General features: G+C 36.0%; 1 long non-coding RNA gene across 1 annotated transcript; it reads right to left on the reverse strand.

Annotated features, from left to right (window-relative positions):
* Positions 1-3,878: 3,878 nt before the first annotated feature.
* LOC131404484 (uncharacterized) lies at positions 3,879-99,165 on the reverse strand. The gene is made up of 4 exons (XR_009219805.1): positions 99,032-99,165; positions 95,374-95,432; positions 8,437-8,488; positions 3,879-4,768 (listed from the first exon to the last, which is right to left on the reverse strand). It is a non-coding gene; the product is annotated as an uncharacterized LOC131404484 (long non-coding RNA).
* Positions 99,166-144,179: the final 45,014 nt, after the last annotated feature.

The raw sequence follows: 144,179 nt of genomic DNA on the forward strand, positions 1-144,179 counted from the left end.
TTCTGAGGGGACTTACTATCTATAATTAGTATTACAGAGAATTAATATTAAAAACAGCTCCTCCATATGACTTCCCAATAAATCTTCTGGTCATCAAATCTCCAATTTTCAGTTGTATTTAACTTCTGCATCTCTCTTATTCCTTTTATCCAAGTAATTTGAATTTTTTGCCAAGTCCTTTTTTTTTTGTAATGTCATTCCCAATGACACTCTCCTCAGAGAGGCTTTTATCCCCTCAGTTCTGACGTTACATTTGCCACCTGCCTGGTCACTCGACCTCTTACCTGAGCTTCCACACCATTCTGCAGGTATCCAACAGAGAAATTTTCCTTTCATCATTTCATCTCAATCCAGAAATTTCGAAGGCTCAGGACAATCTGCTCTTTAAATCTTAACTCTGGGCTTGGCAGTTCTAACGAAAACTCTTTCAAGGTTTCTTTTATAACCTCCCAGTCGAGGGAGCCCAACGTTGATAAGACTGCTCCAGCCACGTAGTCTAAATTACTGTCCCCCTGACGTGCCTTACTCGTTGCCTACTGCTGCACCTTCTCTTGGACATGTGGCCCCAGCCTGAAATAATTTCTCCTTTCTGTTATGGTTTTGTAAATCTTGCTCTGTAGATTTCTACCATTCATCCAAATCCTCTCCTAATCAATCAATCAATAAAAAAATAATTTAAAAAAACATCACAGTGGTAAAATGGGTCCAACAAAGGTAAAAATTAAAAAAAACAAAACATAAAAATATATATGGGAAAAATAGCCTCCTAGTAATTAAATAAATATAAATTTAGGTCTATATCTTCTCTTAAATTAACAATATTATATAAAGGCAGTTATTTACCATATCTACTTTCACTGGCAAAAACCATAGGGTATTAGAGTAGAAGAAACTTACAGTGATTAAATTCAGTCCCTTCACTTAATAGGTTCCTAGTAGAACAAATAAACTTATATGCAAATTCATGTACAGAAATGTAAATCTCCTCACTTGATATAAGATTTATTCCTATTGCCTTAAAACAAGCAGTTCCCATAGAAGACAGATTGCTACAAATGGGTGTGTAAGAATCAGAATCTTGGTGGAGAAGAAGAAATAAGCAAGAAAATTCGAGCTAATAATGTAAAGTGCAGTCACATATGCAAAAAGTGCTAGGCAAAAAGAAGGAAGAGAAGTGAGCAGAAAATTGAAATAAAGAAATAAGCAATTAAAATCTTGTACTTAAAAATCGACCTGAATACAGTGGAATAAAATGCAGGTTGTGCACTTAAATGAATATGTAAGGGTTTAATTGTGCTTTTTCACCACTTAGATTAAGATTATATAACATGTCACTCTTATATTTTACGTTTTCGCTATTTTTTTTTTTTTAATTTGAAGATACACTGTACTTTAACTAGCAACATGGGAAAAAGCTGCTTTTTCCTCCCAGGGATGAGGATATAGCTGATCAGAGGGATTTCTGAGAGACAGGTCTGCCTATAAATGTTCCTCTGAGGATGAGGATTTTAGTTAGGTTTATGTGTAGTCTTTCAATTGCATGCATTTAAGATCCATGTCATGCTAAGCTCTGTCCAAATCACTACGATGATGTAGATGGGAACAATAATGAGTCCTCTCTGCTGGCAAGAACTGCAGCGCCGGATTCAAAGATAAAATAAAAGAGATAAATACAATTTGTAGCTGGAATTGTACAGACAGCATTCTCCTGAAACCTCCCTAAACCTGTCTCCAATCACTGGAATAAGTATACAAAGTTATGAGTTTTCTTCCCATTGAGAAAATTCTAATTATTTTTCCATGGTTATGTTCAGCATTTACGTCAGATTTATTTCCTAAGCCTGGTGAACTGAAGCCTCATGTTGTTTTATTTCCTGCCGAGTGCCTATCATGTAAACTGAGTACGGGACATTCTTTCTGTTGTGTTTGATAAAATCATTTTGGTAAAGATACAGCAGCCATCTCAATATATATTTGTTGACTGAATTCATAGAATGAACAACCAAGTGTAAAGTATTTTATTGATTACCATTTCTTATTCTCACAGCTTTTTCTATTGCTCTTTTTTAATGTATTGTTCCTTGCAATGTTGGGAGAGATTGGAGTGAATGTCCAAAGTCTTTGAAAAGACTATTTATCTATCTTTGGTTCAGTGTGTGGAGAGTTTCCTTATTAATAGTTAAAAAGTGTGACATTTACTTAGCTTACAGTTATAAATGTTGGTCCTCATAAATTTCCTAATCCATGAAATGAGGGAAGCAGTTCTGGATTTCTTGTACCCTATGGGCTGATGTAAATAGCTACTGATTATGCACACTAGCCCTTTAAAGCCCAGAAGAATGGAATTGGACTTTGCAGTATATACTACCTTAAGGTATCTTCCGAACTTTTCTATAATGAGTTAGATACTGATGATGCATCTGGACTTACATAAATGGTGGAGAAGAATAAAAGACACTTGTCGATTCTGAGCATGTGGTGCTGTGGAAGGCAGAATTTCCATCTGATCTTAGATCTTGGAAATGGGCAGTGATGGGGGGCAGGATTTCTATGAGTGTGGGAAACTGACTCCATTGGTTTCAGGTTCTCTTCTTTTCTCTCCTTTCCTGGCCTAGGGATGTGTTGCAAATCTAAAAGAGTGCAAGCTTCCTATAAAAGGGTGGCGCTAATTGCTCTGAAGAGAACCTGATTTTATTTTCCAGATGGAGAGATGAAGAAATCTGAGAACACATGTTCTAAAAATTCTTAGCATTGTATGGTATAGCAACTAGAGCGCCACTGTGCCGAGGAATGTTTTAGATCTCAGGAGCCTATTCCTCTGCTATCCTATATATACCAGTGTAGATCTCAATGCTGTCAGAATCCTCGGAAGATTTTACCTTAAGCCCCATCCTGGACCAATTAAATCAGAATCTCTTCATGGTGGGCCCAAACATCAGTATGTTTTAAAATTACCCAGGTGATTCCAGGATATCAGGATGATTAAGAACCACTAAATAATAGTGTACAGAGAACAGTACATCTTATGTTAATTATTTCATCCTAATTGCAATAGCATGAAATCAGTACTTATGGAGTCTATTCACATCTTTCTTTTCCCATATGAGCAAGAGACAGGAATGTACTTAGAAATCTATATTTTAAAGAGTTTATGTGAAGTATTAAAATCTTGTTTTGGTTAAGGCAGCATTATAAAAGTAATTAATTCCTGAGCTAGAGATCCATTTAAGGTAAATTTAAAGTGGGAAATATATGTCTTCTATGTATTACTTTACCACTCAAAGTTTCTAGGATTCGCTGAGTCAGTCTATTTTAAAAAGTGAAAAGTAAAATTTTGATATTAAACTGTGTCAAAGACCAAAAGTTGAGTAGTGTGCATTTTAAGAATATTGCTTAAGTATCAGTAATGTGCTCAGGTATCAGTAATCCTAAAACAATTATGAATATAGAATGTTATTCTAATTTTAGGACAATAATTCATTATCAGTCAGCTGTTGTTCAGATTTCCTGATAGGGCATTTAAGCTAAAGTATCAAATATAATATTCTGGCATTATTAGAAATCTTATATTCTTCATGGCCTCCCTCAAATTCTACTTTCTCAAGTCATGTTGATTAATTATAATAAACTCATATGTACCTTGGTATTTTCCACATGTACTTTAGACAAACTTTGTTTCTTTATCTTTTTCATTTTTATGCAAAGAAAGTAGAAATCAATTTTCAATGTTTAGAAAAATGATATTCTAAATAACCTCTAGATTATATTTTCTATTAATTATGTTTATGCTTTATAATTGGCTTATATTTTCCACACTAGCTTTAACACACTTCAAATTTTTCTTTATTTCTTTGTATTTATGCTCTTTAGCTGAGAAAGTAAAAGTCAATTTTTGACATGCAGGACATAAGCCAACAATAAGAACATATAATCATTAAAAGTCTTCAAATTCTATGTTAAATATTAAAATAGCAAAGAATGTAAATAATTCACAGTGCACTTTTCTGATCTTGTGGTAATTACTCCTAGAAATAAATATTGCCAGTTAATAAACTTGAACTAGAGCCTATCATGGGTTGATGTGGAGAGCAAAAGTTTGTGAAACATCCCAATCGAAAAAAATTATCAAGTATTGCAGCAGAGAAGATCCTGGTATGTCATTGATTGCCTCTTGCATAACAGAAAAGCCACTTTTGAAGAAGCACTTTTATTCACAGATTCACATTGTATCTTTTATCATTCCCCTTTAACAGTCATGCAGCGAAGTTCAGAGAAATGTAATCTAATCAAAGTGGGTATAAAAATGGCTCCAAACAGTCTTGGGAGTGATCCCACTAAAGAATAAAAAGAAGAGACCATTTTCACATTTATGAAAATTTAACTGAGAGTGACTTGCATTTTATTCTTTTCTGACTCAGAGAGCAACTTGGCAGGAGGATTTCTTTGGTTTAACTCTGGAGCACATTTAGACTAAAATGGACTTTGAGATTTTACATTTGATATTGCTGAACATGTCATCTCTATGCCTCCTGATGTGATGACGCTCTGATAGTCTCGCTGCATGGTTTTATCAGTTCCTAAAGAGGAAACTTGCAGTTTGACTTTGGGACCATAATATTTATTGGCCTTCTCTGCTTGGAATCTGGTGCTGATGATAGTGTATTTGGGCTGGAGACCTTCTGTGTCCTCTGGCCAAGATGCAGCTGTCAAAGCCGCATCATTGTTATTGGCGCTAAGGTGCAGATCATTCAAGCCGGCTCTTCAGATGCTGGAAATAAAACTTGCTGTTAGATTCCTTGAGTCTGTTCTTCCATAAAAAAACACAAGAGTTGTTTTTTTTTTTTTTTGAGTTGTTTAATTGCTATATCGTATACCTGATCTTTGAAAAGAGGCATTTGGGATTTTCAGGGATCTCTATCCAGAGAAGAGTTGTGTGCTTTGAAAGAGAGGGAGGTGGAGAGAAACTAAGATTACCAAGCAACCATTATATGCCATATTAGATATTTTACATATGCCATTTTATTTAATCCTTGTAACAACCCTTGTCAAAGAAAAATTGCACCAGACAGGTTAAATAGGCAGGGATGATTTTAAGACTATTGCAATAGAGGTCAAGATTACTGCAATGAGGGAGAAAGACTGAACTCAACTCACCTGAAACAAAAGACAGGGAGATTTTAGTGCTGTGGTTAGCTAGTGGAAATGACCTTCAGTGGAGGAGGTTAGGTTGGTCAGCGTGATTAGGCCCTCTGTTTTTGCTGATTGGTCCTTTTTGAAGTTAGGCTCCTCCCCTCCCTCAGAGATTGGGAGATAGGAGCAGGGAGTGCCATCTTTCTTGATGATTATGGTTCAAAAGGATGGCTCCGGGTTGAGAAAGACATTCCTGGGTTGTAAAACTGGCAAGAGGCTGAGAGAAGATTTACGTCTCAAAGGATAGAGACAGAATTTATAATTGAAAGGTTTCTAAAGTAAAAGCTTTAAGAAAAGGGAGGTCGGAGTCCTATAGTCAGGAAGAAATCTGTCTAAACTTTAGTCAAGCTGAAGGGAACACTAAGGCCATCTTGATCACCTAATTTAAGGTAAATATTTATTCCCCTTGTTACCAAGAGACTGAGGCTTGGAGAGGTTAAGATTACTTGCCCTGGATCTCCCAACTATTAAGTGACAGAGTTGTAACTTGACGACAATTCTGATCTGCTCCAAAACCTGTGAACTTCCCAATACACTTCAGTTTTGTAAAAATCCAGGTGAGAGTAGAACATTGGCCACGTTAAAAGTAAGTTTCACAGGCCGACCTGGCGGGGCAAGCGGTTAAGTGTGCGCGCTCAGCTGGGGTACCTTTAGAGTAAGAGCCGTCTAATCTGCTGCCTGTTATGTTCCTTAGTTCAAGTAAAGGCTTCTTACAGGCTGCAAATGATTCTCTTAGGATATTTGTGAAATGGCTTTAGGAAATACCCATTTTTCCTTCTTAAATGAAAATCATTTGTAGTACTTAGAAGTTAAGGCACCACTTTTGATAAGGGGAAGAAGGAAAGTTAAAATAACGTCAACTATTAATAAAGAAAGTTTCTTTCGTTAAACTCTTAAGAGAAACAAGGTATGAAAAAGAAGTCAGGGGCTCTGAAGGATAAGGGGCAATTCTGTTGCATATCAGACTTGGCAGCTGGGGAAGCGTCACCAGACTGATTCATGTGGCGGGCTATAAACCAATGGCCCAGGGAGACTGAAGTCTTCTTCCCAGTTGGTTAATGATCAAGTTTTTAGCTTCTAAGAATGGAAGAAAATATAAGTTTCTCTGCACAGACTCAGCATCCATGAAAATATTTAGCATTTTTCACTTTAATAATATTAGTCTTGATTTTTAATTTATCAAATGACACCCATCTATTTTTTCAGGATTTCTGATGACGGTAAAACATACCTCTTACCCTCCAGGAAAATCCTTTCTTGAATTTAGTAGCTGCCAGAGTTATACCTTCACTTTTCCCAGTCATGCATTTACTATAAGAAAAGTAGTCAGTGTTGCTCATTGTTCCCTGCTTTTAATCTTAGGATGTATGAAAGACAAAAGACTCCTTTGCTTTGCATAATGAATGCATCAAAAGCTTAGAAAATTCCCATCAAGTGTTCTAGTCATGGCTATCAGTTATTTATCTCAACTTTTCAATAGAATGGTGATTACTTGCTTTTCGTCTACCAAAAGGATCACTCTTTTGTAATAGCACTAATGAGCTCCTGGTTGGATTTTGATTGTCAGGAAATGATGTCCTTAGGATACCTTGCAGGAAATATCTTAAAACATCTTTATTTGAATATGCCAATGTTCTGGTAAACTTCAGACAGGAAAACTAAAAATGCTGTTATTATTGTTGAGGAAATAAAATGGAAAGTGTAAAGGAGACACTTGTTTTATTTTATGAGGTACAAGGAGCCATTATCACGTACTATAAACACTAGAAGGAAGATTGTAGATTGTATTAAGCATGTCTATTTCAAAAGGAGACCAGAATTAAACTAAATGTACATGCACAGCTTCAATTTTTTTAAGAGTTTGAGAAAATAGAAAGCAGAATTAAAGAAGGTACATGGACATTATCAAACACATTTAGTGTAAATTAGCATTTAGTTATAATAGTATCCTCAGGCCATTCTTACCTGATATCTGCAAATGATGCCAATATTTGTGGTGAGATTGCATGGAAAAGTTTTATCATTGTCTGTTCAAAATATCTTTTGCATTTATTTTTAGTCTTTGGCACTTCTTTTAAAAAGTCTTATAATTATATCTAACCTTGTATATGATAATCTCTTTCTGGAAAAACTTATACTGAAAAGACACAATTTTTATTAACATAAAAAACCTGAATAAAACCCTTTGATCTTAGCTTGATATTTCAAAACCAGGACAATGGCCTGATTTAAACAGCATTTCTTTTGGTGGTGGTTTGTTTTCAAATTCACAGTGGTTTGCTACAAGCTGATATATTTAAGGGCTTTGAACTTATAAAATGTTTGTCCTTCTAGAAGCAAATACCAATTTAGAAGTATCACAGTTATCTTGAAATAAGGATTACTGTTTCTCTTGTGATAGTGGCGTCTGAATTATAGGTCCTTCCAGACATAACCCTACAAATAACAAGATCGTTCCAATGAAGTTTTTCCAATCAATGTTTTGAAAGGAAGACTTAAAATTTACGTTTCCTTGTACAGCTTTGTTCTTTCAAGTGATTCCCTTAAATGGACTACAGAATTTCTAAATTTTCAGGAAGAATAAACTTTACAAAAGTAAACAGACTACACCTTGATGACTTGTAGAGGGGATGGGACACTGCGATATCACTTATTTGGGCACGTTGATCAGTTTAATCCTTACTAGCCCATCTGCCTCCTAATCCCAGGCAGTTTTGATGTGCCCTGGAAAAGTTGGAGCTATAGGAAGTCTTAAAGGTGAGGATTTCTGATAGCCCAAATTATTAAGCAAAACCCAGTGTTATTGTGACCCTAGAAGGCATAGAAATAGATGTTTTAGAACTTAGAGATTATTTGGGCCAAATTCTCCATTAAACATGAAGAACTGAACCCAGGACTCTTGAGTTCTGGTTAAGTGAGTTATTGCAGTATAGCTGCTTTTCCTCATTATTCCAAAAGTGGAAAGTAAGTCATATATGAAATTTGATGTGACGTATGTTGGAGGACCGGTATAGAAGAGGTTCGGGTGTACTCACTGATTCCTCAGTGCAAAGTGAAGGCAAGTCAAATTCCTTTTCTCATTTCCAAGCTTGTCAATCGGTGGCTGGACAAGGAGTCCAAACCCCAGTTGTAATCAGAGAACAAGCTGATAATGCAAATGAAGTTGGATGTTTGTGCAAGAGAAAGGCAATAGGGAGTGGTGAGCAGGGCCCTTTGAAGACTCTCAGGGACCATAGACACTCTTACCTTCAGAGATCCTTCCCACGTGACATCACATAGGTTAAAGTACTCCCACATCCTACATGAAATAGAATTTGCGGTTAAACGTTTAGACGGACATTTAGAATTTCTTTTTGAAGTTATTTGGCTACAAATAACGGATTTGACTGACGGTTATCTGTAATGTCTTCATAATCATACGGACTTCATAATCAGAAATATGTAGGAATTTTTGCCAAGTGAGAAAACTGTTTTCAAGTGTAATAAATTTTATATATATAATAAATTAAGATGAATTAAATTAGCATAATGGTACATTTTGTAAGCATGTAATTAACTTCATTACCTTTATTTTGCAAAGGGTTTTTTTTTGTGCGTGTGTTTGTGTGTGTGTGTGTGTGTGAGGAAGATCAGCCCTGAACTAACATCCATGCCAATCCTCCTCCTCTTTTTTTTTTTTTTCTGCTGAGGAAGACTGGCCCTGAGCTAACATCAGTGCTGATCTTCCTCCATTTTATGTGGGACGCCGCCACAGCATGACCTGACAAGTGGTGCGTTGCTGCGCACCCGGGATCCGAACCCGGGCTGCCAGCAGCGGAGTGCGTGCACTCAACTGCTCTGCCATGGGGCCGGCCCCAACAAAGGATTTTTTTTAAATATATCATTTGGGGGGAATTAAGGGAGTCTCAAAATTATTGTTGGTTACTGAAAATCTCATAGGCCCTATTTACTCTGCCATATATCCAATGGAAAAAAAGTACTCGTCATGGAGGCATGTGACCAGCAGGAAAGCACATGGCCTTCCTAAAAGCATTAATATGAGAAATATTTAAAACTGCTCTGCCAGGTAGGCTGAACTACCATGTGCCTGATAGCTCACTCACCTTACCCCAGGTATGCCCAATCTCATTATAAGTACAGAAGTCTTCACAGCACTTATGACTACTGTGTTAGTTTCCTATTGCTGCTGTAACACATCACCACAAACTTAGTGGCTTAAAACAACACAAATGTATTATCTTCTAGCTCTAGTGATCCAAACCTAAAATGAGTTTCACTGGACTAAAATTAAGGAGTCAGTAAGGCTGTGTTCCTTTCTGGAGGCTCTAGATTAGGAGCCTCCTTTGCCTTTTCCAGCTTCTAGAAGCAGCCTGCATTCCTTGGCTCACAGCCCCTTCCTCCATCTTCAAAGCCGACAATGGCCAGTTGAGTCTTTCTCACATGGTCCTACTTTGATGCTTGCTCTTCTGCCTCCCTCTTCCACATTTAATGGACTCTTGTGATTATATTGGATTCACCTGGATAGTCCAGAATGATTTCTCATCTCAAGGTCAGTTTATTAGCAACTGTTATTTCATCTGCAACCTAATTCCCCTTTTCCAATGTAACCTAACGTATTCATGGATTCCCGGGATTAGGTTGTGGACATCTTTGGAGAGCCATTATTCTGTCTACCACAACTAGAATTGTTTTACTTTTTTGTTTATTTGTTTTTAACTGTTTCCTCCCACTGGAATATTACCTCAGCGAGAGTGGTAATCATGTCTGTCTCTTTTGCTTGCTAGTGCTCAAATATTGGTTGAATGAAGACTGAATAAATGAATGGAAAAGTATAAAGTATCTAACGTGCTGTTTGTTATGGTTTTAGGGTACACAATTAGTACTACACCTCATACTTATGTTAGGAACCATTTGAGATTTACACAAAGGTCCAGCATAAGGATATCAATATGTCACCTTTATTATTGTTGAGAGCTAGATCTCTACGCAGATCTAGGCCATATAGTCCTGCAGATAGTCCTCTTGGATTGGAAACAGTCAGCCATCAAGTCTGAAGCTGTGCTGGACAAAAGCCTACTTCTGCTACAGGTACAAACCTTGTAGTGTCAGGAGATAATCCATGAGAATACCTGCTCTGCGGGCAGAGAGATCTACAAAGAGTAGGGAGTTGAGCCAAGCATGATCATCCCTTATTCTTCCAAATTCACCAATTACATAACTCATGCTTCTTCTCACAGAAAAGAGTGAGGGGTTGGCAGAGAGAGGCCAGGAGTGTTACTCTATGGAGTCCCTCCTGTGGATGTTTGAGGTGAGAGGAAAGGCTCTAAGTTATCAGCCCTCATTCAACCACATGTGCAGTCTTTTTCTTTTTTCTTATTGATGAGCTTCCGGCTCTATGTTAGTGTTCCATAGATTACTACTGCCTGGGCTATTTTCAGACTCTTGAAAATATATTCTTTAATCTAGTTACATAAATGTAACGTACTGTACCTACAGTCTATACATACGCCATGCTTATAACTTTCCTTTCATGGGCTAGAAAAAAATATCCTGACCAATCTAGAAATGCTTTCAAGTATACACAAGAAATCTTAAATATAAAATGACTCAGCATTGTTTTCATGATCTTTGTAGCTCTCCATTTAATAAATGGTAAAATCAATAATACATAATTTAATCATAATATAATGCAATATAATATAATAATATATTCCTGGGATTAGGATGTGGATATCTTTAGGGAGCTGTTATTCTGCCTATCACAACTGCAATTATTTTACTTATTTATTTACTTGTTTCTATGTGTTTCCTCCTATTGGAGTCTTAACTCAGTGATAATATGTAAGTAGAAATGGGAATTCGGAATCTTGGAAAATCTTTGAATTTTTGAACTTAAACCCGTATAACTAAATCATTGATATTATGGATGAAAAATCTGAGTCCAAAAGGCATTAAGTGGCTTGCCCAAGTTCCCACAGCTCCGTGGTGGGTCAGAGCTAGAACCTGGTCTTTCTATTCAGTACTTTTCCCTCTTTAACTGTCTGTTTTATAGTGCATCCCTTTTTTTTTTTTTTTGAGGAAGATTAGCCCTGAGCTAACATCTGATGCCAATCCTCCTCTTTTTGCTGAGGAAGATTGGCCCTGGGCTAACATCCGTGCCCATCTTCCTCTACTTTTATATGGGACACCGCCATAGCATGGCCTGACAAGTGGCACATTGTTGCATGCCAGGGATCCGAACCTGCGAACCCTGGGCCACCAAAGCAGAGCATGCTCACCTAACCACTATACCACCAGGCTGAGCCCTAGTGCATCTTTTTTTTTATGCATGTGGTATAATTTTGATAATGTTTCACAATAATTGATTGAATTCATGGGATGTGAATAGTATGAAAATTGTAACATTTAAGTATATAATATTATAATTAACAAATAGGAATATATTCAGAGTGATATAAAAGCAGTTGAATACACCGTGACTTTAGTAAATAATCCTTTTCCAAACAGTTCTCCTATTTTAAAGCCCAGGTTATCTGAGAAAACTGCCATTTGGCCAAAAGTTGGATATATTTCCAAGATCCATGAATCTTCCTAGTGCCCCAAGAATTTGGTTTACATATATTATGATTAGAAAATAATTATAAAGAACAATTCTCTGACTTAATGCCTTACTTTCTCAGGTAATCAGTTTCTTCTTTGTGCTAAATATGTCTATAATATTATATTAAATAGCAATATTAAGTCCACTGAAAGAAATGGCCAGAGAAGTAAATGGCATGTGTTATTATTATATTCAACTATTAATATTGAGCAACTTGTTAGAATTTTTATTAAAATCAAACATAGAAGTACAGAATGTAAAATATGTAATTGGAACTAATTTAGTCTTCTGAGAAAGAAAGTGTTATAGTAAAAATTACTTGCTTTTTTCCAGAATTGACTTGGGTTGAGGAGTATGGCAATTATATTGGTTTCCTATGTCTGATCTTCTGTAAGCAGCAACCTTGTTAAACTTTTGAGCTCTGCATGCCTTGCCTTTAAAATAAATTATAGGACTTTATTATGAGTGCCCAAAGCACTAAGGAAGAGCCCTCAAAGCTGCTTTGATTTCATTGTTTCATATTTATATCCTTTGTGACTCAATGAAAAATACATAAACACCCACACACATGACATAATTGGGTAATAAGTAAGCTATAAATGAATGTTTCCCAGATGCATTCATAAGTTAAAATTAAATGAAAATATTCTTATTTATGGTAATACTTCATATAATATTTAGTATAATTTCTGTTGAGGAATACTGTATATTAACAAACCCTTATCGACATGATCTGCAGTTTCCTTTCTGAGCTAGTACTACATCATTTTGCACTATCATATTCTTCTTACCATGTTAAAAACAAAGCAACACAAGTGAAAGTAGTGGTGATGTGTATGAAAATCAAAATAAATTAAACTGCTTGATATTTTTCCTTTTTTTATTCTTTATGTGTGAACATTCCAGAAAATGCACTACTTTTTGAAGTTTGCTCCTGTCATCCCTTCCAAACTCTTTTCATATTGAAGAGTAAATAGAAAGAATACAGGGAAGTGTTTCTAAAGTGTTGCTGCTTTATTCACATAGGCCTCTCTGGAGAGTAGACCCTGAAGCCATCTCTGCTCCCCTCCAAGCAGCCGTGCACCAGGAGGACCACTGCCCTGCATGGAGGACTGAACATGGAACTGGCTCCAGGTCTCAGCAGCAGCAGGGATTAGTCAGCCTCCAATACCTCTCATCTGCATCTCTATCACAAATTTAAGAGAAAAAGCATCTCCAGAAATATTCCAACATGAAGAAATATCAATCACAAATGGAAAAGTCTAGAATCCTTTTCATAGTCATTATCTTCTCCCACGTTCTTGCTACATTCATTCAACAAATATTTGTTGGGCCCTTTCTTTGTCCAGCTCCATTCCAAATCCCTGACCTTCCCTGACTTTGTGACCCGCAGAGATCTGTCTTCCCACCTATGTGACTGACCAGTCACATCTTGTTCTTTGAATCTAAGTGAATGCCACCACTTTTGTCGTTAACTCTTATTACTCTTCTGTATATGTCCATTGAGGGGAAAAAAAAAACATGGTTTCAACTATCTCCTCCATAAACTACCATCAGACACCTGCAGAGCATTAGCACTTTATCATAGGAATTTATGTGTTGTTCTTCCTTCCTTCCCCAACTGCATCACCAACTATAACCCCTTAAAGACCAAACTCCGTCTTATTCTTCCTTGTGTCACCAGTGGCTGGCATAATTCCTAGAATGAATGTAAGGCTTAATACCTGGTTGTTGGATGAATAAGTAGAATGCATGAGTGAGTCAATGAATCATGATTCCTGTGAATTTTCTCTGTCCCAGGAAATGTGCTGAGAGCTGAAGGTGAGAAAGATGGACATAGTTCATTTGCTCAGCGAATTTACAGCCTAATAATAATATCTGTAACCATTTCACCCATTGTTTGACAATTATTTTAATGTTAAAGTGTTTTATTATAATGCAATGTTGAACATCTTACTAAAAAACGGCTTTTCTGCCCTAATAATTTAGAATAGCTTTCCTGTGGTAGAATCAATGGGTCAAAAGGTATGAACACTTTAAGCTTTAATTATTCATTAGCTCCTTCACGTTTCATGTAAAATAAGGGAGCTGTAACTATTGACAGATTCTCGTTAATGTTTTTAGCTAGAGAAAAGACACGTTTTTAAGGGAAATATTATAGTCATGTATATTTTATTTTTGGTCAAATCATTTTTCCTGATTTTTTTTTCTGGTTATCTTTGATCATTTGCTTTTGAAAACTTCTGAGGAAGCTCATATGTAACCTGACAAAAATAATGATTCAATTAATAAACTCATGTAGGATAGATTTGCATAGAAATCACAAAGCTGTTTCTTACACCTGTGTATTTTCAATTTTCTACTTAGCCACTGGCTGCAGACAAAATTTCAATGCTGTCTGTCACATATGTAAGCTCTTTCTTCTTGCTTAGTAATAATCTAGACAGATGATGACATTTGACTTCAAAAGAAAAGGGCCTGATATGAGCAGTGTGCAGTATTTCCTTTGTGAAGAACTTGTAATATCCTTCCTCATCTGGTTCTCTCCATGACTCTGGGCTCTTTATTTGAAAAATGAACCACCCTATTTAGAATCAAGAGAGTATTTGTTAAATTTGAATGTCAGAAAGGAAACTTTATAAACAACTTTTACTGTTTTATCCTTTAGTATCCAAATCAAGATAGAAATACTAAGTGAGAATTGCTTTTTTCATTTAATTTGTGCCTCAAGTTCAATACTGCAAATTTGAAGTAACAGAAATTGAATATTCTGTTTTTTTCCTTCCCCAATCTAGAAATTTGTTGTTAATAAGACAAAAGATGAATGTCCTGTGGATTCAACACATTATCTTTGTAATACATTACACTTTCTAGAACTTTGATTATTGGAAGTTTATATTGCAGGTGCTATTTCAGAAATTCTATAAAGTGGTTCTCTGATGCATAAAATAATATTTTTTCTAAACTTTTCTTGTCTAATGTTCACATTCTGCATTGAAACCAGAGTTTATTATTCATTTAACATATTAGAGGGCTTACTCAGTAAAGTGGAAAAATCTATGTTGCATAGGAGACTTTGACTCATTAGAAACTCTAACCATTCAGGCTTAAACAATGAAAAAAATCAATTATCTTTCATACCAAGAAGACACATGACTCCAGGGATGGTAGTTCAGCAGCTAAATAATATAAGCAAGAAACTAGTTATTTGTCATCAGTGTCTCTGGCAAACTCCCTTCATGGTGCTAAATCATTTCCACAGTTATAGACATCACATGCAGACTCAAAAGTTTCCAAAGAAGGGGAGTGGTCAACTCCTTCTTGATTCTGTTTTAAAGGCTTAATAAACCTTTTCTGGAAGCCACCCAAAGGCTTCCCCTCACCTCTCATTGGCCAGCATTGTGTATAACACCTATGCCTAAACCAATCACTGGAAATAGAAGGGAATTACAATGTTTAGCTACAATCCATGGTTTACCTGGGACCGGGAGACACATCACCCTTCCCTGCATTACATAGTGTGTGGAGATCCACCTATCATATAATCAGGACTCAGAAATCAAGAAATTATAGGGATTAAGCTTTTGGTAGGACACAAATATTACCTGACAAATTAAACTATGTCCTGGCCCTGAAAGATTTTACAGTCTAGTGTGGGAAACTAATAAGACAATAAAGGATTGTAAACAGTACCACAAAGTGTACCACTAATAAAAGTGTGTATGGGATGTTACTGAGGTTATGAAGAGAAGAACTGAGAACGGATAGATGATTTTAGATTGAGAGGAGAAAATGGAGATACTACAGCTGAGGAAAACACCAGAGGACAAATATTAATGCAATGTGATTATGATTGCAGTTTATGGACTATGTCATGGATTTCAATCTTTCAGTGCATCAAGTTTTGACAAATTGTGAAAGGTATCTTTTAAAGATTTTTGTTGTTGCTTCAGTTGTGTTGTGGTTTTAATTTTCAAATGAGGTATCATTGTTGTATACTTTTCTTGGACTATGTGTTTACAAGTAGGTGAAATCTGAAGCTTCGTTATAGCTTTAGATTTCATTATCTCAGACCTGGGGAGTGACCAGAGTCCTAACGGCAATGATGACAGATAACCATGATGTTATAGATAGAGGTGATGGCACTGTTAGTTTGACTATATGTGATGCCAGAAGGATTGTAGGAAATATTTTATTCTAAGCTTTTTTGTATTGGAATACAAAAATTAAGCATTACATAATAAATGAACTCCATCACGGTATGTAATTGTCAATTATGCTATCACATAAATAGAAAAAGCATTGTTACCTTTCTCAAGTCTTCTGTTATAATTATAATCATAAAAGGAGAGAAAGAGTAGATATGATGACATTTTGGATTTGTAGCTGATGGGAACATTTTTTATGCTCATTAAATCCATTTACAAGTAGTATTATGATTTGAGACATATTATACAACAGCAATGAAAAAAACAGTTATTGTCTCATGAAATGCATAATCCCAATTCTAGGTGAGACTAGGAAAATAGCATGACAGTTATAAGAGAAAAAATTTACATAGTTTCAATTTTCTATTTGTGGATATGTTCTAATAACAGAAATTAGTGACACAGATTCAGTCAAGTTCGTTTAAAAATTATTTTATCTTGATCTCCCATGTGAATTTATGTTAGGTGAGAATGACATACTTGCTTTCTAATTGCTTTGAAATCCCTGGAGATTGTATGAAATTCATGTTAAATGTAGAATTTACCATCTGTCTTAATTTGGAAGGAGTCGTGTCATATACTGACTAAAAAGTAAAAAACCCTGTACAAAGCCCTATATATAGTAAAAGGTTTTATCAGTTAATTGCTTAGATAGTGGCCCAAAAGAGAGGATATTTATTACGTATTTTATTTTATTGATATCTCATTTTGCCATCTGGGGCAAAAATGAAGTAATTATTTATAGCCATAAGAATAATACTCTTGCCTCCTCACTCCTAATTTACTAAAAGGGATTTCATTGCCTCTGAATATGTCACTCCAGACTCTGGATTCAGCATGTTCTCTAGTTTTATGTCTCTACTCCTTTTACATTTTCTTCCTCTCTTTTTCATTTCCACTATTCTTCTTTTCTTTTTTCATTTTTATTCTGTCATTTTCCTACCCCAAATTATAGTTTATTAAATTTCCTTTTTACCCTTTACCATCTTCTTTATCTCTTCCAAATGAAAAAATCATGTATCTTTCTTCTACACATGTAGGAAATTAAATTCTCCCAAGATTCTCACGTGCATATGTGAGAGGATAATATAGTCCTCACACATAGACACACTAGCAGTGGTTCTAACATCATGCAACTGGTTTTACCTAATGGTCTCAATCTCTGCCAGATTTTTTCTGGTTTTATCAACTTGCAGTAGAAATAATATTTTGGAGAAAGGAGGATGATCTGCTCTCATTTCTCTTTTTCACTTTTTGATCAAGGAGTTACCAAACAATGAAAATTTGGAAAATAAGAAATAAGGGTCCTGAATAATCGACTCCAAATGACAGAAATTATGCACAATTTTATTGTTTTTTTATATTTGTTCTTTTATATTTAGGGAAAATGTTTTCCTAAAGTGTGTCTTGAATAGTTTTGCAATTGATTTTTCATATTTTTTCTGTATCATCCTTTTACTTAAATGAACTGCAAGTGGCCTTTTTGTAGTTAAGAGAGATGGAATATCCAAATATGCTATTCTTCAGACTTCATCAATATGGAAAAGGAAGTTTCCCTCTCTCAGAGAACTACAGTAATCTTCAATTGGTAATAAATGTATTATCCCATTCCATCATCCATCATTCAAACCATCATTCACTGAAAAAGTTTATGTTCGTAACCATCTTCACATGGAAACTTTATAGTCCATGCACTTCTTTATAAAACTCGTAATTTCTTTTCTCAATATAAATGTAAGTGGGTACTCAATAAATAGTTGTTTAATAAAAATTTATGGAATTCATGTATCCATCCACCCATCGATTTTTTAATTTTATTTTGAAATTTTATTTATTTTTTGTGTGTGAGGAAAATTAGCCCTGAGCTAACATGCATTGCCAATACTCTTCTTTTTGCTGAGGAAGATTGGCCCTGGGCTAACATCTCTGTCCATCTTCCTCTACTTTATATGGGACGCCACCACAGCGTGGCTTGACAAGCAATGTGTCAGTCCGCCCCAGGGATCTGAACCTGTGAACCCCGGGCCGCTGAAGCGGAGCACCCAAAGTTAACCGCTACACCATCAAGCCGGCCCCTCACCCATCCATTTTTTAAATGAGACTTTATTAAGTGACTATTATGTTCTAGAGATTTTTCTAAGGCCTCGGGATATATCAGTGAACAAAACAGATACAGATTCCTGCCCTTGTTGAAGCTTATATTGCCAGAGAGGGAACACAGACAATATCCTCTAGACATATTAAACAATTACATTATGTAGCATGTTCCGAGGTGATAGATGTTATAGAAAAAAGAAATATAAGCCAGGGTAAGAGGGATCTAAAATGACAGGTTAGGAAGAGAGGGAGTATAGTTTACAATTTTAAATAGGGCTGTTATGGTTGACCTCAGTGAGAAGATGATATTTTCAAGCTAAACCTTGAAGTAAGTGAGAGACTAAGCCATGCAGTTATGTGCATTAAGATCTTTGGAGTTGGAGGGAAAAGCAAGTGTGGAATCACTAAAGAGAGCATGCCCCTGGAGTCTTTAAGGCGTAACGAAGAGCTCAATGTGGCCAAATTGGTGAGAGCAAGTCAGTGACAAGAAGCCAGATCATATGGGACTTTCTAAGGCATTGTAAAGTCTGAGCAGAAGACTGACATGATCTGACTTACATTTAAAAATTATTACTCTGGCTGCTGGGTTGACAATATACTATAGAGAGCAAGAGTATGAGATGAAAGAGCAGTGAGATGTTCAGACATTGCAGATGTCCAGATAAAAAACAAGTGGTAGCATTGGAAGTGATAAAGGGTGTTAGAATTCTGGTAGGGCTATGATTTCCTAGGCTATGAGAAAGAAAGAGAAGCTTCTGACACTATCAGTTCTGTATATTTCAGGGTTAAGCATTCTCTGTGTGAACAACACGGGAAGATGAAAATGGGGTAAGCTCCTGGAAAGATGTGTTACGTTGGACTTTAATATATTATAGGAGGAGCAACATCAGTGGCCATAAAAACAATGGTTAACATTTATTGAATGCTTTCTAAAGTCCAACCTTTGTAGGAAATGCTCTTAGCTTGCATTATATCTTTTAGTCATTTAAAATGTTTGAGGGTTCTATTTTTTTCTATCTCAAGCTAATGGAAAATTCCAATGTAAAGAACTGTGAAATCACTAAAATTCTGATAAATGAGCTAAAGAAAAGTCCACATATCTAGATTGCTTAGACAGCTCAAATTTGCACTGATCTGTGGCAATATTTCAAGATGGTTAAGATGAGGAACTCTAGAGCAAAACTGTTCCATCACCATATCTGTCTCTACCACATACTGGCTATGAGAACTGGAGCAAGTTATTTAATCACTCTTTCTCTAAGCTTTTTCTTACCTATAAATTATGGGTAACAACAGCACCCACAGTTTTGTGGAAATTCTCTCTCAATCTTTCTTTCTCAATATCTATCTATCATCTATCTATCTATCTATCTATCTATCTATCTATCTATCTATCCACAGACACACACATCAAGAATAGTGCCTGACATATAGTACTATTAGCTATAAGTAGATATAGCTATAGATAGTTGCTATTAGCTATAAAGTTTTACAAAAAATGACATTTAAAGAAATATTAAAAATGTTTAATATGGTTATATCAAGGTAAAGCATGGGATACAATTTAAGATTCTATATAGAACACACTTTGAATAGTCATATTCCTTTTTGCAACAACATCTCTTGTTATAGTTCACCCTGCACAAGAGTTTTCATAGTGTTATATAATGATCTAAGGACACGGAAGCTAAAAATAATCTAGAATTTTTTTTTTTTACTTTTTTTGTGTGTGTGTGAGGAAGATCGGCCCTGAGCTAACATCTGCCAATCCTCCTCTTTTTGCCGAGGAAGACTGGCCTTGGGCTAACATCCATGCCGATGTTCCTCCACTTTATATGGGACGCCACCACAGCATGGCATGACAAGCAGTTCATCAGCGTGCCCCTGGGATCCAAACTGGCAAACCCCGGGCCGCCACAGCGGGTCGCGCACACTTAACGGCCTGCACCACCGGGCCAGCCCCTAAAAATAATCTATAATTTTTGATACAATGTTCTATTTAATGTAGGGCTCAGAGTAATTGATTAGATGGTAATGCCTAGCACACAGCTCAGTACTTGGCGGGTATTAAGCACTCAATTTATGTTTGTTGATTCTCTGAGTAACCTCTTTACAACTTGATTTGTGCCATTATTATCAATTAAAGCACCTTTTATGAGACATAAAATTGGACTAATTTCTATGCCTTCGATTAGTAATTCCAGCAAGGAAGAGATTGAGTAAACCCTTGTATTCTCTATGAGAAATAGTTTTCCTAAGTAAATTAATAATGTAAACAAGGTTTCAAGAGGATAATTACAAATAGAAACATTTTAATAACTTTAACAGCATAACTGGCATACAATGTTCTGATTGCAAATAATGTTTTATATATTCAATAAAGCAAACGTGACAGCACTTGTGTTTGTCCATACAAGTCATTTATATGAATATTTGTGGAGAAAGTAATAAGACTCTTTATTTTAACATCACTTGAAATTCATACTCTAGAAATTAGTCAAGTGTTTAATCACAATACTCCAGATTGGTAAATTTCCCTGTGCTTTTGAATTACATGATATTCTAGGTCACGTGATTCCTCATTTGTTTTGCCCCTGTGCAGTATACATTTATTTGGTTAGCACTTTGTCTTTGTATTAAGTTATCATTTGTCAATGTTCAAAATATTCTCTCTTTCAGAGTGAAATTATTTGAGGCTATTAATTTTCTTTTGTCTGTGTGGCACCCAGTTTTCTGCCTAGGGATGTGATGACAGTGAGGCCATTCACTGACATTGGCATCAGAGCAGGGAGATCAAATTCTGTGGATAGGGAACAATATTATCATTCATTGTTTGAATTGTTACTTGTATGTCTGGTCGACCAGGTTTAAACAAGTAGGAAAATCACTGTGCATTATATCACTCTGTCGTATGTTTCCTCTGGTATGATGATTTGCACATATAATTCTTCATTAAATATTTGTGTAGGATTTTACATATCAGCACATTTTATTAGGTGCACATTACAGGCTGAAGAAAAGGAAAAAAAAGAACTGAGTGATTGAAGTGGTATATAATTTCCTCTCAGTTTTCCGTGGGAGTAAACAGATAATTGCAGCGAAGAATCTTAGCAAAGAGAAATGAATGGAGGTAACTGCTATCTTTGCCATATTGTCCGTGAAACAAGATGATACAAAAATCCCAAGTTCACTCAAGGATTTATGGCACCAAAAGATGGGAAAATCTCCAAAAAAAATGAATTAAGACATGTTGCATTAATGATAATGAAAATCAAAACCCCAGTGTAATGTTCTCAATTTTTCAAGGTATGTAAAAAGGATCAAATCATTTTATTACTAAAGAGGGTGATTTTCATCAGCAACCTCTATTAAAACATCACTTGATTCCCTAGGCTAGTATAATATCATATAATGAGCATTTAGTTGCAAGTATTCTGACGGGTTTGTTAAATAAGTCCCTTCTGCTTATGCCAAATGTCTCCCTTCTGGGGAATTTGTCTTGACGTCTAGGTCATCTCTACAAAATTAGGAAACAAGGAGCCATGAAATTAAAATGGCCAATATTATGCTTTTTTAATGTCATCATGTCACTAATGAGTGGCTATAGCATCTCTTGCACCTAAGAGCACTATATTCTTTGTCTTTCATCATGCAATTAAGGGGAATATACGATACAAATACTGGACATTTAGTTGCCTGAGACTTCCCCTGGTTACAATGATCTCACAGACTTTCAACAAACATTAATCAGATCAATTTACAGCCTGACCTACTGTGTATCAGGCACTGTGCATGCACCAGAGAAACAAAAACAAATTATGATATGGTTGCTGCCCTTCAGAGGCTACTTTTAAAGAAATAGTATTTTAATATTTAACACAAATATACTTACATTTCAAAACCATCAATATTTTTAAAAACTAGGGACATATATAGCCACTTTAAAATTTACATTAATTGAGAATTTATCCTCTCGTAAAGGGAAAAAAAAGCTTATATTTGTAACATTGTTATTCATATTTTTCAGTATCAATTTATTTTATATCATCATTGATTTTCTGCATATACATATAGGTCTAGACATATATATTTCTCCTCATCAATCTGTGGGATATTGGTGAATGCCTTTTATAACTTTGCGGGGGAATGTTACTTTTTATCTTTTCCCTTTGGCTGGACTTGTATCTTGATGGCAGAATGTTATATTTAATAACTTGATAATCAAAAATCTCTTAAGACAGTAACTGCAGCAAAGTCCAGCCCCAGTCTCACATCAGGCCGTCTGGCAGCCCCCTCTGACACTCCCATGTGCCCATCACCAGCACTCTAGGTAGTAAGCACTTTCTGTCTTTACTGTGGGGTTCTCAGGCTGTGGTGATCACCTTCTCCTAATGGACTGTGAGCACCTTCATGGCAGGAATTATTTTTGCTTTTATGAGTGTTCAAGTTCCTAAAAAAAAAACCATTGGGCAAAAATTGATGTTCAATTATTTTTTGTGAATGAAGGAGTGAATGAATACTACAGTGAGAAGGCAGAGGAACACCTGTCATCTAAGGGAGGGAATCAACGAGCCCCACCTGCAGCATATACTTAATCCAGCCTCTGTGAGACTCCAGAGCTGTGAGTGAGATCTAATAATACCAACAATGTCTTGGGAAAGAAGGGAGGATTATTATGCTAAACACATGTCTCTGTGCTTGGCACTAAATTTATCCATTTTATGTAATTAAAAGTATTTTTACACAGTTCGGTATTGAATATAGTGAATAAGAGAATGTCCTGGGCTTCATGTGATCTCGATAGTGCTGATAATGCTTGGAATATAAACATAAGTTGAGATGTAAATAGTTCTTTTTCACTAAACAAAAGGAAGTCAGAACAAAGAATTATCTCTTTGGATTCAAATAGTAACAGTAATTATCTGTGGGTGTTGAGAAATCACAGTTGCACTTCTCGTCTGTAAGCCTTCCATGGCAGTACAGCTGGAGTGAACATACAGGTTTAGCTGTTTAAAGGTCATGCCATGGGGGGGAACAGTAATGTCTGCACAACCTTCCTCAGCACTCTACAATTTATTGATTTTTTAAAATGATATATAAGAATGATATAAGTTAACAAAAAATTGCCAACTGCTCAAGACCAGAGTCCTGCCATTCTCTCCTGGCTCTTGGCAAACAGAAATGGCACGCCAGTGGCCTAAGGCAGCTCTCGTGGTCATAAGTTACTTTTTTGATTTGTATATGTCTTAATAGTTCTTATTTTAATATGTTTAATAGTTCATAGTTCAATATTTTAATAGTTAACAATGGCTTAGACAGGGTAGCCAATAAAGGAGTACTTGCTGTTGGTTTTAGTCATTTGGGATGTAGTCTACTGGAGAGGTCATATCTGTTGCCCTTTCTAACTGACGTGTCCAGTCTTTACGAGGAGGAAACTTTCTGTGCCAAGTTCCCATACAACAGAACCGAATCCACTGCTGTACATACTCAGAGGGCCCCTTTAAGAGTCTTCATGGGAAGCTCTCTAGTCCTTCTACCCATCTGTGAAGCAGCTTTGTTACCATAGTTTATAGGAGAGCAGCAAAATGTCTTTCCCATTTTCCACATTTGTCCTCTAAAACAATTCTTCATATTAAATAAGACAGCTGCTCATCAACCCACTAAAATCCCTCTTCAGCCCCAGAACACCACTGAAATTTCCCTTAACCAAGATCACCAATGGCACCTCTATTGCTGAATGATCAATGACCTGTGCTTAAAATTGTCTCCTTCCTTGATTTCTAAGACCTCACTCACTATTTCTTCACTTTTTTTTCCTTCTTTCTTTCCTGAATTTCCTTCCTTCTTGCACAGTGTATCTGTTCCTACAAGATTATGTGCTTACCTCCCCTTGCCTTACATGTGGCGTACTTTACTGTGATAATTTCTTTCAGTTACATGGCTTCAAGTTCATTTATAAGCTGAGGACTTCCAAATTGGTGTCTTCAGAATACTCTCTTCAAAGTTCAAAATGTGTGTTCACCTTCCCACTGTATAACTGCATTTGGTTATAATGCAGGCAACATAAACCCAATGTGTCCAAAACAGAAGTCAGTCTCCTGTCTGCAAACCTGTCCTGTTATTTTTCTTTGATAACCTCTCACCCAAACCAACTCCCTTGTAACAAGCTATGAGAATATTGCTCAAACACTTTTGAATAGTTTCTTTATCTGTAAAATAAGAATGATATTTGCCTAGCAGACTTGCTGTGAAGATACGTAGTGGATTTGACAAATGGCATTGTTTTAAAAATAATTATTGTTATATGTTTCATGTATCCAAATAAAACTAAGACTTCAGATGTCAATTCATGTTAAAATATAGAGACACAGAAAAAAGTAAGTTGACTAGGAGAGTTTTCCATAGTTTATTTTTATAATCGTTAAGAAACTTTTAAATACATAAAATGCATGAAGTCTCTTAAAGATTAGGCAAACAGGTAATAATAATACAGGAAAAAACCTGAAAAGTATCTAATTGGCCAAAAACAAGATTGATTAAGTAAACTATAGAATATCTATTCAATGAGAAATTGGGCATCCATTAAGAGTGCTGGGTCAGTGTTTATAATTTAACTTCACATGAAGAAATTATGATATAGAATTACATATATTGTTTGGTCAAATTATGCATAAAAAGAGCATTGCATAAAAATAAGTTTCAAAATACATATTGTATCTATGTATGGAAGCTAAACTAACTTTTTAAATACTACTTATTATAATTTGCTTTTATAATTTAGAAAATCAAATCAAACTGGTAAAACAGCAGTCTCTGATCTGAAAAACAAGTATAAATATGTAAGCTACAATATTTTGAGATAGTAACAATAAAAACCTTATTTTTTTCAAAATATCTTTTTTACACAAGAGCCTGGAAGCATTTTGCCTATAGAAAAATGAGACACAAAAACAGCAAATGATTTTTCCTCTGTTGTCCAGCAAGGAGGCAGTTTTTAAGTTGTTAAGTTTTAATGCAACAATTGGGAACGATCTTAAAGGAATATTTGTCCATTGATGGCAAATCATACCTGTCCAGATTATACTGAATTCTCATGTGGTCTTCCTATTTAAGCAATAAATGACAGGGGGTATTTGGAATCAACTATGAACTTGAGTTTGGCTGGTTTTGTTTTCTCTTGGGAATTCATGTTGGCAGATTCAAGAAGAGCATTTATTCGGACTCGACAGGGAAACTCTTTATCTGCCTGTCAAACTGAATGGAGTGTTTTTCCACATCTGGGCAGCAGTACTTGCAGTCCAGAAGCTCAAGTGCCTTATTTTGAACATTGTTTACTGTATTTATTCCCCGTATATTGTTGTAGCAACCATATATTACTATTGAATCATTTGTTAGTGATTATGTTTGAAGCCTGCGTCTATTATGTGAGAATCTTATTGCAAAGCTATAAGCATTTTCAGAATAAATAACTGAAGCTTTAATTTGGTGCTTATATAGCAAAGAATGCCTTAAATACCAGGTATTCTGTACACCATTTATGCTTTTCCTGTATCTCCTCTAAGCCATTTCATTTTAACAGATGCTGCAGGAGACTGTTCTTTCATATTGCTGAAATCAATGGGGCTCCGACAGCATACTTTGCAGATTCACTGCTCATAATTAAATCCTTTTGAATTCTAAAGTGCTACAATGTAAAACTGCCTGTAAGCTTCCTAGAATTTAGAGAAATGCATCTAGGACTGAGAGATTTGAACATGTGAATTGACTTCAGATAAGAATGGACCCTTTATTTTTTTATAGCACCAGAAAGCCAATCTTATCATGAACATGGATAGCTTCTGAAACTGGACATCTCTGGCTTTGTATTCAGACTCTGACGCTTTCTAGCTATGTGACCATAGGTAAATTTGTAAACCTCTCAGAGCCCTTGTCTTATCTACCAAAGTGGCAGAATATTTCTTACTGATAGATAAGTGCAGAACTTATTTTTTAACATAATTTTGAAAATTAAAATGAGCAGACATATGAAAGCAGTTAGCACTGTGCACAACAAGTGAGAAGATGCTCACTAATGGTTTTTTGAGTGTCTAGTACGTGGCCAACACGGCACTAATAACAAATGATTCAAGCAGTTCTCCATTTACTGGGGTTTGCATATTTGTTTGCTTATTGTCTGTTGCCCCTCCACAAAATGATAAGCTCCATAAGAGCAAGTATCTTATATTGTCCACACATGGATACTTGACTGAATAAATAAATGAGTGAAATGTTATCCAATTTAAATCTTAAAGCTGCATAGGAAATGGCTACATGATATGAGTGGAGAGGCTCCAAGAGTGTTTTTCACGAAGTAAAGACAGGAAATGAGAAACAACATGGCATCTGGAGAAACTGCCTTGGGTTTGATATTGCTGGGATGTGCGGGGTAAGGTGGAGAGGAGCAGTATGTCATGGAGGGCTTTGCATGCTGTGCCAAGAAATGAACTTTATTCTGTAGTTCAGTGGCTCTCAACCTCTGCTATGTGGACCTAAATGGGCTTCTCAAAGGACCTCCAAACTGCCAAGGAACTGAAGGGGAAGCCATATGTGTAGGGCTTTATCCTACAACCCCCATTTGTCTTCCATAACCCCAGTGTAAGGTGTCAACCAGAGTTGTTTTTATTTCCCTAACATATTTTGAGTAATATTTTAGGAGTCTGAGTAATGATTTATTTTTAGAAATTATTTTACTACTTTACAATAGATTGAAAAATACTGATTTAATGGCAACAATGAAATATTTGGTGCAGGAGAATGGTAGGAAACCTTTGTATTTTTGTTCAGTAGCTCTCTAAAGGTGCATTTTCAGGCTTTTAAGGTAGGTAGAGTTTAATTGTGGTACAACCAACGTGGAAAACACAAGAGGCGCAAATAGATTTTAGTGTGAAGATATGCAACAGACCTTGAAAGCCTTGTGGAATGTTCAGCAGTAGGTGTCCAACTAAAAGTTAGGTTGATGAATCTGAAGCTTGGGGGAATTGCTGGGCTAGAGACATAGATTTGAGTGTCATTTGCACCAAGTCCAAATTGTAAGAACAGATAAAAATTAACCAGTGAGGGTTCACAAAGAGAAGATCAGTGGACCACGGATGGATCCTTGGGCATGATTGGCTTTTCAGAGACCAGAGTAGGATAAGAAGCCCAGCAAGGAGCTAGAGAAGAAATTGTAACCGATGTACAAACAAATCTAGGACAGTTGGAGGGCAATGGAAGCCATGAATGTGTTGGGTTTAAGAAGGGATGAGTGAGCGTGAAATGTAAGAAGTCTGGTGGATTTATCAAATAGGGAGTCAAAATTATAATTCATACATATAGAAAGTAAAATTATTATTTACTCTGAGATGCTTTTTCTAGCGCTAGTATATCATCTAAATTTGACTTATCATCATGCTTAGCAGAGAATGTTTTGTTCCTATTATTTCCTCCAGGCTCACTTATCCATATCCTTACTTAGACAGAATACTGTTCATTTGGGGATTAGAGTTAATCCTTTTATCTTCTTTGAGGGTGTGAGGATCTCATTAAAGCATAAATTATACACTAGGACATCATGGCGTTAAATGTGAGCCCTTTAGTCAAACGTTTAATGTGTGACACTTAGGTTTCACAACATTTGCGGTACAGTTGAGATAAAAGACATGCTTCATAATTCAAGAAGTCTGAGAACTTAACAAGAATTTCTGTGTATGCATCTGATAGAATGAAAAGATAGAGATCTTGAAAAGATAGAGATCCATGTGGGTGCTAGATATTTGCGTTAAAAAGTGTACTGTATGTCAAAATGTGTTTAAATTCTGAATACAGAGACCAAGAATGGTGGAGTAGTAATCTTCATAAATGTTCTTCAAATGGGCTTAAGATGTAGAAGTCCTTAATGTAATGATTTGAACTGCTGTTCTTATGAAATTTGGGGGATGCTGTCGTTACAATGGAGTGCTGGATCTGGTTCACTCCAACTCATAAAAGCCAATTGTGCACACCTTTTCTCAATTCCACATTCAATGACGTCACGTTGAAATTGGCCGTGGTGGGAGTATTTACCCCATAGAACTTAGCAAAAACCACAAATCAGCACTTTTTTTTTTCCTTCTATTTTTCTGAAGAGCTAGTTGCTAAAACGTTACTAGCATGTCACTAGAGTTGCATTACTGACAGAAGAGATAAGTAAGTGCAATTGGCATTTATCTGCTCCTTTAGTAGGGCTCTTTTTATGCCCTAGTGCCCTGAAACACAATTGCATAGGGCAAGTGTGTACATTCTTAATTTCCACAGCAAGGCAAGGCTGGAAATGAAAGCACATTATGCCATGAAGAGTAGACCGGATTCTGTTTGGATGCCCACCCATTCAAAATACTGCACCATATTAACCTGTACATGTTCCTAATCACCTTTGATCCCAGCGTTCCACTAAACTATTCTTTTCATTATAGAACTTGTGCTAAATTTTGCCTGTATAACTGAAGATTATTGAAATTTCTCATAGTAGCTCAAGAAGGCCTATAATCATGAACAACATTAAACCTATCCTCAGCTCTCTCACAAATTATCTCCTTAGTAACTTTGTCATTATGCAACTGGGAAGCATCTATAGCTTTCAAACTGTAATTACCACAGAACCTTTTGTATCCAGTCTGATTATCCAGCCTTCCCAGTTTTCCTGAATTGGTTAAAAGGGCTCTATCAAGTCGTTGTTATCGATTGTTTTCTTTCTTTCTCTCTTTTTATTTTGTAATATTTTCAATGTGTCCCTTGGTTTGGAAAAAAAATAGAGAGCCCTTTACCAAGGAGAGTGTTTTCACTATATTTTGAACACATTAAAGTATACTTAAAAGTTACGTTTATTTTATTTCAACTTATATCATCCCTTATTTAAAATTATGGGTGTGTGTAGGGGGGATAGATTCTACTAATTCATTAATAAAACTGTCTGACTGATAGCCTATCTTGCGATCTCCTCGTGGTGTATTTTGCAATTACTTATTTTTATTTAGAGCTCTTTTTGGGAACCTCTGAGTAATGTGTAGCCACTAAATAACTTTACTCTTACATTTTCAACTCAAAAAGATTTTATTTTCCTTGGAAACATTTGTGCCTCAGTTTCCCCATTTATAAATTTACTCTCCTTTAAAAAGTGTTAAATGTTTGAGTTTAGAATATTCCAAACACAAGAATACTGAATCTTAGAATGCTGACTGACTACTTATTGGGGGCAGTTAGTATTTTAAAAACTTAGTTATTTGAGGAAACTAAGAATATTTTCTCAAATTAGCTATTTCTTGACAGTTATTTTGTGGCTAAATCATAATCATAGACTAAATCACATAAACTTGGAAAAGAATTATGTGTTTGCTTAGATTCTGAGACACATGCAAAGGAAAAAATAACCAAAAAAGGCCTCTCCTACACTTCGAAGATGGAATAATTAACATTCACTGCATTTTAATACTGTTCTGTTCTGTTTTGGTTTGTTTTTGGTGAGGAACATTAGCCCTGAGCTGACATCTGTTGCCAATCCTCCTCTTTGCTGAGGAAGATTGGCCCTGGCCTAACATCCGTGCCCATCTTCCTCTGTATGTGGGACACCTGCCACAGCATGGCTTGATAAATGGTGCGTGGGTCTGCACCTGGGATCCAAACCTGCGAACCCCAGGTCACCGGAAGCGGAGCACATGAACTTAACCACTATGTCACTGGGCTGGCCCCTTGTTCTATTTTTATGCTTTAAAAACCTCTCATGTCTCAAGCTATCCTTGCGTGCTTTAGCCTAGTTATATAGGGCATAATGCAGAGCTCCATGATTTAAAGTAGTTTAGAAAAAGAAGAGAAAGCAGTCTAACAACAGTTAACACTGGTTGTGTTTTATTTCCTTTGAAAGCCAGAATTTTTAAATGATTAAAATACATTCAACCAAATTATTTGGGGCAACTTGAGTAAGTGCTGATGGGTCCTGCCTTTGTCTGGCTTCTGATGGTTACATGCTTACATCTCAAAAGATAAACCTTACTTTAGAAAGTATTTAGTTTAATCAGGCAGTTTTGAACACCTAGGATAAATCTAATGTGTATTTTAAAAGTTTAATCCTCAGACTATCTAGGCAAATAACGATATTATATACATGTATACTAACTCACTACTGATATTGAGCAATGTATTCTAAAAAAAATTTTAAGAAGAACTATTGGAGATTGACTCAGGAATTAGGAAATATATGAAAGAATGAAAGCCTAAGAAAATGCCTTTTGGGGCAAAAAAATGTAGGAACTGGATATTAGGGAAGTATAGAGAATCACAGAGAAGAAGAAATGATTGGAAAGAAGAAAAAAATCCTTGTCGGTATAAAAAAAGCCATCTTTCATAGTAAGTAGAGTGAAGAATTACTGACCTTCTCGTTTAAAGCATTGGGCATGTCAGCAGTACATCTATGGGGACTCCTGGGTATAGCTGTGTGCTGGTCTTCTCTTTGATTTAATAGACCAAAGTTAACTCTGCCATCAAGATGGAGGGTGGGTATAAAAATGAGTGTGAACTGGCCAGCCTGGTCTCTAGATTTTCTAACCTAGATATGATATCCTCACAATATTTTAAAATATATTTAGAAATTAACTGATTTAACATTGTTTTTTCACAAATTATTTTCTTTAAACCTCAGAAGTTTGCTTTTGACTTTTCAAGTCATAATACTGACATGAGTGCTCCCCAACTTGGGCCGCCTAATATGTTTGACCACATCATCATTATGACTAAAAGCAAGGAAATGATTTTGCATATTTTAGAAAGCCCTTTCAAACTAGTAGTGACGTTTTATACCTGAACCTAAACCAAACTATTTTAAAAATTGATGGGTTTGCAGCTTCTCTTAGATTTTACCTGTTAAGCACAGAGCTCAGAACTTGGCCTGTGATCTTGGTAGCTGCATCTGTGTACTAACTTGATTTGACCTCATCAGCGGGTGACTGACTGATCTGTGTTCAGTGTCGGTAATTACAGCTTTTAGCAGGAACTTCCTTCCTGTAAGAGGCTATTTAGCAACAGCTATGAGCAAACAGACAGGGCCACCTACTGAGACAAGCCAAGATCAAGTAAAAGGCACTGACTGCATCAAATACTAATCTTTGCAGAGGAGATCTGGTTCCTGGAATATTGGTGCAACTTCATTAATTCCTCCATATGAAAATGTTATTTACATACTACAAGAACACTCTGGGCACTGGAAAAGAATAAAAAGACTAATAAGACATGGTTCATGTCCTCAGGGAACATAAATATAAATAGAAACAAATAGAGATAAGCAGTAGCAAGTAGTATAATTAGGCAGATACAATTTTGTTAAGCCACCTTCACAGAAGAAATTAGTAAAAGACATTGAAAGCTAAAGTTTCTATCCTAAGTGTGCATCAAGAAGAACAATACTTTTAGTAGGGTGCTTATAGAAAACATGTTCTCTTTGTTGTGAGTTGTTAGACACCTTTATAAAAATTTGTAATGTTGAAGTATGAATATTGACCTGCTCTCACAAAGTTACATGTATCTAAAGATACATCATCAAGGCTTGTGTTGCTAACAAAAGGCAAGACTGAAGTTGCAGATCATGAGCCCTTACACAGTTATAGGAGAAGAGAATGGATTATGTTTCTTTGTCCAACTTAACTCTGAGAGCAAGTTAAAAAATACAGTTTGTCATGTCTGAGTTGTATACATAAAAATCAACGTCTTAAAACAGTACATTGAAGTTGGGGCCAAAACCAAGTCAATAAGTCACTGAAAATCTATTTAGATTATTTCACCAAATTGATCTATTTTATATTATACGTATGGCATAAATGCCATAAGTTTAAGCCTATCAGTGGGAATACTTTCTAAGAAATCTTTTTTGTATTCTCTTTTGGCCATAGAAGTTTCTTTGTCTCTCCTCTCATTAGGAAAACAGCAAATTATTATAAGAAGTTGGTAATTTAATAAGACAGTAGTATCTTAAATATGTTTAGAGGTACATGAGTGTTTCATGTTTTCAACCTTCTAGAAATTCTGCAATTCCTATCAATTTTGAGAAAGTAGTATTCTGCAAGTGAATTTTCAGTAAGCCTCAAATAAATTACTAGAAAAACTAAAACATATTTTTAAATCTATGTAATAAACGAATAAAATTGGAAATGGCACTCTTGAGCTACTAAATTGTTTTGCGGCAAATAAACTCACATGCTTAAATGGCCATATTATAATTTATAGGATTCTAGAATAATATTCAGTATTTGAAGTTTCAGCTTATTGAATGATAGCCTAATGACTTAGTGATTATACTCCCAAAATAGTGAGAATGTCATCGAATACTTAGGGGGCTAGGTCTTCATTTATCATCAGATGAGATGTTGTGTCCGTTTGAGCATAAGCAGAAATTGTGCCCTGATTCATTTTCATTCTCTTCTCTTAGTGGCCCATTCTCTGGGTATTTTGTGTAGCTATATGATGTCTGTCAGTTTTCTCCACTGTAAAGTTATGATTATTTTCTCGGGAATTAATAGACTTCAAATTTATCTAATTTGTCCTTTATGGCTTTTGTATTTTGTGTCCTGATTAAAAAGACTACTTCCATTTAAAGATTATAAAGAAGTTAACATAGACCTTCTTCTGGAACTTTTTGTGTTCATATTTTTACATTTAAATTTTTTATTGGAAAAGACCACACATTTTCTACTGTACTGCACTGCCACCTTTGTCATGAGTCAACTGACTATAAGAGTGAGGGCCTATTTCTGGCCTCTTGATTCTGTTCCTTTGGTCTATTTTGTATTCCTCTACCAATACCACGCTGTCTGAATTGCAACAGCTCTGCAAATTGTGTTGATATATTGTAGCGTAAGTCCTTGGCTTCTGTTCTTCTCTTGCCTTGGCTGTTCTTAACCTTTTTCATTTCTATATAAATTTTAGAATCAGTTTTCCCATTTCCTCAAAAATGACTCCTGGGGTTTGGGGCAATTTCCTTCAATATATAGGTCAATGTAAGGAAAACTGACATTGTTAATATGTAGTTTTCCAATCCAAAACACAATAATCCCTTTATTTATTTAATTGTTCTTTAATTTCTCTCATAATATTGTATGATATTCTATATAGAAGTATGGTATATTCTATATAGAAGCCTTGAAGATATTTCTTTAAATATATTCCACCATGTCTGATATATTATACTACTAATATAAAGGGTATATTTTGTTTATTAATTTCATTTCTTATTTGTTTATTTCTTTTTAAAATTTTTTTTTTTTAAGGAAGATTGGCCCTGTGCTGACATCTGTTGCCAATCTTCCTCTTCTTTCTTTTCCTCCCCAAAGCCCCAGTACATAGTTGTGTATCATAGTTGTAGAGTTGTAGCTCTTGTATGTGGGACGCCCCCTCATCATGGCTTGATGAGCTGTGAGTAGGTGCACACCCAGGATTGGAACTGGCAGACCCTGGGCCACTGAAGCGGAATGAGTGAACTTAACTGCTACACCACTGGGCCGGCCCCTGTTTATTTCTTATATATAGAAATACAATCATTTCCTATGTTGACAAGTTCAGTGATTTTGCTAAGTTCACTTATTAATTCTAATGATTTTTATGTAGATTCTTTCATATTTTTTACATATGCAATCACATCATCTGTGAATAATGAAAGTTTTGTTTCTTCCTTATGACTTTTATTTCTTCTTCATTTATTGCAAAAGTTTGGCTCTTCAGAACAATGTTGAATAACAGTGGTGCTAGCAAATACTTCTGCCTTCTTCCAGATCTCAGAGGGAAAGTATTCAGTGTTTCACCATTAAGTTTGATGTTCTCTGTGGGGTTTTTGTAGATTTTTATCAGAATTAGAAAATTCTGTTCTCTTCCTTTTTTATGGCTAAGAGTGTTTGTTTGTTTTCATTAACGAGTGTCACATTTTTCTAAGTGCATTTTCTGCATCTATTGAGATAATATTTTCTTCCATTATATTAGCATTTGTCTGTTATGTTTTCATTCATTCATTCACATTTAAGTTTTCTCAATCAATCATTGTGTTTCAATGCATTTCTTTCAAACAACATATAAAGTTTGATTATTTTTCATACACTACATGATTTTTTCTTTTAACCAATGAATGAATTAATTTACATTTATTGATGCAATGCATATATTAGTTTGTGATTCTGTTATGTTGTTTGCTCTCTTTTTAATGCTTCTTCTAGTTTCAATATTTTATTTTTGTTTTATTTTTCCCATGTCTGCCTTTTATAGTTTAGATATATATGTGTGTGTGTGTTTGTATGTGGGCACAGCGCAAATTTATCTTACAGCCCTGGAGTCCAGAAGTCCAAAATCAGTCTTACCGAGCTAAAGTCAAGGTGTCAGCAGGACAGGTTTCCTCTGGGGAATCTGGAATCTAGGGGAGATTGCATTTCCTTGCCTTTTCCAGCTTCTAGAGGCTGCCCAGATTCCTTAGCTCATAACCCCCTTCCAGCCAGCAATTGCATCACTTCAGCTCTTGTTTCCATCATTACAACTCCTTTACCATTACCTTCCTCTTATAAGGACTCTTGTGATTACATTGAACCCACTTGGATACCCAGGCTAATCTCCTTATCTCAAGACCCTTAATTTAATCAAATCTGCGAATCCCCTGTTCTATCTGTTGTCATGTAATGTAACATATTTGTAAATTCCTAGGATTAGAACATAGACAATCTTCAGGGGGAAGGTGGCATTATTCTTTCTACCACACCATCTTTCCTTTTTTCTTCCTTTACTATTTTCTTTGCAAATATTTTTATACAGTTTATTTTCAAACATTTACCTCTGTTGGAGGAGGTCATAGAGAGGATGAGACTGCTGGTTGACCTGCAAGCTAGACCCAGGCAAGCGGAGGCTCCTCACCCCCTCTCCAGTCCTTGGAAGCTACTTTCTGCCCACCGTTTCCATAGTGGGAGCCGTTTTCAAGGATGCAGCCTTGAGAGACCAATGTGTTGTTGAGACCATCTGGTCAATATATGTGGCTGAACCCAGTTAAGGCCTCTACATAAACTTTTAAAATTCTGGCAGGCGGATAAGGAGATATACTCATCTTGCAGCCGCTCAAGACAAGCCTCGTACGTCAGTTCCCTTGCTTATTGAAACACCTAGCCATAGGGAGTGGTCTGCCTCTTTCTTCTCTTTCTTCCTTGCCCTCAGCATGCGGGGAACTCGTTTCAAATTTCACTTGGGAAACTCCAAGTTTTCAAAATAACAGCCTCCTGTAATCCTGTTTACCCAGATGATCCACCTCACCTTTTATTTAAGTAAATTCAGTCTTTCTTTTATATCTTAATTAGTAGAATTCAATTTTGAGAAGTTTTTGTTTGATTGTTTCCTCCAAGAATGTCTCACTAGTGCTATCTTTCCCAAGTGATTGTTTTGTGTTTGAGGATGTAGGCTCTAGCTTTTATTGTGAATGTCAGCTTGGTTTGTATAACAGTATTGGGTCAAATTTTTTTTCCTTTAAAATTTCAGTTATTGCTCCAATGTGTTTAGTGGAGAAGTCTGAAGATAGCCTGATCTTTTTCCAATTGTGACTTTGCAAAATTTTTTCATCCTTGAACTTCAGTTACTTAATCAGATATATTTCATAGTTGATGGTTTTGTATCAAATTTTTTCCTTAGAAAATGTTATGTGCTTTCATATTCATTCTTGATTTTTCCTGTATTTCAGGAAAATTTCTCCTGTCTCTGAAAACATTTACATTTTATTCACAGATTTGCTCCTTCAGGGACACCAGTTATCTTTGAGATGGTCATTTTTGACTACCTTCCATACCCATAATCTTTTCATTATTTGCTTTAGTCACTTTGTTTTATCCTTTGCCTTCATTCAGAATATATTAATTTTTTCTAGTTGTCAATAAAACATTTTTCACCTCTCTATTCTTTTCTTTTCCACATCTAATATATTTACTAATTCAGTAATAGTGCAACATTGGCCCTATGTTTGTTTCCTTACACTTCAAACTCCTTTTTCATCTCCCTCTGTTGTTTAATGATTTTATCTTTGAGATATTGATTTATTAGAATCATTTTTTCTATGAAGATTTTAAATGCAAATTACCCATTCATTTTCTTCTAAAATAGAGCTTATGATATTTTTCACCTGGCTCATTTTTAACATGGACAATTTGGCCCACACTTTCTATCTGCACTGATATTGTTTGTATAACTATTATAAATGCTTGCTTTCTCCCGTTATCTGACTTCTATTTATCTTTTCTCAAAGCTGCAGCTAGTCTCTATGAGTACTCTGTGTATATTTGAGAGAAGGGAATTACAAATAGGGCTGGAGTGGAAATCAGCTGGGACTCCTTATAAACCTAATCAGAAAAATTGAATTGTACCTTGTTTATCAATGTCCTGTGCCTCAATTCACTTTACAGAAGATGTATCCTAATCCATGCCATAATGTCTTAAGTCTTCATATAGCACCTGTGAATTCGGGGCAGAATCTTAGACTTGGCATTTATCAGAGAGCAACTGCCTAAGTGGCTTTTAACCCTATTTCACCCTGACTTCCCCAAAAGTCTTTTTTTTTTTTTTTTTTTTGTGAGGAGATCAGCCCTGTGCTAACATCCGCCAATCCTCCTCTTTTTTTGCTGAGGAAGACGGCCCTGGGCTAACATCTGTGCCCATCTTCCTCCACTTTATATGGGACGCCGCCACAGCATGGCTTGCCAAGCAGTGCGTCGGTGCGCGCCCGGGATCCGAACCGGCAAACCCCGGGCCGCCGCAGCGGAGCGCACGCACTTAACCGGTTGCGCCACCGGGCCGGCACCCCCCAAAAGTCTTTTCAAATCCTCCACAAGCATAAGAGGATAATGAGACTAGTGATTTGATTTTAGCCCCTGTGTTGAGTCTAGAGTGGGTCAGAGATATTTTAGCAGGTTCTGCTACTTCTTACTACCCCATAAATCTCTTCTTTCTTTTTCTCTTTTCCTATGTTTATCTAAATTCTTTATCGAGGAATGAGATCTTACGTCTGGGTGTTTGAAATGTTTCTACTTTTTCTCTCTGCTTTTCTCCTACCAAGAAAACCAAAACTATAACAGTCAACTGTGTTTCCTTTTTTTGAGGTCTTTGGTCCTCTTTGAGCTGCCTCCACACTTTCTCATTATGCTCTTTCCAACCATGGATTTTTAGTGGGATCTTTTCAGGATGTTGTGAAATTACCTTTCTTTCCCCGTGCTTCTCCTTGGGCTGTTCGGAGTAGCATGGAGATAAACTAAGGCATGAGTTGTAGAATATTTTTAAAAGCCTTCTCTTTCTCTGACTACTAACTCTTGGTTTGATGGCCTCTGTTGTATTTCTGGAAGTTTTCTGTTTGATTGGTACATTTTATTTTGTTTTTAGCATATTTGCCTTTTGCACTCATATGTTTAGGTTTGGAAATAGTGAAATTTTAAGATTTAGCATAATTCTATTATCTTTGGAGATTTATCTTTAGATTTGTTCAGTCTTTTCTAAAAGTAGTTGTTCTTCTATTCAATTATATTACTTTTTTGTTCCTTTGGATCATTTCCATATAGTGTTCAGTACAGAAATATGTTGATGAATGTGGTTCCCATGGCCCAGGCAACAATAACTATGATTGACTTTGGCATGAAGGTAATGTTAGTGAAGCAAATGAGATCTGCCTCCAAGCCCTAGTCCTGTTCTAGTTAAGCATAATTTGAAACCTAGGAAATAGTTCTCATCTGAAGTTATAATTGATTTTCTGAAATGTACCCTCCAATCTCTGAGGAAAATAAGAAATTTGGAGCCACAACAGCAATTCAGAAATACTGTTTGGTGAAGCATATCTTAATGGGACTTGAACCAGCTGGGAGCTAAATCTAGACCCTCCCAATTTTGTTGACTATTGTTCCTTAACTCCTTAGTATTTACCTTTGACTAATTTCTTTCAGATGAAACACTGGATTAAAGGTTTGCGACCCTCATGTGCATTAAAATCACCTGGGAAGTTTTAAAAACAATAGCAGCCCAGGTCATAGTGCCAGAAATTTGGTTTCCATTTGTCTGGGGTGGGACGCTGATAGTTATTTTTTTTAAAAGCTCCTGGAGGTGTTTAATATGCAGCCAGAGTTGAGAACCATTGTAATAGAAAATCAGTCAGAAGGAATACCCACTTTCAGGAGTAACAGTAAGGGAAAGCTGGCTGACACTACTACAGTTCAGGGTAAATGAAAGTAAATTATTTCCCCTTCACCTGGAGCCACGAGAGAAATTGATTGATTTAAACTATTGTTCAACATAGTTATTGAATAAGGCACCCTTCTTCTGGTATTAAAAGCAAGATTTCTTTTGAAATTTGGGTGGAAAATATTAAAAATCTTGTTTTTACAGTCAGCTCTATTTGAGGTAATTTACTCTAGCAGAGTTGCTGAAAGATTAGTCTCTTCGTTGGCTTTTGAAGAGAAAGCTTGCTTTCAAGTTTACTTGAAACTTACTATTGTTATGGAGAAAAAGAGTCCAAAGTTAAATGTGTATTAAAAATTCCAAACATTTTTTCAAAAAAAATCCAAAAGACATAGAGGTTTATGCTCAGAGATTGGCCATATGTGTCGGGCTAGGGAGATGTCTGAAGGCTATCTACATTTACCAGTTAACCTACTGTGCTACAAGAAAATTTCTTAGGCATGCTCTATGCATTTAATTTTTTTTTTAATTAATTTGATCAATAAATTAAGCAGTCCAACTTTTGCTCTGCTGAGAACCAATGCCATTTACAAGGCTAAAGCAAATATGTGAGCTGAATTTTTAGTTAGGTTCTGTCTAGTGTGAATAGCTTCATCTTTTTAGAACATGTTCCAGTCCTGGTAGACCTGATCAGATCAGTGATTTTCAATATCTAGTAAGACTGCCAGAGGAAGATGTCACCATAAAAGAGGAGCAGCTTCATGTTAACCAAGAAAGCTGGCCACCTATTCCCACAATGGATGCCTGTAGATATGCAACCTGATATTGAATTGATAGGTATTACTTAGCCAAGAAATATGGCAAAATACATGTAAAATACATATAGAGCCAGGTGGTTTTTGGAACCTGGGAATTTACTCTGTTATACAAAAAAAGGAAGGGAGGGAGGGAGGGAGGGAGGGAGGGAGGAAGGAAGGAAGGAAGGAAGGAAGGAAGGAAGGAAGGAAGGAAAGAAGGAAGGAAAAGAAAGGCAGGCAGGCAGGCAAGAAGAAATCATTTAGTTTATCAAACATTTCCTTAAAGTGATGTTTGTAATTTATGCTGCTCCATGGATTCTTAGACTTTACAAAAATATAGCTATTATAGTATACTTAGTTGCAAGAAATGAGAAAATCCACATTTGGCACAATATATTCCCCACATTTTAAAAATTACATTTTTTTAGAACTATACAAAATTAAGTGTTTTATCATCAGTTGCTGTCATATATTTTCTATATATTATCCAATAATTCAAAACTGTGAATGATTCTCACACTATCAAATCTCTATGTGGAATACTTTTGGCAAATATGTTATTGAATGATTAAACTTTTAGGATAGATGGAATCATCAAATACCAATCAATAATGTTTGCCTTAAGAGAGCAAAATATTTAAATAGAAATTGGGTTGCTTACTTTTACGTATTTTTAAATCAATTATGTAAATTTCACGTGTTCAGACTGGAGTGAAGCTGACATTTTTAAAGCAGCCAAGATCAAATAATAGTAACCTCCTTGGGCCAAATACTGGTGATTCTCTCCTAAGAAGGTATTTGTGTTAGTTTTGGAGAACTAATCCTGAAATATCACATATTTTTCCTACACCATTTTCCTTCCATGTAAAATTCATTCTTTCCTGCATTCATTCATTCTCCTAACATTTTATATGTGTCTAGTATATACCAGACATGTAGTAGTGAGCTAAAAAAGTACCTGTTGACGTGGAGAATATGGAATAGTGAGAGAAATAGACATTAATCAAATAAAGACACAAATGTGTAATCTAAAATTTTAATAATGCTATGACAGAAGAACCTAAGTTCTTACGAAACATTTGGAAGATGTTATCTAAGGTGGAAATCTGGCAAAGCTTATATGAGGAAGTGATATTTGAGCTCAGATCTGAGAACTGAAGAGGAATTCACTTAATAGGTAGCATGTCAGGCAGATAAATGAGATGTGATAAATCCTTGAGGTAGAAGAGAACAGGCATGGAAAATTAAAGGAGCTGAAAGAAGGCTCATGTGGGTGGTGGGCAGAGAGCAAGGGAAAGAACTAGGACTATGAGAGAATATGCAGCAATCTAGAAATGTCAGAATGAAAATTTATTTAAGGGAAGTGACAGAATTGGAATCAGAGAGTGATGTTTTGTTGTCAGCAACTGCTTAAATTTGATTTTTTAATTTTACAGCTTGAGCAATTTTTATTTACCCCTATTAAAAAAAGTCTAGTATTTCTGTTGTGTATGCCACTACCAAGTGACAATAGTATGCCAAAGCCTTAGCCACACAGGTCAAATAGTAAGATTTAACTATAGATATATGTAAGAATATTTTTCTTATACATTATAGAATACTTATATCTATGCATTATAACTGAATATGTTAAGCATAGTAACATAGTAAATGTAATCAAAATGGTTAAAGATTTAAATTTGAAGATTTCATATGATACCTTTTATATTATTGTCATAAACACATTCTAATTTACCTTTAAGATACATTGGTTTAAATATTATATAACTCATTTCGATCTTAGTAATTTGAAAACAAATGTTTTAGTAGTTTGTATCGGCTTTCTATTTAGTTGTCAAAATCTCTTCCTGCACTTCCTCGTCATAACACTAAAACTGAAAACATCTCCCATTGATATGTATCTTATGTAATTTATAGTCTCCAGGATAAACAATAAATTTTTCAACCAATTATTGAAATTGCTGAAGAAAAATTAATGTTTGGGGATTAAAATATGCTAGACCTCAGTGCATGGTAGGGTTTGGAAAACAAAATGCTGAGTTTTTTTTTTTTAATTCTAGTAGTACTTTTCTATAAAGTTTATTGAATGGTGTACTCTCCTACTAAATGTAATTTTGAGGTTCAACTCTATGTTGGTCTTAAATGTGTTCATGAAGAACTGACAAACACATTCACTGAGCACTTTCTTTCAGTCTATCATGGTGTTGGGTGGTGGAACAGAAGTGTATCAGGATTCTTGCCCTCAGTTTACTTGCAATCTGCCTGGAAAGTACACTCACAGATTTTTAGGATTAGAGATAATTAAAAGCTAACTGAAATGGAGATATGAAAACCGTGGGAAGGTCTAGATGAGAGCAAGATAGGTATATTGAGAAACACTCACAGGTTTTTTATACTTGAGATAGGCTTGCAGAGTTGGGTAGGACTTGGCAGTCAGTGAGAAAGGGGAAGGACACACCAGGAATGTGAGTGAAGTCCTGAGGCAGAGTTGAGAATCAGAGAGGAGCGTGTGGGGCTGGGGGAGGGAAGCAGTGAAAACACTGCCCTGACCAAAGAAAGATGCATATCGAAAAGTGATATGAAATAAGGTTGGATAAGAGGAGCATCCGATTATAAGAAAGTGGTGATGCAACTAGGGGACCTGCAGAGCGTGGTGTTATGCACATCAGAGATTTTTGGACAAGGCTGACAGGAAAGTGGGGGTAGGAAGAGTATCCATTTGGAAAATGAAGTTGGTGTTAGATTACAAGAGGCATAGTATGTGCCAGAGTGTGTATATATATATACGGCAGTGGTGGCCCGTTAGATCCTTGCAGCAGTTGAGGGATATGCTCACAGCTGAGCTTCGAGAGAAGGTATTTTGCAGTATTTATGAATCCAAGATCTACAATTTGACCACCTGGGTTTAAATTCTGGCTTTGCCACTTACTAGCTGTGTGATGTTAGGCAAGTCATTTTTAAGCTCTAGGTTTGCTGTCGTGAGCATTAATGAGTTATTATGTGTAAACAGGTACAACAAGGTTTGCAAGGAAATAAAGACTATACCTATAAATATTGCCTACTATTTATTAAGCTAGCAGCAGTGTCTAAATAAATAGATGTAAATATATTTAAGGAAGGATAAAGCAGATGTAATAGTATGGGCAAGAAAAAGTCAACATCTAAGGTAATGACTTTGAGTTTGTAATATTGTGGGCTGTAGAAATAACATGATTTGACAACTGAGTTTTGTTCGAAATTATTAACTAGTATGGACAAATGACTTCTGTTATCCACTTCACCTATAAAAGATCTAAAACCAGTTTTTAAAGTTTCTTCTAGTTCTGACATTTGAGGTTTGTTGATGCTGGGACCCGTAAGAAAGTACTTATCTCCTGGGTTTAAATTCCACTCTCAGAGTACTGTGAAAACATCTCAAAGACAGACTCTGGGGAATGGGCGAGATGTTGGAAGCTTCATGAGGGACAAATGTTATTCTTGTAATCTAAATGGAAAATGGAATCCACAAACTCCTCATCTGTATTCTTGACGTCTCTTGCATCAAAGGTCTAGGAAATACTGTTAAATGGATGATTTATGGAAACAAAAAATAGAAGAGGAATCAGTGATCACTAGGGCCTAGAAAGGATTCTCTAAAAAGTCATGTCCGTTTCAGCTCCTTTCTTTGGCACTATCAGGGAAATACAGATTCAAGGCATTTTTATAACGTTTCCTCAAATTCTTTGTAGACAAGGTATAGATACATACATTGGATATATGGACTACTAGATCCACCAGTAACTGGTTGAAATAGTTTGAAATTACCTGCAAATATTTGATATGAGAGAGGGAGAAAAAGAGTTGTATGAGGTGGAATTTGTTGAAAAGGAAACCTATAAAGAAAGAAAGCTGCTGAATTTGAGAAAAACGTATAATGGAGCTAACAACGAAGTAGTCTATCTTGGGAGGTCACAAATTCCCAGCGCTGATTACGTTAAACAGAATGGACAGCATTGTATCAGGAAATCATAGGGAGTGTGGCATTTCCCCATATACTTGCACAGCAGTAAAGATTTGCTTTGAGGAACTAACCTAACTTCGATGGAGAAGGTCTAAGTGAGGGGCTGTTAATAGAATGTCTTTTCCTCTCCTGACCAAGGTGGCAACTTGATCCAAGTCGGCAACTTGATCCAAGTCAATCAGAATCTCTCTAGAATTTGAGCTTCTGAAGGTGGGAGTTTATTGATCCCTTGAGACTAATGCAATAGAAACTGGCCCCTAGCTGGATAGTCAGAGTTATTCCAGTTGTTATCCTTCCCAGGAAGTGGCTTCTCATGTTTATTCTAACAGATACTTCTCGCTTTTCTAATCGAGTCATAATATTGCAAAACTATCCAGATTTGCTTTCTGTTGTTTAAAATCACAGAATCCTGTTAATACACAGGTGTCAAGCTACACATTGGTGATTGAACTAAATCACTGTTAAAATACCTTTCAGTCCAGACTGCCTGTGATTCTCTGATTTAGAAAATTCTTCGATGTAGAAAAAAATAGGAAAAAATGATAGAGGAATAAGGAAACTAGAAAAATTTTGACAGGTTGAAAAATCCCAGCTATATTTTCTTCTGATTGTGAAATTTTATGGAGTTCATCGTAATTACTTGTTGTACATGCTTTTGAGATTTTGATTTATCTCAGGCTTTCTCTTTGGTTCCAGTGCCCTGCAGTTGTTCTGAGCTGGATCTATGACATCCTGAACTGTGGAAATAATCGAAGGAGCAGACAGAGTAATTTCATGAAATCTGACATTATCTCTATCAATCTCAGCTTCAACAAACAAGCAGTCACGTTTAAACTGCAGGCCAGGGGGACCCTGTCACACAGAAAAATAAGTGGAACGTACTACCTTGAGGAGATTGAATTGATTTCCTAGACCAAATAGTGAAGAATTCTCTGAACTGTAGGCTGTCATCTCTCCCTCTGTCAGATCCGTAGATGTTGGCTTCATGAATTTAAACATGTCACCTGGATGATTATTGGACATATACAAATGCAATGGACTGCAGATAAGAAATCTGAAACAATCCACTTTGGTTTGTCTTTTTTAAAGAATGTGCCCTTAGTATCTTCTCTTTGTGTTCTCTGCTTGGCTAAACCACGTTCTATGACTGACCATTGCTGGAAGTTTTAGATCCTAAGTTATCTGACTTCGCTCATCTCTCTCTCTCCTATTTTCTTGGAATCGTTTTGGCTCCTGACAATTCTCTCCTTAATCTTTTCTCTATTTTGGTGCCCTTTAGTGACAGATCTTTAATCATCTTTCTAATTTTTTTCTATGTTGATTGAACCAATCAAATTTTCTAATTTGGGGAAAAATATGCATATGAAATATATTCTATTTCCTCAGTGTTTTCTTTTTCTCACCAGAGGATTATATGTCCTAGTCTCCTATAATTCTTTTAATCTCTCGCAAATCTTCAATTAATTTTCTTTTCTTACTCCAGGTATAAACTGTTTTATTGTCTATCTTGTAAACTTAAGCCTCCAAATGTCTTTCTGTTTTCTGGCATTTTAAGAGAAGCAATATTTGGATTTAGACATTGTGTGTGTGCATGTGTGTGTGTGCGCGCGGGCATGCATGCATCTGGTTTTCTATTTCATTAATCTCAGATTATTTCCTTCATTAACTCCCTATTTAAGTTCCTTATGGTTTATTTATTTGCTTTTTTTTCAATGAGTATTTTTTTTCATGTATTTTGTTCTTTTTTAGAATTAAAGATTTTTGTGGCCATAAATTTTTGCTGAGCACAGATTTTGCTGTGCTCTATTAGTATTGTCCTGAATTATTCTGATTTTCCTTGATTTTTAGATAGTCTGTACATTTTATTTTAATTTCAGCTTTGAACTAAATAATTTTTGTATGTATGCTTCTTAATTTCTGAAAAGTTAATTTTTGTTACTGATCATTTCTAAATTTTTATTTTTTATTTTCTATTTATGGGAGAATATGGGATATACAAGTTTCTGTTTCAAATTTTTAAAATATTTTTTGTGGCAAATTATATGAAATATTTTTGTAAAACTTTTTTAGACATAAAAACAATGCACTTTATTGAGAGACAAAGTTCTCCCTCTCTCTCTCTCCACACGTTTGTTTGTATTAAAACACTTCCTATTTGCATTATATTTTTCCTACTATATCCATCCAATTCAGAAAGAGATGTGTTGAAGTCTCCCAGACTGGGGCTTATCTTTTACTTCTCTTAATAGTGTCTCCAAAGAGCAAAAGTTTTTAATTTTTATTGTCTTATTTATAAATTTTTTATGAATTATGGTTTTGGTATATATCTAAGAAATCTTTGTCTAACCTGAGGCCACAGAAGTTTTATCATATACTTTCTTCTAGAAATTTTATAGTTTTAGGCTTTACAATTAGATCTACAATCTATTTTGAGTTGTTTTTGTATGTGGTGCATTGTGTGGATTGAAGTTCTTTTTTTTTTGTATTTGATATCCACATGGTCCAGCACTATTGGTTGAAAAGACTATCCTTTGCATCTTCCTGGACAATCAGTTGTCCATGTGTAAGTCTATTTCTGCACTCTTTTTTCTATTCTATTGATCTACTTCTGTCTTTACACAAATACTACACTATTTTGATTATTGTAGCTTTATAATAGGTCTTGAAATAAGATAGAGTTAGTCTTCCTACTTTGTACTTTTTTTTTCAAAGTCGTTTTGGCTATTCTAGATCTTTTGCATTACCATATGAATTTTAGAATAAGTTTTTAATTTCTCCAAAAAAGCCTGCTTTGATTTTTATTGGGATTGCATTGAGTTTACAGGTCAATTGGGGAGAATTGGCATCTAAACAACTTTAAGTCTTTCAACTCATGAAAATGGTATATTACTCCATTTATTTAAGTCTTTTAAAATTTCTCTCAGGGATATTTTGTAGTTTTCAGCCTATAAATCCTGCACATATTTTGTAAGATTTATACCTAAGTGCTTCACTTTTTTTGGTGACTTTGTAAGTAGATTTAAAAAAAAAAAAAACTTTATTTCTTTAGAACAGTTTTACGTAAAATTAAGAGAAAGGTACAGAGATTTTTCCCATATACTCCCTGCTCCTACATATGGGTAGCCTCTTCCATTATCAACATCCCGTACCAGAACGGTACATTTGTAACAATTGATCATCCTACATTAACACATCATAATCCCCCAAATTCCACAGTTTACTTTAGAGTTCACTCTTGGTATTGTACGTTCTATGGATTTGAACAAATGTCTGATGACATGTAATAGTCATTATGGTATCACGCAGAGTATTATCATTGTCCAAAAAATCCCCTGTCCTCTGCCTATTCATCCCTCCTCCTCCTCAGCTGACCACCACTAATTATTTTACTGTATCCATAGTTTTGTCTTTTCCAGAATGCCATATAGTTGGAATCATACTGTATGTAGCCTTTTCAGATTGGCTTCTTTCACTTAACAATATGAGTTTAAGTTTCCCCTGTGTCTTTTCGTGGCCTGGTAGCTCATTTCCTTTTAGCGCTGGATAATATTCTGTTGTCTGGATGTACCACAGTTTATTTATCTGTTCAGCTGCTGAAGGACATCTTGGTTGCTCCCAAGTTTGGGCAACTATGAATAAAGCTGCTATAAATATCCATGTGCAGGTTTTTTTGTATATATCAGTCTTCAACTACTTTGAGTAAATACCAAGGAGCACGATTGCTGGATTGTATGGCAAGAGTATGTTTAGTTTTGTAAGAAACCACCAAACTGTCTTCCAAAGTGGCTGTACCATTTTCTATGCCCGCTAGCAATGAATGAGAATTCCTCTTGCCCCACATCCTGGCCAGCATTTAGTGCTGTCATTTTCCGGGTTTTGTCCGTTCTAATAGGTGTATAGTGATATCTCATTGTTGTTTTAGTTTGCATTTCCCTGATGATACATGATGTGGAAGGTCTTTTCACGTGCTTATTTGCCATCTATATATCTTCTTTGTTGAGGTGTTTGTTAAGGTCTTTGGCCCATTTTTTAATTGTATTGTTTTCTTATTGTTGAACTTTAAGAGTTGTTTGTATATTTTAGATGAGTCCTTTATCAGATGTGTCTTTTGCAAGTATTTTCTCCCAGTTTGTGGCTTGTTTTCTTATCCTCTTGACTTTATCTTTCACAGAGCAGATGTTTTTAATTTTAATGAAGTTCCAGCTTATCAATTATTTCTTTCATGGATCATGCCTTTGGTGTCATATCTAAGAAGTCATTGCCAGAATTTTTTTTAATTTCAAATTTTAACCATTGAGTGTTGTTATATAGGAACATGATGGAGTTTTATATATTGACTTTGTATTCTGAACACATGCTAAACTCACTAATTAGCAGCTTTTGTGTAGATACTTTTGAACTTTCTACAAAGACTTTTGTGTCATCTTTACATAGAGACAAGTTTACGTCTGTCTTTCTAATCTGTATGCTTTCTATTACTTTTTATTGCACTATCTAGGACTTCCAGTACAATGTTGAATAGGAGCAATAAAAGAAGATATTCTTGCCTTGCTCCCAATTTTAGAGGGAAAGTATTGGATTTTTTATCATTAAGTACAAGTAGTAGTTTTTTTGTTAATGCAGATTATTAAGTTCAGAAATTTTTTTCTATTTCTACTTTGCTGAGTTTCTTTAATCATAAACAGATGTTGAATTTTGTCAGACACTTTTCTGCATCTTTTGAGATATTCATATAACTTTTCTTGTTTAGTATGTTAACATGGCAAATATTGATTGATTTTTGAATATTGATTCTGTCTTACATTCCTGGGGTGAACCCCAGTTGGTCATGATTTATTATCATTTTTATATATTACTAGATTTGACTTGGTACTATTTTGTTGAGAATTTCTGTGTCTTTGTTATAGAGGGTCTAAAATCAAAGGCATTTATCTGGTTTTGGTATTAAGGTAAAGTGGCTTCATTAAATGATTTTGGAAGTGTTCCTATGTCTTCTATTTTTGGGAGAAGATTGTGTAAAATTGGTATTTTTTCCTTTGCTATTTGATTGAATTCACTAGTGAAACCATCAGGGCCTGGAGATTTCTTTGTAAACTTGACAGTGGCTGCTGCTCCCCTCCCCCAGCCAGTACCATGGGTGAACTTGCACAGATCTTCCTGATGTTCCATGGTGACATTCTGTAGGAACAGCCTATTAGAGTGTTGGAACTTCCTATGTCTGCAGCCCCAGGACTTCATACTCTCATGCTAGCCACACTCAATTGTCAGCGATTTGTTAAAAAATTATTAGCTCAATCTTCTTACTGGCTTATGTTTCATTTGGCAGCATCTCTTGCAGTTAGGCAATGCATTGTTTCTTCCTGCAGATGCCTGTCTCCCTCTAGATTTTGGGGTAGTTGTTTGCCCTGTGATTGCAGTTCTCTGATGATTTCAAGAAAAGTATTTAATTTTCAATGTGTCAATTTTTCTCTTGTTGTAGTGATGGGAGCAATGCTCTTTCCAGCTCTGAACTGAATTTTTTTACACCTCTGAGCTGAAACTGGAAACCCAATGCTATGAATTGCTGATATTGTTTAATTAGAAAATCATCAGAACATCAAAATATTTTTTGAATCACATAAACAAAAATGTATCTTATTTGGCTCAAGTATTTATTAGTATAGAATATTTCTTAGAGGTATTATTAATTGTTTTCTGCATTAAGAAACTCATGTCTATATTCATGTTTGTGAATTTAAATTTTTCAGAATTACATACTGGCTAATCTATGGACACTTATATGTACACTTTGTACCTAAATACATAAAATTAAGAATTTACAAAGTTAAATAGAGAATTCAAATGCAGACAAGCACAAAATTTAATTTGAAATTAAATTAAATAGGACAAAATTCTTATATTAGGAGATTGAATTATCTGTTTATGTCACATAAATTTTTTTCCAACTGTGTAGGGGAAAATTGTTGATGTTACTTGAGCTTTCAAATACATGTTTTGGGGGGGCTGACCTGATGACATAGTGGTTAAGTGCGCATGCTCTGCTTCACTGGCCCGGGGTTTGCAGGTTTCCCGTGCGCGCACTGATGCATGGCTTGTCAAGCCATGCTGTGGCGGCGTCCCATATAAAGTAGAGGAAGATGGGCACGCATGTTAGCCCAGGGCCAATCTTCCTCAGCAAAAAGAGGAGGATTGGCATCAGATGTTAGCTCAGCCAAACACAAGTCTTTTAATTTTTTTACATTGGGATCATTGGTAATTATTCATAACAAGGTACTCTCACATTTTTTTTCTCTCTGGCATTTGAAGCAATGGAAACACATAAGGTAAAGATTTCTTACCCAGTGGCAGAGTCATTCATAACAAGAAATAACATATTGTTATTAATATTCAATTCACTCTGTAACCAGAACTTTCTTTTATCTTAAAAAAAAAAAAAACTATTTTCAATCAGTTTTCACCTAAGATTTGAATGTAAATTTGAATTATTACAGGTGAGATGTAGAAAATTAAGAAAAACAATGAAACCACTCAGGAATTTCTAGTCAATGTAATCAAAGTGTTTATTTTAGATCATCAAGCTATGTGTTAGAATTCTCATTAAGCATTTCCTATCGTTGCAGTGAAAGCTGATAAAAATACCACTAATTTCATCTATAATGCAAAATAATTAATTTCAAAGAACATAGTTATTTATGTTGTTCAGTTATGAAGTTTTATTTTTAAACAGCAAGAGTAGGTAGAGGGAGCTAGGAGCTCTGTATGATATCACCAAAAAATGTTTACAGAAAGGAAACTGCGTATGCAGTATTTCTCCTTTGAATATTCTTTGTTGTGGAAAATACGTAGTGGAAAAGTACCAGAGAGTATTCCCATGTTGAAATTTTTCAAGGTCAAATTTCAAATCAAATTTTCTTCGATAGACTTATATAGGCTCTTTGTTGAGAATAGATCACTGAGAAATTTCCCTACCTAACCACTTTCCCCCAACCCATGTTATAATGAAGATTAGAATATGTTTGAAACCAGAGAAAATACATCTGGATCAACATGGTTCATAGTCTGAATCTTTTTTCGTTTATTTTGTTGTCAAACATCTGCTACCTTTATATAACAAATCATTCAGCAGCATGCTTCTGTTAAGTATTTTTGTGGTAATTTGTAACAAATTTATTAACTGAGTAGTAAAAGAGCTTCTTGGAAAAACACATTCAACCTCAACAATTTGACTTTTTCAAATTTAATATAAAAGCCCGATAAGGCAAAGCATTAATTCATTCTGATATAATGTAAACCTAATTACAAACTCTATAGGATTCAAGGCTACCCATACTTTAAACGTCACACCATATTTGATAGAACTTTGTTTATATTAATTTTTCAGTTTAAAATTCGTTTTTGTAGTGGTCTATTTTCAGATTTGCCTCTCAGAATCCATAAAAACAAGAAAATATAAAAGATTCTTGATTTGGACTACTCCACATATGAACATAGACTCTTTCTCTCTAACCTTATCAGTTTATGACAGCATTTTAAAAAAGAACCAGATAGGATCAAGTGAACAGTGTCATGGAGTTACTAATCTCATTTTGCCATGGGGATATCCTCTTTTTAAGGGGTTGGTGGGAGTGCTTTAGTAGCCTACCTTAATATAGACTCACCAGGTGGGCCTTTGTTGTCTTTTGTTTTTTGTTTTTTTTCAATTTACTTGTGGAATATTCATTTAAGTGTGCTTCCTCGGTATTTTATGGTATGTAACTCCAGTTATTTCTTTAGATAGTTTAAGAATTTCCTCTTTATCTGCAAAATTATTCAATGTCAGGAAGAACTGAATCTTCCTGAAGAAGTTTAGAATATTTTAATGTCATTCTTTTGATGGAGATAGAGAAATTGATGCTAATTCTTTAAGACTGTCTGGTTATCAGTCATATATCATTTAGGATTTTGTTACTATATGAAGACGTTAAAGGAATTTGATTCCATCCAGAGAGTATATCATTTTTAAGAAGGACTACTTACTCTGGAAAAATATTAGACAGGATAAGACTCATGTGAAATAAGTTATAAATATATTAATTCCAGATTAGACCTGGAAAGCCATGATAGGACACAAGGGAAGAGAGAGCAGTGGAAATAATGTGGGGCTGATCTAAGAATGGAAATAACATAGAATTAACAGAAAATCTTGCTTAATAACCTGTATTTTGTTTTTGATTGGAATGTAAAGACGGACAGTGAGTTTCTATATACCTGCGCATCAGAAAAGTTTTCCTATCTTGCTATATCTATCTTTGCACTGACTAGACTTGTTTGTGCTTAGATCAAACTAACTTAGTGAGATCCAGAATAAAAAAAGAAACTAAAATTTCCTCTAAAAATTTCCTATTGGAAATGATACCAATTTATGAGACCAATGCCTAGCAATTTCTACATTCCTAGTCTGTATTACAGGTAGGATGGAATTGACTCAGCTGCCCAAAGTCATGAATATGTGATTGCTCTTATATCTAGTTCAGAAGTTTAAAGAATGGCAATATAGTTAAAAGTTTCTGCTTATTTGTGGCTTTTATAGATCAACTTAGCTCAAGTAGGGGAAATAATCATTACACAAATACTTGCTTCAGCTCAAAGTCATCAGTGGAAAGCAGCAGGTAGAAAATAAGGGAAAAGAGAAAGAAGAAGTTCTAATATCGGATAATTATATATTTTCTCAGAGAGAGAACTGGCAAAATGCTGCTAAAAAATCAGATCACAAAGGAAGACTTTTTGTCTCTTTTATTCAGAGAATGTTATAAAGATATATAAAGAAATATTGTGGAGAATGAAGAATGCAACACTAAGGAGTTTTTAATTTTTCCATGAATAAATGAAGAAATGTTAATGGTTTTGACTAGAAAAGTGATGTTTGAGAGATTTGTAAGAGGTCGTTCTGGTGTGCAGGGTGAATTTAGAGGTGGTTAAACTTAAGAGGTTCAAGAAAAATTGACTCAAATGAATCAAATGCTCTAAAATACGTCCAGAAGTGTAGGGAATAAAACGACCTTTGAATCTGACAATTCATCGGTCACTCATCTGTGCAAGTATACTCCTAGTACAGTAATCTGGTTGGAAATAAGGCCATAGGAGGTTAAAATTTCCCTTATATGCTGGAAGTAATACGTTAATATTAAAGTAGGAAAAAGAACACGTAGATAACTGAACCAAGAATAGGAAGAAAATGTTCTTCTTTGTTGAGGCTGGCCAGAAGGGCATTAGCTTTGCTGAGATAAACTTAGAAATTTTTTAGTAAATAATGGAGTCTTAGAAACTTTACAAGATAAAGAGTAGTAAGTAATATATTAATCACTGTGAGTGATATATTATATTAATTTTTAATATAATATTGAAAATTCCACTTGGAATTTAGGGTCAGAATTCAGACTGATGATGGTGATGATGGTGATGATGAAGATCTAGGAAACATTTATGTGGTACAACTATATGCCAATCACTGTGCCAAATGCTTTTATATGCATTATCTCATTTAATTCTCACAATTACCATATGAGGTATATACTATTATTATTCCCACTTAAGTAGAAAAGTTACTTAATTATACGTACTCTGATATACCTTGAGGTTTATGTTTATTATTAAGAATATTTTTAGAAGTGATCTTACATTTTAGTCTTTCTGACATAAGTAAAACTCAAGCAAACATCAAAAGAGTTGTCTTCCTCAACAGAGGAATGCCATCTCTTTAATCTTATTTATTACTAATTCTATAGTACTGGTGATAAAAAGACTAAGAGCAGGATAAAAATATATGAGTCAAAACCTCCTGCTTTAGTAATCAGAAACCATGGGGTATAAAGGAGAGTAAAACTATTTTAGATGGTAATGATGTAGAAAACTGAGACTAGGATAGCATAGAGAGTATATTCTGAAGGGAAACTGCTGGGTTGAAATTTTGGGCCTGCTATTTCTTAGCTGTGTTAATTGGGCGAGTTTCTTTACTTATTTAACTCTCTGTTTTCTCATCTGTAAAATACATTGGGTGGGCTTGCTCTGAGGTCTTAAATGAGATATAATATAAGGCAGATAGCACAGCACTTATCTTCAGTAAATATTAGCTATTGAATTTGTAGTAGTACTATTATTGTTTTTATTTTAAAACAGGTAGAAAGAAACAAAAATAGAGGAATTAAGTCTTCACAATAATGGGCTATTGAGGGCTGTCTCTGCCTCTATGGAGTTAATTTCCTGTTTCCTTATTTCCATGTAAAATTTACAATACATTTCTGTCAACTAAAGCATTCTAAGCATATGTCTTTTTCTGACAACTAGAAGGGCTGAAGGTGAGTTGTTAATACTAAGAATTAATTAGCCAATTTTAGGTAAAATCACTTGAATTTCAGTTTGCTCACAGTTTATTACAAATGGCTTGGATAGAGAAAGTTAGTTGTGGGTGAAAATTGGACCCACTAGCTCTTCTCTTTTGCTATATAGTGCAAAAGAAACAATAGTGTTTAGAATCAAGAACTTAATCATTTAAATTAATTTTTTGGTTATCATCATTTGAATGATCATAAAAACTCTTGATATGAATATTCTTAAAATATAAGGTCATGATATTTCTCATTTAAGATTAAATAATAAAGTAATAATAGTAGAATGATACCAGATAAACTGAGATCATAGCCTTGGGGAGTTGATAATGTCTAATTGCAAATGTAAGCCTCTTAGACTTTTGATTTCGAGAAATTTTAATGAATCATATACACAAAATGAAAATGATACTTCTAGTCTCTGGATTTAAATAGGAAAAACGAAACTATAATTTTCATTTTCATAATCATTCTATTAAGCTTTGACAACTGCATTGGAGTGAAATTTGCCATTAACCTAAGATTTACTAGACAAATGAAGGGGGAGTAATAATATGCAAACTTAGAATGTAAAACTATATTTTAATATAGCTTTTTTGGTAATTTCATTGTGAACTTCATTATCATGTTGCTCTAGTGTGGGTATTTATAGTTATGCTTTGAGGTAAATAACTCTTATTTGGAATCAATTGTGATGCAAAAAATATTGGAAATGGTTTATATTTATGATGAAATGTGTTAACCAAATTTTTTCATATTATCAAATTGTGGTATTTTTATACGAATATCAGTTTTCATAATAAGTGAAAATAATAATAAGAGCAAATATTTATCAAGGCTTCCTATTGCTAGGCTCAATGCTACATGCTTCATGTGCATTCGATTATTTTCTTATTTATCAGCTTTGTCTACTATCTCTTCAAGGAATTAGAAAGTTAATTTTAATTTGATTGTAGAGCATGAGAAAAGATACAGACAGTGGAAGTTTTGTTTTTATTTAGTCTAAAAAATATTTTTCTCTATTGATATAACTGTATCATTTTTTATTTTCGAGTATATTTCCTTTTGAACATTATTGTTGCTACAGATAGAAATTGGAATGATTTCTTTTATAGCATGATTTCTTAAAATTTAACACACATTAAAATTCATAGTACTTCAATAATTTTAAAGGCTTACCAAAACATTTATCTCATAAGGAATTGTATGCCAAAATCACCAAGCACTCTTAAAACTCAGCACAAGAATACAAAAAGTTCTGAGAAGGCTACATACTATATGATTCCAATTATATAACATTCTGGAAAGATGAAAATAGAAATATCGTAAAAATATTAGTGATTTCCAGGGGCTCAGGGGGAGGAATGAAGGTTGAATAGGTGAAACACATGGGTTTTTTTAGGATAAGAAAATATTCTGTATGATATTGTAATTGTGAACACATGACACTATACTTTTGTCAAAACCCATAGAACTTTATAGCACAAAGAGTGAACCTTAATAGATGCAAAATTAGAAAATCATTTAGGAGGTTGGGGGATCCCAAGAAGGAATGCAGAGGATGCCATGAGAATCTCACTGTATTACAAATGTATGAAACAGTCTCTCTGAAGAGGATGAGTGTAAACAGTGCTGATGAAGTAACACTGGACATGGCTAGAGTTTCTAAGACTAAAGGCAAAAGGAACTGCATTCTAGTTAGTAAAATTGTTTCTCACCATGGTACAAGTTAGTTCTGATACTACTATACATGTATAATGGAATTGAACAGTTAACTAAATGAATGGTAGATGGTAGGAGCCAGGTCTCTCACTGTTGGAATGAATCTACAGATTAGCAAGAGGAAGAGGCTAGAATGATCTATGTGGTAATGGATTGGAGTTGGACATCAATAAGAACTCAAATTTAGCTTAATATATATACAGATGTTATACATAGAAATAGTTAGAACTGTGTAAATATGTATGGGTTAGAATACATACACAGAAATTTCTTTACACTGTCAGCTGAGAGCCTAAAAACCATGACACCTCAGTAGTAATGAGCACACATAGTGCCCGGATCTTGGTTTCTAATAAAAGAAGCCAGGGATGCTTGTAGAATGACTGATTCTAAGACTGGGGCAGGGAATATAAAAGATGATCCTGGAGCATCTTGCAGTACCAGAAAACAAGGAAGTACTAAAACACAGACACACACACACACACAACATGATACATTGCTTTAGATCTGCCAAAGGGACTCAGGAGCCAACTGAAAGAACTCCAATGGCAAAAGGTAGAACAATTTGGGTCACGAAATAAAGTTGCATTGGATTTTAACCCAAAGTATAAAATAAACATATCCATGAGTTCATACTAATATAAATAAATGTTTGAATAAATAAATAAATGGGTGAAGAGGCAATTCTCTCATGCAGAGTAATTCCAAATAATTTATGTAAATACCATGACCTCAAAGAGGGAGAGCATAACACACGACTTATGAAATATGAGCGATGCACAGTGACTTCCTTCAAAGATTATAGTATGAAAAGGGGGATAGAAAAGATTGACATTATAGTGGAGACACCTGACAGAAACAACTTTAGCCAGGTGATCAAGGTCAACATCAACAGTGATAAATCCTGTTGATAGTATGTAAAATTCACACTGATACGGTATAATGAAAAAGGCACTTTACTTCTGTGGTCTTCCTCCCCAAAACCCATAACCACACTCTAGCCATGTGAAAAATACCAGACAAATGCCAATAGTGAAGCATCCTACAAAATATCTGAGCATTATTCCTCAAAACTGTCAAAGTCATCAAAAAATAAAGAAATCGTGGTATATATGCAATGGAATATTATTCAGCCATTATTAAGAATGAAATCTTGCCATTTGCAACATCATGGATGGACTTGGAGGGCATTATGCTAGGTGAAATAAGTCAGACAGAGAAAGACAAATACTGTATGCTTTCTTTTATGTGTGGAATCTAAAAGAAAGAAAAAAAACAATTCATAGAGACAGAGAATTGCTTGGGGGCGGGATGAAATGGGGGATAAATTGGTGAACTTTTTTTTTTCTAGTTTAAAAAAATGAATTAAAAAAAATAAGGAAAGTCTGTGAAACAGCCACAGCCATGAGCAGCCTGAGGAGACATGAAGACTAAATGTAATGTGGGATCTTGGAACAGAAAAGGGACATTATGTAAAACCATGAAAATCTGAATAAAGTATGGTGTATTGGTTTGCTAGGGCTTCTGTAACAAAGTACCTCCAATTGGGTGGTTTAAACAACAAAAATTTACTTTCTCAATGTTCTGGAGCTAGAAGTCCAAGATCAAGGTGCTGGTAGGGTTGGTTCGTTTTGAGAGCTGTGAGAGAGCATCTGCTCCGTGACTCTCTTCTAGCTTCTGCTGGTTTACTGGCAATCTTTTGTGTTCCTTGGCTTAGCATCAACCCAATCTCTGCCTTCATCTTCACATGATGTTCTTCCTGTGTACAAGTCTGTCTTCAAATTTCCCCTTTTAGTAAGGACTCTAGTCATATTGGATTAGGATCCACCCTAATGACCCCATTTTAACTTGGTTACCTCTATAAAGATTCTATCTCCAAATATGAATGTGTGTATGTGTATATGCATGTGCATAATATAATATACATATATATAAGAGAAAGAGTCTGAAAATTAATATAATAATACCCAGGTTTTCAAGAACTTATCTAATATCCAATTTAATTTAGAGATATGTTATATATTGAAATTTCAAGTGATAATTTTCTTCCATGTGTACAAGTTAATTGTTGCTTTTTCTTTATAGCATGGCTTTGTAAACAGAATATGCATATGGTGTTGAGCATTTCAACAGTATGGTAGATTGTACATCATCCCCTCTGATGAATAGGGCCCTTTAGTAAGAAAAGGCTCAGAGGCATCATTCCCATCATCAGTGGTTTAGTAACATAACAGAAATGGGAAATTCAAGCAAAATATTCCGTGCTTTTTCTTTAGATGAGAATAAATATCCTCATGTGTTTTTTCCCTAGAGCCAAAACCAATTACTGACTAATTTTGAAACTACTTTCTTGAACAAAATGTAATTATTCCATCTGGGATTATAGGTAATCAGAGATTTACTGTATCATGTCCATTTTCCAGAGAAATCTAAGTGGGATTTAGTGTGTACAAATTCTTGCTAATTGAAAATACTTTTCTGATTTGTATTAATAATTTCTTCAAATTTTATCTCACAGATAGTTTACTGTAAGTTCTTAGTCAAAACACTTAAATGATCTAAACCCTAATTTTATTTTCTATACTTTCCATTTTTATTTGTTGCCCCTTGGGTATAAAGAAAAGAAAATGTAGGAAGCAACAAAATTAAGTATGATTAAAAATACTTCCTATGGGCAGTTTGTGTGTCAAAGTATGCTGGTGGGTGTTTTTTGTGCTTAGAATGTGCTCTGCTTAACTTCTTTGTACTTAAGATTTTTTCTCTCAGCTCCACAGGAAAGAGAAAAGCTAGAATAGAAATTCAAAACACTAAGAAAACCATACATGGGTTGCTTTGTCTGTTAGCACATAGACTCACTTTGGCTTAAGGAAATATTTCAATGTTGGTTTTGGAAAAAGATTATCAAGCAGAAGAACTTTAACGATGCACTTAGTATTTGAAATGTTAAATGCTTCATTTCCTGCATGTAGCTCATTGTTTTTATTTATTCTGATTTTGATCATATTGATTTAATAAAAGAAAACCATTTATCGAGATACTGGTTTATTTATGTTAGTTCTTTAGCTACAACTTAACATTTACAAAGTGATGTGTTTGCATGTCTATTAACTTCAGAAATGTAGAATTTTAGACTTGATGTGATTCAGTATTAATGTTTCTTAATTTTTGTTGGGAAGGGGAAAGGAACTGTATATCTATAGATAATGTTGAAAGATTTGTGATTTTCCTATGTCATATTATATACCTTATTTTTGTTGTTTCCTGATTGTCTTTTTAAATGTTTCTAGATTTATCATGATATACGATTTTGTTGTGAAATATGTAATGGGAGAAGGCATAGACTTCTATCAAAACTTGTTTCCAAGAACTTGATTTTTATCAATGAAAAAATTTTAAAAACTTTTATTTCTGTTGTTTTTGCTTTTTGTTTGCTTTGTTTTATTTTTCCTTTGTTGGGCAAACACTAAGTGATTTTATATGCAATAAAAAGTAACTTCAGCAATGACACTTTGTAATTAGTGTCCTGTATAGTTTGATGGTTTTGTGATTTAAGGAGAATAGGTATGATGGCATGACTCTGGACTGTCATAAATGTGGGTAAGTCCACACACAAATACATTCCAAATACCCCCTCTGAGGGAATCCTACTTTGTCAACCTCTACTCCCCAGGAAGCTACTTAGTACGTTAGAGGAGAGATGCAGGCCTTTAAGTCTAATAGATTTTAGCTCAGATAGTGGCTCTGACACTCATATTAGGGCAATTGCAGGCGCTTGTTTTCTTGTCAGTGGAATAGGGTATAATATTAACTTGCTTGGTTTGTGGTGGGATATGAACAAGAAACCCCTTGGCATATATATGCAGTTCCCTTTCTTTTGGAGAGATGGTATAGAGTAAATATTAACACTTAAATCAAACAGACCTGTTTTAAAACTGTTTTACTCTTCACTAACTCCATTATTCCCACAAATTGTTTCACTTCCCTGAACTTTTAAGTTTCCTACTTAGGATACGTGGGAAAGGTAAACACTGTGGATACTCTGGCTATAATATTTTTGTCTCTGGCACATCAGCTTTTCTAGTCAAATACTAATTGCATTCAACAAATGGAAGATAGTGTTTGTGAGGCGAGTTTTAAAAAAATACTGAGATGTGACAAATTTAACATTTGTTTTAAATTTTGTATCATGAAGAGTTTTAATACAGCCACTATGGAAAATGTTATGGAGGTTCCTCAAGTAATTAAAAATAGAACTACCATATAATCTAGCAATCCCACTTCTGGGTGTATATCCAAAGGAAACAAAATCATTATCTGAAAGAGATATCTGCACTCTTATGTTCATAGCAGCGTTATTCACAATAGCCAAGGAATGGAAACAACCTAAGTATCTGTTGACAATAATGAATGGATAAAGAAAATGTGGTGTATGTATATGTATATGTATATATACGTATATATATATGTATGCAATTGCTATTGAATATTATTTAGCCTTTAAAAAGAAGGAAATCCTGTCATTTGCAACAATATGCATAAACTTGGAGGGCATTATGCTAAGTAAAGTAAGCCAGACAGAGAGAGACAGATACTGCATGGTATCACCTATATGTAGAATCTGAGAAAAAAATTGAAATATATATGAAAATAGAATTGTGTAATACACCTCACATTCCCATCCTCTGGTAAATCATTTTCAATTACTGACTAAACTTGTCTCATTTATACTTGCATCTACTCCCTTCCTCCCACGTTACTTTAAAGGAGATCCCAGATATCATATTTATCTGTATAATTTTAGTATGTATATCTAAAACAAGAAACTCTTTGCTTTATTCATTATAAGCACTACGTCTTTAACCCACTGTAGGACTGCTCTAGGAACTTCCTCCATATCTCCTTAGCATCCCCCTCTAAAGCCAAAGCATCTTGCTTCAGCACCTGAGACATTGCCTGATGTTGTTTTGCTTTCTGTTTCCCGAACACAGGGAAACACACATGTGTGTTAAATATACATTGGGCCTGTGTATTTAACAAGTCAGAAGTATTAGAGAGTTAACGACCCTGAGAGCAGCCTTCAACCAATATCAGATAGGAAGTTGATGAATAAATACCACAGCTCCCATCCCTCAGCTCTGAGGTGTGACGTACACCAAAGCAGGATTGAGCTCCAATAACACAAGGAAAAGATGATAGATAATCATTTTTTATTGGATTCCCTCCTCTATCTTATATCTGTACCTCCTTTTTCATACATGGACATCTTGGTTCTCAAAGGACCCCAAGGATGATAAAATTAAAATACTATATATGCTTTGCCTTTTGCTTTATCCCACGTTAACGTAGACTCAGATAACAGACACACAACAGACTCAGGTAAACAATATTAATAATCTGCCAACAATGGCAGAATATTGAATGAATGAATATTCAATGAATATTGAAACACACTTGAAAATTATTTGATAATTATGTTTTTAAATTTATTCTTATATTCAGGTTGCTAATATTTAAGATTTTTTGCATAGATAGTTAATGTGATATTGATCTGTAATTTTCCTTTTTGTGCAATCAATTTTGGGGATGAATGTAGAATCCTATTTTTGACTCATATTTTCTTTCACTGAGTATCTTAAATATATTATTCCACTGTCTTTTGGCATAAGGTATTGCTATCAAAAAGTCTAAAAATATTTTGATTCTCTTTCCGTTATAAATGACTCCATCTTTTTTTTTTCCCCAAACACCAAAAGTTTTTTTTGTTTTTTTTTTTTAAATCCTGTTATTTTACTAGAATACATCGGTATATTGGTAGTTCTGGATTGATATTTCCTGTGTGTGGTGTGCTCTTTGGATATGTGGCATTAGATTCCACCTCCTCCTATAATTTCAAGAAAAGTTTCCTTTATCCTTTTTAGAATCGTTTGGTACCATTGCTTTAATTTACTTCTTCAGAGACATGTGTTATATGTATGTTGGATCTTCTTTACCTGTAATATATATATTTGTCCCTTTGAATTATGTTCATCTCATTGTTTTTTCGTTTCTTTTTGATTTTTAGCTTTTCCTCCTTTTTACCTTATATTTTTCTTAAGCATTATTTGTTGTATTTGTTTGTTCTTCTATATTAGTTATCAGAAATTACCTTTTATTTTACCTACTTTTTCCCTGATTTCTATCACCTCATTTCTAAATTTTTCTAATTCTAATCTATATTGTATATTTATTTTATCATTTTGCTGATTATTGGCTTGTTTTGAAAGATTAGATTTTAATTTTCCTGTATTATAGATTCATTTGAGGGGATCTTTTTCCAAGATTTTATTCTATTCTTTTTCTCTCTTTCTTATAATTACTTTAAGCTCAACTTTTTTCTTCTTTTTATGGGAAATCAGTTTAGCTGAACTTTTAGTACAAGGAGAAGGACTGAGATAGCATTTATAGCTTTATGATTCCTGATCTCTTTCTTTTGCTTTCTTTGTGAAATATTAAAAATTGATGGCCTTGTATCCCTATGAAAGTTCCAGGAATTATTTTCCTTACCACTTTTACCTGTACCTTCTCTTTCCTTAGCTCCTATTGTGCTTGCTCTGCTCAATTTGGATATTTGTATTGTATCCCTTGTAGTTTCTCCTCTGTAAAGAAATCCATCCTGGAAGAGAGTATCACCTAGCTAGCTATGAATGTTCATGCTTTCCAAAATGTGAAACTTAACACTAAGAGAATTTTTAAAAATATTTTTCAAAACTAGATGCAGAAGTGGTCAGTCTACTAAATTAATTAAACATTTTTCTTACTTGTAGGGGTCATTGTCAATTACCTGTCAAAATTATCTCATTGCCTATTAAAATCAAGAAAATAAGATGATTTTTTAACAATTCTTGCTACTCACTGGCATTTAAAGTTTCTCCTTTGAAACTTAAATTCATTAACTTTCCTCATGATATGAGAAAGTAAATCCTCCAGCCAAATTTGCATCATTTTTCAGAATGCCAGGTCTCTGGCCCTTTCTCTTTTTTGAGGAATAACCCCGAGTGCACAAAACTGTAGACTACACTCCCTGCATTCCCCACTCTTCACCTTATTGCCAGGAATTTGAATGATTTTCTCCATTTTATGGAATCTGGCATATTTTGATTCAGAATATGAATGTTCTAGTTATGACTATTCATAGAATTTTAATAAGGAAGACAAAAAGTTTTTAAATAAAAAAAAAGAAGACAGAAAATAGAAAACAAAATTCTATGGTTCTAAAAGCAAATAACGAGTCTTTAAAATATAAATAATAGGCCATAAACCCTTGCATGACCATCTACTTGAGGAAATAATCTGAAATCTTTTCCCTTAAATATCACACATGGCTCCACTGATGTTCAAAGAGAAAAGATTTCACCAAATAGACTTAAATGAAATTGAACACATCTTTGTCTTTGATGATTCAAGTGTCCCCTGGAAAGACCTTACGTGTATAAATAAGAGTTGTTGATTTTGGACTGTCACAGTGGTGAAAGGCTGTTTGGAATAGATCAGCTTAAACAGATTGCATTATATAAACTGTGAAAAAATACAACACTGATGAAATTTTTTTAGGTGTTTAAAGTTCTGTCTTTTCATCTTTATTTTTATTTAAGAAACTATTTTTTTCCGAAAATTATTTGGCTGTGAAAAGTATCTTTTAATAAAGGAATTAATCTCTTTACTTTTTTTAAACCTCTAACTTTTACCTCATTAAATTACGATATGCATACATTAATGTCTATCCATCATCAGTTTACAGCTCAATGGATTTTCTCAAACTAAACCTACTGTGTAACCAGCACTGGGATCCAGAAATAGATCATTACCAGCACTTCCACAGCCCCGCATATGGTCCTTTTCAGCCACTACCTCTCACACTCAAGCTAACTGGTTTCCTGATTTCTAACGCCACAGATTAGTTTTATCTATTTTGTACTTTATATACATGGGAAAATAAGTACATAGTTTCTAATAACTTCCTTTGATTGACATTATGTCTATAAGATTCATCCAGGGGCCGGCCCTGTGGCGCAAGCGGTTAAGTGTGCGCGCTCAGCTGCGGTGGCCCGGGGTTCGCCGGTTCGGATCCCGGGCGCGCACTGACGCACTGCTTGGCAAGCCATGCTGTGGGGGCATCCCATATAAAGTGGAGGAAGATGGGCATGGATGTTAGCCCACGGCCAGTCTTCCTCAGCAAAAAAAGAGGAGGATTGGCAGATGTTAGCACAGGCCTGATCTCCTCACAAAGAAAGACAAAACAAAACAAAAAAAGATTCATCCAAATTGTTGTAGCTTTTGATTTTTATTCTCATTGCCATATACTGCTATTATGGAAATATATCACAATTTATTTATCCATTCCAGCGTGGATAGGCATCATTAGTAGTACAGTGTGCAGTTTTTGGTAATTACAAACAGTGACGCTATAAACGTTCTAGTACCTGTATTTGGTAAACCTGTCTATATTAAGTATACACCTAAGAATGGCATTAACGAGTTTTATGTATCTATATGTTCAGCTTTAGCAGATACTTCAAATAGTTTTTACAAAGTATTTGTACAAATGTGTACTTAAACCAGCAGTATATGAGAGCTCTGATTGCACCACTTTCTTCCCCAAACTTGGCATTGCCCGTCTTTTGTTTTATCAATTCTAATAGATATATATTGTTATCATATTGTGTTTCTTATTTGTATTTTCTGCTGCTTGATGAAGACGAGCATTTTTAAAAACACGTCTTTGGGCCGTTTGGGTTTTCTCCTTTGTGACATGTCTATTCACCTCTTGTTCTACTTTTCTATTACTCTCTCTCTTTTTTCATTGACATATAGAAGTTCTAATATATTCCGGATGAGTCTTTTGTATGATATATGCATTGCAAATATTTTCTCCCTGTATGGGTTACATTTTCATTATCGAAGTGATGTCTTTTATTTCCTACCCATTTTTAATACTCAGCTCAATTCCCTCCTTTTTCATAAATCTTCCTTAAACTAAGCAGCTCACACTGATCTTCCATTTCACTGATTTCCTTGTAACTGTAATCCTCAATATGGCACAGAAGTCTTCTTTCCCCACAAGACTATAAGCAGTACAATTCTAGAGATGGGTATACAATAGATGCTAATTAAATATTTGATGAAATGAATGAACTTTGAAGATATTGCTATATGTGACAATTCCCCAAATGGTACCTTTTTGTGTACCAGTAAGTAAAAAAATGAGTTTAATGTAATTCTGGTTTATAATAAATTCTGACAAGTAGAATGCTTGGTTTAAACATGTCATTTCAAAGCATTTGAGTTTTATTTTTTACCCTAAATGGTGACTGTATGAAGATAAAATATCAGTGATTGCCTTATTCCAGAGATTGGAATGCTAAAGAAAGTAAATGTTTTAAAATGTGATGTGAAACCCACTGATAAAGCAAGAATGTCTATGTAACCATTCCTCAATTTAATCAGCCCATGTTTGGTCAAATTTTGGGAATAAGTGATCAAGATTGGATAACAACATTTTGATGTGAACATAGTGAAAATTAACAGCAACTCATTTAAAAGGATTAAAATGTAGCATTCACTTATTTATGTTAGACTGCTGGGACCCCTACCCTTAGGAGCAGTGACACCTCTATTATTACCAAGGCAACACATCTCAGTCCAAATTGCAGGTTCTTGGGAGACTTAGTGATGGCATCATGGGAGTAAGCGACGTTCCCTCTTGCACAGCTCAAAGAGCAAACTCTCACAAAGTTCTATGCTGATTTTACTCTTCAATAAAATGGTGTATTTAACAACTTCTTCAAGCACAACTCTTTGCAATCATCAAAGCAATGCAAACCCCATCACTCAGGAAGAGTAATATCAGAAAGGACACAAGGAAAAGAGTTGCAGATGCAGCATTGTCCACCCTCCTTAACTCGAATTTGAAGATTTGAAGATGTTTGCCATCTGAGTTCTAAATTCAGCAATCTTACCTCCTTGATTATGCAGAAATTGTTTTGATTTCATGGAGTTTAGAGGTATTATTTCACTACAGCCAAATCACAAAGGGAGGTTGAAAACAGCCTAAAAAACTTATGACATCACCAGATAGAATTTGTCCACAAAAGTTACTATTGAAAGGAAAACAAGAGGAAAAGTAACAGTAAATATGGCATCTTGAACACAGACTTGAAACCATGTTCCCACTGTAGCTCATCCCAGTTCCATTTATTGCCCCTTCTTTGTATATCTTTTGCATTAAAAAAATTCACAATTTTGGGGCCAGCGCCATGGCCTAATGGTTACATTTGGCACGGTCCACTTCAGCAGCCCAGGTTCACGGGTTTGGATCCCAGGTGCAGACCTACACCACTTGTCAGCCATGCTGTGGTGGTGACCCATGTATAAAATAGCGGAAGACTGGCACAGATGTTAGCTCAGGGCTAATCTTCCTCAAGCAAAAAAAAGAGGAAGATTGGCCACAGATGTTAGCTCAGTGCTGATCTTCTTCAGCAAAAAAAATTCACAACTTAGAGTAATTGAGTTATTGCCACTCTACTTTTTAAAAAACAACTTTATTGAGATATAGTTAATATACCATAAAAATTACCATTTTGAAGTGTACAATCAGTGGCTTTTAGTGTATTCACCAAATTATGCAACCATCACCACAATATAATTATAGGATATTTTATCCCCTCAACAAGAAACTCCATACCCATTAAGAGTCACTTTTCATCCCCCCAATCCTAGCCCTAACCAACCACTAATTTACTTTTGATCTCTATGGATTGTCTTATTTGTACATATCATATAATATGTTGTCTCCACTTAATCTTAATACAGTTAATTTTCCCATATTTTTGTTTCCAGTTAACATAGATAAGTCTTTGCAGAACAGTAGAATAACACAATACTATTCTATAAAATGTTTTAAAGAACCAAGGTAGATATCGTAATTCCTTAATATCAATTATTACTCATTTTACTTTCTCATGTTCCCCCCTTGCTGATATTTCTCTATAATATTCTGGGCGCTGTTCTCTTCTACTCTCACTCCTTGGAAATTGTCAGTTATTTTTCAATATAATAAGTTGAATATAGTGACTTTTTGACTCTGTCTGTAATTGAATATTTGGAGAAGCTGAGGCAAAGCCCTAACCCTCAAGAACTCATAATCTTGGGTTAATACTCAGCAGGTACAGAGGAAAGAAATAAACTTCATTCACATGTACACCTGAGGTTTTATAAGCAGGGAACTAAAACGAAAGAAACATTTGAAAAATTATTTGGAAGAAATGAAATGGTTGCAATAAGAATTGTTTCAGGTTACATTTCTTAGGACTTCTATTAAACTCAAAGAATGTTTGAGAGGAACACATATTTGGCAAATTTAATTTAAGAGCAACAAAGTAATTCAAGAAAAGATTTGACCAATTCCTTCCCCTGCTCAGACATTTCCTACCACTGTGGTCTTGAAAGAATGTACTTAATTTATTTATATATTGCTGTGAAGTTAATGAAATAATGGAGTGGAACTCCTTTCATACTATGGTATCTGAGAACAAAACTAACTTTAAGATATAATAGGATCATTCTGTATGAGTAGCTATGCTTGATGGGACAGAATTCAAGCTGTGATGACAAGAGATGTTAGACTGAAACTCTGCAGTATTAGCAAAGTAGCATCTAGTGCTTGAAAAAGACTAGCTGTAAAAAGAATGAAGTGAATCTTGCATCTCCTAGTTCATTAGAATCTCGAAACTATGTTATCCATTATCACCTGTTCATTTCTCTGTGGGTAAAACTCAGTCTTCAACAATCTTGTCCCAAGCTTATCTATCCAAACCCACTCTCCTCCCTCCTACTTGTACCGTATCTTCCAAAACCAAAACGCTGCTCACTGTCCCCTAACAAGTGAAGATATCTTATATCCTCATGCCTTTCTTTGCCCACACTCTTTTCTCACTAACTACCTCACCCTGCCCACCCCTTCCTCATAAATTCCTAATATTTTAAGCCATAATTCAGATATCATCTTCTCTGTGCAATGGTATACAACTCATTTGCTCCCTCCTCTGAGTTCCTATACCTCCTTTGGAGTATTTGTGTCATTGAAAACTACACACACACACATATACACTGCATCTTTTCTGCTTATTTGTATGTCTATCTTCATTACTGGATTTGTGAGCTCTTCAATCATAAGATAACAAAGACTTCATTTCTGCATTTCTGGTACCTTACATAGTTCATGGTACAGATTAAGTATGTTAGATGTTGGCTGACTAAGTTAACAATAAACTAGTGGACACAAATCCTTTCTAAAATACCTGAGCTATCTTTGCATACATCTTAAATATACCTGAAATATTTTAAAGATTATAAGGATGAAATCAATTTTCTGGTTATGGATGGCAGAATAAAGAAATTTTTAAACCTATTTTCCTCCTTCAAAATCTATTGCGAGCTAGCACTCCCAATGATGCAAGTATCAGCAACAACCCAAACCCCTATGAGTAGCTCTGACCACTACCAGATGCAAGCCAGAGAATAACTTGAGAGATGAAGCAGCACAACACACACAGCAAGTGTCATGGTCACGGCGATTTATCTCACCATCCCTTTAGTAGAGTGAGGGGATTTGAGCTCTAGGACAGGCCACTACAGAATCAGTAGACATCTGTGTGGAAACCTAATTCAGTCTCACAACTTGGCAATGAATATAATGCTGAAGGAGAAACCACACTAAAGTCATTTTTGTTGTCCATAATTGAACCTTCTATGCAAAGGAGTGTTCTGGATGTTAAGATGGGTGACGCAAAGAAGGGAAGCCACAATCACCAGATCTCAACTCAAAGTTCTTGTGTCTCAAGGAGATTTACCGTGAGCTACACCAATCTTCCACTGCTTAAATGCTGATGCTTGGGAGTGGAGATGGGGGCGGAGAGGGCTCGTGCCAAATGGAAATAGCAGACTTAGTAACAGGGTACTCAAAGCAATACAAATCAAAGTTGTTGCTCATTCCCTTTCTTATTCCATTATCTATCTGTTGGACAGTATTTAGTATACACGCTGTCATCTTTCAAAGATAAGTCATAAGTAGGGGAATAAAACACACGGTCTTATGAAAGGAAACTAGAAAGAAGAAAAGATACTTAACATACAATATAGAAGAGTTACTTGTTTGGGGGAAACAAGGTTTCAGATAAACAGTTCTTCAAGTTTCAAAGAAATTACAAAAAATGTGTCCTCTCTTTTAAAAGAGAGTGACAATAAAGATGTTATAAAAAATATAATAGAAATGATTGAAAACCTAACCAGAGATGTAAGGTATAGGCTTGAGGAAATCACTTAAAAGAAAGAGAAAGCAATAAAGATATGAAAATAACTATATGCGGAAAATAGTCAAAGAAAGTAAAATGAAGCCTTGGAGTTTTGAAGAATATGCAGAACACAAAAATATGCAAAGGTGTAAGGAGGAAAACTTCCCTGAACTAAGGGCTATAATCTGCACCTTGAAAGACCACACTGGGTCTCAAGAAATATTCGTGCTAATACTTTTGAGTCTAGTGGAAGCCGAAAGAATCTAAGTGAGCTAGCGTCTTCATCTGTTATTGCAAGAAGTAAATGTATGTTGTCTGAAGTCTAATTGTGTAGTTTAAAAATGACTGGAAACTCTTACTATTTATCAAAATTTGACCTTACCTACACAGGGATTATTTATAAAATAATATTTTATCTGATGAAGAAAAATTTACTTGCAACTTACCAATTTTTTCAGAGTACACAAGTTTATATTGCTTCTGCTAGATACAACTTAATTTTATTAGACTAGTCCTTAAATATAGAATACAGCATAATGCAAAATTTAAATGCCTTCTACTTATCTATTAATCTACTGATGTTTATTTATCTACTTACTTACCTATCTGTCCTTGTATTTGCATATGTGGTTTGAGAGATGCCTAAAATGGTGTTTGTCACATGTTAATAATGGTGATTTCTTAAGAGAGAATTTAGAGTATGTTGAGGAAATAGATTTTTGATTGCTTCTTTGTCTTGTTTGCATTTTTTAGTATTAGTATGTGTTATTTCTAAAAGATATTTTAAGTATATGGAATATACTTTTATTGGAATATTTAAAATATACTAAGTAATTTTACCTCACTCTAACATGCTGTGTTTTTGATTCTTTAATATAGTATAGTCTTTCCCAGAATATGTAACACTTATGTAAATAGGGAATACGCAAAAAGTGTTTTGTCATAAAATAATTTGGGGAAATGCAAAGAAAATCCAACTAGTTTTCTTTAAAGCATGATTATCGAAATCTCAATGCTACTGTGTATTAAGGCTGTCCAACAGGAAAAAAATTAATGCAGAATTTCACAAATTTATTTGTTTGTGGTACACTTCTTTTATTCTTTCAAAGCTTGTCCTGGGACTAATGAAGAGAGCACGCTTTGTGAAGCCTCTAAGTACACTTACTTTGGTTTGAAATCCTATGTCCAAGATATTTGTGTTAAGGAATTATCTACATTAATTTAAAAAATGACTTGGAACATAGCTTTATCTTAAAATATTATATAGCCATTAAATAATGTTACAATAATTTTTGATATCATGTTATAAAAACATTTTACACTGAAAATTAGTTCAACTAAGAAAAAAATTTTAAAACTGGAATAAAATATGCCAAAACTGTAATATTGGATGCCTCTGAGTGTCAGAAAAAGTGATATCTTACTCTTTCTTTATGCTATTCATATTTTCCAAGGATTTTCATTCATTATTTCAAAATTAAAGAATATGTTAATATGGAAAAACAAGCATAAAAACATCTTATATTTGCCATATCTTATCTCTGGGATTTGCCAAGTGGATAAATATTTTCAGATTTAAACAAGATGGAAAACTGACACTGTGGTCTGCCCTCTGCCCCTTGTGCTTAGTTCTGGCCCCAAACGCAGATCTGAAGCTCCAGTCCAACTGCACCACGTAATTTCACCCAAAATGTGATATTCTCTCACCTTTTGAAGCATTGCGATCACTGTTTCTTCTTCCTCCCATTTAACTTGTCAAAACTGCCGAGATCAGCTTTCTTCTCTTCTGAGAAGCATGTTTCTGCCTCCTCCACTCCTCACCCATGCCCCAAAGTTGCCCTAAAATCCGACTTAGCTCCCTTTCACATGTGATCTCATCACTAAAATGTAAGTTCCATAAGGGTAAAGACTTCTGTCTCTTTTGTTTGCTACTGTATCTGGAATATATACAATAGTGCCTGACTATATATAGCATGCACAATTCAATATTGGTCCAATGTCCTTGTGGCCATTGGTAATAATTATTGAAATATACTGGTAAGACATGGCATGTGTGTTTTAAGTAGTACTTCCAGTGCTCACTAAATTCTATTTGAATTATGTTTAATGATTGAGAATTGAAGATTGTTGTTAGTGAACCCAATATTTCCTGTCAATTATTAGTATTTTTTATTTTGTCATGCTTTATAAACTACCTACTTCGTTATTCTGTTTCTCAATAACTGGTCAGAAGACATTCTGATAGTGGCATTTGTGCAGTGAACCCAGAAGGATTGGTTGGAATGGGTGGGTGAAGATTGTTTAGCTTGCCGGATAACGCTTTGTCACAAAATGCATGATGCAGTTACACACTAGATACCATGATTTTCTGCAAATCACAAATCCCAGAATGTGTTAAACTCACATCAGGCTATCTTAATTACTGTTTTCAATGACTGCAAAAAATTTCCATCGTTCCCTAAATATTTGTTTGAATTGAATAACCCTGAGGTCATTCAGCGCCATCCCTTCAAACCATACACAGCCCTCCCATGAAGGTTTACTTTGCCCCAAGCTCATATGGATTTTGATATTTAAACCAAAATATACTTAGAGATTTTGTCAGAATGACAGCATCGTTGTACCTTATTTATCAAAATTTATGGCAAAGTAAAGGTCTTGAGGTAGCTATAAGTGTGCCATTTTATACAAGGTGTTATTGGTATAGTGAGTACCTCCCACTAAAACAGAAGAATGTGATCAGCTGTTAAGAATGGATTCTCACCCGTCAGTTAAGATTAAGTTCCTATGTGAATAGCAGAGTCCCCAAATCACAGTGACTTTAAAAAAATAAAATGAAGTTTATTTCTTACATACAAGTCTTGAGGCAAATCAGGGCTGCTATGACAGATCTGGTCTACAAAGCCCTCAAAGACTGAGTTTCCTTTAAGCTTTCCTCTTGGCCATCTCTGACATAGAAGGTTCATACTAATTGTATAAACTGGCAGCCAGAGCTCCAGCCATCAAATCTACATTCCAGACAGCAGGTTGGAAGAAAGGAAGAAAAATTTCTTCCAAGGGTATGGACCAGTTTTAAAAAAAACAAAAAAAAATTCAGAAGCTGCCACTCAATACTTTCATTTCCATCCTTTTCCAACTTGGTTACATGGTCACAAATTCCTCTAAGATAGTATTTATTCTTTATGACCAACTTCTTTGCTAAAATTAGATTCTATTTTTAAGGAAAAAAAGCTCTCTCTATCAGACTACCTGAAACACACTGGCTATGAGTTAGGGAGGGAATGTCCCCCAGAATAAAAAATGGAGAATATTATCAGAAGACAATGCAATGAATACGAACAAACACAAATATCTAGTACACTGAAAAATAAGAATAAGAAGAAATATGAATGATGATAGAGACAAAATGTATAGTTTTAAAGAGCAATATTGGGTACAAAGTAATGGCACAGAGGGGTGAAACAGGCTTTATATTGAATTTTCAGTATCTGAATGTATGGGTATTAGAAGAATGTTGTATCTAATGCCAATATATCCTATAGCTTACCTATAACTAGCAGATCTCCCATAACAGAACTAAATAAAGTTAACCTTTTCCGTAAGAACACAGACTTATACCACAGATAGTTGTATATTCAATTACTAACTAGCTTTTAAAATGTTTATTTTTGAGTTGATGGGGCCTGGCCCCGTAGCTTAGTGGTTAAGTGCTCATGCTTCACTATTAGGAGCCCGGGTTCGGATCCTGGGCACGCACCGGCACACTGCTTCTCCAGCCATGCTGAGGCCGCTTCCCACATACAGCAACTAGAAGGATATGCATCTATGACATATAACTATCTACTGGGGCTTTGGGGAAAAAAAAGGAGGAGGATTGGCAATAGATGTTAGCTCAGAGCCAGTCTGCCTCAGCAAAAAGAGGAGGATTAGCACGGATGTTACCTCAGGGCTGATCTTCCTCACACACACACAAAATATTATGTATATATACAAATATATATTTTTGAGTTGATGGATTTCCTATTGCTATGAAAATATCAGTTTCTCCAACATTTAAGTTTGAGAATTTAATTTCTTAAAGAGAAAGTTAATTTTATAAAAATAAAGAGGAAAACAGGTAAAAGGCAGCTGCCATGATATGACAACTTTATTGTGTAATTCTCAGCCATCTATGGAGAGGAGATAACTTTCAATCCTACAATGAGAATAGGGATATAGGAGAAAAGATTGAGTTGTCTCCAAAAAACAGGAGATCCAAACATTGTCCTTAGCTGTTTATGATTTTGTGATTTTGTTCTAGAAAATTTTTCCACGAAAATATTTTTATTCATAAAAAATGATAACACCTAACTTTTTTTCTTATGTGGGAGTTTTATAAAAGTAAAAGTCATTTCCTATATTGATGGTTCTCAAATGGAGGAATTTTGCCTCCCAGGCAACATTTGACAATGTCTGGAGACATTTGTGGTTGTCACAACTGGGGGTTGCTAATGGCACCTAGTGGGTAGAAGCCAAGGATGATGCTAACCATTCTACAGTGCCCCAGCTAGTTTCCCCTTCTCTGCCCCCGACAAAGAATTATCAGACCCAGAACCCAAATGTCTATAATATTGAGTTGTAAAATCCTGATCTCTGTGAGTTTATCTGGAAAAGAGAATACTCTCTATTAATGCTGAAGAGATGCCTTTAACTTTATGTTTGATTTTTTAAATAATACCTATCTATGATTAAACTTGTCTAACTCTAAACCAAGAGCTCTTAAGTTGAGTTCCATGCAATGCAAGAGTGTCCATGGTTATTGAAATCACAAGCAAATTGTTATGTATATGTAAATCTGCATATTTTTAATGGGTCAAGTCCATTGCTTTTATTTGATTCTCTAATGGATTTATGACCTCACGAAGCCAGCCACTGAATTTATTTAGAATGGCAAACAATTCTAGTGTATTAATCAGCCATTATCTTCCCCCTAACGAGCCAAGCTACTCTTTCAGACATTATTTCTCTGCACATTCTCTAACCTTACTGTATTAAGGCCATGACACTCACGGAAATGAAGTTTAAAGATTCCCAGTTGAATCTTCTTTTAATTAATAGAAATAATATAGACAAGTAAAGTTCCTTTTGGAGAGCTTGTGGTTTAAGAAACCAGGTTTCCCACTTTAACCAACATCTCTATAATTTACACTTGAATAAATTAAATATTCTTCATGATACATGTCCCTTTGGTGTTTAGGATAATAGCGTATACTCTACAGTTAATGTATATCCCCATCTGCTCTTTGCCTCTTGTCTTATCTTGGGAAATGACATTACTATCCATCCAGGTCACCACACCAGAAACAATAGAAGGAAATCTTCCTCATCTCTTCACTTTCAACTCCAATTATTTTTCATATTCTATCCATTCTACATTCTAAACACCACCCAAGTCTCTTCCGTCTTCTCAATCCCTGATGCTATTTTTTTCAGTTCAATATCTCATTCTCTTTCAATTGAAATATGGCATTAATAGACTCCTAACTGCTATCCCTGATTCCAGGTCTGCTCTTTCCCATTTCATTCTTCACATACCTGCAGAGCCATCTGCCTACACCGCAAATCTGACCAGTTACTTTCCAGTGAAAAACATTGAAGCTCTCCCTGTTACCTATATGCTAACACCCCCACTTTCTGGCCTTACCTCCTGCTACTGCCACCCCCTCTGGAGGCCAGGCTCTAAGTGAATTGATTTCTCACCATCCCTGGATATGTGCTTTTCTGACTCCATCCCTGCTTTGCTTGAATGATTTTCCCTCTTTTGCTGAAATCCTATTCATCCTTCATAAGGAAGCTGGTTTCAAAGTCTTCTCCATTTCCCTCAGGCAGAGTTTATTATTCTCTTCTTTCTGCTCAAAATCATTTGGAACTTCCTTTAATGTCTTATTCACCTTTGGTTTCCAAGTGCCTTGAGCAGTTCGTGCGGCTATATACAATTCCAATAAACGTTTCTGTAATTGGACTGACAACACTATGTAGATTCAACACTTTGCTCAGGGCTGGACCATTATGGACAAACATTGTCTTTGTTGGTCGGGCTAAATAATAGATATAATATAATACAAATATATAAATAATATATATATTATATAAATATATATACAAATAATATAATCTATAACATTAGATTCTGCAGGCTTTACTTCTTATTACTATTAATGAAAGGTATATGCAGTAGCTACATTGCAGATAATTTTAGAGTTCACAAGTTTTAAGTTGAATGAATGAAAAAAGTAACACCATTCAAATTTTTGTTTAAAACATTAAATGACCCTGAGTCTGGGACTGCTGCTAAATAGCCTACAATGCACCCCAAGAAAGAATTATCTGGATCAAAATGTAAGTACACACTGCCAAGAGTGAGAAACATTGCCCTATATTCTAATAAAGAGATTCACCTAGAGGTTATTGAAACATAAGGCATTGTTTTTGTTTACACTCAATGGCCCCAAGCCTCTAGGTTTTTATTTTACATACTGCAATGCCTTGTTAAGATTATGCCCCCCTGAAGCCATTATATCCAGCAGCACACTGACTTCTGGGGCTCTGTTAAAGTCGGAAGTCTGCTGATAATGTGAAGTTGAAAATGTAGAAATCATAGGTGGTGTGTGTTTATATATTGTTCATGGAAGTAAAAGCAGAAATATTAAAGTAGAATACATTAGACTCCACCTAAACCAAAAGCTCCTTGAAAGCCAAACACTGAGACTATTTTTCATTTAGCCATTATTGAAGTTATTGAATTCTGAGTATAATACAATAGTGCTACTTTAAGAGTGTAGTTTACTTCGTCTGGAGTTAAAGTGCTATGTCATTGAATTGTGTTTGAGAAGTATCCTGGCAAATATTGTTCAGGTACCTGGGACCTCCCTCTGATTAATTCCAAGTTTAATGACAGGAAAGACTGCTCATCATTCAGTTATTGGTCTGATTTACAAGGATAATTTGCCTTCTATTGGCAATGTGGGTATATACATATGAATATTCGCATTTTCTAGTTCATGGTGGTGGAAAAGTGGTAGGAAGTTGACCCACTCTAAGGTCAAATGAAAAATATCCTAGACATCTGCTAATTAAACCTGTAGCATTATCTTACTCCCCTCAAGTAAAAGAGAACCAGTTTAAGAGACCTTCTATATGTTGCATTTTAGAAGGACTTTCCAAAAATAACACTCTATTGTAGTTAGTGGAAGACATTTTTCTTATCCTTGAGCTTACAGTATTCAGTTATGCATGCCTAAAATGCAAAGCATTTTGGAAAAAGAAAAATAAAATTTAAGTAGAATCTATTTTATTTTACTTTGTTTCTAATTTTTTTTGAGTACAATGTTTTAAAAAAGGAAATGGAGAATAGAGATGATCTCTTGGCATAGGCAACTATATGTTTTTCCAGGTCCAGTAGCTTCAGAGACCTTAACACAAGAGAATCCTTGATTTCTTTTCAAACATGACATGACCTTTTATTCAGTTTATTCGTCATGGCTGACCTCCCTGGCCAATACTTCTGACCCTGCCTGTGCTTGGAGAGGGAAGACTAGTTAACCTGATTGTATTAGGTTAACAAAAAGGCAACCTATAAAGTCCAGCTGCTGATTTACAAAAGGCGTTCTATTATTTGTTTAAAAGCCAGAGGAAGAAAGACACGCCATTTCGTAAAGATGAGAGAAGCATTTTATTGCTTGTCTACAGAATTTAATCATTGAAAAACATCAGTGGATATCAGAGGGGGAAGTATGGTTATCACTTGTTGCATGTAATAAATTAAAAACCTAAAATGAATGTGGTGTGTCAGAAATGTTTAAACAAGCATTTTAGTTTTGTTTTGATTGAAGGTACTCTTATTCCAACATGAAAAAATAATGCCATTTTTCCAGCATGCCTCATTTCCAATGGAACTCAGTAGAATGTGCACATGTTAACATTAGATTCAGCAGGCTGCAATGCAGTTACACAAACGAGTTTTGCCAAAAGGAGGCTAAATATCACAGCCATTCATTTCACAGTGCTCTCCAATCTGGCTGCAACTGTTTCTCTAAGCAGCACACTGGTGAATAAAAAGGTAATTAAAAGGAGGGGCGGGAAACAAGGGATTTAGGAAGAAGGGGTTTTCAAAAATATTTTTGGCTTTAGAGAAAACAATTCACAATCGTTCGCATGAGTAAAATTCCTGCTTGGCTTCAGTTAATGCAAACATCCTGAAAGCAGAGATTTTTCAGAAAACAAAACAAAACAAAAACAAAAACTGTCCTGGGAACACTATTAGTGAGGATCAAGAGAAGCCGGGGTAAGTAAACATCCACGTTTTATGTAGCCGAATCCCCCCACTTCCTCAGATTATGAAATAAATATCCTCATTTAGTGTGCTTTTCTCTGTTCATGAAAAAGATGGAGTATCTTAGTGATTGTTTTTCTAAATTGGTTCCTTTAGCATTTATACTTTGGTGCTTTTTATCCTATGTACTGTATTGTGCTAAAGTAATCAAATAACAGAAAATATTTATAACTCCTTGGTTGCAAAAATGGCCAATGCTGATATTGTTAATAACAGCAGAAGGAAGAGGGCAAGACAATTATTTTGATTCTAGTTTTATTTGTTGGCAAATCTACTACTGTGGACTCCTTCAGTTGTGGGAGATGGGACAGAGAATGACAGCAGTTCGGTTGAGGTGCACCAAGTGGCCTTGGGATCTTTCTTTTTTTTTTTTTTAATTATTGTATTGAGGTTCCATGGATGGCCCTTGAGGGTATTATGCTAAGTGAAATAAGTCAAACAGAAAAAGACAAATATCATATGATTTCACTCACATGCAGAAGATAAACACACAGATACGGAGAATAGATTGGTGGTTACCAGAGGGAAAGGGAGCGAAGGAAGGATGAAAGGGTAAAGGGGCACACATGTGTGGTGACGGATGGAAACTAGACTATTGGTAGTGAACACAATGTAGTCTATACAGAAGCCGAAATTTAATGATGGGATCTTTTTTAAGAATCAGATTCTCAGGTAGCTTGTTCAACACTCCTGTAGAATTATTTACCAGGAAAAAAAAAAAAAAATGTTTGTTCAATATTTCTGTCCTTTTGTAAAAAGGAAATACGTGAACATTGCAAAATCGTTTTTACCTATGTTCTCATTTGCTTTCTTCATCAACCCTGGGAAGCAGATATTAACGTCTATCCCCCCTTTTTTTTTTTGTTTACAGATGAGGAAACTGAGTCTCAAAAATTATCTTGTTTAGGCCCTTATAACTACTGCGAGATGGAACTTAATTTTGAGCCCTAGACTCCAAAACCATGATATCATAACCAGGCACTATATTTAGAATTTGCAAGAATTTGCTAATTGATCAGTCTATATAGAGAGTTCAGCATTAGCCAATAGTAAGGAAATAACACAAGATTGCACATAATTTAGATAAATGAATGAATGAAGGAACGATTGAAGCAAGCAAGCATATATTGCATGTATCCTGTGGAAGGAATATTTTGCAAGTGATTAGAATTTGCACTTAATTCATAAGAAGTTGGTGGTGGTCTTGACTAATTTAGTGGTTCATTTATGCCTCTAATGAGCAGTAGAGAAAAATTTCTAAAAAGTATTCTTCAAGGTAATATTTTCAATTTGGAATCTAAAAGGATGAAAAAAATTACTTTTTTAAATACATCATTTACTCCTTTTCTATGGAAAACTTTATGATATTTAATCATAGCATTTATATATCAATAACAAAATTTTTCCAGAAAGTTGACAAAATATCCCTAATCTGAGCTAGGCTTCTAAGATATGCTTTTTAATAGTGTTTTATGATACACATATATTGAAATAATTATAAATATATTATTAATATCTTAAAACATTACCACATCATAGTAACTTAACTGTTATAACATCCTTCATAAAACATGATTTCCAACATTATTAAAAATTATATCACCAAACTGATTACAATTGAATTAAATTAATTGGCAAAATGATTGAAAAATACCCTTTTACAAACTGATGTGATTCTACACAAGGACATACGTATGTAATAAGGAAGAAAGATATAGTTTAAGATAATAATGAGTAGTTTTTTGGTGCGTAAATGCAGATTTCCATGGACAAGAGAATTATATTTTATTTATATCTATAACTAATTTTCTTAGAGAATTTCACCAAATTCATCAAGTATTTATGTATCACAGATGGACTTTACAAACTCTGTTCTTATTTTAGAAGGTAAAGTTTGCAGAGTCAGTTTACACACTAGATAAATATTCCATTTTTCTACATAGAAGTGTCCAAATCTTAACAAATGGACACTTATGATTTAATTCTAAAAATGAATAAAAATATTGATTTGGTATCTAAATATTTTAAGACATTCCTTAAATGGATTTTTATGTCACTCCTTATATTTCACGTGCATTGGTCTTCTGTAGTTTCCTTCGAATGAAAAACCAAACACAATAGAGCATAGTATTGGGCAAAACTGGACATATGGTTGGCGTTACTTTGCATTTCAATGTAAAGGGATGGAGTGGGACAGATGTAAGAGTCATTTTGGGGCAGACTTGCAGCGTCAGCTTAATGGGCTTGTAACCATTGCAGTTGCACAGGGCCCTGTCGTCAGGAGCACCCCCCACCATACCCACATCCCCCTACACTGGGGGTTTAATGCTCTGCAGTCACTGTCTTGAGGTTTTTATTTTGAATTTGTGTTTTGTAAGTGAAGGGATCACGGAGAATGCACTGGGGGCTTGAAGCTTCCCCTCAGGCGTGGTTCCACATTCCCGCCCTCTTCCCCTGCCACATCCAGAGATCACTGCCACCCTCTGTCTCAGTGGGGCCGAAGCACCAGCAGCCATGTGATGTGCTCTAAGCTGCAGGGCAAAGCCCCAGGGGCTGTGGGTGTCTTCACTGAACCTGTGCCAGAAGGAGCATGGCATTAAATAGCAAATAAAAACCAGAGCGACTGGGTAGGAAAGGACAAAACATTTTTCCTGCCTTTCAAACAAGGGTCTTGCATTGCGCTTTTCACTGGACCCTGTAAATTTTGGTGCTGGCCCTGGTAATTTGGAACCAATGTTTCTGAATGTCATTGTCTGATGCACTAGCTCAGTTCAGAAGAGCAATTCTGAGATGCGTGATATTTCAGGGTATCAAGTACTTATTTTAGAAAATGACCATCTGGCCTTAAAGACAAATATCATTTCTCTAAACTGTCGCTTTGTCAGGCACATGTACACTTACTAAACATCCTCATATGTCAAGCACTACCTACAGGTTTGTTCACTGTGTCTTGCTTATGGATGAACAGATTCCCTAGGCCAGACCTGCACTCCTGTGGGGCTCAGGAAAGCAGGGCAGCTAGCAGCGAATTGCATTTAAATATTTTAGAAAATGTCATAGGTAATTCATGAGAAGAAATTAATTGTGTCAATTTAGAACACAATGCTAGAATTAGCAATGTCATTTTCCTCGTATTGAAATAATTGTTTTCAAGGTATTTCCTCAACATTCATAGTTTGTGGAACATGAAATGAAATGTTTTTCCAAAGTAGCTAGATGTTTATAGAACTTAAAGATCACAATGAATTGCAACCATAACTGGCTTTTTTTCTAATTTAATCATATGTGTTGAATTCTATACATCCATATCCATATAACAACTAAAACAATTAAACTTCTTATAACTCGGAACTTGGAACTTCTTTTTTGTGTGTGTGTGTAAGGAAGATCAGCCCTGAGCTAACATCCATGCTAATCCTCCTCTTTTTGCTGAGGAAGAGCGGCTCTGAGCTAACATCTATTGCCAATCCTCCTCCTTTTTTTTCCCCCCAAAGCCCCAGTAGATAGTTGTACGTCATAGTTGCACATCCTTCTAGTTGCTATATGTGGGACGCGGCCTCAGCATGGCCGGAGAAGCGGTGCGTCGGTGCACGCCCAGGATCCGAACCCGGGCAGCCAGCAGCGGAGCGCGCGCACTTAACCGCTAAGCCACGGGGCCGGCCGCTTGGAACTTCTTAAAAGTGTACCTAGGTCTTTTTGTCTACCTAGAATTCTTCACCTACATTCTTTTTCAAACTGGTGACACATCGCCTATCTTTTAAGAACCAGATTAAATGCAATTTTTATCATTGAAGCTTTTTGAAACTTTTTTTTTACATGTCTTGAGGAAACTCAGCCCAACATCTCTCACTACAACATTTACTTTATTTTTGTTAATTTTTTCTAAAGGAGTGGTACTAAGCCTCCTATTCAAAATTCTCTCTCTCATGGAACTTCCTTTTTGTAGGCATATCATGACCAAGACGGACTATCAGTGACACCATTCAGAGGGGACTCAGGTGTGAGTTACATCTTCAGGTTATATAATGAGTAGCGGGCACTGCACAGTCTTCCCCCGTACCTGCCCCTGACCACACTTAGTCCCCTGCACATCACAGGATATGACACGGATAACATTTTGAGAAATGCATAAATGAAAAAGAGTCTCCATATGTATAACACCCACTCTTAGTAGTTTAAGGCTCAACTGGACAATCATTATCTCACATGACTCCAATAGACCATGCTTGACAATGGTTTCATCAGAAGGATGCAACACAATAAACAAAACATGCCAGTAGGGCAGCATCAGGTGATTCTCTAACATGAGAGTTCCCACAAGTGTCTAAGGCCAAAGTCTTCCTCCAACCCTTCAAAGTGACAGCTCAGGTGTGAGAGTTTGAGATCATGGGTAGGTATGAGACCTACCCTGGCTAACACTTGCCATGTCCTAAGTAGGAATCAGTATCTCTTATAACAGCCCATAAGCAAAGAACATGACCAGTTACAAGAATGTATCGCATTCAAGAAGCCCCACAAGGTATTTATAGTCATTCACAGTCCTCCTGGACCAGACGCAGTTTACAAATGAGAATTTATTTTTATCATAAGCAATGTTGCCTAGTAATACAGCTGACGTTCTACCAGTATCAGGTTTCCATGGAAACAGCACAAAAGTTAACTCAAGGTCATTTTTCTTTTCACAGAGAAACAGAAGATGTTTTGCTACCCTTTTATTCACACTAGAAAACACAAATATTTGGGAATTTGAATTACCAAACAGGCCTTAATGTCTGACTTATAATGCAATAAAATTCAAAATGACAGTTATACATTCAACTCAAAAAACTGAAAAAAAAACAAAAATGTTCCCAAAGATAGTAGATAAGGAAAACCAATAAAGATAAAAAACAAATTAACAAACTAAAAACTATCAAACCGATAAAAAAAAAAGGGAAAATTTGATTTTAAAAATTATCTTTTATTTTGAAAAGAATGTCAAAATCAAATTTTTTAAAATATTTTTTGCTATGTGTCTATGTCCCTTTGAGCTGCTATAACAAAAACACCATAGACTGGGTGACTTAAACAACAAACATTTATATCTTATAGTTCTGGAGGCTGGGAGGTCCAAGATCTAGGCACTGGCAGATCTGGTGTCTGGTAAAAGCCCACTTTCTGGTTCCTAGACAGCCTTCTTCTCCTTATGTTCCTAAATGGTAGAAAGGGCAAGAGAGCTCTCTGGCTTCTCTTTTTATAAGGGTTCTAATCCCATTTATGAAGGTCCCACCCTGATAACCTATTCACTTCCAAAAGACCCCACCTCCAAACACCATCATGTTGGGGATTAGGTTTCAAAATACGGATTTTGGAGGGACACAAACATTCAATCTACAGCACCATCGAAGATTAAGAAAAAAAAATAGAGAAGAAACAAGTGATTAACTTTAGGAATCAAAAAAGGAGAGCATTTAAGAGACTTTTATGTTTAAGTATGGAGAAAATAGTTAATTTTATAGAAAAATATAAATGACCAAATTTGCTTCAAGAAACACTTAAACAACCAGTACCAAGAGATGAAAATGAAAAGCAGTCAGACTTTCCCCCTAAGATGAGGCATCATAATGAGATGATTTTATGGGCCGTTTCTGATCACTGGTACCATTCAACATTGAACTAGAGATACTGAACAATGAAATAAGACAAAGGTAAAAATCACATAGTGTTTATATTTTGAAAAAGAAAGATGAAACTATTAATATTTAAAGACAATATGATTGCTGATCTAGGTCATCCAACAGAACTGACAAAAACCTATTAGAATCAATAAGAAAGAGGAGTAAATTAGCTAGATATAAGAATATTTTAAAATTCAATAAATTCCTTTGTATCAGCAGCAAAAACTTAAAAAAAGTAATTAAAAAATATTTCATCCAAAGAGCAATAAAAGCTATAAATTATCTAGGAATAAATCAAACAAGAAATATGAAAGATATCTACGAAGAAACAAAACTACTGACAGATGTAAAATGAAGATCTAAATAAATGTGATGTTCGCCGTGTTTTTGATATGAATACTTAACATTGTATGAATGTCAATTCTGCCCCAATTATTCTATAAATTCAATGATATCCCAAATAATTTTTAAATTTTTAAAAAAAATCCTGACTCTGAAATGTATACTGGAGAGGAAATGAATGACTTGAGTCCAGAAATACAAGCATGTATGTATGTGAATTTTTACCTGATAAGAATAGCATATCAAAATACACCAAAATAGAGATAATTCAATAAATGCTGTTAAAATAATTGGCAATCCATCTGGAAAAAAATAAAGGATTTATAAGTAATATTGTAACAAACAAGTTAAATAGATAGATTAAACCAGGACTGACAAACCTTTTCTGTAAAGGGCCAAATACTAAATGTTTTAGTCTCATGTGGGCCATGGTATCGCTGTCACAAATATTCATCTCTGCAGTTATAACGCCAAATGGATGGCGCAGGGGTAGCAAATTTGGCTTGCCGGTAGTAGTGCTGACCTTGAATTAATCTCACTGAGCCAGAATTTCCTTAATTGGAAAATAGTAAGAATATCTACTCACAGCTTGATATGACAATTAAATAAAATGTGAATTATTTAGCTCCATGTATAGATGTAGTAGAAATTTAACTTTTTATCCTTACATTTTCCATGCTTGGTATTGTGCCTGACTTATGTTAGGTATTTCATACATTTTCACTTAACTGAATTAAGTGAACAGTTGCTGCTATTAGTTTAACATTTAGGGGAAATAAGATAGATTTTTATTAAATATTTAAAATTATATTATTTTAAAATTATATATACTGATGTATAATATATATTTCTTTATAAGCATTTATTTGTTTTATAAAATGCATATTTTATAACAATGTATAACTCATATATACAAATTTATATATTTATACTTTAAAAATATATAAATATAAAGAAAAGAATTATACAAAGTATACCAAGGTCCAAATAAATCTAGAATTATGAGACACTTCTGTTTGGACAAACTTTTTTTAATATTTTTAGCTTTTCCTTAGCTTTGTTTGCTGTCTGTGACATTTTCAAATCATGCTGCCCTTATTGTGTACAAATGCTCTCAGTCACTTAAGTTGCTACTTATATAAAATAATTAACTCGACACTTAATGACTCAAAGTCTAAAAATCATCTAGTATCACTCATATTTTGCATATCATATTTTGATCTGGAAAAATTTACAAAAATGAAAAAATGACCCTTGAAGTGCTTGAAAAGGTTGACCTATTCCACTCAAAAGTGAAGAAAATCTTAATTAGCTTTAAGCAAAGCCTTTTTGAACAGAATGAAGCCATTAACCCATTGATCTGAAGAATGGGTCAGAAAGCATTTCCATGAGCATTTCAACTCATTGCTGGTTGTGCAAGATCTTGGTGTATGTAATTTATGTTTCATTATTTCAATGCTGAGGAACTTCTATAACTGTGATGGTGTATAACATCTTCATAGTTGAAGCAAATATAAAAAAAAAAGAGAATGTAGAGGCTTAAAAATGTTTGTATTTTAAAATCTATAATAATGGAAGTTCATGAAATTTTTAAATTGGCAAATTACACATGAAAAGTTATTTGGGGCTTTTCTTTAGTGGGAAAAAGTATTGGAGCCTGAAGTTAATAGACGGAACATGATATCTGATAGCATACAGGAAGAAGCCTTGATATCTGTAACAAATCTTCAAAAGTCAGTAAGACTTAAATGTATTCCTTTAATACCCAATCTTAGAATCCAATCGGTGGAATAAATGTCTTCTAGTCAGAAGAGATATTATTCTCTGCTTCTAATGTATGGTCACTGAGGGCTGAGAGGTGAATGAATATCTGCTTCCATGAGATATCTAAAAAAACTGGTGGAACAGAAAAAGCTTCATAAATAATGTTTGCTCTTATCTTGAATCGATGGCAATTGAATGAAACTCTCTCTTAATTTAGTAGAAAGGAATGGGTTATTTTTCTCTCTTCAATTTGCCACTAAGAAAGCTTCTGCAACCGGAGTTATTAGTTACTGCTTTCAGCTGATGGCTTTGCCGTTCCTTTGCTGTGAAAGTCTGCCGTATATCTGCGTCTCCCTCTCTATTGTACATCCTATGCTTCCTCTAGCCACTCTCCTCCTCAGGATTCTTCAATAATTCTCGTTACCTTTAGGATAAAAATCTAAATTTCTTTGCATCGTACAAAAGGACGCCTTGACCCCTGCCTGCCTCTCCAGACACAATTATATTTTCTCTCTTTAATTTTATGTTACACAACATTGAAGGTACCATGCTCTCCCCTGCTTCTATCCCTTTGCCCATGCATTTCCCTCTGTTTGAAATACGCTTATTTTATAACGGATAATGTATTAACTTTGTAAACTCCAACCCATCCCTCAAGTCTCAATTCAAATGCCATCTTCTGGAGGCTTCTACTCCTATGCTCATTCTTTATTTCGTACTTACATATATTATGGCTCAAATCTTTTACTGTGAAAATTTGTGTGTCTCCTTACCTTCCTAGTACTAATCTCCTTGGAGGGCAGGAGACGATATTTTTCTAACCATGGTTCATAGTATCTGGTATACAGTAGGGACTGAATATATATTTTTGAATGAACGATAGATTGTTTTACCAGTTTTAAGAAGGGTGTAGTAAATAATGATATAGATTGCTAAAGACTCCTACATCACAGAGTGATAATATATATATGAAACCATATTTGGCACATTTAATTATCTTTGCCCTAAGTACATGAATTATGTTCCTATATACTTATAGAAAGTCATGTTTTTATGGTTTTTCATACTTTCTAAATTTAATAGTAAAACCAAAATATTAATTATTGCAGGACTGTTGCTGATACATTAGTAACAGCTTGAGTGGTGATCTCTTTTACATACTCTGAGGCTTATATTTCTAGATGATACAAAAATGGCACAAACAGGCAGATGCAAGTACTGCTGTTGTAGTAATTGCAGCTGAGGCCAGTTCAGTGCAGCCTCCTCCACTCCTCTATACTAATATGCTCTTGCATCTCCTTAAGCAACTCCATGATGAAAGATTGTCTTCTACTACTTCTGTATCTTTCACAGAACATCTTTAAGGATGAGCTGGAGGAAGGCCTGGACACACATTGACTAATTGTGTTTGTTGACTTTTCTAGTTTTTTTTTTTTTTTTTTTTGAGGACGATTAGCCCCGAGCTAACATCTGTTGCCAATCCTCCCCCTTTTTGCTGAGGAAGATTGACCCTGGGCTAACATCCATGCCCATCTTCCTCCACTTTATATGGGACGCTGCCACAGCATGGCTTGCTAAGCGGTGCATAGGTCCATGCCCGAGATCCAAACCCGCAAACCCCGGGCACTGAAGCAGAGCATGCGAACTTAACCGCTATGCCACTGGACCGACCCCAAGTAGTTTTATTCTTGGAGTTGAGAGAGGATTATTTTTTGGTTTTGATTGATTTTTTTTAAATTATTTAATGCTAGGACTTTGTCTTGATAGTTGAGAGTAACATAATGAAAAATAATTCTAATTAATAATTTGAAGTAATAGAACTGTAATGACTGGGTTTGTCACAGAAGGACTAAATGATTTACTCTGTTGTCTGTGTGTATGTTGGTGCCTGTATTGGAGAAAGCACCATGCATTTGGGATTCACCTACTTCCAAATGAAAGTGTTAAAACAAGGGGTCTCAGATGGACTTTAAGGGATTAAAAATAAACCTAAAACCATTACTCTGTCTCTGACTTTTCTAATAATTTACTAATCAATTAATTATGATGTCGGATTTATTTTGGTAACTTTCTGGACCTTTTATAATAAGTCATTGCATAAATATTCTCTATCACATCATAACTTAAAGAGAAGACCATACATACATGCCATATTAAGTGGTGCTAAGCATGTGGGCAGGCTAAAAATTATGGCTAGATTTCATTTCTTTTTGTTTTCTAACAAATATATTCATTAATTATGAATATGGATATAAATTATTTTAAGGAGTTAATTTAAAACTAATGCAGTTATTCATAAAGTAAAGGAAGACTAGTTCTTTGGCAGCTCTGCTGCATCAAGAAAAAGGATATCTTTTTGATAATATAATACATTTAGACTATAGATTGCAATGCAAGATTACATTATGCAAAGTGTTTTGAAAATACTTTTTTTGTTGTTTTAAATGAAGGCTCTCATAAAAATGATTTCTTGATTAACTGTTTTTTGAGGGTGACATATATAAAAAAGTTTATAGTCGTAAAATTTATAAAATATCTTGAAAACTTGGTACATTTACAAGTGGACAAATTTATCCTAAGTTTTAAAAACTGTTAGAGATAAGAGAAGATCTTTTAATCGAAATATAAGCATGCTACTACTAAATTTCATGACTGAGTTATCAAATATTTTTTATATGAAATTTAAATGGAACATATGTTTGGACAATTAAAATTAAATCCTTGATAAGTCAAAGAATTTTAAATTATGCATACTATTAACAAATGATTGCTTCATTCTTAGTAATTTTTATGTGTTTTTGTTAAACTATACTTACTACTTGAACTGATCTTTTGTCTTTTGTTTTCCTTTTTCTGACAGCTGCTTCAGGTTGGAAGGAAGATCTTTATTTGGGGGCACGTCAGCTCATTTTTCTCGCTTCAGATTTATCATTATGACTTCTTGAGGCCAGATCCAATTTTGATGTAACCATGAACCTGCCCGTCTCAGAGCAGCAAATCTCTCAACTTTGGAGCACAAATGATCACTAATATGGTCTGCATAAAATCATCTGCCTCTAGTCTGACAGCCATGAGTAGAGCCTGGGGGGCAAAAAAAGCCACAGCCTTAAATATCTTCACTCAGAAATTACCAAGAAGATTAAAACAAAATTAATGAAAAGGACTAAAGCAAGCCAACAATAACAAAAAAACAAAAAAACAAACAAAATCCATCTTATTTCATCATGGAAACAAATATTCCCATATGTGAACCCAAGAAAATATTCAGCAATTAAGCTAGTAAATTATAAATTGATTTATCATTTGGGAAGGTGAAAGTATAGAGATAGGAGGTATGTCTAGCCAGAATTACTCAGCATTTCAAAATACGTAGACAAAAAGAAAACTGAACAACCAGAGGAGCATTGCAGCAACGAACAGTATCAGGACAGAATGTTGCTGTTTGCAGAAAGAGAGGACGTTTGCCATCTTGTGTACACCCTCAAAGCCATAATGGAGTAACAGCATTGTCGTCAGTCGCTTGAAAAGTTTCTGCATTCAATCCTTCACCCCATATTGGTTGAGCAAGGGGGGAGGTCAGTTCTTACTGATTACTTCTCAATGCCCTTCTAATATTTGCACTGTCACTTCCATTCAGGGTAATGATGTGTGCTGTTATTTGCACAGATGGTCCCATGAGTTTTGAGACCACAACAAGCAGTTTCTTACAGGAATCCAAAAAGGCAACATTTAAGAATTCTCTAACATCGGTTTCTCATTCTTCTATAAAAATCAGTTATCTAATAAAAAATGGACCTGTCTCAGATTTAAAAAACAACTGTGGAATAATAATGAAAAAACATCAGTGTGGTCAAATCAATGAAAAAGGTATCAATAGTTTTTTAATGAAGATCATTTTATATCATTAACAGTCAAGAAGTCAGAGTGAACTGTACACTAAACATTTGTGTTGAACATTTATTTGTTCTCTTAATTAAAAAAATCATTTGTAATTTGTATTTGACATATAACCGTTTTTATAGCCATTTATCTATGCTTCATGGGAAAATGTACCAAACAAACAGCATTTTCAGTTTATTTTTCTAAATAAATGTGTTGTTTGTATTATTTGTAGTTGCTTATTTTGTTCTCATTTCCTGGAAGATAGGTTTCCTATGGTTCATAGGCAAGCTTTTGTCATATTAATTCAGAACTAATGGAAGACTGAAATTTCAAATATTTTTGTGGTATAAAATTGTGCTTTCTATTTCCTAAACTCTGAAGGAGAAATGATATATTTTTCACCATGATTTTCTTGTCAAGGGTTATTTTAATATTCTAGTTATACTAACTATATGAAGTTAGTTTTAGTATGGGGAGACATTGCTGGAAAACAGAAAGTTTATATATTGTATCAGTAAGGATTTTCCCTGAGTTCTCTTCCTAGAAATCTGCTCCAGAAGGAGACGAAAATTAGATAGATATTTTTAGGCCATTAATCATACCTAATGAGTCCTTATTAGCCCCACCCAGAGATCTGCTGAGAACTTCCATCAGTGTATATAAAAATGACTAGGCAATCATACTGCAGCAAAAATGGAACTCTCAGTCAACAAGGGCTTAGTGAGTGCCTACAAAGTTGATCCTTACTGGAGGCTCATCAGCTGGAGTCAGTATTTATGATCGTTGCTACCACCAATAAGTAGTTTGAAGCTTAAACAAGTTATTTTTTTCTTTTTCTTTTTTTATTAAGGTATAATTGACATAACATTATGTTAGTTTCAGGTGTACAACGGAATGATTTGATATTTGTAGATATTGCAAAATGATCACCACAATAAATCCAGTTAACATCTGTCACCAGACATAGCTATAAATTTTTTTTCTTGTGATGATAAGTTTCAAGATCCACTCTCCTAGCTACTTTCAAACATTCAATACAGTATTATTAACTATAGTTGTAGGGCCCGTGACCCTCTGGAGTGCCACCGGGGAGAGCACGAAGATAGTGTTAGCTCTCCGAGGTCTCTGGAAAGGATAACAATCAGCCCTTAGATGTGTGTTTAATTAGAAGCCTGCCCTTCAGGTGCAGCTATGATGCTAGGCTAACAGGCCTCTTTTACAGAGAGACTGAGCTCTGGGTCTGTTGCCTCTTGCTGTGCCCCGAGGGTAGTAGCTGTTTCAGAAGTGTTTCTCCCTTGGTTACAGGCCTATGGGACCCATAGGAGTAAGCTCCACTGGCCACCAGAGCCAGGCCATGTAGAGGCATCCCTGGGTGGCAGCCGCAAAAATTGGGGTGCCAAACAAGGGTATAAGCTCTCTCCTAGGACATACTGGCAAACTGCAGCAAGGCAGAGGGCAAGTGCAAAGATTGAGACCACCGGCCTCCATTCCCCTCCATAGCCCCTAGTTGTGTGCCAGACCAGAAACCTGCCCCAACAAGCAAATAGGCCTCTTTCTCAGAAAGACTGGACGTGTGTTTCAGTCTGCTGTCTCTGCACCACTCTGGGGTGGTAGTCTGCCAAGAACTGTCTCTCAGATTGTCACAGTCCTCTGGGACCCAGGATCTCAAGTCCCCCTGACCTCCAGAGCTAGGTGATCAAGGGACATCCCCTGGGTGGCAGCCACAAAAACCAGGGCACCAGGCACATGTAAAAGCTCCCCACCGGGAGATACCAGCACTCTAGAGTGTGGCGGAGGGAGAGCATACTGATGGCACCCGCCAGGAAGAAAAAGGAAAAAAAAAGGCCTAGCGTTTAAAAAAACAGATGGCGCCCGCTGGCTAGAAGGAGGGAAAGGGAGGGCCAAAGATGGTGCCCACCAGCCAGCAGGCCCCTAGATGCCTTCTAAATTAGATGCCTACCTCTCAGGCTGACGCTTTAAGATTAGCAAATGAGCCTCAGTCACATAAAGTCTGGGCGTTTCTGGATCGGCTCTCTCGGCGCTCAGCCCTGGACCAGGTGGGCCTGTGGGTGAGCCCTTGAAGAACTGTTCCTCAGTTCATTATAGTCTTGAAGGTCTTGTGGACATTGGTTTTCAAAGCTAGATGTTTTGAGGGGTTGTTTCTCAGGTGCAGGTCTTAAAAGTTGGAGTGCCCAATGTGGGGTTCAAGCCTTTCACTGCTCAAGGAGAAGCTCAGAGTTGAGTTCCCTCCCCACTGTTGTTCACCACACAGGGAGAGCGGTTTACGGTGAGATTGTGTCCCAGTCTCTCCCACCCTTAGGATGTAAGCCTTCTCTTGTTAGCCTGCTGCCTAGGAGTTGCTCAGTTTTTAGTTTTTATCGGAGAAAGTTGTTCTATATGTAGCTGCAGATTCAGTGTGTCCATGGGAGGAGGTGAGCCCAGGATTCTCCTACCTCACTATCTTGAACAGAAACCCCCAACAACCTCAAACAAATTATTTTTAACAATTAAAAGCCTAGGTGGTTAGGTTTATTCCCAGACTATGATTTGAAACCAAATTCCCGTTACACTGTTCTGCACACTTAAATTGATTTACTTTCTGCAATCTCTCTTGGTAGTACTTAGTGTATCCTATAACATAATGTAGAAAATTAGTTTGTCACGCATGATTTGAACTCCTGAAAACTAAGACATTATACATGAAAATAATCCAGCTAGGAATCAAATTGCCAGGTCCTGTGAGATGTTAGGCATTGAAGTATGCTTGCCTGGACTTAGTCAAATTTTTTAAAAATCCTTGCTGATTGCCTCAAGCTGTGAATTATTTGAAATCATAAATAGGAAAGTCAACTTTTCCCCAAACATCTAACAATAAAATCCATCAAGAATAAATGATAAAAAATTATAGTTTTTCATTTTTTGAATGTACTCATCAATAAGCAGTACTATATCTGCTGTTGTCTATGGAGAGCCCCTATAAGATTTGGCAAGGATGTGACATTATCAGGCCTGCTCTTCAGCAGGATAACTCTGGTAGTAATTTGTAAATTGAACTAGAGTGAGGCTGGGGGAGAGGGGTGCAAACCAGAAAAAAAAATCTAAAATTTTCCTTGAATTTAGTTTACTCTCTTCAACTTTAATTACATTTACTTTCTAAATTATTTCACTTGCCCATCACTTTATCTTCTTTTGTCCTCCTCAGATTTTAAACTTACCCTTTGCTATCTTCATGATTCAAGATACTTTTACAAAATCTGTTAAACAATCTTCAGTTCCCATTGAGAAGTACTACTTATAGAGTTTTGGAATTGAGAATGCCAATGTAGGTAATCTCTGCTTCCTGACATTTGCTTTTAGAGTGCAGGTATGTTACCTTTATATGCAACTCCAACTCTCTCCTTGCTGGCCCCCGTTCACATAATTATCAGGTTTATCTACATGGGTAAGATGATTCTCTTTATTTACTGAGTGCCCACTCTGGAACATGAACTGTGCTGGGCAGTAGGAAGAAATGGGTGAGAAAAAAAGACACAGGTCCTATTTTGATGGAATTTAAAATCTAGTTGGAGAGAAATACATTAAACATGTAATTTCACCAGTAAGAAAAAATTACAACAGTGCTATTTCTGTGAAGAAAGGTATATGGTGTGCTGAGACCATATATCCAGTGGATCTAACTCAGTGGAGGAAGTAAACTTTGAGCTGAGACCTGAAGGGTCACTAGTAGGTAAATGGGGCAAAACCATGTGCAAAGCAGTGCAAAGGGGAAAGAGAATAGGATATCAGAAGACCTGAAAACAGGGCTAATTAGATTGGAGCAGAGTAAAGAGGGTAGCACAGAGAAAACTAGTGAGATGGAAGCCAGATCTTACCTAATCTGTATCTTAGGTAAAGCAGAAAACAAAGCAAACAGCTATGAGGAGTAAAAACAGTAAGTATACAGAAATAACAGATGTAATAGCAAGTCTATTTGGTGTAACAAATGTAAGTAGGCTTAATTCCTGAAAAGACTAAGATCAGCCTCCCCTCACTCTTCCTCCATCCCACAAAGGATTTACTTCCACACCCAAAGTAATGGAGACAGTTATGCAATAAAACAGTGGGTTAAAGCATACCTGACTGAATTCAAACTATAAGGAAAAAGGGGTCAAAATGAATATCAAAGAGAGTGGAATTACAAATAAAAAATTGCATTGGGAGCATTTTTTTATTGATGTAAGGTATATTTCTCAATGAAGATATAAAAAATGCATTCAGTAGGCATCTGTGAATTCATAAAGACTTGAGCAATTACAAGTAGGCTAAAAACAAACATTTAGAAATATGTTGAAACCAATTTCTCTAAAGCCAGGTTTGCCTATATGTTTCAGAAAACAAAGTAACAAATAAGAGGCTGTTTAAATATGGCATGGCAACTCCCTAAAATCCTCAGGGATCTGCTCTGACATCCTTAGAATATGACCTTTGTCATCATGGTGCAAATAGAACTCCAGACATCACAGGCACATTCCAGGCAGCAGGATGAGGAGAGAGCTCTCCTCCTCCTTTTTTAAGGGAACTTACTGAAAAATGTTCACACAACATTTTGGTATATTTTTCATTGTTCAAACTGGCCACATCAGCATAAGGAGGATTCACGAATGTAGTCCTTTGCCTGGGCACATTGCCTCACTGAATAAACTGGGTATTATGACACGAAAGAGGATGAGAAGAATGAATGATGGCATACACAACTGTATAATTCTGCCACAAGACTTTAAAAATGTAGTACCAATTCGTCATGCCCTGGATTGATTATTGAGGATTTTAGACACTAAATTATATGGAAACCTGAGGGAATAAAATTTCCAACTTGTAATTTCAAGAGCAAAATAATACAGTGAAGTCATATCATGTGAACATTTAATGTTTTATGGATTCTACTACATTTTATAGATGATATAGGGAATTTTCACAGGACGGTTTGACTCTATGGGCTTTCATACCTCATCATTACGATATTCTAATGTATTGGTAAATAGAATTTATCAATGACTCACTTGGGCACATTTTAGTAGGGTGTTTTATCAATTGTTTTTGGGGAAAAAGGGAGTATTGGAATTGTCTAACGTCTTTTTACTCAACCCAAGTTTGGGGGAATATCTTATGCTGATTCTGTGAAAGCATCCTTTACATTTTTTTGGTTTGGGCATAGCTAAGAGAGGGTTGTTCACTGGGAGTGGTGACAAGATCCAGGTATTCCAGAGGCTTTGATAGAGGAAACCATACACAAAATACATAAAATTAAAAAATAAATATGTAAGCAAGTAGATTTATGGTCTCCCATAGAAAATGCAGTTCCTCACAATTACTTGCACTTACCTAACCACACTCAGTGGTTTCTTTGGTCCTGTGCCAATAACAGCTAAACATATTTGAGATTTAGAAGTGAAAAATAGCATACATTATGGCATGCAGTGTGGTCTATCAGGGAGAGAGTAGTCCACACTTTTCAAGACAGTTCAGTCTTTTTAATCATAAAATACAGCTAATCCATGAAGAACTAATTTAACCAAATGAGCTTCCTATAGCATGGGAACATATGCTCCATAAGCTCTCTTTTAATTTCTCTAGGGAAGTATCTAAATATTTCAGAAGTGTTTATTCTTTATTATCCAACGTGCAGATTGAATCTGCACTTTGCTAACTGGATATATTTTCTGAATATTTTCTATGTTTCTATAATGGATGCAAATAAAATATGGAGTAAATTTTTTTATGAAACATGAAAATGAGACTGCATAAGTGAATAACATTTAGTGCATTGACAACAATTCCTTTGAAAGATTAGCAATAAGGAAATATGCAATATTTTACCATAATCCAAAGAAGTATTCTTAATATTTTGACTTAGAATACTTAGAAATCGAGGGAAAGGAACTTGGAGCATGCAATGAGGAAGGTATACAGCATATTACATTACCTTAAATTCAAGTTTTCACTTTATTTTAAAGTATATGTTTAATTCATTATTATAAATTTATTTTTATAAAAATAAAAATTATAAATTATAAAAATAAAAATAATACACATAAGACAAAGTCCTCATTTACCACTATTTGTCACCCCAACCCTTCTCCAAAGAGGGTGTATACCATACTATAACTTTTGATATAGATATAAATACCAATAGAAAAATATATTATTGGTGTGTATATGTATATGAGTATATATGTGCTTTATATTTAGTGGCATCATAATATATACAATGTTCTACCACCTGAATTTGTTCTACTCAAGAATAAATCTTGGAGATCTTTCCACATTGTTATTGTATCTCATGGTAATTCTCTATAGACTTTAATGAGTCATTTCTTAGTTGTTGGATGTTTAGGCTATTTATTTTTTGCTCATACAATCAATACTGTGTGCAGCACCAGTATGGGTGATTTCCTGTGTACATGTGTACCCTCTAAGGTGGAAATGGATATCAATTCTTTTTTTATAATACACAAGGCCAACGTTATAGCATTTAGAAATGCTACAGATTTTTAAATTTTATTATTATTTGGTATTAGTAGTATCGGCGTGTGAAAAATCTCTTTTTCTTATCAGGAAATTCTACTCAGTTAACAGGAAATGAAACTCAGAACAAAGTAGAACCTAGATTTGGGAAAAAATAGGAGATTTCACTGGAGAAGTGCCATTTGGGAAGGTAATTATTATTTCCCAAAGGTACAGGCATAGGCATTAGTTTAAGAAACATGAGGATAGAAGATAAATATATTTCAAAAAGCAAAACATGCTCCTTAATTATGCTTACAAAATATTGGAAACTGCTATATTTGTTAAATAGTACTTACTGTGGGGTTGCAGTTAACGTTGGGGCTTCCTTTTAAATATGCCATCAAGATTCTCTTTTCTGGAATGAAATCATGCTTTTGAGATACAACAGTTGTTCGATTATAGTCTAAAATGTGAGATGTGTTCTGTGAGACAATTTATGATCACTCTGTTGTAGTCACAAAATTGCCTCCCTTAGAAATCATCATTTTCAACAGGAGAATGTACATAGTAATTAATGAAAAACAAACAAACCTAGCCACTTAGGTAGCCTAACACTTCTTTTAAATGAAAATATATATCTATTTGAATTTAAAATGCCAGAAGATTCTATTTGTACATTTAAAATACTAATGTTCTCCCAAATAATGACTGCATATTTTATTATATTATCATGCTATCATTATATTATCATGAATAATTAACAAATGGTGCAGAAATTAAAACCATCTAATTTTCTCAGACAAAAATTCACACTAATCTCTCCCCCCCACCAAAAAAAAAGGAAAAATAAACCTCTGAACTGCTACTTCAAAGCATTTGAGGGGAGACTAAGAAGAATGCTGAAGTAGAAATGGCTTCTGCCAATAGATTTTCTTTTGGATATGTATTTTCTTCAGCATGTGTGTTATAAACTGGACACTCAAATGCTTTCCTGAGTAAAATAATGTCATTTTAATGAGAAAATTAGCAAAGTAAAAAGCAAAAGAGAGAAAGAGTAAAAAGGTTGTTTTCAATCAAGATTTAAGAAGCAGTCTCCCTTTTTGTGAGGAAGCTCTTTTAGATTTAAATCTTTCAAAGCAGAAAAGATCTATCGACATTACCTGCTGGGAATACTGGCTGAGATAACCTAGATACTGTATTAAATTACCAAAGGACACCCTAAAGTATTCCCTCTTAGTCTTTTCTGGAGGCGGGTTACCCTAACCTGACGGAAACTTCAACTTCCCTACAAGTCTCCATATAATTCAAAACTTTCAGGCTGTCGGTACTTTTTAATGCAAACTCATAACCCTTGAATTTAGGACAGATCCAATTAATGTCTTGCTATGGACTATTCTTCATTACTCATTCAACAAATATTGAGTGGATATTATATTCCAAATTTGCATTGCTTAAGCATAAAATTTAACTTGGAGCTTTCTGGAAGTCAGGGCAAAACTGAAAAATATCGAGTTGTATACCTCGTTAGAAAGAGGACAAATTGTTGAGAAATTAAATAAAATCTAGGAGCTTAACAGTGAAGTACTGTGCATTTCAGTGAAAGACGTTTTGTGAGTTAGTAAGCTAGTAAAGTCTGTTTGTTTCTTATTTTTCCAAGACCAGAATTTGGAATAACTAGAAGACTGGATGTGAAAGCCAATCTTCTATATAAGCCAAATTTGTGTTGCTTGGGAATTCCCACATCCTCTAGATTGCTAGATTTTTTTTTTTCACCCTAAATAACCTCACTCTTGCCACCTACGCATTGTGGGATAAACCAGCTCCTTCCCACAGCCTCTGCGGAAGCGTTTCTTTCTCTGGGCTCCCAGCTGCTCCACTTGCCTGTTTCGACTGATCTCTTCGTTCTGCATCCTGCCCGCTGAACCTGATGTCCTCCTCTGTACCGTTTCTCCTCAGGATGAGCACCACCTCCATTCTCTTCTTGCCAAAGCACAAATAACATAAGGCTTTTCCAAGTCTAGCATATTTTACTGCAACTAAGGAGTAGCAGTGGAGGATTATAGTCTAGCTCAAGTGCCAGCACTCATTTTAATTTGTATATGAGATAAAATTAACCTCAAATTTCACGTTTTGTATTGTACAATGGGGATTTCTCTTTGGTTACATCCCAGTTCTCTTCTCCTCTTTGCCTCCCGTTTCAAATTACAGCCATCTCCTCAGCAGATCCCGCTTCAGGACCATTAGGCTCCCTTTCTAGCTGCCTTCAATCAACAATTACTGTCATTTTCTTATGCAGAGCAGTTTACCGTTAAGACTTCCTTTTGCAAAGCCAAGAAAACTATTTGAGATATTTTCTTCAATAAATACCCATCTATACTAAGCTTCCCACTAAAGATTAGAAATTAAGACCTTGCTTGTTAACCCAATGAAATTCTTAGGCACCTGGTAGGATGGCAGTAGAAATATTTATTTTCACTTGTTCAAAAAAACTCCTCAGAAGTGGTGGGAAGAGAAGTGATGATTTTGTTGTCGAGGTTTTGTTTGTGTGTTTTGTTTTCCTCCAATTACATCAGCACTCTTCTAAACAAATTTTTATGAATGAATTTATGCCCTCTTGTGGTGAGATGATTAACTTTGTTTTTGTTTTTTTGGTTTTTATTCCTGTGTTTTATTTGATGAAAAAAAATGTATTGAAGATCTGTGGTCTGTTCTGGTCATATTAATAGCTTAAATTATGATGTTTACTGGGAGTGACAAAGACACAATAACCTAATGTTTATACAATTCTGTTAACGAGCTGGGACAGAAATCATTTGAGAGAATACAGTATGTCCAATTACATTAGAAGTATATTAATTATACAAGAAACAAATCTGTTAGAATTCTAAGAATCTATGCTATGATTCCTATAAAATCAACTAACGGATTCAACAAATATTTAATCAGTGTCTACTAGGCCAAGGCACCATTCTAAGAACTGGGATACCATAATGCATAGAAAGCAACAGCCCTTGCATTCTAATGCGAGTAGGCAGATGATAAGTAAACACAAATTTAACAACAAATATAGAATATGTCTAATGTTAATAAGAAATTTAGAGGAAAATATAGCAATGTAAGGGGAATAGGAAATGATGGAGGTTGGGAAAGTCCAGGTTGTGAAAATGCTCTTTTATATACAGCAGCTGGACAAGGCTTCTTTGATAAGGTGACATTTGAACAGAGACCCAAAGGGACTTTGGGAGCCACCCTTGTGTAATCTCTGAGAAGAGCATTTCAGGAAGGGGAAGAGCATGAATGAAGGCCCTGGATCGGGAATATGCGTCAAGTGTCTGAGGAAAAGTCATTTAGCTTAGGGAGTGAGTGAGGGATGAGTGATGAGAGATGAGGTAAAGATGTAGTAGGGGTTTGTCAGGTTTGGTAGAATCTTATAGTGATTTTAGGACTTTGGATTTTACTCTGAGTAAAATGAGACATTATTATAGGGATTATATTGGGAGGAGAAGTCAAGATGGTGGCGTAGGCAGACTCTGAATGAACTTACCTCCTCTCGCGGACACAGCAAATTTACAACTACTCATGGAAAAATTACCCCTGAGACAGAACTGAAAACTGGATAAGAGGAACTCCTGCAACAAACGACAATCCTAATTGAGGTGGAAGAGGCAGAAATTCCCTTCTAGAGAGAAAAAAATGCCACCTTCACAAGCCGCAGTGCTTCACGGCCACCGGGGAGCAGCCCAAAGGTCCGTAGCCCTCCCATTGGAGCAAGGCCCTGAGCTGGGGAGCATCCCTGCTATAGGCATTTTTTGGACCCAGCACAATTGAGACAAGTGCCATAATATCTGACTTTGCCTGCTACTAAAACATGGGGGAGTACCCCCAGAAAAGCTGGTTCACAAAGAAATTAAAACTGGCTCTTAAAGGGTGCACACACAAATTCACCCATTTTAGAAAGCAACCTAAAATCACCAAAAAGAAAGGTGCACAGTGCTTTGGTGAAAAGAGACTCACCTGATAGGTTCTGGGTGCATCTTGGTGAGAGGTGAGACCTCTCCAGGGACTGCGACATTGGCAGTGGCCATTGTTGTGGCCTGGTGTGGGTGTGCTGACACAGACACTGGCAGACGCCATTGGAGTTCTCCCTGGGGCCTGCTAGCCCAGGGTTTGCCCCACCCACTAGAGCTCCAATTTAATCCAGCTCAGCCAGGGACTGGCCCCACTCGACAACAAGCCCTCGGGCAACTTGTGGGCCTGCTAAGTGAGCTGCCTGGATTCTCCACAGTCTGGCGAGTGGGTCCAAGGAGCAGGTGGAGAGTGTGGGGCAGTGGTTGAGTGTGTGGGGCTCCCACCTTGGAGAGATGGGGTCCACTTCAGGAGGTTGGGGTGCACACATGAGGCAGGACTGTGTTGACTGTATGTGTGGACCTGTGGGTGGCAGGGCTTGTCAGCTGCAGAAGACTTGTGCTTCTCAAAGACCCACATAGGCGGTTTGCCCCACCTTCCAAAGCCTGAAACAATTGGGTGCTCCAATGACTGAGGCCAGCCCCACACAGCTGCAATCCTCAGAGAACTGACAAGAGACTTAAAGGCTGGAGGCTTATAGCAATTGTAAGCCCTTGAGCCTAACAACCGGCCACACTGGGGGCCTACTCACTTAAAAGAAATACTGAAACACAAATGTGCTATTAGAACTTGCAGCCAACTGTGCTGGGGCTCCCCACACCGAATAAAGAGACTGAAGGGCCCATAACAACTACAAGCAACTGAGCATTGAAACAGCTGGCCAGGAGCATAGCTCAGCCTCCCTGGGCACCTGCAGGGAGAGCAACCATGCCACAACAGAAGGACACACGTAGCCCACATAGGGGTCGCTCCTGGAACATTCAGAACTGAGGGAAGCACACTGCGGGCTTCATAAGGCATCACTTATATGAGGTCACCTCTCCAAGACCAGGAGACATAGCTGACCTACGTAATACATAGACATAGGGTAAGAGGCAAAATGAGGAGGCAAAGGAATACATTCGAAGTAAGGGAACAGGACAAAACCGCAGAAAAGGAATTAAGCGAAACAGAAATGAGCAAGCTACCCAACAGAGAGTTCAAACAAAGAGTGCTAAGGATGCTAACTGATCTTGGGAGAAGAATGCATGAACTCAGTGAGACTGTCAACAAAGAAATGGAAGATATAAAAAAGAACCAATCAGAAATGAAGAATACAATACTGGAAATGAAAAATTCACTAGAGTGACTCAAAAGCAGAGTAGAGGATACAGAACAGATCTGTGAGCTGGAGAAAAGACTAGAAGAAATCACCCAAGCTGAACAGGTAAAAGAAAAAAGAATTAAAAAGAGTGAGGACAGTCTAAGGGACCTCTGGGACAACATCAAGTGCACTAACATCTGTGTTATAGGTGTCTAAGAAGGAGGAGAGCAAGACAAAGCATAATTCTCTGCTGATTTCTATTTGAAGAAATAATAGATGAAAACTTCCCTAACCTAAGGGAGGAAACAGACATCCAGGTACAGGAAGCACAGAAAGCACCAAACAAGATAAACTGAAAGAGGCCCACACCAAGACACATCATGATTAAAATGTCCAGAATTAAAGATAAAGAGAGAATCGTAAAAGCTGCAAGAGAAAGACAAGTTACATACAAAGGAAACCCCATAAGGCTATCGGCTGATTTCTCAGCAGAAACCTTACAGGCTAGAAGAGAGTGGCACGATATATTTAACGTGCTAAAAGGAAAAAAACCTACAGCCAAGAATACTCTACCCAGCAAGGTTATCATTCAAAGTGGAAGGAGAGATAAAAAGTTTCCCTGACAAGCAAAAATTAAAGACGTTTGTCACCAAGAACCCAGTATTACAAGAAATGCTAAAGGGACTTATTTAAGGGGAAAAGACAAGACCACAAATAGGAAAAATTATCTATTTCCATGATAAGAAGGTAATGGATACAAATGCACAAATAAAAGGTTAGAGATGATATTGAAAACATAAAATGTGTGAGGAGGGGAGTTAAAGGGTAGAGCTTTCAGACAGAGGACAAACTAAAGAGACCATCAACAATATAGATTCCTATATACGTAAGTTACTCTATATGGACCCCATGGTAATCACAAACCAGAAACCTATACTAAATACACAAAACATTAAGAGAAAGGAACCCAAACATAATACTAAAGAAAGCCATCAAATCACAAGGGAAGAGAGCAAGAGAAGAATGAAGGAAAAGAGAAGGACTACTAAAACACCGGGGGAAAAATGTTAAAAAATGGCAGTAAGTACATACTTATCGATAGCTGCTTTAAACCTCAATGGACTAAATGCTCCAATTAAAAGGCATAGGGTGGCTGACTGGATAAAAAAACAAGACCCACATACATGCTGCATACAAGAGACACACTTCAGATCTAATGACACTCACACACTGAAAGTGAAGGGACTGAAAAAGACATTCCATGCAAATGGCAATGAAAAGAAAGCAGGGGTAGCAATACTCATAGGAGACAAAATAGACTTTAAAACAAAAACTGTAAAAAGAGACAAAGAAGGGCATTACATAATGATCAAGGGGTAATCCAACAAGAGGATAATAACACTTGTAAATATCTACGAACCCAACGTAGGAGCACCTAAATATATAAACCAATTATTAACAGACATAAAAAGAGAAATAGACAGTAACACAATAATACTAGGGGACTTTAACACCCCAGTTACACCAATGGATAGATCATCCAAACAGAAGATCAATAAGGAAACATTGACCTTAAATGACACACTAGAGCAGATGGACCTAGTAGATATATACAGAACATTCCATCCAAAAACCAAAGAATACACGTTCTTTTCAAATGCACATGGAACATTCTGCAGGATTGATCACATATTAGGCCACAAAACAAGTCTCCATAAATGTAAGAAGACTGAAATAATTCCAAGCATCTTTTCTGACCACAGCAGTGTGAAACTAGAAATCAACTATAGGAAGAAAATCAGAAAAGCCACAAATATAGGGGACATTAAACAAAATGCTACTGAACAACAATTGGGTCAACGAAGAAATCAAAGGAGAAATAAAAAAATACCTAGAGACAAATGAAAACAAAAATACAACATGCCACATGGAACATTCTCTAGGATTGATCACATATTAGGCCACAAAACAAGTCTCCATAAATTTAAGAAGATTGAAATAATACCAAGCATCTTTTCTGACCACAATGGTATGAAATTAGAAATCAACTATAGGAAGAAAATCAGAAAAGCCACAAATACGTGGAGATTAAACAAAATGCTACTGAACAACGACTGGGTCAATGAAGAAATCAAAAAAGAAATCAAAAAATACCTGGAGACAAATGAAAATGAAAATATGACATGCCAGAATTTATGGGATACAGCAAAAGGGGTTCTAAGAGGGAAGTTTATAGCAATACAGGCCTATCTCAAAAAACAAGAAAAATCTCAAATAAACAATCGAACAGTGCACCTAAACTAACTGGAAAAAGAAGAACAAACAAAGCCCAAAATCAGTAGAAGAAGGGAAATAATAAAAATCAGAGCAGAAATAAATGAAATAGAGACTAAAAACACAATAGAAAAAATTAATAAAACCAAGAGCTCGTTCTTTGAAAAGATAAAAAAAATTGACAAACCTTTAGCTAGACTCACCAAGAAAAAAAGAGAAAAGTCTTAAATAAGTAAAATCAGAAATGAAAGAGGAGAAATTACAATGGACACCTCAGAAATGCAAAAGATTATAAAAGAATACTATGAAAAGCTATATGCCAACCAATTCGACAATCTGGAAGAAATGGATAAATTCTTAGAATCATACAACTTTCCAAAACTGGATAAGAAGAAATAGAGAATTTGAATAGACCAATCACCAGTAAGGAGATCGAAACAGTAATCAAAAACCTCCCCAAAAGTAACAGTCCAGGACCAGACAGCTGCCCTGGTGAATTCTACCAAACATTCAAAGAAGACTTGATACCTACCCTTCTCAAATTCTTCCAAAAAATTGAGGACTGGGGGAAGCTCCCTAACTCATTCTACAAAGCCGACATTACCGTGATACCAAAACCGGACAAGGACAACACAAAAAAAGAAAATTATAGGCTAATATCACTGATGAACATCAATGCAAAAATCCTCAAGAAAATACTAGCAAATCGCATACAACAATACATTAAAAAGATTATACACCATGATTAGGCGGGATTTATTCCAGGGATGCAGGGATGGTTCAACAGCTGCAAATCAATCAACGTGATACACCACATTAACAAAATGAAGAATAAAAATCACATAATCATCTCAATAGATGCAGAGAAAACATTTGACGAGACAGAGCATCCATTGGATAAAAACTCTGAATAAAATGGGGATAGAAGGAAAGTACCTCAACATAATAAAGGCCATATATGACAAACCCACAGCTAATATCATCCTCAATGGTAAAAAACTGAAAGCTATACCTCTAAGAACAGGAACTAGACAAGGATGCCCACTCTCACCACTCCATTTAACATAGTATTGGAAGTCCTAGTCAGAGCAATCAGGCAAGAAAAAGAAATAAAAGGGATCCAAATTGGAAAGGAAGAAGTGAAACTGTCACTCTTTGCAGATGACATGATTTTATATATAGAAAACTCTAAAGAATCCACCAAAAAACTTTTACAAGTAATAAACGAATACAATAAAGTTGCAGGATACAAAATCAACATACAAAAATAAGTTGCATTTCCATACACTAAAAAGGAAGTAGCAGAAAGAGAAATTAAGAATACAATCTCATTTACAATTGCAACAAAAAGAATAAAATACCTAGGAATAAACTTAACCAAAGAGGTGAAAGATCTGTACACTGAAAACTATAAAACTATTGCTGAAAGAAATTGAAGAAGACACAAAGAAATGGAAAGATATTCCGTGGTCTTGGATTAGAAGAATTAACATAGTTAAAATGTCCATACTTCCTAAAGCAATCTATAGATTCAATGCAATCCCTATCAAATTTCCAACAACATTTTTTCATAGAAATAGAACAAAGAATCCTAAAATTTATATGGAACAACAAAAGACCCCAAATAGCTAAAGGAATCCTGAGAAAAAAGAACAAAGCTGGAGGTATTGAACTCCCTGATTTCAAAATATACTACAAAGCTATAGTAACCAAAACAACATGGTACTGGCACAAAAACAGACACACAGATCAATGGAATAGAATAGAAAGCCCAGAAATAAACCCACACATCTATGGACAGCTAATCTTTGACAAAGGAGCCAAGAGCATACAGTGGAGAAAGGAAAGTGTCTTCAACAAATGGTGTTGGGAAAACTGGACAGCTACATGCAAAAAAATGAAAGTAGAACATTACCTTACACCATACACAAAAATTAACTCCAAATGGATTAAAGACTTGAATGTAAGACCTGAAACTATGAAACTTCTAGAAGAAACATAGGCAGTACGCTCTTCAACATCAGTCTTAGAAACATATTTTCAAGCACCATGTTTGACCGGGCAAGAGAAACAATAGAAAAATTAAACAAATGGGACTACATCAAACTAAAAAACTTCTGCAAAGCAAAGGAAACCATCAACAAAACGAAAAGACAACCTAACAATTGGGAGAAGATATTTGCAAGCCATACATCTGATAAGGGGTTAATCTCCAAAATATACAAAGAACTCATGCATCTCAACAACAAAAAACTAACAAGCCAATTAAAAAATGGGCAAAAGACCTGAACAGACTTTTCTCCAAAGAAGATATACAGGTGGCCAACAGGCACATGAAAAGATGTTCAACATCATTAACTAGCAGGGAAATGCAAATCAAACCTATAATGAGATATCACCTCATGCCCATCAGAATGGCTATAATTAACAAGACAGGAAACAACAAGTGTTGGAGAGGATGTGGAGAGAAGAGAACTGTCATGCACTGCTGGCAGGAGAGCAAACTGGTGCAGCCACTATGGAAAACAGTATGGAGATTCCTCAAAAAATTAAGGATAGAACTACCATATGATCCAGCTATTCCACTGCTGGGTATCTATCCAAAGAATATGAAAACACCAATGAGTAAAGATACATGCACTCTTGTGTTCATTGCAGCGTTATTCACAATAGCCAAGACTTGGAAGCAACCTAGGTGTCCATCAAGGGACGAATGGATAAAGAAGATGTGGTATCTATACACAATGGACTACTACTCAGCGATAAGAAAGGATGAAATCCAGCCCCTTGTGACAACATGGATGGACATTGAGGGTATCATGCAAAGTGAAATAAGTCAGAAGGAGAAAATCAAATACCGTATCATCTCACTCATTAAGTAGTAGACAATAACAACAACAAACAAACACGTAGAGACAGAGATTGGATTGGTGGTTCCCAGAGGGGAAGCGGGGAGGGAGGAGGGCAAAAGGGATAATTAGGCACAGGTGGGTGGTGATGGATTGTAATTAGTCTTTGGATGGTGAACATGAGAACACAATGTCATCCATGTAGAAATAGAAGTATAATGATGCACAACTGAAATTTATACAATGTTATAAGCCAATGTTACCGCAATAAACAAAAAATTAAAAAATGTAGGGATTATATCTGAGAAGTGGCAAAATCTAAGGAGCAAGATGATTTATCTTTTTAAAAGATCACTCTGATATATAGATATGCAGATGACTCTTGGGACACAGTTCGAAGCCAAGAGACAGTTTAGTAGACTACTGGAGTAATCCTGAAGAGAGAAGACATTGTCTTGTACCAAGGTTGATCGCAGCAGAGGTGGTGAGAAGTACTCAGTGTTGGGATATATTTTGAAAGTTTAGCCAATAGCATTTGCTTGCAGATTGATAGATATGGGTTATGAGAAAAATAGAGGTGTCAAGATTAACTCCAAGTTTTTGTTTTTTGGGGTTCTGAGCAAACGGAATAATGAAATTGCTATTTATTCAGGTAGGTAAGACTGAAGTAGAAGGAACAGCAGGTTTGAAAGGGGGAATCAGGATTTGGTTTAGGATATGTTAAGACTGAGATGCATAATAGATATCCTAGTGGATATGTCAAGAGAGGCAGCTAGAGTTCCAAGTAAGATCTAGGATGGGGATATACATTTGTGAGTCATCGTAATACAGAGGATGAGATCATCTAGGGAGGGAGTATAAATAGAGCAGTTCAAAGATGGAGCACTAGGCACTCCAGTATCTAGAAGTCAAGAAAATGAGGAAGAAACAACAAAGAAATATGTAAAGGTTGGGCTAGTAAAATAGAAGAATAATAAGAGAAGTGAAAAATGACAAAGAAGTATATTTTAAGAGGTCAAATCCCAAATGACATGAAGATGACTCTACTCATTCCAGAAAAAAGCACAGTGGCCAATCAAAAGGCTATCTACTGGGGCAGGCCCAGTGGCACAAATGGTTAAGTGCGCGTGCTCTGCTGTGGCGGCCTGGGGTTCGCTGGTTCGGATCCCGGGCGCGCACCAACGCACCACTTGTTAAGCCATGCTGTGGTGACATCCCATATAAAGTAGAGGAAGATGGGCACGGATGTTAGCCCAGGGCCAGTCTTCCTCAGCGAAAAAGAGGAGGATTGGCATCAGATGTTAGCTCAGGGCTGGTCTTCCTCACAAAAAAAAAAAAAAAGGCTATCTACTTATATCCTGTATGCTCACTTGTGTGTTAGGAGGAAGTTAGCTTCTCATAGGCAAGACCACAAGAATAGGCTACATGTGGTAATCATGATGGCCCTTATTCCATCTGCCTATGGAATAGTGATGCTGGTCTGGGACTATGATCTAGTAAGTAATCACTTTAAAATTCCTCAGCCTCACCAAACTCCAACCAATTCAATTCAAGTGATATTTATGAGATACTCGATTCTGAGTCGTATTATACTTATGTTGGAAGAGTAAAAGGCAGACATCCAGGTTGCCCATATTGCTGTTAAATCTGAAGCAGAGACTCTATCATTCAACTTAAAAGAAGCAACCAAACATGATTTATTATAAAAGGCAAAGTAGGAAGGAACAAAAAAAAGCACCCAGTAATTGATGGTTGGGGTGATGCTGCCCAGAGACCAAAGTCCTCTTTGTTGGGCTGATGTTTGTGGTACTCATCTGCACAACGGGAAAGCTTAAGAGTAATTGATAAAATTAGTAAAAGTGGAGTGTCAGGCTCAGAGCTTAGGGCCTCAAATGAAGAGTTGTCTGATTGATTTTGGTAAAAACTTGAGGACAGTATGTGAATGGAGTGGGTTGTAAGGATCCTTTACCAGGGTGGGATTGATAATGATCAATCAAGCTTCTTTGTTGGAACAACCTTGAGGAACTCAACCACGCTGCTTTGGTGCTCATTCTCCTTCCAGGCCCTATATATAGTGCTGCCTTTCCTGAGCCCATCTTTCTATCCCAGTTAGTCCCCTTTTTTCCTATACAAAACTTCTAAGTGTCAGGCTGGTTAGGGCAGTGCTCAGCTGGTTCAGGCATGGTCAAATCTTCCTCCTGCTTCCCTACAATTGGTGAGATTGGAAGTATTGAGTAAGACTGCTGTTCTGAGTACTGCATAGGGAATTATCTAGGATATGAGCAGCAGAAAGCCATGAAGTTACTGAGAAAGAAGAATACACTTCTAAATGTAAGTGTCCGTGGTTCCAGGATTCCCTCCAGCTCTCTCAGCAATGCTTACTACTGATCTCAAGGGAGACTGCAAGGAAATAAGTTTGTTTGGTTTAACTTTACCGTCACTACTGGTAAGCAATAAGGAAATATTCTGAGTCTTGAGTACTGAGAACACTATATTCATATAGGAAATGCATCTGGTATTAATTACATTTCAAGAATTGGGAGATAATCGTGGGACCATCGTCAGGATGATAGATAATGGAAGAGGTTAATGTATTTCCCATCTTTCTATTTAGTTTTTTGAACTCGTAGTTCAAGTTTCTTCTTACGTTAAAATCTCACTGAAGAACATTACAGATATTGTTAATTATATAGCAAAGACATATGGAGATGATTAAAGGGTTAGATAGCAAAACCAATACAAAAAGAATTGCACACGATTTAATTTAGAGAAGGAACAGGTTAGAGACAAATCGACAAATAATTTTCAGATGTGTGAATAATGCTTACAAAAAAGACTATTGAGGAGTTAGTTTCCATGAGGGACAAAGTAAAAAGAAATTGGCATAATTAAGCTTTATTAAATAGATTTTTGAAAAAAGGAAAAATCTTCCCAGTGGTATGTACTGTACTAAACATTGGTCTATTGATTTTTCTTCAGTCTTGCATTGATTCTTTTTCAGTGTGGTTTCTCCCATCTAGAAATAGGAGGATCAGTTGTGGACATTTATGTTCTGTTCCTGTTCAGAGTGATTACATTAATAATAAGCATAGCAAGGAAAAATAAAATCTGATAAAATAGAAAAAATGTTCATGTGTGTGACTCCCAAAAAACTCCAAAAATTAACAGAACAAATTTTAAATTTTCAAAATTGGGTATTGATTTTATAATTAAGTAAATTTTCAAAATAATATTCAATTTGTAGAAAATATTAATCCAAGACAATGTTATGGCTGGTTTGATGACCACTGGCTAGTCATCAATTTGAATTTTATAGACAGTGAGGTACCTGCTAAGTGTAGAAAATATCACAAAATCTATCATGAAAACTAGTTGGAGCCAAAGCACAGAATTTGAGCATCCCTCTGGCTGCCTCTTAAAATAATATTTGACCAAACTCATCACCCTGGAATCCCAAATGCAGAGTTTTGGGCATGAAAATAACAGGCTCTTGTCTAATGGCTTTCCAAATAATTGACCTTTCCATCGCCTTGTTCCTTGAGGAGCTATTCTCAGGTTTTTCTAGTGATGCTTCCACTTCTGTGCTGCTTTCACAGCCCATGTGTGTATCTTTGATGATTGTGCACTAACCAAATACAAGGAATGGTCTTGGGAACGTTGTTGTCAAAAATACTTCTTAAATTTCTATTTCTGAGGTGGAAAGTGTTTCTATTTTGCCTAACAGTTGTAATTAACAGGTAAAAATGAATGTTTTTAGTAGTTCAACACTTAAAATCTGCAAAGAGGAAATAATTGAATCCATTAAACGCATCATTTTTATTGTCAAATATAAAGGTGATAAATACAGGAGGTCTGTTAAAGGCTAAGAATGAAAACAGAACAACGTAATTTTCTCATTTTGGAAGTTCTCCAGGTGAGCTTTGAACATATGAAAATGAACCTCTACTACGACAGACCACAAAAAACCCGCTGTATTCTTATTTATTCGCATTTAGCTTAATATGTGGTTTATAGAGCTGGATTGCCTGGGATGAAATCCTGGCTTTAAACACTTGCTAGTTTTGTGATCTTGGGCAAGATATTTAACCTTCAGTTTTATCATCTGTAAAATAGGCATGATAATTACATGTAGTTTATGTTATTTGAATTAATTCAGTTAAAACATGTACACACTTAGACTACATTGTCTGGCATGTTCTAAGTGCTTAATACATATTAGCTAAAAATGTGTAAATATTTTTTACAAAGTATAGAAAAATTTAAGTTGGACTAAACTTGGTGTAAAATACCCTTTTGTTAATAGAAGTCAAGGGTAAACCCATACACTGGTCTAAGACTACACCTCTCCAGGCCTTCTATGCCTATCATTCCAGCCATAAAGAAGTCTTCACACAGTGAGTAAGTCCTGCATTTCCAGGCCTCCTTTCCTCAATCAACAGAGGTCAAGATGGTGAACCAGACACCCACCCCTCCTTACTTCCCTACATTCACAGCCTGGCTGTCTCTATTTGGCTTAAATCCAGAACAAGTCATTTCATTAAACACTCTAGTCCCCTTTATATAGTTACCACCAGGAACCTCAGGCTTCCCGGTCATTGTCACCCCACTCACTCTAATCATCCTTTCCACCTGCTATTCTATCCCTTTCTCAAACTTTTTCTTAACTTCCAAAACCCTTCTGCAGTGTTCTCTGGAACTCACAATCCATTATCAGCACAATACAACGCATCCCCAAACTCTTATCTGAACATGACTTCACTTTCTAGCTCTTAAAAAATCTAGGCTCTTCCTCAAAGATTTTCCTTCCCCTGCAACTTTCAGTCAATGGCTGCTTTTTCATCCCTAACTGTCTTATCACTAGGCTTTAAGGTAAGGTTGTTGTCATCTAAACTCTTCGTGGTTGTTTTCAGACCATTTCACACCAATCTCTTGTGCCCCTAAGTACCCCCACCACCTAGATTTGAATCTCATGATTAATTACCCACTACCTCTCATTGTTTCTGCCATTTGCCTATGCCTTGGTCATTCTCTCTTCATTTTTCAGGGATTTTAGCTCCCAGCTCTTTGTCATGATCTTCAACACCTTCCTTGTCTTACTTTGTGGCAATGTAAGTATTCACATAGATGAATCTTCCACTACCTGGCCCCCTCAATTTTTTGAGCACCTCTCCTCTTGACCTCCATCTTTCCTAGCTATTCCCTAGTATAGAGAAGGAATACAATTCCTTTACGCTCTAGGTCCTTTTGGCTGGTCTAAGAATTAAATTGACGTGAAACAGAATAACAGGAGAAAATCAAAGTTTAATAATATGTATATATGGGAGAAACCCAGGAAAACTGAGTAACTCACCAGAATGGCTGAAGCTACCACCTTAAATACCATCTTTAGCTAAAGACAAAGGAGGATGTTGGGGGTAGTGGTTTGAGACTTCAAAGGGGAAGAAGAAAATTTACAGGGAAATGGAAATGCAAATGTTTGTTAAACAAGTGTTTGCTGGGCTGTCTATAGAAAATGTGACCAGAGAGACAGAACTTTGATAAAAATGAATTTACTGGTGCCCTTCTGTTTATCACACCTAGAATTATCTACGGCAATAGCTCCTTTCTGGGACAGGCCTTTCTATCTTAAATTCTTTTAGGCAGTTAGGGGGAAGGTCCAAGTCTTTCAGGGTCTTCTGTTCTTAAGAATAATCAAGCCAAAGAGACAAATTTTGGGGTGGCCAATTCTAATCACCCACACTAGCCATACCCTAGACCTTGTTATTACCAAAAACTGCATTATTCATTATCTTCATTTCCTGCATTTCACTTTGAATATCTCTTCTATTTCTCTGGATCTTCCTTTAGTATCCCTTTCCTCATTCCAACAACCCATTCACTTACTTCAATCAATTGAGATCATAGTCATTCACACTCTTAACATCTTTACCCATCTTACATAGCTTAAATTTCTTCTTTAATCATTACAGGCACCACTTTTGATAAACTCTCAACTCCCTTGACCTTCTTTGGCTTCATTAGATAGCGGGGCTCGACTACAGCTATTGTTAAATCTAACTCTTCAAATACTTCACATATATATCCATGAAGTTGGATAGGACTGGAAAGAACTCAGAACCGCACTCCTCCCTCCCACTATAAATTCCTGAGCAAGAGCAAATGAGTTTTTAGTGCTTTCTGGAAATCATACTCTACTTCACTCTTCCACTAAGGTTATATCTTCTCCTTTCTCCTCAAATCATTAATATGTCTCCTCTCATCCTCATTTTCAGCTGATGACTTTGAGTTCTACTTCACTATGAACATCGAAGCTACCAGAAGAAAACTTTCACAGACTCCCACCCCTAGTTTTACACAACTATAAGTATCTATACCTACATACTCTGCCTTCCCATCTGTTATCATAGATGATCCATCTGTGCTTATGTCTAAAGCTAATTCCTCTACTTATGCATTTAAGTACATTCTGCCTCATCTACTTAAAGGATATCAGCCCAGCAACTATCTCCTCTCTGTCCAATATCATTATTTTGTTTTTCTTATCTTGAATCATTCCCACAAGCAAAAAAAGGGCTTTTATGTCTCATGCAAAAAAACAAAAAAAGGGGGCTGCCCGGTGGCACAGTAGTTAAGTATGCACACTCCGCTGTGGCAGCCCCGAGTTCGCAGGTTCAGATCCCAGGTGCGCACTGACGAATTGCTTATTATGCCATGCTGTGTCAGCATCCCATATAAAGTAGAGGAAGATGGGAATGGATGCTAGCCCAGGGCCAGTCTTCCTCAAGAAAAAAGGGGAGGATTGGCATCAGATGTTAGCTCAGGGCTAGTCCTCCTCACAAAAAAAAGAAAAGAAAAGAAAAGAAAAAGGCAAAACTATGGAGACAGTAAAAATATCAGTAGTTGTTAAGGGTTTGGGGGGCGATAATGAATAGGTGGAGCACAGAGGAATTTTAAGGCAGTGAAAGTACACTATGTGATACTGTGATGATGGATACATGTCATTATACATTTGTCCAAACCCATAGGATGTACAACAGGAGTGAAACCTAATGGACTTTGTGTGGTTGTGATGTGTCAATGTAGGTCATCGATTGCAACAAATGCACAAATCATAAGTGTTTAATTTGATGAGTGTGATAAATGTACAACCTTGTCAAGATATATAACATTTCCATCACTCCAGAAATTCCCATGTGTCCTTAACACTCAATCTCCACTGACCCAAGAATGATCACTTTTCTGACTTTTTTCACAATAGATTAGTTTTGACTCTTCTACAAGTTCATGTAAATAGAATCACCAAGTACATACTCTTCTATGTCCAACTTCTTTTCCTCAGCATGTCTGTGAGATTCAACCATGTTGTTTTATGCATAAGTAATTTGTTCCTTTTTGTTGCTGAGTAATATTCCATAATACAACTATACCGCAATCAATTAGCTTATCCATTTTTCTGTTGATGGTCATTTGGGTTATTTTGAGATTTTGGCTGTATATCTATGCATGTTTTGTTCAAGTCTTTTTGTGAAAATACATTTTCATTTCTCTTGTTTTTTTTTTTTGTTTTTTTTTTGGTGAGGAAGATCAGCCCTGAGCTAACATCCAAGCCAATCCTCCTCTTTTTTTTGTTTTTTTTTGCTGAGGAAGACTGGCCCTGAGCTAACATCCATGCCAATCTTCCTCCACTTTATGTGGGACACCACCACAGTATGGCCTGACAAGCAGTGCGTTGGTGCGCGCCTGGGATCCGAAACTGGGCCACCAGGAGCTGAGCGCATGCACTTAACCTCTACGCCACGGGGCTGGCCCCCATTTTCATTTCTCTTGGATAAAGTTCTAGGATTGGAATTTATGGATCTTAAAATAGGTGTATATTTAACTTTTAAAGAAACTATAGTTTTTCAAAATTTTTGGATTATTTTACATTTCCGACAGAAATATATGTGATTTTTGGTGCTCCCCATTCTTGACTTTTGTCAAGAGTTGTTGGTCTTTTTAATTTTTAAAAAATGTAACTCTACCATTCTAATGGGTGTGTGTAGTAGTACTTCTTGTGGTTTTAAGTTGAATTTCCATGATGACTAATAATGTTGAGCAAGTTTTCATGGGTTTATTTGTTATTTACATACCTTCCCTTGTGAAGTGTCTATTCAAATAGTTTTCCTGCTTTTTATTGGATTATTTGTTTTAATTATTGAGTTGTAGAATTATTTTATATATCGTGGATACAAGTCCTTTATCAGATATATATTTGCCACATTTTTTCCCATTTGGTGATTACCTATTCTTTTTCTATAGTGTCCTTTGATTAATAGGATTTTGAAAATTTTGATGGTTTAATTTATCATTTTCTTTCTTTTAGAATTATTTCCTTCTGTATCCTGTCAAAGATATATTTACCTACTCCCATATCACAAAGATATTCTATGGTTTCATCTAGAGCATTATAGTTTTAGCTTTTATGTTTAGGACTGTAATCCATTTCAAATTTATATTTTTCAATTTGGTGTGATTTAAGAGTCAAGATCTTTTCCCCTCTTCCCCAATATTAATACCTACTTGTTTCAACATCACTTGTTTTAAAGCTTTTACTTTCATTCACATTGAATTACCTTGACTCAATTGACTTTATATGTATGGGTCCATTTCTGTATCTTTTCTGTTCCATTGATCTATTTACCTCTCTTTAGGCCAATGCCTCATTATGTTGATTATACAGCTCTATTCTAAGCTTTAAATTGAAGTAGTTAAGTCCTCCAACCTTGCTCTTTTTTTTTTTCAGAATTGTTTAGGTCATTGTAAGCTCTTTGCATTTCCATTTAAATTTTAGAATTAGCTTGTCAATTTTTACAATACAGCCAGCTGGGATATTGATTTGGTTTATATTGCATTTCAGGTCAACTTTTGGAATAATTTGCATTTTTAACAATATTGAGTCTTCTAATAAATGAAAAAAGTATATCTCTCCATTTCTTTTTATCTAATTTGTTTTAGCCATGTTTTCAGTGCAAAGGTCCTGCCTTTTTTGATAAATTTTATCTAGGTATGTTATATTATTTGGCACTATTGTAAATATAACTTTTAAAATTTTATTTTCAAATTGTTTTCTTCAATTATGTAGAAATACAAATGATTTTTTTATATTGACTTTGTGCCTGGAAACCTTTCTAACTTATTAGTTGAAGTAGGTGCTTTAGAAATCAGAAGAATTATCTACACAGGCAATCATGTCATTTAAAAATACAAAGACAGTTTTCTTTCTTCCCTTTCTGACCTTTATGCCTTATATTTATTTTTATCGCCTTAGTTCATTGCCTAGAACCTACACTATATGTGACACGCATGCTGTGTTACTGATCTTTAGAGGGAAAGTTCAACTTCACCGTTATACATGGTCTTAGCTGTATTTTAAGATGACTTTTTGCAGAGTGAATAAATTCCCTTTTATTCCTTTTTTTTATTATAAATGTGAGCTAAATGTTTTTGTGTGTGTGACTATTGAGATAAGCATATAATTTTTCTAGGTTATTCTATTAATATCTTGTATTACATTGGTCGATTTTCAAATATTTAACTTTGCATTCCAGGGTTAAACTCAGCTTGATCATGATATATTTTCTTTTAAAATGTTGGATTCAATTTGCATCTAAGGATTTCTTTCAATATATATAACTTCTCTTATAATGGCTTTGTCAAATTTTGGTATTAGTGTTATGATGGCCACATAAATTGGGAACTGTTCCCTCCTCTACAATCTTTGAACATGTTTTCATAACATTGTAATAGTTATTGCTTATAAGTTTGATAAAATTCTCCAGTGGAATGATATGGGTTTTGTGGGAAGATTTTTGATAATTAATTCAATTTCTATGTATTTAAAATGATATTAGGGGCTGGCCCAGTGGCGCAAGCAGTTAAGTACACGGGATCCACTGCAACGGCCCAGGGTTCGCCAGTTCGGATCTCCTGCGCGCACTGACGCACCACTTGTGAAGCCACGCTGTGTCGGCGTCCCATATAAAGTGGAGGAAGATGGGCATGGATGTTAGCCCAGGGCCAGTCTTCCTCAGCAAAAAGAGGAGGATTGACAGATGTTAGCTCAGGGCTGATCTTCCTCACAAACACACAAACAAACAAATAAATAAAAAATAAAATAAAATGATATTAAAACTTTCTATATCTTCTTATGTCAAATTTGGTAAGTTGTGTTTTCTGAAAAATTTTTCATTTTAGCTATGTTGGCAAGCTTATTGGCATAAAGTTGATCATAAGAATATCTTTTTTTTTTTAAGTTTAAAGGGTCTATAAAAATATTCCTCTTCCACTCTGAAAATTGATTATTTTATTCTTCTCTCCTTTTTCTTGATTGGTTTTATCAAGGTTATATAAATCCTCTTAATTGTGTTTATTTCTTTCTGACCAATCAGTATCCATACCATTTCCAATTATATTTATAAATGGTATATTTAAATAATGTTCAAGTAATGTATTTATTGTACAAAAGCACTTAAGGTTAAATCAAAGACACTATATGTATCATGGCAAAAGAAAGCTAATTCTAGTAATATGTTTACCATTCAAGATGTCAAAGTAATGAATAATTATTGACTCATTTTTAAAATTTATGAGCTTAAATAGATATCTTGCTTACAGTATTAATATTTATTAATAAATGAGATGATAATATTTCTACATTTTAATTTAACAACAAAAAACTTGAGCTCAGATTATATGGATACATTTTGGCCTAAAGTATAAATTATTTCCTAAGCTGACTCACAGAGTTTGTAATTAAAGCTTAATTACAAGGTAATTCATTGATAAACTAATCTTTCTTACTAAGGATATTTACTCAGGATTTTACTTTATTCATAATTTCTGTGTTTTAAGGCAGTAAAAGTAAGAATACTATTCATATCTCAGCCTATATTGGGCCATTTCTGTACTCATTATTAAAAAGAAGTTATTTTTAAAAATCTTTTTCCAACTCTTTGTTTTAATATTAAAACATTTATTGTTACTTGATATGGAACATCTAATGCGAAAGGAAATTTCGTGAAAAAAAAAAACAAACTATAATCCAGAAGCTTGGAAATAGAGCAAAAGACATATTTTGCTTCGTGTTTTTTAAAGGCAGGTAGCTGATGTATTCAGATGTTTATATATCTGAAAATTGCTTTAAGACTGCATAGGAAAAATGCCGACAAGAAATTAATGATTAATTGTGAAGATTTATATGCGCTGTTCCATTTAATCATAAACTAAGAAAGAAATAAGAACAAGAAGGTTATAAGTGCAAAACTGAGGAAAGCTCTATGGGCTTAAAGCCATTACTCTAGAAAATAAATCCTGCCACACATCACAGGGAATGAACACAGTAAATTTCAGTGTTTGGAAAATGTTTCTTGTGGGAGAAAATTCCATTAAAGTAGATCTGAATTACTTCAAAAGAAGGTCCAAGGCAGTGTCAACTACCATTAACATGACGGATACTTCTCTCCTTCTCATTTCATTGCATTTGTATCAAATTCTATGACTTTTGTTTATGATCAATAACCAATTTCTTCTAAGAACACTAAAAGGTTACAACCTGGTTTGCTCACAGTAATGAAGATTTACTGGAATGTGAGTCATCCCTATTTAAATCAGCCTATTGAGTCATCAATTTTCAGAGGCCCTGATGGGTTTGTTGTATTTATCACTGTCCTTTGGCTAATGGAGATTTGAGTTCATGTCATAATTTAAGCCAAACATCAATTTTAGTTTATAAGCCCCAGTTTTCTTTATCAAATGTGCTCTTGGTAGGAAACAGAAACCAGTATCACACAGCTTTTCTGGTAGTCAACTGAAGAAGAGACTCAACTGAGGGATGAAACAGAGATGGGATGGGCAAGTCTGAGTTCAGTTGATTTTCATGATTAACAACAAGTTTACTAAGTCTTTGAAATTAACTCATTTTTAAATTTTCTTTTGCATTTTTGAAAATACATGTAAACATAAAATATTTAACATATTACTATACATAATAATCCTTACCTCTTTCTTACCCACTGACAATTTAGCACTCTAATCATTCAATGAATCAGTTAGTAAACATCTCTTATTTTCGTTTCACCAAATATGTGTCCCCTGATAATCCTTCACAGGGCTTTGTCTTTTTTCATCAGTGCAGACAGAGTTGGTATTTGTTTCAGAAAATACCATGCTTATCACTGTCACATGTATTTCCTTGGAGTCTATATCTTTCCTATCCATGTGCTTGTATGTGACTAAATTCTGACTTCTGGTATTCAGGGCTTTCAAAGTCTGGAATGTTTAGAAGTTCTATTAAGTGGTTAGTAACTGCAGTTAGTCCTCACAAAGACTATTTTTTTAGCTCAAGATTTTAGTCTCAAAATCTACATGCTTTTTTTGAGGAAAAAACTGGCTCTATCTTTTCTAAGTGCTACTTCTGTGTGAATCACTGTTTGTTTTTGTGGTTTTTTTGTTTTTTACTACTGGTAGTCAATATCCAAGGTAATCCGTCTAAAATTCTTTCCTTGTAAATATTTGAAATGTATTTTTTCCACAGCTGTGTTTTCCAGAGCTGTAAGCTCAATTTATTCATGTCTATATCTGACAAAAAATTTTTGAATGCTTCTTAGTGCAAGGCATTGTACTAGGTGTAAGATATGTAGTTGTAAATAGGACATTCTATTTATATCCTATAGTTTTACATCTATCCTTGTGGAACTAGAGTAAAAACTACTAAGGAGTTCAATATACATCTAATATATTACATTTGTGGAAAGTGCTATAAAGTGCAAGCATAGCATTCTGTGAGTGCCAAGTAGGGTCTGCCATCTAAACATAACTAATTCATCGCTACCAGAATCTTGATATTGTCAAGCTACCAGCATATAAAAACCATAGGATTAGAAACCTAGACTTGCCATTTTATGTTAAATATGGCATATGTATAATACAGATTCGTTCACAATTCAGCAAACAAGCCTTAAGCATAACCCAATAACTGTCCCTATACTAGTCACTGAAGATAAAAAGGAAATGAGACTGTGCCTGCCTTTTAGAAATTCATGGTTTAAAGAGAAGTTATACATGTACACTGTTTACACTAACACAATGTGTTAAGTCTTACCATGGAATAATGTATGCTACAGACTAAATGTGTCCCCCCCACGAAATTCATATGTTGAAGTTCAAACTCCCAGTGTGATGGTGTTTGGAGACAGGGCCTTTGGGAGGTAATTAGGTTTAGATGAGATCATGATGGTAGAGTTCTCATGATACGATTAGTGTCCTTATAAGAAGAGACACCAGAGAGCTTACTCTCACTCACTTTCTGCCATGTAAGGAAACAGAGAGAAGGTGGCAATCTGCAAGCCAAGGAGAGAGCTTTCATCAGAACCTGACCATGCTGGCACCCTGATCATGGACTCCAGAACTGTGAGAAATAAATTCCTGTTGTTTAAGCCACCTAGTCTGTTGTATTTTGTTATGGCAGCCCTGGAAGACTAATACAATGTACAAACTACATGGGTGGCTTAGAAGTAAGAATAATTTTGCTTAGAGCAACCAAAGGTGGCTCCAGAAAGGAAGTGATATTTGAGCCTGGCCTTGAAGGATGAATAAAATTTTACTATGTAGAGAAGAAAGTGAAAGGGCATTTCAACCAGAAAAATATTTAAAGACAGGCAAATGGGGGAATTAAAGATTTATTCCAGCATTCTTTCTTGGTTAACGATGTGAATAGTGATGCCACAAATTGAGATAAGAAATAGAAAAAAGAAAAGAGGTGGATTTTACTAAATAGAATGAAGTAGAACAATACTAAACTTGACCAAGGTGCCTGTCTAAGTTAGCAGTAAGCAATTGCAAACATAAGTGTGGAAATCAGAGAGAAGAAACTAGGGAACTAGCTGCTTTTAACATTTTGTGTGTCCGTAGTGGATATTAGGTTTTCCTCCTCAGGTCACCTCTTCAGGACCAAAGCATCTATCCTCCAGCTGCTGATGGAACAGCACAAAGCCAGGTCCTTCACTGGGATTTTTCTTTGGCAACAACGAGCTGCTTTGTTCAAAATTACATTTTTTCCTGGAGTGGGGCAGGGAGTGGGGGAAAGAAACCTGTGGACAATGACTGGATAATGCAGAGATTCGAAGACCTGGCACCCTTATCTTCTTTTGGAACAACAATAAAAGGCACCCCAAGTTCCAGAACTTTCTGTAAATTGGCTGAGAACTCAGCTGCAACTACATTGTGATTTAGTTTCTCTTTCTGCAAAATCCTGCTTTTCTCACATTCTTACAGGTGAGCTTCCTAAGAGCACTGTCCTTTCTCATTGAAAATCCCCATTTTCAGGGAACCCAGGTACAATCTAAGATAGTGCCAGCACAAATTCCAGAACATCCATGGGGAGAAGTATTAGGCTTGCTAAAGAATGAGGAAAACTGTATGCTGACATTGCTGCAGGATCTGGCTAATACATAACAATATACCATACGGAGACAAGAGTACACGCACAGGATTGGATGCTGAGGGTGCTGAATGAAGGGGGGCAGAGCAGAACAGAAAGTTGGGGAAAGGAGAGTTTATCAATATGGGAGCATTATTCTGTAAAACAGAATTTAACACTCTGGCATCTACCCTAGGTGATCATACTAATTCTTTCCTGGGATAGCTCTTAGAAATATGGAAAAAATACTGACTGAAAATAAATTAAGTAGAAACACCAGAGTTATCAGGGCTGATGGCAGAAAAAAGGTTTAAAATACTCAGAGAGGTAGGCAGGATATATTACATAAGGCTGGAGAGACAGCTGACAGTATTTCAAGGGAAGGCTTAGAGGACATTCCAGTCAACAGTACAATAAGGAATGAGATGGTGAAAGGGGAATAAAAATTGTCAAGAAGCTCAGTGATAGCTGAGCTGTAGACAAAGAATGTAGACAGTGATAGCTGTCTCTGTAGACAAAGAATGTAGACAGTGATAGCTGACTCTGTAGACAAAGAATGACAGTGCGAGATGTTGTTATAGAACGGGGCATCCTGATGGCAATTAGTTTGATTGCATCACAAAATAACAAAGACAAAATGGTGGTGCTTAGTTATCCAAAGCAAGGTAGGTGCAATTATCACAATGATTGGCAAGATCCGAGTGGCAGAGAGGGGAGGCTTGACTCACAGTGAGTGTGGAGGTGGTTAACAGAACATGTTAGTCCCTAAGGAAAAATAAATTGATAGAAAAAAAGAGTTTTACATAACATATGCAATTAAAATAAATAAAAAATGGAGTTGGAGGGAAGCTTCTCATTAAAAAGTCACAATCTTTTCCCCAGATTCCAGATGTGACCCAGTCCTCTGACCATGAACCCATTGACTGAAAAGAGGCTTCATCTATGATGAAGGATCATTTTTCACTGTGACAAATGTACAGTAGTAATTCCCCAGTACTTCACCAAAGTGACCCATGATCTTTAATTGAGGTACCTGAGCACTGGGAAAAGGGAAATATCCAGATCATTCAAGGATTGATGTAAACATGAACATATGGAGGATAGAAATATAATATCTTAAAAAGGAACAAAATAGAATGTCTAGAACTCCAAATACTATGTTTACATTGATAAACTTTTCTGTGGATTAAATACCACAGAAAAATATCAGTGAACTTAGAGACATAGTGATAGACATTATCCATACAGAAGCACTAAGAGAAAAAAAAATACTGAAACAAATATATATTTAGCTTCATTGAACTGTAGGAGGATTCTAAGAAGTCTAACAATAGTGTTATTGGCATTCCTTGAAGGAGGTAGACAGAAATTGAAGAAATAATGGACTAACATTTTCCAAATTTGCTCAAAATTATAAGACCGTATGTCTTAGAGGCTCAAAAAATTCTCAATCAGGAAAAAAAAAAGGCCAAGGCATGTAATTCAAATTTCATAAAATTATTGTTAAAAAAAAATTCTGAAAAGCAGTCACAGAAAATAGGAGAGATTAAATGCAGGGGAATAAACACAAGAAAGTTGTTACATTTTCATCAGAAGCCAGGCAAATTGGAATATATTGGAACAATATCTTTAAAATGTTGAAAACAGTCAGTCAACCAAAAAGTCTATATCCAGAAAAAATATCCTTCAGAAATGAAGGTAAAATAAAGATACGTTCAGGAAAAGAAAAATTGGAGAATTCATCACCAGAAGATCTGCACAAGAAGAAAGTTTAAGTTTCTTCAGGCTGAAGGAACAGTAAATCAAAGTTTTACTAAGGAATGAAAAATACTATGAATAGTCACTATGTAGGTAAATAAAAATATTCCCTCAATTTTCAATTTCTTTAAAACATATTTTAGTGTTTAAATGAAAAATAATATATTTGTGAGATTTATGACATATGTAGATGTAGATTGACAATAATAGTATAAAGAAGAAGAGGGTATAATAGAATTTTACTGTTATCCATTTCTTACATTATATCTGAAGTAGCATAATATTACTTGGAAATAGACTGTGATAAGTTAGGATTCATATCACAAACTCTAAAGCTCCTACTATGTAAACTTAAAAGTTATAGCTAATAAGACCACAGTAAAGAAAAATTGCATAATGAAAATATTTAAATAGGCAAAAAGAGTGCAAGGAAAAAGAACAAAAAAATATATGGAACAAATTGAAAACAAATAGACAGATGGTACACTTAAAAGTACCCATATAAATTGTTAATTAATTATAAATGCTCTAAACTTCCAAATAAAAGCCAAAGAATATTACAGTGGTTTAAAACTCTAAATCCAGTTGTATGTCATCTAAAGGAAATGCATTATAATATGAAGTCACAGATAGTTTAACAGTAAAAAGATGAGAAATATACTTTAATATCAAAGTCCTCAGGACCATGAATATTAACAAATATGAGGAGCATTTCATAAAGATAAAAGTGTCAATTCATCATGAAAATATAACAATTTTAAGTCTCTGTGTACCTAATAACGGAGACTCATAAATATATGAAGCAAAAGCTGAAAAAATCTGTAAACAAAATTAGACAAATCCACAATTATAGTTGAAATTTCTATAGAAAATTACCAAAGATATAAAAGACTTGCATAAAATATCAATCAGCAGGACATAATTGAAATTTATAGAATAATTCACCCAATAATGGTGAATATGCAGTCTTTTCAAGAAGCACACTCAACAAGTGGATCATAAAATAAAATTAATTAATTAATGCATAACTGAAAAAATAACTGAACAGTTGTTTGGTGAACCTTCCATCTGATTTCAGATTAAATGGAGGCATGTTGTGGAAATGACTCCTTAATGGTTACCCAGAGTTTCAAAGTACGCACAACACTTATTAAAGCTGGTAGGAGCAATTTCAGTTTGAAAGCAAAACTTCCTGACGACTTAATGGTCACTAGTCAAATTATAAATTTAAAATAGGTGCTTTTTATTGCATGTGAATGATACTTCAATGAAGTTAATAAGCAAAAACAAAAAACTATCGTGGTGGGAGAAGAAGGAAGCAAGGAGACTAGCCAAGGTGCTGTGAATAATCTGAGCAAACAATGATTGGTGTTAATAGTAGAAATGGAGAACAAGAAGATTTAGGACGCTGGCCCCGTGGCTTAGCGGTTAAGTGCATGCACTCCGCTACTGGCAGCCCGGGTTCGGATCCGGGGCGCCCACCGACTACCACTTCTCCGGCCATGCTGAGGCCGCGTCCCACATACAGCAAATAGAAGGACGTGCAACTATGACATACAACTATCTACTGGGGCTTTGGGGAGAAAAATGGGGGGAAAAGGAAGAGGATTAGCAATAGATGTTAGCTCAGGGCGGGTCTTCCTCAGCAAAAAGAGGAGGATTGGCATGGATGTTAGCTCAGGGCTGATCTTCCTTACAAAAAAAAAAAAGGAAGACAGATTTGGGATATGTTTCAAGGCAAATTGTACATGATATGTCAATGATTTGGATATATATATTTGGGAGAGGGGATATCTGATGGACAGAGAGAAATAAAGAAAAATCCCTAAGAGTTTTTCTTAAGAAATTGGATGGAGTTGTTTATTTAAGAGTTAATCTGAGATAGGAGCAAGTTTGGTGGTTGGGTCCTATGGAGAATCAAGAGTTCTGTCTTGGCTATGTTAATTTTAAGATGCTTATTAAAACACCTATGGACAAATATCAAGCTGGGTATTGGATATATGAGTCTGGAGTTCTAGGGTGAGTTTGGATCCTAAGGTATAAATGTGGAAGTCACAGTAAACAAGTTCTATTTAAAGACATAGGCTTGAAAAATGTCACCAAGACAGAAAGCATATTTAGGACAGAGAAGAAATTTCGGGACATTCAGCAGGGGAAAAGGAACCAGCAAAAAAGAATGAGATGAAGCAGCTAACGATGTAGGCTCTTGGTCAGAAGTATGTGGGATCCTAGACACCAAGAGATGAGAGTATTTTAGGAAGAAAGGTGAGCGACTATGCTGAAAGCAACAGAAAGTTCTGGTTAAGATGAGGAAAGAGCAGTGACCACCAAACAAAATTTTTTGTAACCTTGACAAGATTTCTCTCTGAAATAGAGGGGATGGAAACCTAATTTGAGGGGATTTACAAGATCATATGAGGTGACTCTAAGTTTGTCAAAAAAGTCTACAATGAATTGGGGAGAGAGAAATGGGGCAGTGATAAGAAGATGATTCAGGTCGAGGACCAGGGAAATTTTTTGTTTCAAAGAAAAAAATAGAAGTGCTTGTTTATATGCTGGTGATAATATTCCATCAAGAATTGAGAAATTGTTGATGCAGGAGAAGGAGTAAGTGTTATGAGGAAAGTCTTTGAGAAGGTGAGAAGACATAGGATCCAAACCCCAAATGGAGGAATTGGCATTTAATACCATATTTCAGTTTAGGAAATATAGCATCATGCTAACAGAGTGTATTGATAATCATTGTTCTCTACACTTCAATACTCAAACTAGAACTAAAAAAGAAAACTCAGCCAAATAAGATTTGGTTCAAGTTAAGATTTGGTTAGGGGCCAGCCTGGTGGTGCACGTGGTTAAGTGTGCTCGCTCCACTGCAGCAGCCCGGGGTTCGCCAGTTCGGATCTGGGGCGCGCACTGACACACCGCTTGGCAAGCCATGCTGTGGCGGTGTCCCATATAAAGTGGAGGAAGATGGGCATGGATGTTAGCCCACGGCCAGTCTTCCTCAGCAAAAAGAGGAGGATTGGCAGATGTTAGCTCAGGGCCGATCTTCCTCACAAAAAAAAAAAAAGGATTTGGTTAATATTTTCTGATTCCTTTTTTGATTTGGACTACATGATTTGTCTCGTTTTCTTTACCTTTCAGGAGTATCTTGCTTCCAGTGGACAGCTACTATAAAATTAAAATGAAAAGAATGCATTTTCTAAAGGATATACTATTTGAAGTTGTTTTTACTGACGGAAGAAAACATATAAAGAGTTTTATCCTGCTGAAGAGAATAGTTTCACCTGAGCCACTAATGAGACAGTGGAAACAAAAGACAAAGACAGAATCTGAGAATTTGGTCACAGGGTCTTCTGTTAAAAAGAATATAGTCTTTGAAAAGTCTGCAGCCACAGTAACAGCCATTCCCGTCCTGTGATCTGCAGAGCACAGGACGCTGCTAGATGTCACAAAATTGCACACCAGTCACTCACGAAAGGTTGAATTTCTATAGTCAGTTCTTTAACAGCCACTAACAACTATTCAGAGCTAATGACACCCTTCATCTAATGTGGTGAGTAGACCCAGTGAAATATTTAAGAGTCATACTAAGAAGTGAGGAAAAAAGCTGTGATTTCGAAATCCCCTGAAACAAAGGACGTCTTACCTGTGAGAAGAAAACTCAAGATTGTAAAAGCCTGAGGTCAAGTCTCAGGAAATAATGAAAAAAGCCAATTATTTTCCCAAATACCGGCATTTAAGATTCTAGTACTTCTGTTGAGGTGACTCTCAAATCTGTGAGGGGATCTCCCACCCTCGCTGCTAGATTTGGGGAGCTTGGGGCTCTTCCCTTACTTCTCCTGCCTCCTTCAAACATAGGTAACAACGCTAAAACATTTATATCGGTTAGGAGACTTTAGCTGCAAGTAACTGAATAAACTGAATAAAATAAAAGTTTATTAAATTAAAGCTTAAACAATGAGTAAAATGTGCCACCTTGTATAGAAAAAGTCCTAACGTAGGCTATATCAGAGTTGGTTAACCCAGGGGCTCCAGGATGTGAGGGTCCCAGTCATTCTCTTGGGGAGTTTCTTGACTTTCCCCATTTTGAGCGCAAAAAGATTGCATAGAAGCTCTTAGCACTGGGGCCTCACGTGGCCGTGCCGAAAGACAGGAACAAGGGAGTCCCTATTTTATTTCCCCATTTCTATTTATGAGGAAGGTATCCCAGAAGCCTCTTGCTAGACTTTCCTCTTCTTGCTTGTCAGTCACAATGACTGTGTCGAACAAATCACTGATAAGGGAAGTAGAATTACAACGATTGGCATAGACTAATGAACATTTACCCCTGGGGATAGGAAAGACCCCTAAAGATACATGAAAAACTAGTTCCTAAATAAAGCTGGGGCTCTGCCAGCAAAGCAGAAGGAATGCCTAGTGGCTGTTGAGAAGATAGAGCAATGCATGCAAAGTAATTAGCAGAGGGGCTGGTTCACAGGAGCATTTAGTAAATATAAGCTGCTACTATTGTCCTATCAGAGCCACTGTGATGGAAATACAATAAATGACACCAGCCTCACACCCCAGACTGCATACTCTGCCTTCCATCCAATCTGTCATCAAATGGTGTAGTTAACCCTTAACTGTAGCTTTAATTTCTTCCCTTGACTCTAAATCCTTTCCCCTTGTCATCCTATGTCTTACTCAAACAACAGCTAAGTTGTCTGCCTCCAGCCTCATCCATTTTCAAAAATCTTGCATTTTGTAGCCAAATTGAGCTTCCTTAAGGCAAATCTGATCATGTCACTATCTTCCTTAAGAGCCTATAACAATTCCTCATTCCATTACACCTGAAGGCTGAACTTCTCTGAATCATGGTCATGCAGACACTGCCATGTCTGCTGGTGGGGGTTCCTCTGTCCTGCAGCTGTACCATTTGGAACCTGCAGTCTCCTTGGTGAACATGGTGTAGGAGGAGAGAAACAGAAGACTCACAAGTGGGGTCGACAAAGAGTAAGGTCCCAGCCCAACTGTAAGAGGGCTGAGAAGGGCCATCTTTCATTCTTTCAGAAGGGGAGGAGGACATACATTTAGCGAACACTATATAGATAGATGCAGAGAGGTGTCTCTCAGATCCTCCTTCAAGGAAGGATTTGCTGCCCAACTGCAGGGAATGTATCTATCTCAGCAGCTGAGAACGTTGCCTTGTCTGAGGTCATGCCCTTTCTGGGGCAGCCCACATAAGGTAACTGAGTGAGGCAGAGGGAGGAAGACCTGGCCATTTCAGCCCACAGGATACAACTCCGAGAGGCAATGCTCACTCGAGAGCTTCCTGCTGCTGTGGCCAGGGTTTTGCTAGGCTTTCCTCAAGTTTAGCTTCTTTCTCTGCCCTGCCCTGCTTCATCCCTTCTTTCATACGTTTTGATCCCTTATAAATGTCTTGTACCCCAAACTCTACCTTAGCATCTGCTTCAGGAAATTGCAGCTTGCAACAACTAGTAATTTCTACCAGAAAGTCCTTTAATCCTCAACTCTCTTTCCTGCCTTGATTATCATTACCTAACTTGAATCTTTTCACTACAGATATATAGTAATTACAGTCCCCTGAATGCATCATCAAGATTTTGCAAACGATAAAATACAATTTATCGAGTACTTACATACTGTTAAGTGCTCTCTGTCACTCTCTTTTTCTCTAAGGCTGCCTATGAGTAAATAGAGGCTTAGAAGGAAAGTCATCTGCCCAGACTCAACAATTATTTAACCTGGAAATCAGACTCAAATCCTCCTTACCCCTTTATAATTTTATAGCCCTTTTCCTTTACAACTATATTAAACTGCCACTGCCTGGAATACCCTTTCCTTCTTCCCTTTGAAAGGTCATTCACATCAGCACCTCAAAAGGTCTTACATAGTTATCCTCTGCCCTTGCATGGGCTGTCATCCTGTGTTGCTCCTAAAGCTAATACTCCAAATTTTTATTCTTTTCATGATACTTATCATTTCTGTATTGTAATCTTGTTTGCCTGTCTAGCATCCCTAACAGCTGGCCAGTGCCTGATACATTCCTACCTTACCTACTTCTCCAAAGGATTTTGAGTGATTTAGTGTCAGCACACAGTAGGTACTGAAAAGTCTTTTCTGAAAGAATTTAATAATATTCTTTTTTTCCTCTAGCTTTGCACTGACTTTACCATCCAAGGGGACTCAGTTAAAAAAGGAAAAGAGTGCCATTACTAGAATGTTTGCAATGAACCTTTATCTGCTAGTCTAAAGGAATTTGATTTGTTAAAATTCTTTTCCAACTCTGTCTGGTATACCCATGGCTGACTACACGGTGTAATATAGAACTGATGACTTGAGAAGGACAGAGATATCTAGTGAAGACCTCGTTCTAGATGGAACTATTTCCTGTTCATTTCTTTACAAATCCACATTCAGCACCTAGGACATGCAAGACCCCTTCAAGTGTTAGTACCTCAGTCAGTTAAGACAATCTCATTAAAGATGTTTGTGTGTGACAAAAATTATTACATATGAGAATTCACATTTTGATTCTCTTTCCTGCCCCTAAATACTACCCCCATTAATTTTATTTTCATATTAAGCAGATGAGCAGAGAAAAATGCTGAGCAAAATGCTAAGGTACGAGGAAAGTGAGTGTGGGAGGAGGCTGTAAATATTCATATGTTGATATTTTTGTGACTATTAAATATACTTCTGCATAGGACAGTAAATTTCCAGCCTTTGAGGTAAGTTGATTGAACATTTCCTGTGAGTTTAATAATTACATCTTGTAGGATGAAGAATGGAGTGATTTGCAAACTCAGTGGGAAGAAAAAATGAAATCAGGGATGAAAATGTAACCTACGGGGGGATCACTTTTTAGCCATTTTAACTGTGTCTTTGTGTAAGTCACTCTTAAAATCTGAAGTGAGAGGAAAACATAAGTATACAGTATTTAAAAATTATGGTTGGAGGGCAGAATGAAACATTGCCTCATTAAAGGTGTGTCAGAGTTGGGAGAATAGGAAGGAATAGATATTAGTCAAACAGAACCTGCATAGTATCTATTAGAAAGAATAAATATGCACAGAATTAAACACAGTGCAGGGCTTATATTCATTTAGAAGGCACTGATAATAAAATACTGAAATTGGTAGATATTCACTAACTTTTTCTACCAGAGACTCTCCAAGTCTTCATGATGCAGTATCTAAAGGGTAAATGCCAGGAGAGGAGTCAAGATGGCGGCGTAAGCAGACTCGGAACTCACCTCCTCCCGTGGACACAGCCAATTTACAACTACTCGTGGAAAAATTACCCCTGAGACAGAACTGAAAACTGGATGAGAGGAACTCCTGCAACAACGGACAATCCTAACTGAGGTGGAAGAGGCAGAGACTCCCTTCCGGAGAGGAAAAACGCTGCCTTCACAAGCCGCCAGCTTCACGGCAGCCGGGAGCAGCTCACAGGTACGCAGCCTCCCTGGAGACGCGGGGCCCTGAGCCGGGGAGCGCCCCCGCTGTGGGCATTTTGTGGACCCAGCACAATCCAGACCAGCGGCATAATATCTGACTGTGCCTGCTACTAAAACACTGGGGAGCACCCCCAGAAAACCCGGTTCACAAAGAAACTAAAACTGGCTCTTAAAGGGCCCGCGCGTAAACTCACCCATTTCAGGAAGCATCCTAAAGTCACCAGAAAGAAAGGTGTACACTGCTTTGGTGACAAGAGACTCACCTAATAGGCCCTGAGTGCATCTCGGTGAGGGGTGAGACCTCTCCAGGGACTGGGACATTGGCGGCGGCCATTGTTGTGGCCCGGTGTGGGCGTGCTGACACAGACACCATTGGAGTTCTCCCTGAGGCCTGCTAGCCCAGGGTCTGCCCCACCTGCTAGAGCACCGATCTAATCCAGCTCAGCCAGGACAGGCAGCCCACCCTAGAGACTGGCCCCACCCAACAACAAGCCCTCAGGCAACTTGTGGGCCTTCATAGATTGGTGACTGGATTCTCTGCAGCCTGGCAACTGAGCCGACTTGAGCGGGGCAGGGTGTGCACAAGGAGCGGGTGGAGAGTGTGGGGTGGTGGCGGAGTGTGTGGGGCTCCCGCCGTGGAGAGACTGGGTCCGCTTAGGGAGGTCAGGGCACTCACACGGGGCAGGACTGTGTTGACTGTGTGTGTGGACCTGTGGGCAGCAGGGCTTCTCAGCTGCAGAAGACTTGTACTTCTCAAAGACCCATATAGGAGGTTTGCTCCACCTTCCAAAACCTGAAACAATTGGGTGCTCCTGTACCTGAGGCCAGCCCCACCCAGCTGCAATCCTCAGAGAGCTGACAAGAGACCTAATAGGCTAGAGGCTTACAGCAATTGTAAGGCCCTGAGCCTCACAACCGGCCACGGTGGGGGCCTACTCACTTAAAAGAAATACTGCAACACAAATGTGGTATTAGAACTCGCAGCCAACTGTGCTGGGGATCCCCACACCTGATAAAGAGACTGAAGGGCCCACAACAACTACAAGCAGCTGAGCATTACAACAGCTGGCCAGGAGCATAACTCAGCCTCCCTGGGCACCTACAGGAGAGCAAACAGGCCACAGCAGAAGGATACACGTAGCCCACATAGGGGTCACCCCTGGAACATTGAGAATGGAGGGAAGCACACTGGAAGCCTCCTAAGGCATCACTTACATAAGGTCACCTATCCAAGAGCAGGAGACGTAGCTGACCTACCTAATACGTAGACACAAGCACAGGGAAAGAGGCAAAATGAAGAGGCAAAAGAATACATTCCAAGTAAGGGAACAGGACAAAACCTCAGAAAAGGAACTAAGTGAAACAGAAATGAGCAACCTACCTGACAGAGAGTTCAAACTAAGAGTGTTAAGGATGCTCACTGATCTGGGGAGATGAATAGATGAACTCAGTGAGAATGTCAACAAAGAAATGGAAGATATAAAAAAGAACCAATCAGAAATGAAGAATACAATACTGGAAATGAAAAATTCATTAGAGGGACTCAAAAGCAGAGTAGAGGATACAGAAGAACGGATCTGTGAGCTGGACGAAAGACTAGAAGAAATTACCCGAGGTGAACAGGTAAAAGAGAAAAGAATTAAAAAGATGAGGACAGTCTAAGGGACCTCTGGGACAACATCAAGGGCACTAACATCCGTGTTATAGGTGTCCTGGAAGGAGAAGAGCGAGGCAAGGGTTCAGAGAATCTATTTCAAGAAATAATAGATGAAAACTTCCCTAACCTAAGGAAGGAAACAGACATCCAGGTACAGGAAGCACAGAGAGCCCCAAACAAGATAAACCCAAAGAGGCCCACACCAAGACACATCATAATCAAAATGTCCAGAATTAAAGATAAAGAGAGAATCCTAAAAGCTGCAAGAGAATGTCAAGTTACATACAAAGGAAACCCCATAAGGCTATCAGCTGACTTCTCTGCAGAAACCTTACAGGCTAGAAGAGAATGGCACGATATATTTAAAGTGCTAAAAGGAAAAAACTTACAGCCAAGAATACTCTACCCAGCAAGGTTATCATTCAAAATGGAACGAGAGATCAAAATGTTCCCAGATAAGCAAAAATTAAAGGAGTTTGTCACCAAGAAACCAGTGCTACAAGAAATGTTAAAAGGACTGATTTAAGGGAAAAAGAAAAGATCACAAATAGGAAAAATTATCTATTTCCATGATTAGAACGTAATGGATACAAATGCACAAAAAAGAGATTAGATATGATATCAAAAACATAAAAGGAGGGAGGAGGGGAGTTAAAGAGTACAGCTTTCAGACAGAGGTCAAACTAAAGTGACCATCAATTCTGTATAGAAGAAGAAAGGAACAGAGAAGGACTACTAAAACACTGAGAAAAAAAAAAAAGTTAAAAAATGGCAATAAGTACATACTTATCAATAGCTACTTTAAACGTCAATGGACTAAATGCTCCAATTAAAAGGCATAGGGTGGCTGACTGGATAAAAAAACAAGACCCATATATGTGCTGCATACAAGAGACACACTTCAGACCTAAAGACACTCACAAACTGAAAGTGAAGGGATGGAAAAAGATACTCCACGCAAATGGCAATGAAAAGAAAGCTGGGGTAGCAGTACTCATATCAGACAAAATAGACTTTAAAACAAAAACTGTAAAAAGAGACAAAGAAGGGCATTACATAATGATCAAGGGAACAATCCAACAAGAGGATATAACACTTGTAAATATCTACGAACCCAATGTAGGTGCACCTAAATATATAAAGCAATTATTAACAGACATAAAAACAGAAATAGACAGTAACACAATAATAGTAGGGGACTTTAACACTCCACTTACACCAATGGATAGATCATCCAAACAGAAGATCAATAAGGAAACATTGGCCTTAAACGACACACTACAACAGATGGACCTAGTAGATATATACAGAGCATTCCATCCAAAAACCGAAGAATACACGTTCTTTTCAAAGGCACATGGAACATTCTCCAGGATTGATCACATATTAGGCCACAAAACAAGTCTCCATAAATTTAAGAAGATTGAAATAATACCAAGCATCTTTTCTGACCACAACGGTATGAAACTAGAAATCAACTATAGGAAGAAAATCAGAAAAGCCACAAATACGTGGAGATTAAACAAAATGCTACTGAACAACGACTGGGTTAATGAAGAAATCAAAGAAGAAATCAAAAAATACCTGGAGACAAATGAAAATGAAAATACGACATGCCAGAATTTATGGGATACAGCAAAAGCAGTTCTAAGAGGGAAGTTTATAGCGATACAGGCCTATCTCAACAAACAAGAAAAATCTCAAATAAACCAGCTAACAATGCACCTAAAGGAACTGGAAAAAGAAGAACAAACAAAGCCCCAAATCAGTAGAAGAAGGGAAATAATAAAAATCAGAGCAGAAATAAATGAAATAGAGACCAAAAAAACAATAGAAAAAATTAATAAAACCAAGAGCTGGTTCTTTGAAAAGATCAACAAAATTGACAAACCTTTATCTAGACTCACCAAGAAAAAAAGACAGAAGGCACAAATAAATAAAATCAGAAATGAAAGAGGAGAGGTTACAACAGACACCTCAGAAATACAAAAGATTATAAGAGAATACTATGAAAAGCTATATGCCAACCAATTCGACAATCTAGAAGAAATGGATAAATTCTTAGAATCATACAACCTTCCACAACTGGATCAAGAAGAAGTAGAGAATTTGAATAGACCAATCACCAGTAAGGAGATCGAAACAGTAATCACAAACCTCCCCAAAAATAAAAGTCCAGGAGCAGATGGCTTCCCTGGTGAATTCTACCAAACATTCAAAGAAGACTTAATACCTATCCTTCTCAAACTCTTCCAAAAAATTGAGGAGGGGGGGAAGCTCCCTAACTCATTCTATGAAGCTGACATTACCCTGATACCAAAACCAGACAAGGACAACACAAAAAAAAGAAAATTACAGGCCAATATCACTGATGAACATCGATGCAAAAATCCTCAATAAAATACTAGCAAATCGCATACAACAATACGTTGAAAAGATTATACACCATGATCAAGTGGGATTTATTCCAGGGATGCAGGGATGGTTTAACATTTGCAAATCAATCAACGTAATACACCACATTAATAAAATGAAGAATAAAAATCACATGATCATCTCAATAGATGCAGAGAAAGCATTTGACAAGATACAGCATCCATTTATGATAAAAACTCTGAATAAAATGGGTATAGAAGGAAAGTACCTCAACATAATAAAGACCATATATGAGAAACCCACAGTTAATATCATCCTCAATGGTGAAAAACTGAAAGCCATCCCTCTAAGAACAGGAACCAGACAAGGATGCCCACTGTCACCACTCCTATTTAACATAGTACTGGAAGTCCTAGCCAGAGCAATCAGGCAAGAGGAAGAAATAGCAGGGATCCAAATTGGAAAGGAAGAAGTGAAACTGTCACTATTTGCAGATGACATGATTTTATATATAGAAAACCCTAAAGAATCCACCAGAAAACTTTTAGAAGTAATAAATGATTATGGTAAAGTTGCAGGATACAAAATCAACATACAAAAATCAGTTGCATTTCTGTACACTAACAACGAAGTAGCAGAAAGAGAAATTAAGAATATCATCCCATTTACAATGGCAACAAAAAGAATAAAATACCTAGGAATAAACTTAACCAAAGAGGTGAAAGATCTGTACACTGAAAACTATAAAACATTTCTGAAAGAAATTGAAGAAGACACAAAGAAATGGAAAGATATTCCGTGCTCTTGGATTGGAAGAATTAACATAGTTAAGATGTCCATACTTCCTAAAGCCATCTATAGATTCAATGTAATCCCTATCAAAGTTCCAACAACATTTTTCACAGAAATAGAACAAAGAATCCTAAAATTTATATGGAACAACAAAAGACCCCGTATAGCTAAAGGAATCCTGAGAAAAAAGAACAAAGCTGGAGGTATCACACTCCCTGATTTCAAAATATACTACAAAGCTGTAGTAACCAAAACAGCATGGTACTGGCACAAAAACAGACACACAGATCAATGGAATAGAATCGAAAGCCCAGAAATAAACCCACACATCTATGGACAGCTAATCTTTGACAAAGGAGCCAAGAACATACAATGGGGAAAAGAAAGTCTCTTCAACAAATGGTGTTGGGAAAACTGGATAGCCATATGCAAAAAAATGAAAGTAGACCCTTACCTTACACCATACACAAAAATTAACTCCAAATGGATTAAAGACTTGAACGTAAGACCTGAAACTGTGAAACTTCTAGAAGAAAACATAGGCAGTACGCTCTTCGACATCAGTCTTAGCAACATCTTCTCAAACACCACGTCTGACCGGGCAAGAGAAACAATAGAAAAAATAAACAAATGGGACTACATCAAACTAAAAAGCTTCTGGCACAGCAAAGGAAACCATCAACAAACGAAAAGACAACCTAACAATTGGGAGAAGATATTTGCAAACCATACTTCTGATAAGGGCTTAATCTCCAAAATATATAAAGAACTCATGCATCTTTCCAACAAAAAAACTACCAACCCAATTAAAAAATGGGCAAAGGACCTGAACAGACATTTCTCCAAAGAAGATATACAGATGGCCAACAGACACATGAAAAGATGTTCAAAAGCATTAACTATCAGGGAAATGCAAATCAAAACTACAATGAGATATCACCTGACGCCCGTCAGAATGGCTATAATTAACAAGACAGGAAACAACAAGTGTTGGAGAGGATGTGGAGAGAAGGGAACTCTCATACACTGCTGGTGGGAGTGCAAACTGGTGCAGCCACTATGGAAAACAGTATGGAGATTCCTCAAAAAATCAAGGATAGAACTACCACATGATCCAGCCATCCCACTGCTGGGTATTTATCCAAAGAACTTGAAAACACCAATTTGCAAAGATACATGCACCCATGTGTTCATTGCAGCGTTATTCACAATAGCCAAGACTTGGAAGCAACCTAAGTGCCCATCAAGGGACGAATGGATAAAGAAGCTGTGGTATATATACACAATGGAATACTACTCAGCCATAAGAAACGATGAAATCCAGCCATTTGTGACATCATGGATGGACATTGAGGGTATAATGCAAAGTGAAATAAGTCAGAGGGAGAAGGTCAAATACCTTATGATTTCCTTCATTAAGTAGTAGATAATAACAACAATAAACAAACACATAGGGACGGACATTGGATTGGTGGTTACCAGAGGGGAAGGGGGGAGGGAGGAGGGTGAAAGGGATAATTCAGCACATGTGTGTGGTGATGGGTTGTAATTAGTATTTTGGTGGTGAACATGATGTAATCTATGCAGAAATAGAAGTACAATGATGTACACCTGAAATTTTTACAATGTTATAAACCAATGTTACTGCAATAAACAAAAAATTAAAAAAAAAAAGACATGATTGTCAGATTAAATAAAAAGTCAAGAACCAAATAAAATAAATAAATAAATAAATAAATAAATAAATAAAAATAAAGGGTAAATGCCAGACAACAGGGCACCTCCAGGACCCTGAATCAATGCTGTCACTAGTGTCCTTCCTGACTGATGGGTGCCATATAGATCGTCACCCCTGAAGTACATAGTTTCTCCCTGTAAGGAGAAAAAACTTCAGAAATTTTATTAAATTTTAGTATAATAAATCCATTTAAGTGTCCTTTCAGTGCATTCAGGGTTCCTAAGGTAGCAGTTGATTAAATTCATTAAATCCTGTTGCCTGTTGCCTGCTTCTACCAGGTCTCAGTCCTATGAGGCACAGGACTGTGGCCTCATCTTCAAGGCAGTTCATTCAGTAGATCCCGGATGTCTTCCTCTGGTTTGTTTTGGAAACTTTACTCTGTAAAATGACTTTAGTCCATCATCTCCTGTCATCCAGCAGAAGCGCATTCTATCAAGGGATTCTACTTTTCCTGAGCTACTTAGCCCCTACTGACAATAATCATTTTTCTTCTGAACAGATAAAGAGAGATGAAGGGAAAAAGACAAGAAAAAGGCATTTTCCTGATTTTAAACTAAAGAACAAATGACATTTTGCACCTTAACAATCAAAATTAGCTTGTGCTTCTGAAAATAAGTTTCTCCAACTAGATGAGTAGCTGATCCTGATGAATACAATTGTAGTAGAGCATGGTTTGTTTACTGAGGGTCTTGAAAAACTTATTAACTAATAGCATTAAGTGATACAGAGAATTTAGGAAGCCTTATGTTTTTTCATAATAAAAGTGTTCATAACATAAATATCTTTCTATGGTCAAAGAATCCTTATTAATGGAGAAATATTTAACCCTTGATAGTTATTAAGTTTAAAATGAATAACTCTGACAATTAAAAATCCATTAACAATCTTAAGTCTACACCGTTATCTAAGTGTACTGCAAAGAGCATTATTGTTTGGATAACAAAAGAAAATTATGCAGATGGGAAAAAAACACACTCTACAAAATAACTGTGTTAGGAGATTATAATATCCTTCATGGAACAGTGCTTTATTAAAAACCAGAAAAATCTTTTATCAATGGTTGCATCTGAAAAGCTGCCATTAATCCATGACAGTTATGCCAACGAGAGCGTCATCTTCCAGGTGGAGAGTTCATTTACTTAATTGAATGAAAAGGGAGCATTTTTCTAGCACTTTTATTTCACTCCTTATTCCTATATACTTTGAATAAAACAATCTCCCTTATTTTTCATAGGAAAAAAACACACATACAATGTCTATGCAATTCAAAATACAAATACATACATGTTTTATTTTAATTATTGTTAAATGTAAAAAATATAAAGACATGATGTTAGAATCCACTTTGTCCTTCACAATAACTAATAAATATGTCCTATAAATGGGTGCAACCAGGAGAATTCCATGATGTGGCAAGGTAGGCAAGGTGAATACGACAAATAAAATTCACCTAATTGTAGGGGACCTGTAGAATCCAGCACTTAGGTAAATGTCAAAGTAAGGCCACATTTCCCAGCTGTGACAGCCTTTTCATTCCATTTTCAGACACTTTACATTTTTAAGAGTGCAACCCACCAGGTGCCCCTCGCTCCCTTCTGAACTTTCTCCTTTCCTTTTGCCCTTCTGTCTTTCCATCTTCCCTCCATCCCTTTCCTTCCAATTCTCTCCCCTTTCTTCAAACTAGTATCCAGCACATGCTGTGAGTTGCGTTCAGCCACATGTTGAACCTGAGGGATACAAAGATGACTAAATCTGCTGATTATTGTTTCCAGGGGCCTTTCTTTTTGCCTCTCTTCCCGTTTTAGACTTACATTTGCTTTCCCACTTATCACAAGAGGACATCAAACCATTAAAATTTCCTGTACCTTTCTCCTTCCAAATTTAAAAATTACTCCTTTCTTGTCCCATTGAATCATATCAGAGTATCTCCCATAATCATGCAACGGATGCTAATGGAGTAACGATGTCTCACACAGACAAGTGTTCATACATTTTCAACAGCCTGAGTTAAGCATTTACCCCTAAAAGAGGTGTCAACCTGTAAGAATTGTGGGTTCTTAGGGAAGACGATAAAGGATATTTTGGGGGGTGTTTGTCTTGAGAACAGGATTTGTAAATCTCGTTCATAGTTGAGCTGATGCAGAGAGAGAGTTTGGGAAGCAGTTAGTCTTCTGGTCCATTCCCAGCTTGTCCATTCACTAGTTATGTGAAGCGGAGACCTTTGGTTTCTTCATCAGAATTCAGTAATGGGAATTAAGTCACCTGCAATTCGTGAGGTGTTATGAGTCAATAACTCTATGTTATAATTCTTAAGCTTTTCATACCCCAAACTTCTTGTCTTTATGCACTTGTCTGAAGTCTCATTAATTACGAGTTGGATCCTTAGCATATATTATTACTATTTTTAGATGTCTGTGCTTCTTGTTTTTTGCCAGTGTATGGCTAAAATGCAATGTGGTGTGCTCGAGCTGGCTGGTTCTACCTCTGAAGACCTGATTGTGAGCATTTCTTCCCAAACTCACATTTCAGAGTTATCAAATTGATAGCTGAAATCAGCCATAGTGGGAGAATTTACAGCATGGAAATTAGCAAACACTACAAAATAAGACTCTATTTTCTCCTGGAGGAAAAAAAAGTTAAACCTTTACCAGCATACCAGTGCTGAAAAGAGCCCAGGCAGAGATTGAGACAAAAGCCTCCTTCTTTTCCCAAATAACAGAATAGGATACTGCAAGCCCTGAGATCCCATTTCTCCATGGCTGTGCCCTTCTGCCACGAGGGGAACATGTCTCCGAATCGTCTCCAAACCCAACTCCACCTTCTGACCAAGGTGGCCTTAGTGTTGTCTCCAGCCTTGACCCTTATGCAATAGTCTTGAATGAAGCCTTCTTTGCCTATTTAACCCCATCAGTGCAGTCTTTCTTTGACACTTCCCTGCTCCCAATTTTTTTGCAACGTCAATCTGTATTCACACCCTTCTTAAAGTGTGTATTTCAAATACCACTCCTAACAAGGGTGGCTCTGAGCTGTCAAATTCTTTGACCATTTATCAGATATTCTGTCCTATTTTCTCTCCATGATAGAAAAAAGGCAGATTGCCTGATATTTACAGAGAATCCCAAGTTAATTTGATTGGCATCATTGAAAATGTTCTTAGTCAGTGGATTCATTTTTAAATATAAAAGCACTATTTGCAAAGTACAGATTGAAAAATATAGAGTTGTTTCCGTTTAGTTTCCCAAACTTTTATCAGGTTCTGCAGGTTATTTCTCACAGCTGCACTTTATGAGAGGCAACCGACCATATTTATTCAGCAGCTTCTCTGGGGCAGTGAACTCCACTCCGAGGTCTTGCCCAGAATTAGCATGAGTAACCAGAGCATTCCCAGTTGTCAGGCCTATTTGTGCCTGCACGTCACTCTCAAGGGAGGCGTAACACAGATCTGCTAGTAGTGCTTCTGCATAGTTCCGCTTGTACTTGTTGCCCTACTAATCACTTTAAAATGCAAATGTCTCCTTTAATATTTGAGGATTCATGCCTGCTGCTCCCTTTCTGAATAAACTATCCTTCCACCCCCACACTAAGGTGGGGCTCTTGTCCATTGCAGACCAGTTGTCAAGAACCTTAATAAGAACTGCAAATCTTTTACTTTCTCTCCCTTTCCCCCTCTCTTTTATTTGCTGTAGCCTCCATGACTGAGAACTGTGCCTGGAAGGGCTCAGGCTGACAGCTGAGGCTTACGGTGTCTTCTTACATCAGGATTTCACATAAGTAGATCTCCATCTTTTGATGGTATCCAGCATAGAGGCTTAGAATACTTGCTCCTTCTCCCCTGCATTTAATGGTAACTAGAAATAGATTTAGTGATTTCCAGATGTGTCTATAAGCATCCCCAAATGACCTCGGATTTCAATTATTCAGCCTATTATAGGCCGGGAGCAGGACCCACCTTTCTCAGAGAACCGCAAGTTCTTATTCCTTATTTCCTCTCCACTTTTGTTCTTTATTGCCCTTCCTCATCCCTGGCTTACCACCATCAAATCAAGAAAAATCTTTGACTATCATGGTAGGCGGCAGCGACTTAAGAAGTGTTTCTCTAACTCTCTGTCTTCCAAATCTATTCATTCTCTTGATTTTGCCTTCAAACTCTCAAGTGGCTTTTCTTTGCTGTAAATCATTTTCCTAAAGCAATAAATGTCCCACAGTGTAGATGTGTGAATGAGAAAAAGGTCAAGGTCTTACAAAAATAAAAGATTAAGAGAAGGGGACCTCTGGTGATATTTCAAAATACCCTGCCACCATATACATATTGACATAAATACTTTGCCTCTTGGAGAAGGTGTTTTGGTGTAGATGCTATCCTTTATCTTTAAATAGAAGCCCACTTTAAAAATATGAAAGCCCCTGCTGTACTTGTTTATCTTTCTTAACCCCAAAGAGAAATTGATTTGGGTAGAGATTAAACATAAACACAAAACTCTCTTTCCTACCATAGATGAGTCCCATTTAAAATAAATATATATACATTTTTTTTGCAGGGAAAAATTCGCCCTTAGCTAACATCTGTTGCCAATCTTCCTTTTTTCGTCCTCCCCAAAGCCCCAGTGCATGGTTGTATATCCTAGTTGTAAGTCCTTCTAGTTCTTCTATATGAGCCGCTGCCAAAGCATAGCAACTGACAGATGGGTGGAGTGGTTCCGTGACTGGGAAACGAACCCTGGCTGCCGAAGCAGTGAGAGCACCAAACTTTAACCACTAGGCCATCGGAGCTAGCTCTAAAATAAATATTTTTTTTATCAAATAATCACTTTGTACACCTGAAATTTCTTATAATTTTATTTGCTTATACCTCAATAATGCTGAAAAATAAAATATTTTTTCAAGAACACTTTTGCATCGATGAATGTAAATTATAATTTAAATCTGGCAAGGACACTGTTAAGCCTTGTTTGAAATGCAAACAGGGGATAAGCAAGCACTTCATAAAGTTTACTAAATGCAGATAAGATAGTACCACAAAGCCACAATTATCTTCCATAGTATACATTAATATTTTTCTACTGAAAATACTGTATGTTTCATCTGCTAAAGAAAACTTTTAAAGTTAAAATTCCCTTTGTGAACTGGAATACTGCCTTGTCACTATATCACTATTAAATTAGTTATTTACTATCATCTGTATATATATGTGTAACAGTATTAAATCAATTATTTACTATTAAGCTAGCTACTTATCACAATTAAGCAAGTTATCTAAGAGATTCTTTCAAATGTGTGCTTCTTTCTACAGTAAAAATTACAAATATTTCAACAAGAAAAAGAATATAAAACATTTGCAAAGTTCTTGTCCACAACCCATTTTTGTTCAGAAATTATGCCTTCAAGGTTTTTATTAAAAAATAAAGACTCATGGACCTACAAAGCTTTATAGGAAGTTGGAGAGGAAGCCCTCACTCCTTGCCCCTTTATTTCTTTGTGTCCTGAAATTTGTGACTCAGTGCAATGAAAATAATCAGAACGAAACCTAGCCTAGAGGGAAGTCATCTCAGATTCTGGCAGGGTTCCACTGTCTTCCTTCAGCATCATCCCTCATTTTCTTGGGAATGTTGTAAATTTTAACACTTGCTGGTAGGATCTATGTCAAATTCTTTTTTTGGGAAAGAGAGTTTGAGGTGGAATAAAAGTAGATTCTTTTAATCCTCCCATATTCTGATTAATTTATGTTAATCTAGATTAAACTAAAATGCCTGAAGATCCTAAGAAATTGCATGAGATTTCATCTCAGAGAAAATTCTTCTCATATATGAAACCACCATGCAATTAGGAAGCCAGGAAAGGAGTTTTAACTCAATACTCTTGAAGCTGAGAAAAAAGATCAGAGAGTTTATTTGCCCTCCCACAATTTTCAATCTTCTTGTGGCTTCTTTTAAGTCTCACTCAAGGTAAGATTCTATATTGCTAATAAGCATTTCCAGTAATTTAGGGCACTGACTTCATGTTTCCTCAAATAATACTTGTTGGTGCAAATGAAATCTGTTTTTCTCTTATCATGGTTTCTTTCCCCAAATTTGCAGGGGTATATGTTGATGCATTTAATTTTGACAAGTCTTATGGGACACCTCAAAAGAGGCAGTCCTTCTCATCTAGGGAAGTTAAACCTAGATACATATTTTTAATGAGTTTGGAAGGTATGTTTGGTGTAGTCTGAACCAAAATATAGGTCATGTGGCACGTTTGAAATGCACCTTATGCCATTGGGAATACTTCATACAAATGGGTAGTCATCTTCCAGAGCAGGGAGAATGTTATTTTAATTAGAGACCAGGGTGATTGTTAATGACACGTAGCATGATGTATATACGATGACACCTTGGATAGTAAAAACAAAGATGTTTCTAATACAGTTTTCAGATCAAAGATATAAAAGTGGACATTCTAATTTGACAACTTTGTAGCATGTTTCTGGGTAACTAATAGTGGAAATTTATTTCACAATGGTTAGAAGTTCTTCTGAGCTACAATCAGTAAGCTACCTACTGATTAATAAAAACATGCCACGTGCTATGGGGTTAAGTTACTTGGGTAAGTTATTTAAGTTCCCTTAACCTTAGTTTGTTCATCCGTTAAATGTACATAGGGCCTGGCTCTGAGTAAACACACAATAATCACCTGTTGTTCAACGAGTGAATGAACACCTACCTTATTAAAAGGTAGGTATTAAAAGATTAAATGAGATAGAATGACATCATGTAAGTCATGGTTTAATCATGTATTTGGCATACATTAAGCACTAACCACTTTAGCTTCTTTCCCCATTTTTCACAAAGTGTTTTCACATTGATTATCTTATTTAGGCCAGGCGGTTTCTAGTTATTTATTTGGGGTGTATATTACCTCCATTAACAAATGAAACACTGCGATTCAGAGATATTAACTGGCTTTCCTATGCCCCTGTGGCCAAGAAGTATCTGAGCCTCGAGTGAAAACCTCGATTTTCAGGGTTCTCTTTTAGGGCCTAACTAACAGCTCTGCCACTACTGTGGGTCTGTTCCACTCCTCGAGTCCAGTTTTCTCCTCTATAAATAGAAGGAGTTGAAGTTGTTGGATGTGGTATCAGCTAATTATGGCCACAATCAACCACATGGTCTCAGTAGTACACAGCAATATGCATTTACCTGGCTCACAAATCTGCAGGTCAGCTGAAGGTCTCCTGATCCAGCTGGGTACTTCTGCGGATGGCTCAGCTCCACATGTTTCTAATCCTCCTCCTCAGCTAGCTCAAGCATAATCTCATGCTATGGCAGATGCGAAAGAGAGCGGGCACAATAACACAGAGGTATTTTCTGTTAGCATCCCATTAACCAAAGCAGATCATGTGGCAGACCCAAAAGCAAGGGGTGGTGAAATTGCTTCTCTTTCATGGGAGGAGGAACTGCCAAGTCATATGTAAAGCATGTGGATAAGGGAAAGGTAAAGAATTGAGGACATTAATGAAATGTACTTAAAGTGCTAAGATTCCTTTTAACTCGAGCATGTTGTGATTTTCTTCCAAATGACATTTGGTTGGCAGAATCTCTTTTCCACATTTTCTTTCTTAACGTTTTTCAAATTGCCTAGTACAAACAGGATATCATGGAGGGCAGAAAATTCAGGTCAGTTTGTCATTCTGTGTTTTTTCTGTGTGTTAATCATGCTGCTACCTGAAAATATTGTTCCAGAAGGTGATATTAAAAGACGATCTCATACAAGGTTGGAGTACTACCTTCTCTTCATCGTAAATATGGTTTCAGGATTCCCACAGATACATGTCTTTTGTTTAAACAAAAGAGAGGGAAAGAATTAGTTCTTTCTGGATGCAGAATATAGGGACTTGGGTCTGAAAAGAGTGTAAGAAGGTTATGAGGGTAAGAAAGGAGATGTGGGGGAATGTGCAGGGTCATTTCCGTGGATCGACTGCAGACTTCTGCTCAGATCTACGAATCTCCCTGTTCAACCCAACATTCAGCCTCCTTTCTTTTCACTCAGTAGCTGTCATCAATCTGCCTATCTTCTGAAGACACTTTTTGTCTTTATTTCTAGCTATTTTATCTTTAGTTTTTGGTTTATTTTTTAAAAGTATAGAAACAAGATGTGCTTTTTAAAAACTTTTAAGCAATGCAGCTACATATGGGCAAGTATTAAAGTTATTCTTTTATTGATTTTCTTAGAAGTAATCACTCGGGCTTATTTACCTTTAAGGAACTTGACCAACAATCAACATTGGGAAACATGAAAAATAACAAACGTTGGAAAGGGATAAAGACTTAAGATTCTAATGTTGGGAGTGGGAGGAAGGGGGTTATTAGCTTGAGTTTATGCTGTGTTCATCCCAGCATTCAGGCATGTCTGGAAGACTAGTGGTTTAGGGCAGGCATTTATCAATTTATGTGGGAGAATGAGGAGACTTCTAATAAAGAACTGATTACAAAGGAAGCTAATTGAAGCAGATAGGCCATTGATATGGAGAAAGTATTACAATTATAGTAGAGGATATTTCACTCAAATTACCTTCCTGCCTAATATGACAAAATCATAAAGCAGTGGAATTGTAGG

This window comes from Diceros bicornis, chromosome 1 (assembly GCF_020826845.1).
Source record: "Diceros bicornis minor isolate mBicDic1 chromosome 1, mDicBic1.mat.cur, whole genome shotgun sequence".
In the NCBI taxonomy this organism is placed as follows: Eukaryota; Metazoa; Chordata; class Mammalia; order Perissodactyla; family Rhinocerotidae; genus Diceros; species Diceros bicornis.